Raw genomic sequence first — 144,179 nt, 5'->3', positions numbered from 1 at the left:
ATTTGGGCTGCAATTTCTGAGGCTGGTAACTCTAATGAACTTATCCTCTGCAGCAGAGGTAACTCTGGGTATTCCATTCCTGTGTTGGCCCTCATGAGAGCCAGTTTCATCATAGTGCTTGATGGTTTTTGCAACTGCACTTGAAGAAACTTTCAAAGTTCTTGAAATTTTCCAGATTGACTGACCTTCATGTCTTAAAGTAATGATGGACTGTCGTTTCTCCTTGCTTATTTGAGCTGTTCTTGCCATAATATGGACTTGGTCTTTTACCAAATAGGGCTATCTTCTGTATACCCCCCTACCTTGTCACAACACAACTGATTGGCTCAAACACATTAAAAAGGAAAGAAATTCCACAAATTAACTTAAGAAGGCACACCTGTTAATTGATATGCATTCCAGGTGAATATAAAATATATTTTGATTTGTTTATCACTTTTTTGGTTACTACATGATTCCATATGTGTTATTTCATAGTTTTGATGTCTTCACTATTATTCTACAATGTTAAAATAAAGAAAAACCCTTGAATGAGTAGGTGAGTCCAAACCTTTGACTGGTAGTGTATATTTCTTTGTACTTTACCATGGAGAGAGTTAACAAATGCTCCTAAGTACAATTTAACCAGGCGCTCTAGACTAGAGTCCATTGGGTCTGTGCAGCAGGCTGAATGTTTGACGTCCCTATCAATATAGATATCAAGGTATCGGGCTACCTGAACCTGGCTGCTGACTTCACACACAATTTCACTGACGGGCTGGCCATCGGGGCATCATTCCTGGTGGGCCCAGCAGTAGGCACAGTCACCACTCTCACCATCCTGCTGCACGAGGTGCCCCACGAGATTGGCGATTTTGCCATTCTGGTCCAGTCTGGCTGCACCAAGAAGAAGGTAATGCACAAGCTTCAGCTTTTCATAATGATTCATGTTACACATACTGATGTCACACAGGAAACTGAAATGTTCTTGACTGTACTGAAACATGCTTGGTACAAGTTGTCTGTCATGACTACAACACAAAGCCTATTGACATTGTGGCAGCAGTAGGATTAGTGTGTCTTTTCTGCTCAAACAGCCTGTCTGAGAAAGTCTCTGTAGGTATAGAGATGTCCATTGACAACTTCCTCTTTCCCATCAGGCCATGTGTCTACAGCTGCTGACAGCCTTGGGGGCTCTTGCCGGCACAGCCTGCTCCCTATTGGCTGAAGGGGTGGGCGCGGCCGCCACAGCCTGGATCCTGCCATTCACCGCGGGTGGCTTTGTGTACATCGCCACGGTGACGGTCCTGCCTGAGCTGCTGGTTGGGCGCTCCAGTCTGGGCCAATCAGTGATGGAGATTCTGGCGATGCTGGTTGGAATTTACATGATGGTGCTAATCGCCGAGTACGAGTGAGACAGCGAGTCATCAATAAGAAAGGGAGGGATTGGGAGAGGGAGGGATTTAGAGAGGGAGAGGGGAGGAGCAGAGACTGAACGAGAGAGATGGATTTATACGATTGGAGGGAAAGATACCGATGGAGTTTAAAGGAGAGAGCGAGAGAGAGAGAGAAGAGAAGTGACAGACAGAGCTTTCACAGGACTGGACTATATGTTCCAAAGGGGACTTGAATGGGGAGTAGCATTTCAACACCTAACCAACTGGAGGATGTCTAAATCAGATAGGTCATCAAACTGAGACTTAGGCAAGCAAGGCAGATGACTTGGGAGTTGTAGTTCATCGTCCATTATAATTGCAGAGTTTATTCCCTTTTTGGTCACAAAAAGGCAAACCAAAACAATGTACATTTAAGTTGCCGTGAACTATTGAATCTGTCCATTAGTTAAAACTAAAATCAAGAATTGCAATCACACCAATATTTGTAATGCTTACTTTTGCCTTTAATTGTACTTGCAGAGATCACAGATTGAACACAAAAGAACTAGACAGTTAACTGGTTAGGACATTTTCCTGGATTTAAATGAAGGGTATATTTGGATCAGAGTATATTAGTCTACAACTAGAACATTCCAATAAAATGAAAAGGGCATAATATTGTAACCTATAGTCCATAAACCAGGTCCCCAAATAGCAGCCATCTTGGATACTTGACATTTATGAGGCCAAGACTATTCTGAAATGTCATCATCTTCCGGAATGGGACTTATTGGGAAACATGAATAAGCTGCTTTAGATGTCTACAGTACACAGCAGTTACTGACCTAGCCACTTGTTTTAAACTGTTTTCATAACTGTTGGAGGCTTTCAATTTGTATGTAAATCATGAGTTGTACCAGTATGTGACAATACATATTAATTGAAATATTAATCAAAGGTAAGTGGTGTAAGCTGTGCTTAGAGGACCATTGGAGTATGATTTGCTTTAAAGTAGTGAATTAATTGCTTTAAATGTGCCCCCCCGCCCCCCCCACCCACATGAATTACCTTCATAATGTGGAAATACAGTAAATGAATGTATTTAGGGCGGGCTAGCCATGTGGAAACTAAACCGATTATCCAGAGTGACAGGAATCGGGGAAATAGACACGGTCCATCAAAACAAAAATGTATTCCACCCTAATTCATTGTAATGTGTCAGTCATGTTTGACCTACCTTTGAACAAGTGAATGATGAACCCTCTTCCACTTTTATTTAGTCTTTATAAGCCGCTGCGGCAGGTTTTGTTGAATTGTAACATTTATTTTTATTCACGCGTACTATTCTTTTTTTATTCACACACATTCCTTTGCTTACAGTACTCAAACCGGCACCGAATGTGTCTGCTCTCCCTCCTCTCTTGAATAATACAGTAGGCCTTATGTGCCATTAAGACAATCAACGCTGTAACTGTTATGTGGTTAGAAAGAGCTCCCTCACCCTACACCATTCTGTATGTACACGACTGCATCTCTGGCCTGATTCCAAACCGACCCCATGCTGCTATCTCCATTACCTTGCTGACTTTTTTGTTGTGTATTTGAAACTGTTTGTATTGTCTATATTGTATAGTAAGCTGCTTTACCTAGGCATCTGATAAGTAGGTTGTTTCCTTCCAATGTATTCCTTACATCGACAGTCTTATCAGATACTTCTAGTTGTCAACATTGGCCTATAGTTGGGTGCACTGGCTTGATTTGGAATCAGACCTTTTAATCAGAGGGACCAAGTAAAGGACTGATGTTAAAGTGGTGGGTGGGAGATTTAGTAAGAGAGGGGGTGAAGAGTGTGGTGGAATTTTAGTTACTTTGTGTTTTCTTGACGTTTCATTAAACAATTCAGATTCTCTCACAATGTTTCAAATGATATTTTACTGGGTCCCTGTTTCTCATTAGATAATGCAAGAGAACATGAAAAATACAAGCAATACAATACTTGATTAGCCTGTAATCCAACCTAGGCTAGATATTGGGGGGAAAACGAACAACTGATCACAAACAATATAAGACACAGGCTAAGTGTGGCCATATTCTTATAATATACACAGTGTACAAAACATTAGGAACACCTTCCTAATATTGAGTTGCACCCCCTTTTGTCCTCAGAACCGCCTCAATTATTTGGGGCATAGACTCTACAAGGTGTCGGAAAGCATTCCACTGGGATGCTGGCCCATGTTGACTCCAATGCTTCCCACAGTTGTGTCAAGTTGGCGGGATGTCCTTTGGGTGGTGGACCATTCTTGATACACATGGGGAAACTGTTGAGTGTGAAAAACCCATCAGCGTCGCAGTTCTTGACCACTCAAGCCAGTGCGCCTGGCACCTACTACTATACCCTGTTCAAAGGAACTTCAAACTTTTGTCTTGCCCATTTACCCTCTGAATGGCATACATACACAATCCATGTCTCAATTGTCTCACGGCTTAAAAATCCTTCAATAACCTGTCTCCTCCCTTCATCTACACGGATTGAAGTGGATTTAACAAGTTACATCAATAAGGGAGCATAGCTTTCACCTGGAATCAACTGGTCAGTCAATGTCATGGAAAGTGCAGGTGTTCCTAATATTTTGTACACTCCGTGTATGTCACTGCTTTGCTATAAATTGCATAGTAAAACGTATTACACTTTTCCATTACCACAAAAATACTTTTAAAGAATTAAAGCAAGCCCCACATCTGTCCTTGTAAAGTTACCCTCTAGTTTGATCTTGTTCTTGATACAATGTCTTGTTTTTAGGTGTTTTGACTGATGTCACATCTATGCTAATATGGTTCAAATTCGCTTGCTAGCTAATCAACAACTATAACGATGTGTTTGAGAGACAAATGCTCATTGTGCAAATGTATGTTTTCAATAAACATTGGAGACTAAATAAAGTTACATGTTGTCAACAATCAGGTGCACCTTGTCTGTTTTGCCCAATTTGCACACACGTCGGTTTTGTTGCTAACCAGTCTATTGGAGAAGCAGTTTCTGCCCAAAACCATATACACTGAACAAAAATATTAATCAACATGTAAAGTGTTGGTCCCATGTTTCATGAGCTGAAATAAAAGATCCCAGAAATGTTCCATACTCACAAAAAGCTTATTTCTCTAAAATGTTGTGCATAAATTTGTTTACATCCCTGTTAGTGAGCATTTCTCCTTTGCCAAGAATATCCATCCACCTGACAGGTGAGGCATATCAAGAAGCTGTTTAAACAGCATGATCATTACACAGGTGCATCTTGTGCTGGGGACAATATGCTGATGAAACTGGGTTCGCACAACTGAAGAATTTCTGCACAAACTGTCAGAAACCATCTCAGGGAAGCTCATCTGCATGCTCGTCTTCCTCACCAGGGTCTTGACCTGACTGCAGTTTGACGTCGTAACCGACTTCAGTGGGCAAATGCTCACCTTCGATGGCCACTGGCACGCAGGAGAAATGTGCTCTTCCCGGTTTCAACTGTACCGGGCAGATGACAGACGGCGTGTATGGCTTCGTGTGGGCGAGCGGTTTGCTGATGTCAATGTTGTGAACAGAGTGCCCCATAGTGGCGGTGGGGTTATGGTACGGGCAGGCATAAGCTACTGACAACGAACACAATTGCATTTTTTGATAGCAATTTGAATGCACAGAGATACCGTGACGAGATCCTGAGGCCCATTGTAGTGCCATTCATCTGCCGCCATCACCTCATGTTTCAGCATGATAATGCACAGCCCCATGTCGCAAAGATCTGTACACAATTCCTGGAAGCTGAAAATGTCCCAGTTCTTCCATGACCTGCATACTAACCAGACATGTCACCCATTGAGCATGTTTGGGATGCTCTGGATCAACGTGTACGACAGCGTGATCCAGTTCCCTCAACTTCGCACAGCCTTTGAAGAGGAGTGGGACAACGTTCCACAGGCCACAATCAACAGCCTGATAACTCTATGCGAAGTGTACGCTGCATGAGGCAAATGGTGGTCACACCAGATACTGACTGGTTTGATGATCCACAGGCCTACCTTTTTTTTTTAAGGCATCTTGTGACCAACATATGCATATCTGTATTCCCAGTCGTGAAATCCATAGATTAGGGACTAATTCATTTATTTCAAATGACTGATTTCCATATATGAACTGTAACATATTTAAAATTGTTGCATGTTGTTTTTATATTTTTGTTCAGTGTATTTAGAGTTAGGCCAACATTTAGAATTTTGAATACGGTTCTTATTCTAGACATTCAGTTACATAACATTGTTTAAATAATCCCCATGTAATGTTTATGGGGAACATGGCTGCATGTTGTAGTGTGCATCATAATGCTCATTATAGACATTCAGTTTTATAGTAATTTTTTTATATTCCACATGTAATGTTAATTAGGAGCTAACATGGCTGCCATAGAATGTTCAAGTGTCATGTAAATGCATCATAATGCAGAAACCTCTTCAAACTGTACTGTCTTTGGTACAGTAGCTACTCCGTCAACCACAGGCAGAAGTGCTGTACAGGGAAAGGGAGGGCTGACGGCGAGGCAAAGTGGGGAGAGAAGAGAGGAAGAACTCGGGGCCTGCCCACATCTTTTCATGCGAAGAAACCGCACTGTTAAAAACGTTAGTAGTTAGGTATAATTATTGTTGATGCATAGCATAGTTTGTTTTAGCATTATTGTTATATCTTACTGTTGGGGTAATATATAGCTAGTATGTTAAATTGTTTCCAAACTGACCAACTATCACTTGTGAGTTTTCTCTGGTCGGTTGTTGCACTACGCCAGGTAGCTTGGTTGCAAACGGTGGCTAGCTGCACGAATGATACAAAACCTCCTTCTTCTAGCTGTGGCTGCACTGTCTATAGGCCACAATTTTGTTGACTCAGCGTTTGTCACAATCTAGGTAGCTAGTCATTTTAGATATTTCACGTTAGCTAGCTACGTGGTTTGTTATTAGCTTGCTTTGCCATTCGGGCTAGGCTAGCTAGCCAGCAAACGACATGCTTCTTCTTGGCCAAAATGCACACAAAAAACAAATGGGTGTTTATATGTTAGGAAAACATTGGCTGTCAAACGCACGGGCCTGATGCCAAATGTTGACGTTTGCGTCTGTCATTTCATGATATTTTTTGTTGAATTTTTTTCACCCCAGTCCGCGGTCTTGAGTTAGATAGCGGAGTGTGATTGAAGCACGTCTATCGGTGTCCCAGCACGTCTTTTCCACCACGGAGGCAGTAATGGGTGACAGCAGAGGTAAGAAAATGACACCACTGGTGTTTTCGAATGAAGTTCGCTAGCTATCAAGACACTTAAGCATTTTGTCTTTATGTTCCAGCTGCAGTGGTCAACTATAGTTGGTGCATTAGAGATGCTTGTTGACAATATTTGCATTGGCTCAAGGCATAACAAGTTACTAAGCTACCTAACTGAATAGCCTAGTTGGCTATAGCTACCAGGATGCTCTCAAACTACACAAAAAACTATATCACCCCAGTTTTAGTCAGATTAATCAGTCTGTAATACACACTTATTGGTATATAACGTTACAGCTTGAAACGAATGACTGCAAAATCGTGTAAATGTTCCTTACAAGCCAGAATGTTGAATAAAATTATATTTTAAATTACTCTACCAATTAGTTTTCTGTGGTGTTGGTCCTTCAGGTCGAAATTTGACACAAAATATCCACAAGAAAGTATTGTTTACTCAACCTTTTAGAGCGCCCGGTACTGAAGTTGAAATTTCTATCACCTGGCACATGCGCAAAACCATGTAAACACCAGTACATCACTGGAACCTTGCTCCCAGCTATCCAGGACATCTACTCAAAACGGTGCCTGAGGAAGGCCTGCAGCATCATCACATCCCAGCCACGAGCTGTTCACTCCCGACTGTCGGGAAGATGGTATCGGAGCATGAGGTCTGATATCAAAAGGCTCAGAGACAGTTAACATTTACAAGCAATCATCAGACTGCTGAACACTTGAACTGGACTGACCACATTTACATTTTAGTAATTTAGCAGACGCTCTTATCCAGAGCGACTTACAGTTAGTGAGTGACTACCTGCGCTGACGCTCCGCACCTTGGCACACATGCTCGCGCGCGCGCGCACACACACACATCACATCACAACTGCTGCTACCAGACTCTTATTATGATTGTTAAATACTGTATTAACTTATGCTAAAATGTTTATTCTACTCTACTGAGCCATTTACTCTGTTCTTATTCTTATATTTTCTTATTTTTTATTGTTGAGAAGGAACCTGCAAGTAAGCATTTAGTTCGATGGTGTATACCATGTGTATCCCGTACATACGACTAACAAAACTTGAAACTTGACTTCAGTTAGTATGCCTGAATTGCATGTACTTCCGTCTTGTGCACGTGCCTTCGGTCATGAGCAAACGTGATGCACGCAACATTCTGGCTTGTAAGGAACATGTACATGATTTTGCAGTCATTAGTTTCAGGCTGTATATACCGATGAATTGCTTATTACAACCGGATTAATCAGACTACCCTGTTTATTCAACCTCCATTGGCTTCCTGTTCAATACAGGATCAAATATAAGATTCTTGCTGCTCACCTTTTTAAGGCCCTCAACGATGATGCACCTAAATACATATGCCAACTTCTAGAGAACTATTCCCCAGCACCCCACACTATGATCATCAAACTCAAACAGCCTGGTCACACCAGTTACAAACCTGTGCAGCATGTGGCCCTACACAATTTCTGTGTTTAAAACACAACTAAAGACCTACCTATTCAAGCTAGCTTTTAATGTTTGATCGCTTAATCTGCTTAAAGTCTGTCTTTTGTATTAATAGGTAATGGTTTGATGTATTGTGATTTTTATTTCTACTTCTACTATTCATTGTTGCTGTTTTCTTTTCTACCTCACAGTGCCTTCAGAAAGTATCCCCCCCCCCACCCCCCTTTTGACTTTTTCCAAATTTTGTGTTACAGCCTGAATTTAAAATGGATTACATTTAGATTTGTTGTCACGGATCTACACACAATACCCTATAATGTCAGTGGAATTTTGTTTTTAGAAGTTTCCAAATTAAAAATAAATACATCTGAAATGTCTTGAGTCAAGTATTCAACCCTTTTGTTTTGGCAAGCCTAAATAAGTTCAGGAGTAAAAATGTGCTTAACAAGTCACATACAGTGCATTCGGAAAGTATTCAGACCCCTTGACTTTTTCCACATTGTTACGTTACATCCTTATTCTAAAATTGATTGAATAGTTTTTTTCCCTCATCAATCGACACACAATACCCCATAATGACAAAGCAAAAACAGGTTTTTATACATTTATGCACATTTATTACAAATTTAAAACTGAAATATCACATTTACATAAGTATTCAGACCCTTTACTCAGTACTTTGTTGAAGCAACTTTGGCAGCGATCACAGCCTCAAGTCTTTTTGGGGATGACGCTACAAGCTTGGCACACCTGTATTTGGGAAGTTTCTCTCATTCTTCTCTGCAGATCCTCTCAACCTCTTTCAGGTTGGATGGGGAGCGTCGCTGCACAGCTATTTTCAGGTCTCTCCAGAGATGTTCGACCGGGTTCAAGTCCAGGCTCTGGCTTGGCCACTCAAGGACATTCAGAGACTTGTCCCAAAGCCAGTCCTGTGTTGTCTTGGCTGTGTGCTTAGGGTTGTTGTCCTGTTGGAAGGTGAACCTTAGCCCCAGTCTGAGGTTTTTAACCTGCTCCAGAGCGCTTTCATCAAGGATCTCTCTGTACTTTGCTCCGTTAATCTTTCCCTCGATCCTGACTAATCTCCCAGTTCCTGCCGCTGAAAAACATCCCCACAGCATGATGCTGCCACCACCATGCTGCACCGTAGGGATGGTGCCAGGTTTCCTCCAGACGTGACGCTTGACATTCAGGCCAAAGAGTTCAATCGTGGTTTCATCATATCAGAGAATCTTGTTTCTCATGGTCTGAGAGTCCTTTAGGTGCCTTTTGGCAAACTCCAAGCGGGCTTTGTGCCTTTTACTGAGGAGTGGCTTCCGTCTGGCCACTCTACCATAAAGTCCTGATTGGTGGAGCGCTGCAGAGATGGTTGTCCTTCTGGAAGGTTCTCCCATCTCCACAGAGTAACTCTGGAGCTCTGTCAGAGTGACCACCGGGTTCTTGGTCACCTCCCTGACCAAGGCCCTTCTTCCCCGATTGCTCAGTTTGGCTGGGCGGCCAGCTCTAGGAAGAGTCTTGGTGGTTCCAAACTTCTTCCATTTAAGAATGATGGAGGTCACTGTGTTCTTGGGGACCTTCAATGCTGCAGATATTTTTTGGTACCCTTCCCCAGATCTTTGCCTCGACACAATCCTGTCTCAGAGCTCTACGGACAATTCCTTCGACCTCATGGCTTGGTTTTTGCTCTGACACGCACTGTCGACTGTGGGACATTATATAGACTGGTGTGTGCCTTTCCAAATCATGTCCAATCAATTGAATTTATCACAGGTGGACTCCATTCAAGTTGTAGAAACATCTCAAGGATGATCAATGGAAACAGGACGCACCTGAGCTCAATTTTGAGTCTCATAGCAAAGGGTCTGAATACTTATGTAAATAAGGTATTTCTGTTTTTTAATACATTTGCGAAATGTTCTAAAAACCTGTTTTCGCTTTGTCATTATGGGATATTGTGTGTAGATTCATGAGGATTTGTATTTATTTAATCCATTTTAGAACAAGGCTGTAATGTAACAAAATGTGGAAAAAGTCACAGGGTCTGAATACTTTCCGAATGCACTGTAAATTGCATGGACTCACTCTGTGTGAAATAATAGTGTTTAACATGATTTTTAAATGACTACCCCATTGCTGTACCCCACATAATTATCTGTAAGGTCCCTCAGTCGAGCAGTGAATTTCAAGCACAGATTCAACCACATTGTAGCTAGGGGAACTTTGCTTTATCTTGGCCAGGTCGCAGTTGTAAATGAGAACCTGTTCTCAACTGGCTTACCTGGTTAAATAAAGGTGAAAAAAAAAAAAAAAAAAAAAACCGGGGAGGTTATCCAATGGTTCGCAAAGAATGGCAGCTATTGGTAGATGGGTAAAAAAAAAAAGACATTGAATATCCCTTTTGATCATGGTGCAGTTATTAATTACACTTTGGATGGTGTATCATTACACCCAGTCACTACAAAGATACAGGCTCCCTTCCTAACTCAGTTGCCAGAGAGGAAGGAAACCGCTCAGGGATTTCACCATGAGGCCAACAATGATTTTAAATCAGTTACAGAGTTTAATGGCTATGATAGGAGAATTGTGGGTTGATCAACAACATTGTAGTTACGCCACAATACTAACATAAATTACAGTGAAATGAAGGGAGCCTTTACAGAATGTTCCAAAACATGCCTCCTGTTTGCAACAAGGCACTAAAAATTGACCAAGAAATTAACTTTTTGTCCTGAATACAAAGTGTTATGTTTGGGGCAAACCCAACACAACCCATCACTGAGTACCACTCTTCATATTTTCAAGCATGGTGGTCGCTGCAACATGTTATGGGTATGCTCGTCATCGGCAAGGACTAGGGAGTTTTTTGGGATAAAAAGAAACGTAATAGAGCTAAGCACAGGCAAGTCTTACAGCAAACACGTCTTACAGCAATTATCTGCTACACACTAGCTCAGCACCGGGTTCAAAATCTCTAGTTTCATGTCAAGTCAAACAGTAGTTAACGAGCCATATACTGCCATCTTCCACCTCTGCACTGTTTTGAGAGAAAAGTTGCGCTGTTCACTGCAGAGCTGCATCGATGCGCTGTCCCAGAGTAGCCAGCCGCGAAAGCAACTTTCCCGCCCTGGTTCTGAGCCGTCTGCATGGTCCTGAAGCCAGCTCTCTGATACCGCTACACTGAATTCGCCTTTTCAATCGGGATTAGAACAATTTTAGTGACCTATTTTAAATAGTTGATGTTGAGCAAGTGTATTGCAACTGCCATACTCTGCCATACCCAATTGACACCCCTGGGCCTAACCCTTGTAAAGTTAAGCACACAAAAAACAAAACAAACTTCATTGTAGCTAGGGGAACTATCATTCATTATTTTCTTAAACTTGAGTTGTATGTAGGGTATCATCACTCTCTGCCATATAATCCCTGTCATTTCTCACCAGATTCCCGCAGCCCAGACAGCTCCTCTGTGTCCTCCCCTCCCTCGGGCCAGCGCTCACCCCCCCTGACCCCCACAGCTGCCGCCATGACGTCTCTGCCGCCCATCACCTCGGCCGTCAACAGCCCCATCAGCAGCATGGGCTCGCCCTTCTCCGTCATCAGCTCCTCCCTGGGGTCGCCATGTCTGCCCGGGACACCCTCGGTGGGCTACGGCCCCATCAGCAGCCCCCAGGTGAGCCCTGAGTTCGACAGGTAGCTAACACTATTCTATTATACCACTCTTCTCCTGCCTCATCTTTCACCTCTCAGGGCCATTCAGAGATGGGCAGTTGGCGCCATGGTCAATAAATGCTGCTTTACAGTAGTGGCCTGTGTGAACCAAGTGTGACTTTATAGGCTGCAGTCAACATGCGTGTATCTGCCAGTATCATCAGCCTCTTTGGTGATTGGTTGAGAAGAGTATCACTTGTTGAGCTCACTTTTATTGTAAATAAACAATTGGCTGCTATTTTACAGCCCCTAAAATGTGCAATATACTGTGATATGTTATTGGTCAATAGTGAAAAATCAATAGTTAACTATCGGGATATCATTTTTGACGATATATCATATAGTTTTGGCAATATTATTTTTCGCTAGTTGGCTGTACCTGCACCAAAACTCAAGTATTTTTCCTTCATAGCTTGTTCTCCATCCACTTTTATTTCCATGACTGATCAAAACTCGTATTATCATGGCTCTCTCTTGTCCCTCTGCAGCAGACATATGGTGAGCAATATGTTTGGAACATCGAATCGCAATAAAATCACAGTATCGAATCTCAATACATATAGAATCACAATAGATATCGTGTCGACAGCTAAGCATCGTGATAATGTCGTATCTTGAGTTCCCTGGCAATTCCCAACCCTATAGGTAAAGTGAAATTGTGTATAACTACCAAAGGCAAACGTGAAACTATACATATCTAGATATTGTAAATCCTTGATTCTTAAAATTCCATCTAACAATTATATTTTTGTCTGCAAAATCAACCATGAAACAGCATTATTTGGGTACTTTTTAAACATGTTGCCCTGTTCTTAATTGTATGGTAGAAGTAGGCTGTTTGTCTCTCGGTCGTACACTTTGAATGCGTTCTGACTTTAAAAACCTCACAAAATATTAAATTAATTCAGTAATGATTAAATGATGACATTTTAGATCAAGGGTGCCAGTGGATGAATCATTGGTTGCCCTCAAAACCACACATCAAAAGATCAAACTCTCTCTGTCCTCCTCCTGCATATGACTAGAAAATAGGGAACATATTCTGCAATATTTCCATGAAAGATATACATAAAATCCATACATTCACATGCACAAAGTACAGTTTTTAAATATACGTTTAATTTATCTGCATCTGCAAAAATTGTCGATTAAAAAAATAATATATATATATATATTTGTCCAAGGGGCTCGTAGTGACAGCATAGTAGTGAATATCCAAACAAATACCCAGACTGTCCATCTCTGAGTGTACCCACCCCTCTTTCTGCCCTCTACTTTATCCCTTTCTTTCTACTTCACAGATCAATATGTATACCAGGAGTGCAGAGGTAAGACCCCCCCATCACCACCTCTGCTTTTCTCTTTATTTTGATTTGTATTCCCTCCATCTCCTCTCACATCAGATGGTCCTTTTCAGTGTTATTTCTCCTCCTCTCCCTCCCTTGCTTTTTCTCTTTCTCCTCCCCCCATTTCACTTTTTGCCTCTGATTCTCCTCAAACGTCCTCATGAATTAATCCGGCTATGAGGATGCCCTGAGACTTAACTGCTTAAACTGGTGATGGTGAGAAGTGCTCTGTAATCTCTATTGCTTTGAGGGCGAGGGAGGCGGGGTCCAGATGCTCCTTTCTCCGCCAATGATGCCTGGATGTGCGAACGGGAAATTTAATGTGGCTTTAATACTGATCAAACAGCCCACTCAAAAAGATAACTGCCGTTATGTATGTGATTGTTGGATGCATGAAAGTGATGATGTTTTTTGTTTTTTTTCTTGAAATATGACAGCTCTGCATCTGACTCCAAATAATCAAACTAAGGAGTGATGTGCTGTCATTACGTGACATTATCAGTGACGCATAAATGACTTCTCCTCTCCTACCCCTTTTAATGAAATATTTCCCCTCTCACTCCTCCCCTATCCCATCCCCCTTTTCTCTCGGCCTCCAGATCAACTCCACAGTGTCCATGTCGGGCCTCCATGCGGTCAGCAGCTCGGACGACGTGAAGCCTCCGTTCGGGCTGGGGGGCCACAGCCCAGGGGGCCCCATGCTCTCCCAAAAGCGCCTGTGTGCCATCTGTGGTGACCGCTCCTCCGGTAACTTTAGGCCCAATCCCAAATCGGCCCCTAGACCCTATGCACTTGTAGAGATCGGAGATTAATTGAATGGGGTATGCAATATGGCGACAACCCCACCCAGCCTGTAAGAAGAGAAGTTGAAATATTTACTCTTCGATCTGTAGGACAGGCTAGGGGTTGATTTAGGGTCTGTGTCAGGGGGGATCTGAGCGAGAAGCACTAGTGGTGCAATATGCTTTGTTTATTTTACAGGCGTTGAATGGAATTTAGTTAGGTGGTGTCGATTTTTCCCATGAATTTGGGATTGACACATTTCTGCTGTGCATATGGATCTACACAACATATGGCATGGACTTATACCCTTATGGTATGGAAACGTCAGATAACCCTCGATTTGGGGTGAACTACTCCTTTCCTTTCCATAGTGTAGAAAATTTAAAAAAAGCTGCATAACATTTTTTCAACACAGCAGGGAACTGTTTTTCCATCTCTCCCTTGTCTGTACCAGTTCAGTTTCTACTATAAGGGAGCGAAACACTTCATGTATTTTCATTACCATCACACCTGAAGAACTATGCGCTCTAGGCTTAGTGCCTGAATTATTGAAAGTGGTTTGTTGCTGATGTAACCTTTCCTCCTTTTGCTATCCCCCTATTCCCTCTCTATTTCTGTCTGTCTTTTTGCATTCCTCTTTCTTGTCATTCTCTCTCTCTCTCTCTCTCTCTCTCTCTCTCTCTCTCTCTCTCTCTCTCTCTCTCTCTCTCTCTCTCTCTCTCTCTCTCTCTCTCTCTCTCTCTCTCTCTCTCTCTCTCTCTCTCTCTCTCTCTCTCTCTCTCTCTAGGTAAGCACTACGGGGTACACAGCTGCGAGGGCTGCAAGGGTTTCTTCAAGCGCACGGTGCGCAAGGACCTGAGCTACACCTGCCGGGACAACAAGGACTGCCTGGTGGACAAGCGCCAGCGCAACCGCTGCCAATACTGCCGCTACCAGAAGTGCCTGGCCTGTGGCATGAAGAGGGAAGGTAAAGGAGAGCCCAGCAGTCTGCTATCCTCAACTAGCATTCAATATGTCTTATTAAAGGGCAACACTATCACCAGGTAAGGTATGGCTTGAAATGGAAGGAGAGAGGGACGCAATGAGGGATATGAAGAGTGAGACTGCACAAAGACAGAAAGAGTGAGGGAGAGCTAGGATCCTTATTGAAATTGGGTCTGACTTGCTACAGAAAGAACACTAAGAAAGTAGAGGGATGGGGCACCTTGTGTACCTTAACCAGATGATCCCCACTCACCAACCATCCTGTTGCCCTGCTGAAATAACACTGTTTGACATTGTTGACAAAAAGATTGTATAGCCTACTTGCTATAAAACTATTTCCAATTGCTGTTTTAAATCCACTGAAATAATCTATGTATAATAAAGATGTCTAAGAGCTATTTTCTTTGAATATTGTAATATGAATTTCGAAGGGGAGAGTATTGATTGTACTCAAAGGGGATGGAAAGAGCGAGAAACAGAGTTGGAGAGAGGGGGATGGAGAGCCTTGTAAACACTAACCCCTGTCCCCCTCTCTCCCCTCTTGTTTCCTCTCTCCCTTCTTCTGTAGTGGTCCAAGATGAACGACAGAGATGTAAGGAGGGACGGAGGGAGGGATGGGTGTGAGAGAGAGATTGAGAGAATAGCATTTCATTTGGTGGGGGGAATAGTGCAGAGTACCTGTTATGTCGTTTTATGTCAGTGCTCAGAAATGGACCATACCACACAAAAGACGTCGCTCTCTTGCCTACAAGACTTTGAAACAATCATCCTATTCTAATGTTTGTAAATGTTTCAAGTGTTTTATTTGGTCAAGAGGTAAAACAACAATATTTTATGTTGTTTTGTTATGATGGTCCATTTCTGTGTGAGGTATGTTGCAGAATGTATTGGTATGAAACAGGGGTCTGAAACTCAAATTACCAGGTACAACGTAAGTCTTACGGCCCTGATATACTATAGCCATCGGGCGTACGGCATTGCCATCAGCCATTGAGGAAATGCTTCCTTTGAAATCCATGAAATCTGCTTCACTGCCCGTGTTGCGCTCGCATTGCGTCACGTCCAATGGCAAGCTCTAGAATCGCAGAGGTTCAATTCTTGACGCCTGCGTTCATTCTATCTTGTGAATTGGAATAATGAGAAATACAGTTGATTTTGATTGCGTATGGCCTCGACTACACCACTGGTTAATTTACTAAGATTTATGAAGTCAAGAAGCTACTACTACTAGCTAGCTACGTTGACTAGCTAGGTTCATAATGTAAACAAAAGCAACTTGTGTAATTAGAGGATCATTTAGTAAAAACACTACCAACAATTTAATGAGTACTTCCGAAAAGACTGGACCAAAGCTATTGTACTTACGCATAATCAATGAATATGGCACGATACATTAAGGGAAAATAGAATAAAGAAGCTCCTCCCCCTCTGCTCCCCTCTGCTCTCAAAACAACGCTCTGTGTAGCAGGTAGGACTGCATTCTCTGATAGTGGTGCACGGATGACTGGTATTGTTGTGCCAGTTTATGTGGTCTGGGGTGACTCCAAAGAGATATAACCTGTAATGTGCCATAGGGATAAACCTTATTGTGGGTTGATTCTAATAGGAAAATTATCTTGAGGGCTGATGGGAATCAGATATCAGTCTTGGGGCCGCAAGAAAGCAGCTTGCGAGCCTGGTGTGGCCCCCAGGCCTTGAGTTTGAGACCCCTGGTGTGAAAGGTAAAGATAGCATTGTTGTTTGAACTAACCGGGAAATGTACATATCTGTGTATCTCGCTCTGTCTCCTTTTCTCTACCTGTCTCATTCTTTACTTTACTCACTTCACATTCCTCTCTTTCTTGACTTTTTTCTTGCTGTCTTTATTCTTTCCTATTTCTCCTCCCTTTTTTTGTTTCCCCACCTTTCTCTCTCACCGTTCTTTTTCTTCTTCACTTTGCTTCCCGTTTGCTCTCGCTCTCATCTCATTGCCTTTTCCTGCTCTTTCTTTATCTTTTCACCCTCCATCCTTCTCCCCCTGCTGCTCCCTTGCTTTCCCCTCTCATCCTCCCCTCCTTCCCTCTCTCCTTCCCTCTGCCCTTCCTGTGCCCCTGCAGCCGTGCAGGAAGAGCGCCAGAGGAACAAGGAGCGGGAGAGCGAGGTGGAGTCGACCAGCGCTGTCAACGAGGAGATGCCCGTGGAAAAGATCCTGGAGGCCGAGATGGCCGTGGAGCAGAAGACTGAGCTGCATGCCGACGGGAGCTCCGGGGGCAGCTCGGTAAATTTGTCTGTGTGACCCACCATCTGGCCCTGCGATGCACACATACCAACTTCTCATACTCCGTTCCTCACACTGTCTATTATTATTTCTAGACATTTGATTGTGCGACTGCGCCAACAATTTATTGTGATTACAATATATTCTGAGACCACAAACCTACTTAGTTTAAATGTGACTCAGAGGTCTCCAGTCTCTATTTTGTGCCCTATGTTGAAGCCAGTCTCTCTCCCTCTGTTTCTCTCTCCAGCCTAACGACCCAGTCACCAATATCTGCCAGGCTGCAGACAAGCAGCTGTTTACCCTAGTGGAGTGGGCAAAGAGGATCCCCCACTTCTCTGAGCTGGCCCTGGACGACCAGGTCATCCTGCTACGTGCCGGTATGCTCAAAAAGCCTTCGCCTTTCATGTTCATCGGCACCAAATGGAAGAAAGCAAACTGAAACAGTGAGGGACTAACTGGACATATCCAATAAAACATTATTATTTTTTGTTGTCATGCCCCATAATGAACACGGCCCTGCTCAGCTTTGACCTCATTAAATCCCAGCCGTACACAGGACTACATTGATAGGCTGATAACCCTGTCTCTCTCCAGGTTGGAACGAGCTGCTGATCGCTTCCTTCTCTCACCGCTCTATCAGCGTGAAGGACGGCATCCTATTGGCCACCGGCCTGCACGTGCACAGGAACAGTGCCCACAGCGCTGGCGTGGGAGCCATCTTCGACAGGTAACACACACAGGCACATGCACATGTGCGATGGACCTCGGTGAAGCACGTAGAAGCAACCTTTTACATGTTCATTTTCAAAGAGAAGCTTATAAACTGCAGGGAGAATAATTGAAAAAAAAAGGTGCATTCTGCATTGGTTTTATGCTCAGTTTTCAATTAACAGTCAACACTTAGTGTTGTGGGGTGGCAGTTTATTTTATTTTATCATACACGCCATCATATACAGTGGGGAAAAAAAGTATTTAGGCAGCCACCAATTGTGCAAGTTCTCCCACTTCAAAAGATGAGAGAGGCCTGTAATTTTCATCATAGGTACACGTCAACTATGACAGACAAAATGAGAAGAAAAAAAATCTGAAAATCACATTGTAGGATTTTTAAAGAATTTATTTGCAAATTATGGTGGAAAATAAGTATTTGGTCAATAACAAAAGATTCTCAATAATTTGTTATATACCCTTTGTTGGCAATGACACAGGTCAAACGTTTTCTGTAAGTCTTCACAAGGTTTTCACACACTGTTGCTGGTATTTTGGCCCATTCCTCCATGCAGATCTCCTCTAGAGCAGTGATGTTTTGGGGCTGTCGCTGGGCAACACGGACTTTCAACTCCCTCCAAAGATTTTCTATGGGTTTGAGATCTGGAGACTGGCTAGACCACTCCAGGACCTTGAAATGCTTCTTACGAAGCCACTCCTTCGTTGCCCGGGCGGTGTGTTTGGGATCATTGTCATGCTGAAAGACCCAGCCTCGTTTCATCTTCAATGCCCTTGCTGATGGAAGGAGGTTTTCACTCAAAATCTCACGATACATGGCCCCATTCATTCCTTTACACGGATCAGTCGTCCTGGTCCCATTGCAGAAAAACAGCCCCAATGCATGATGTTTCACCCCCATGCTTCACAGTAGGTATGGTGTTCTTTGGATGCAACTCAGCATTCTTTGTCCTCCAAACACGACGAGTTGAGTTTTTACCAAAAAGTTATATTTTGGTTTCATCTGACCATATGACATTCTCCCAATCCTCTTCTGGATTATCCAAATGCACTCTAGCAAACTTCAGACGGGCCTGGACATGTACTGGCTTAAGCAGGGGGACACGTCTGGCACTGCAGGATTTGAGTCCCTGGCGGCGTAGTGTGTTACTGATGGTAGGCTTTGTTACTTTGGTCCCAGCTCTCTGCAGGTCATTCACTAGGTCCCCCTGTGTGGTTCTGGGATTTTTGCTCACCGTTCTTGTGATCATTTTGACCCCACGGGTGAGATCTGGCGTGGAGCCCCAGATCGAGGGAGATTATCAGTGGTCTTGTATGTCTTCCATTTCCTAATAATTGCTCCCACAGTTGATTTCTTCAAACCAAGCTGCTTACCTATTGCAGATTCAGTCTTCCCAGCCTGGTGCAGGTCTACAATTTTGTTTCTGGTTTCCTTTGACAGCTCTTTGGTCTTGGCCATAGTGGAGTTTGGAGTGTGACTGTTTGAGGTTGTGGACAGGTGTCTTTTATACTGATAACAAGTTCAAACAGGTGCCATTAATACAGGTAATGAGTGGAGGACAGAGGAGCCTCTTAAAGAAGAAGTTACAGGTCTGTGAGAGCCAGAAATCTTGCTTGTTTGTAGGTGACCAAATACTTATTTTCCACCATAATTTGCAAATAAATTCATTAAAAATCCTACAATGTGATTTTCTGGAGAAAAAAAATCTCAATTTGTCTGTCATAGTTGACGTGTACCTATGATGAAAATTACAGGCCTCTCTCATCTTTTTAAGTGGGAGAACTTGCACAATTGGTGGCTGACTAAAAACTTTTTTTCCCCACTGTATACACTTTACCATACATGTGTTTTGTAGAACATATTTTTCAGTCATAGTCATCCATTGAAGCATTAAAATGGTGGCCAATTATCCCTGTTACAGTTATTATTCATTAAATGGCCATTTCTCTTCAGAGTCCAGATGAGTTTGTTGAAATGAGCTGAATAATTTTCCTGACGAAAGGGAGAATGGAGAACTTGCGGTAGAGTTTGTGCATATATTATGATTACATTTTGTGAAGTTTTTGTTCATTTTGGACTATGGTGAGGATTCTTTCGGCTGGTCGAGCACACAGCATTTTTTCTGGATGCAAGCCGAAGTTCAGAGACGAAGTCTACGCCCCTTCGTTGGTAATTGGTCAACAGTAGGGATTCTTCAATAAAGTATTTGTTGTCATTCAACAAGAGATGACTTGTTTTCATGCAAATCTTTTCATTGAAAAATACTGCACCAAACATCTTAGTTAGATGAAATATTGTGCGAATAAGATCTCTTCGGCAAAAACGTCAAAATGAATGACCGATTTCTTGAGTTATCTTCAATTAATTCTGACTATTTTGAGGAAGTGTATACTGGCTACGGCGTAACAAAATGGACAAACAGTATTTTTTTCCTCATTTTTCAAGCGAAGGTCTTTTTAAGGGAGTATGCAAGCACACTCGTTCGGTTCGGCTAGCCGAGTTGGGTTAGGTGCCAGCCGACCTGAAGCATGCTGACGCCTTTAGTCTGCCTCTAGAATGACACAGCATGCCAGAACGCTGGGGACTAATGCTTCATGTACTGTAGACGTTACTGTTGATTTCACTAGGATAAACCCCCCCCACCCCAAATACAGCCACACACACTGCACACTCATCTATTCCATTTTACATTGGCAGATGTCAGTATTTTATTCAGTAGCATAAAATAGCCTTTAATCAAGCGGCATGGCACCTGTCTTGAGTAAAATCCTGCGCTCATCACAGCTGTCAAGGAACAGGCTTGCCCAACCCAACTCAATAGGGTCGCCACATCACATGGTGTGAATTCATTGTTTATTACACAATAATTACATTGTTATTAATAGTTTGTAAGCTGCTAGACTCCCAATTCCCACACGAACTTAAGCATCTCTTGGATTAACTGGTTGCAGGCTTTTGTTTCAGATTCATCGCAATCTAGACATCCAAGCGTAAATGTGGTCCACTGAATGTTTTTATTTTTTAGAAATTTTCAATTCTCATTTTTTATCCTCACGTCTCTTTATTTTGTTTCATAAAACAAATATTATTTTATTTCATTCATTTATGATTTATGCCAAATCGATTTGATTAACATGATTAAACTGCCCTGATCATATTACTGCATTGTTCCTTTTATTGATTACTATTTATTACGCTCCTCTATTGGCTTATGCTTCTGTGCTCTACTCATTGGCTCATGCTAATACCCATAACCCTTTTGTGCTGATTTGGATAAACCAGTTACATTTAGAATTGTTTTAATGATCCATACTTACCCAGGAAGTTCTATATCGAGGGTACAATGAAGTATGCCTAAGACGCTACAGTAGTCAAGATAAGTAATACTGTATAGAACTGTTTGCCCTATTTCAATCTGACCCAATATGACATTTTTCTCCTCTAGATCTTGTCTGTGCTCAAACGTCTCAGATCTATTTATTGCTGTTTACATTAGCATATTTTTGTCATTTCTCAAGCTTTACTTCCCATAGTGCTATCTAAAACATTTTCATCAGGCCAAGTCTCCATCAACAAGAGCCTGTAGCTTGTTACTCCCAGAAGTGGAACTGGGCACCAAAATGCACTGCAGAGTCTAACCTACCTGTTCTTCTGGGCCCAAACCAACGCAGGGGGGACAATGTAATAACAATGTAACTGTGTAATAACATTGTAATAACACATTGTAATTGAATACACAGGGAGAGTGCGCACAATGCAGAGGTTGGGGCCATATTTGACAGGTAATGACATCACTACACGTCTACCTTCCCCTATCGACAACGAACACAAACAAAACAAATTAAACAACGCCACAAAAAAAAACTTTTCTTGGCCCAGTTGTTGAGTGAGAGAATCTGGCAAAGAAAGTGCTGTAATTTGCCCAGGTAAAAGAGCGGGTCGTTCGTGTTTCAGTGAGTGTTGTGTTCTGTTTCTCCTCTTTTCTGTCGTAGCGCAGGCTCGACTGGTCGCTGGCGCAGCGTTGACAGAACACCGGCTGCATACTTTCCTTCCTTCATTTTCTTTCTGTCCTTATTGAATTATTGCATTACGCAACATTTGTGCAATGTGCAGTAGTTTATAAATAAGAAAAGTGTGGTTTGGGCTATTGCTTGGATGGAATTTTATAGATTATGTGTGGTTATAGTGTAACGTGTAAATGCATAGTGTAAAGAGGATGTTAGACTTGTATCCCAGCCCCCTGCCCTTCTGTTAATTTCTCTATTTGACTGCTGCATCGTTGAGTGGAACTGCGGTGAGCCCTAGAGCAGATGCTAACCCATCTCCTCCTGTTCTCTTGTCCCTCTGTCACACCTCCCTCTCCTCGACCCTGGTTGTAGAGTTCTCACCGAGCTGGTCAGTAAGATGAGAGACATGCAGATGGATAAGACGGAGCTCGGCTGCCTCCGAGCCATCATCCTTTTCAACCCAGGTAATCATTTCAGCTCAAATAATGATTTGAGACAAGATAACGATTTTAAGCCATTTCAGCCCAGATATAGCATGATGTCAGGAAGAATCACCCGTTAATTATTCTCAGTGCTATAATGCCTGTGTTTGTTCCTGCGTTCAGATGCCAAGGGCCTGTCCAGCCCCAGTGAAGTGGAATTGCTGAGGGAGAAGGTGTACGCATCGCTGGAGGCCTATTGTAAGCAGAGATACCCGGACCAGCAGGGCAGGTACAAAATAAACACACGCACTATAGCACCTATCCACACAATACACCCACATCACCGCCATGATTGACCTCCCTCGTTCTCCCCATCGCCCCAGGTTCGCTAAGCTACTCCTCCGGCTGCCAGCGCTGCGCTCCATTGGCCTGAAGTGCCTGGAGCACCTGTTCTTCTTCAAGCTGATTGGCGACACCCCTATCGACACGTTCCTCATGGAGATGCTAGAGGCGCCCCACCAGCTAACCTAGGAACCAGGATCTGCCCTGGTCCTTTTTGCACCAGGGGTTCTAGTTCCGGCACCCTTGTTCTGGGGCTTCACCGTGTCTGCTGGTTTTGACGTCCCTCTCACACCAACCCCACCACCCCTTCTTCACCCATCAACCCCCCCCCCCCTCCAAGCTTAAAAACACACTTTTACCAACACACACAGAAACAACTTTTTCACAGTAGGGGTTAAGACACATGGAAATATCTCCTTTTTAACCGCATATACAAGTATTATCATGAGTTAGCCTTCAGTTGGTAGTCTCAAGCTTTGAGTGTAAACGCTTCTGCGAATCCGGTAGACCTCTCAGCTTATTGTGGGGTTCGTAGGTTATTCAGATACATTACTGTGCGCATAGATATGACGAGAGGCTTACTCAGTCTTAGGTTTTACTCTTGGATTTACCCCAAACCCGTCATGATCAGGTGCGTAATATTTCAATCAACGGTCACCCAACTTTCCCAGCTTCTATTGGTCGGGACACAGCCAATGGAGGCAGACACGCCTCTATCAGTTCACCAATCCGAATGTGATTTGAATACTATGCTTTATTAATGCTTAAATGCGCTGAATTCATTCTGAAGTACTGTACTCATAAAATGAGACCTTTTTAAGGCATTGAAATCCAAGGAGGGGGCACTTTGTTTGGCCCTTCTTAAAGCGCACACCAGGCTTTCAAAGAAAAAAACTGACTTGTAAGATGTTTTCTTTTGTTGAATTTTGTTGTTTGGTCTCTTTAAGTCCAAACAAGGGCCATTGGGCACAGGAGGTGCAACCTTGTTCAAGAGCACTGCGTTCATTGGTGCTGTTGTAGATGTTTCTTTTGTTTGATACCCTCTACTTGCTAATGGTCATTTTTGCACTCTGTGAAACATTACTGTGTAAGTAAACATTTGTTGCAGAACCCCATCTGCCCATCTTTAAGAAACTGGGGTAACCACAACGAACCTCTCCCCATCTCTCATCATATGTCTTCTTAAGAGCCAAGGTGTTAATGGCTGTGCTTCGTTCTGTGAAATGGCCGTCCGTTCAAGAAACCAGGATATCGTTGGATATCTTGTTCTATTGGTCTACTATACCCCTACAACTTCTCTTCTGAATCCTCAGCTTGTGTCAGTCAGTGCTTGCAGCCTCTTTCCGTTAACTTTTTACAATATGTAAATAAGATGACACATCTACTCCTTCACTAGAGTACGACTGGGCAATCCCAATATGTGCATACAGTAGGGAAAACACAGGGGTTAGCGAGCATGTTAGCACACACAACAAAAAGTATGCCCCGATAGCACGAGCTACAATATGAACAGATTTTGTACACATTCAATATGTACTGTAAAAAAAAATTTTTTACCAATAGACTGGATTTTAAGCTTGAAAAACCCACCTCATTGTCACTAACTATTAGGTCGATAGTAGTTGTGCTAGTAGTTCCGTCACTCTTGATGTTATGGTATTCTTTCGGGCAACTGTCGGCAGGGTGATAGACCCCGCCCCCTTAGGCTGGCCAGCCTCTGACAATACGGCCTGTTTATTGTGGAGCTGATTGGCTGGCTTTTGCTGATGACCGTGCCAGCCATCTACTGCGACTGTAATTGGTATTACACAAAGCTATGCACCAGGGGCCGATCCAGCTCCCCATAACAGAACTAGACGTCAACACATTAGATACAAACTTTGAACATAAATATTAAAAGAGCATCGTTACACACAACGTGAGCAATATTGGCGGATGCATAAAGATTGAGACCATATTGTGGGCATAGAAGGATTTAGATATGTGGGTCGTTTAGGAAGTATATTTGGAGATTGGTGTTATTTACCATTCAGAACAGAAATTAGGATGAAGAATAGAGGTTGCTATATCACTTACTGGACAGAAGTTCAGCTGTCCTAAACAACTCATGTGGTCTTACAATTATAGATCTGCTGGTTTACACCAGAGGAGACTGGTGGTAGGCACTATAGGAGGATGTGCTCATTGTAATGGCTGGAATGGAATTTACGGAGCAATTAGGGTTAAGTGCCTTGCTCAAGGGCACATCAACATATTTTTCACCTAGTCTGCTCAGGGATTCGAACCAGCAACCTTACGGTTAGTGGCCCAACTGTCTTAACCGCTAGGCTACCTGCCGCCCATTCAATGGAATGCAGTCAAACACGTTGTTTCCATGTGTTTTTAGTGTTTGGTACCATTCCATTTATTCCATTCCAGCCATTACAATGAGCCCGTCCTCCTATAGCTCCTCCCACCAGCCTCCTCTGGTTTACACCAATACAAACACAGTACACAAACAAAAAATTAAGAGTGTGCAAGTACACACCTCCACCTTTTTCTCTCTTGAAACTGAGGTCTACTTAAAATAGGATTCCCACTCGGCTGTACTCTTTTCAGCCGATCCCCTAGATTCACTTGCAGTCAGCCCTTTCTGGCAAGAGAGGAACACCTCTCCCATGTAATGTGGATATGTAGGATGATACCTGTCTAACAGGGTGGCCTACTCCAAACCTGTGAACAGGCAGTGGGAGCACTGTAGACTATTTACATACCTGTCGGTTTATGTATGTCTATGCATGTGAACATGCACATGTTCTGTACCTCAGTGTCCAGATTGTGAATGTACAGAATGCTTGTCGCATCACGATTTCAGAATCAGTGGCTGCAGAATAAAATTAGCGAGTAGAACTCGAGGTCAGTCTAACGAAATAGTTCCCACAGGGTAGACTATCTTATATGTGTGCATCCCCAATGTGAACCATAATCTTGTCACGACGCTGGCAAAAGCCCCTCGTGCAATTCCCTCATGTTTTTTTTGAAGCTTCCTCAGTTGAATATGAACGCCTTTCAGTCTCCCATTTCTTAACACTAGAAAAGCCTGGCGTCGAGTCATTTTGACTCCCAACATTCAACAGTCTAGTAAATTAATTTCATATATGCTATCGGATAAATAATATTTTGGTTGTGTTTATGGAGGTATAGGGTAACATTAGAATGGCAAAAAAATAATTATTTCAAAGAACAAAATTCCATTTTCATTAGTTTATGTTACTGTAGGCTATCGGTTGCCTCATGCTCAAGTGTGGTTATTATTGGAAAAGTGATATTTTGAAATAGAGCCATTTTTGGATACTATATAGAAATCAAAACGTCTTACCTGCATGTGACTGTAGGAGGATTTGAAAAAGTCAGTTGTCGCTCCGAAAAAGACATGACCTCTTTAAAACTGCTTATAACACAAATTATGTTTGTGATATCGAAATTCTAACATGCGTGTGTTACATATACTTATTTAGGACGGAGGGGGGCATGACTTTAAAAATGGTAGAGATATTTCAATTTTAAATTCATATTGAGTCAAAATGACTCACTTGCCTCTTCTAATGCTAAAACAGTGCATTTAAAGTGAATCCCTTGCTATGCTGTGTCTTATCCTATACAATTAAGTTTAACTATAAGCAGAGATGATTTAGTACAGTATACGTATAACAGCCCTATAAAAACTATACAGGTTCTATAAGCTAAGCATTTTCAGGTTGTTCAGGCAGACAGTTTATGAGAAGAAGATTTTTTTAAACTGCCTGTACAGTATGTTTATGTGCCTGTGTTGATATGTCACTATGTTGAGATAGACCTTGGAGATAGACTGCCGGCTTGCGGCCCAAAGACGCGTGTCCCTCGTGACCGCGTGCACTCAAGGCAGACGCGGGGACCTTTTCTTACATTAAGTATCTCCAACTTACTTTTGAAATCACTTGCTTTAAAAAAAAAATGCTTCTTTATTCAACTTTTGGGGGCTGTGAATCTGACATGTATTGGTATCTAGCGGGTGCAATACTTATTTAATAGGCACCCTGGTGCAAAGGTCAACTCTGTGATGATCAAACACCCCATGCGGTTGGTTGGTTTGTGCCACCATGTGATGTAACACTGCCAAACAGGTGTGAAGGCCAGCGTTGGTGCTGTGCCACGCTGAGGTCCAATGGCTGACTGTTGAGAGTATTCAGAGTGTTGTGCCTTGTCACTAAAGAAGGCCCCTTTATAAGCAAGGGGGGAGGCACTAGTCAGGGGGCGAACTTGAAGGCCAGTGGCCCCTATGGTGCTTTTGCTGTGCATTGGTGCTTTTTCTAAGAGTCGCCCTTGCTTTGATTGCCAAGAGGGCAGAGATACAAGCTAGGAACGTGTACAGATAATTTTGCTATTTGGATCACGGTTCCGTGTCCAGTGCAAACAGGAGTGTGTTTATGTAGAAAAATATGCGTTGGACACTGACAGCAAACCTTGGCTTCAGCTGAGAAAAAAAAGTGGAGCCAATGCATTGATCTCAAAGTTGCGTGCTGAAGTCACGCCTCTGGATAGTGTCCCATTACATGGATGAACTTGAGGGGAGGGCCAACTCAACATGGTAGACGCCACTCTCAGAGGAGGAGAATGCATTCAAAGTGGGAGAAGTGCTTTGGGTGGGGCATAGGGTGGTAGACTTTCACTTGATCAGATGTTGATATGTTGATCAAGAGAAGCTGTTTTCTTTAGATCTAGAGATTACCTGTCATTGACTACCGCCAAAATACACTGCTTCTTTGGTGTGTTTGACTCCTTTGACCGCACTATTAATCTTTCTGTATTCAGGAGTATTAAATAAATGCAGAAACTGTTATAACACGTGGGATCTTAAGTTTACTTTTTCTCATGTCTATTTTTTGTCGCGTTTTTATCTCTTGACTTCAGCATACATGTGGAAATGATTGACTATTTTGTGTGTTTTGGGGAAAGAAAGCAAATTGTTTTTTTTGTGTCATTAATTCGGAATCTGTTCTGTTTGTTGTATCATGTCCGAGTAAAAGGTTTTAATACTGTACCATTCCTGTCTTGGTGGATTTTGTCTGTCCATGCTTTTCAGTGCATGTTTCAAAAGAAGCGTTCAAAGAACAATGTGGAACATTTGACATGTTGGAAGCTTGACAACCATGCACTATTGGACTCAACATTTTGATTTAGATCAATTATACATTCTGATGTTCTGAGTTGATATGAATCAGTGTAAGTATTTTCCACAGGCTTCATAGAGAAAATAACTGGTTGTCTAATAAATTGAATCTCTTGATTGGCCTTTGTGTTCCCCCGTGTCAAGAAATGTAATCGTATGGTCCTCAGTCCAGCAGGACCCCCGGGCCTCGAGTGCCCAGTGGCGCTGTAGTTTAGCGATGAATCCACCAGAGGGAGCGCCGACCTATGTCCGCCCGTTCATTCAACTACACGGTGTCCTTTCTACCCCGGCCTGCTGTTACAAACTGCCCAGCCGCGGAGAGTGTGTCCGCCCGTCTCTCATCGCTGTTTGGTAATGACCGCTTCTGTCTACAGGTTTATTTTTTGTTCTCTCCCCCCGCCCCTGTCTCCTCCCTCAATTTTGACTCATTGGTTTGATTTTCTTCTTGGTCAACATTGTGTGCATGCCTTTCCCCTCAACATTATTAAAGGCTTCTAGAAGGATATGCACAATAACCCGAGGATTTGGGCCCACGGACATTACATTTTAGAGTCGATAAAATGCCGAAATTAAATCACAGGCCACGTCAATAGCCTAAATAGCAGACTTAAACTAGTCCTCGGCCTGTACAGCCTGCCAACTTTCTACAACTCATATTCAGTAATCGTCCCCAGTTATTGAGGCTATAGCCTCTCTTCTGATTTATCTACCATATTATAATTGAATTCCCCCTTTTTTAAAATATAGTTTCAAGCATATCTAGTTCAAAGTCACGTTTTGCAGGCTTGGTCAGTGTAACAACCAGTAGCCTAATGGAAAATGGCGGTAGGTTAGTCTAAACGTCTTAGGCAATGGAGTCAAGTGTGGACACCAGGAAGAGTAGCTGCGGCTTTCGCAATAGCTAATGAGTATCCTAATAAAATACCAAAAAAATTACTTTGTCATAAAGCAGCTGTGACTGAAATTTAAAAATGCCTTTTGCTCTATACTAGCGTCATTTTCGCGTTATTTCTGCACTACACCGAGTCAAACGTTACGTTACACAATCAATACAGATTTGCAGCTTTATTGTGAGTCATTGGAATTTGATTGAAGTGGAATCTGTCCTCAATCAGCAGGACTCAGTACCGACAACAAATATGCACAGTAACGCCGAGGAAGTTGCGTCTGTTGTTCCAATTGTGTCCAGCAGAGGGACCTCTTATACAGAGACATGTTGAGTTTAAAGCAGTGGTTCAATTGTAATGTAGGCCTATGTGTGAACCTCCATGTATCTTTGATTCATGTTTGGTCACATTTTACATGCATTGGCTGAAATGATTGCATGATGGGAATGTATACAAGTCTGTTAAGTCCAGTTAATAATTCTTCAGAAACTGCAGTTGCTGGGTTCTCCCTCCACCTTGCTCTCAGCTGCACACTGTGGGGGCCTCTTTTGCAACGGCTTCTTCACCTCTCTCAGGGTCTTTTTAACACTTTTCCTTTCCAACTCCCAGTCCCTCCCCAATCCTGTTCCTCTCCCCCGTCTCCTCCTTGTCCATTCCCCTATGTGTTAGGGGTGGCATAATGGTGCCTTTATGCAGGGAGGAATTCCACGTTCTTTTTAAACTCATGCCTCAAAAATGTTTGATTTCTCCAAATTAATATTATTGCTGAGTATTAAATCAAATATTTGTTTAAAGTCATATGCCAGCATTTTGGTGGGCAATGTGTGGTTAAATAACTCCTACACCTAGCTGCATCCAGACAGAACTTTATTGAACTTACGTACTGATCACTTAGACTCAGCAAATATTCACATATGGAAAGGCTTGAGATTTCTGTGCTGTCTGATTTGCTTTACTCACAGTGCAATTAAGAAACACTATACTCACATTTAAGATATTAAAACATTTATTTGCATGTTATACACACTGTCACTGAAGAACTTGGTTCGAAGGTCACGCTTTAATATCTATTTAATCAGCGTGTCTGTGTCTTTTAAATCTATTTTCTTCTGTTTTCACCCCATGTTCCTTCCATCTAGTCTAAATAATCTGATTTCAAGACACTAGCTCCGTTCCTCTCCTCTCAGTATTAACCCCTCCTTAATTCTATCGCTCACATAACCTACATGTTTTTTCTTATTTCGGTCCCATCCTGTTTCTTTCTATGACTAAGGTCAAAAGTGAAAGATGCAGGTAGACTTGGATAAGATATAGTGCCTTCAGAAATTATTCATACCCCTTGATTTATTCCACACTTTGTTGTGTTACAGCCTGAATTCAGAATGGATTACATATTGTTTTTCCTCATCCATCTACAGACAATACCCCATAATGAGAAAGTCAAAACATGTTTTTAGAAATGTTAGCAATTATTTTGAAATCGAAATACATCAATATCTCATTTGCATAAGTATTCACACCCCTCGATCAATACATGTTAGAATCACTTTGGCAGTGATTACAGCTGTGAGTCTTTCTGGGTAAATCTCTAAGAGCTTTGCACACCTGGATTGTACAATATTTGCACATTATTCGTTTTAAATTCTTCAAGCTCTGTCAAGTTGGTTGTTGATCATTGCTAGACAGCCATTTTAAAGTCTTGCCATAGATTAAGCCGATTTTTAAGTCAAAACTGTAACTTGGCCACTCAGGAACATTCAATGTCTTCTTGGTAAGCAACTCCAGTGTATATTTGGCTGTGTGTTTTAGGTTATTGTCCTGCTGAAAGGTGCATTTGTGTCCCAGTGTCTGTTGGAAAGCAGACTGAACCAGGTTTTCCTGCTTGGATTTTGCTTGTGCTTAGGTATGTTCCATTTATTTGTATCCTAAAAAACTCCCTAGTCCTTGCCAATGACAAGTATACCCATAACATGATGCAGCCACCACCATGATTGAAAATATGAAGAGTGGTACTCAGTGATGGGTTATGTTGGATTTGCCCCAAACATAACACTTTGTATTCAGGACATAAAGTTAATTTCTTTGTCAAGTTTTTTGCAGTTTCACTTTAGAGCCTTATTGCAAACAGGATGCATGTTTTGAAATATTTGTATTCTGTACAGGCTTCCTTCTTTTCACTCTGTCATTTAGGTTAGTATTGTGGAGTAACAACTTAGGATGGATCAACAACATTGTTTTCTCCTATCACAGCCATCAAACTCTGTAACTGTTGTAGCTCGTTCTTGCAGTCAAATGACCTAGTGGCCTCATGGGTGGAATGTTATTAATAATTAATAAATATAATTTTTTTAAACTGCAGAAAATCCTGTGTTTCTATGTCAACATTTTTGTTATATTTCAGTCTTCTGTGATGTATATAAAGTGTAATATTGGGATACAAACTCAAAATTGAATACATTTCAACTCTATATCTGACATGGTACAGGTGTCTTCTTTTTTAAAAAGCCCATAACCATGTGTGTGAGGTGTATACTTTTGTTTCAAAGTAGATTTGTTTTAAGACTACCAAGAATCACTCTGTGTGACCCTGATTTAGCCCACTGCAGTTAAAGGTTAAAGTCACGGTTTCCTTCCTCTCCGGCAACTGAGTTAGGAAGGACACCTGTATCTTTGTAGTGACTGGGTGTATTGATACACCATCCAAAGTGTAATGAATATCTTCACCATGCTCAAAGGGTTATTAAATGTCAGCTTCTTTTTTTTACCCATCTTCCAATAGGTGTCCTTCTTTGCGAGGCATTGAAAAACCTCCCTGGTTTTTGTGGTTGAATCTGTGTTTGAAAGTCACTGCTCGACTGAGGGACCTTACAGATAATTGTATGTGTGGGGTACAGAGATGAGGTAGTCATTCAAAAATCATGTTAAACACGATTATTACAGACAGAGTTAGTTCCTGCAACTTATGTGACTTATTAAGCTAATGTTTACTCCTGAACTTATTTAGGCTTGCCTTAACAAAGGGGTTGAATTCTTATTGACTCATTTTTAATTAACTTGTGCAAATTTCTAAAAACATAATTCAATTTTGACATTATGGGGCCTTGTGTGTAGGCCAGTGAGACAAAATCTCAATTTAATCCATTTTAAATTCAGGCTGTAACACAACAAAATGTGGAAAAAGGGGTGTGAATACTTTCTGAACTCACTGTATGCATTATGCTTTATAAGGTGATTATGAGGCCAAGTATGGATTGTGTTTTAGGATGTTTGATGGCATGTCTCTGTCACACTGTCACAGTTCCCAGAGTTGGTAGGTCAGTCTGTTACAGAACACCCTGTCACTTCTCCATGTTTGTGAGATTTGTGTCATTACACATAATATTTACTTAATGCCAAAATCCCAAAACAAAATGGCCTTCAAACAAAATGAGTGTTTTCTAGATTCAAAACAAGCTCTATGATCTGAAATCATTTATCGTACAAAGTCCCTTTAAAAAATATATATTTTGTGACAAATTATGACTATTATTATTGAGTATTTTGATGTTAATACTCCATTATTGCTATGGAGTATGATGCAGTACGCATTTGCACCCCTGCCCAGTCATGTGAAATCCATAGATTTATTTCAATTTCCTTATATGAACTGTAACTCAGTAAAATCTTTGAAATTGTTGCATGTTGCGTTTATATTTTTGTTCAGTGGGGGAAAAAAGTATTTAGTCAGCCACCAATTGTGCAAGTTCTCCCACTTAAAAAGATGAGAGAGGCCTGTCATTTTCATCATAGGTACACGTCAACTATGACAGACAAAATGAGAAAAAAAATCCAGAAAATCACATTGTAGGATTTTTTATGAATTTATTTGCAAATTATGGTGGAAAATAAGTATTTGGTCAATAACAAAAGTTTCTCAATACTTTGTTATATACCCTTTGTTGGCAATGACACAGGTCAAACGTTTTCTGTAAGTCTTCACAAGGTTTTCACACACTGTTGCTGGTATTTTGGCCCATTCCTCCATGCAGATCTCCTCTAGAGCAGTGATGTTTTGGGGCTGTCGCTGGGCAACACAGACTTTCAACTCCCTCCAAAGATTTTCTATGGGGTTGAGATCTGGAGACTGGCTAGGCCACTCATGGACCTTGGAATGCTTCTTACGAAGCCACTCCTTCGTTGCCCGGGCGGTGTGTTTGGGATCATTGTCATGCTGAAAGACCCAGCCACGTTTCATCTTCAATGCCCTTGCTGATGGAAGGAGGTTTTCACTCAAAATCTCACGATACATGGCCCCATTCATTCTTTCCTTTACACGGATCAGTCGTCCTGGTCTCTTTGCAGAAAAATAGCCCAAAAGCATGATGTTTCCACCCCCATGCTTCACAGTAGGTATGGTGTTCTTTGGATGCAACTCAGCATTCTTTGTCCTCCAAACACGACGAGTTGAGTTTTTATCAAAAAGTTCTATTTTGGTTTCATCTGACCATATTACATTCTCCCAATCCTCTTCTGGATCATCCAAATGCACTCTAGCAAACTTCAGACGGGCCTGGACATGTACTGGCTTAAGCAGGGGGACACGTCTGGCACTGCAGGATTTGAGTCCCTGGCGGCGTAGTGTGTTACTGATGGTAGGCTTTGTTACTTTGGTCCCAGCTCTCTGCAGGTCATTCACTAGGTCCCCCCGTGTGGTTCTGGGATTTTTGCTCACCGTTCTTGTGATCATTTTGACCCCACGGGGTGAGATCCTGTGTGGAGCCCAAGATCGAGGGAGATTATCAGTGGTCTTGTATGTCTTCCATTTCCTAATAATTGCTCCCACAGTTGATTTCTTCAAACCAAGCTGCTTACCTATTGCAGATTCAGTCTTCCCAGCCTGGTGCAGGTCTACAATTTTGTTTCTGGTGTCCTTTGACAGCTCTTTGGTCTTGGCCATAGTGGAGTTTGGAGTGTGACTGTTTGAGGTTGTGGACAGGTGTCTTTTATACTGATAACAAGTTCAAACAGGTGCCATTAATACAGGTAACGAGTGGAGGACAGAGGAGCCTCTTAAAGAAGAAGTTACAGGTCTGTGAGAGCCAGAAATCTTGCTTGTTTGTAGGTGACCAAATACTTATTTTCCACCATAATTTGCAAATAAATTCATTAAAAATCCTACAATGTGATTTTCAGAATTTTTTTCCTCAATTTGTCTGTCATAGTTGACGTGTACCTATGATGAAAATTACAGGCCTCTCTCATCTTTTTAAGTGGGAGAACTTGCACAATTGGTGGCTGACTAAATACTTTTTTTCCCCACTGTACTTGGAAAGAGTAGGAACACTTTCAGCACAGTGATAGGGACTGACCGATGTTTCCCTTGTCCATTACCATTTAATTAATGTTATGCTAAAGCGTGGGGAACGGCAGGTAGCCAGCGACTGAGAGGTCGCTGGTTTGAATCCCTTAGCCGACTAGGTGAAACATCTGCTGATGTGCCCTTGAGCAAGGCACTTAAGCCTAATTGCTCCTGTAAATTGCTCTGGAAAAGAGCGTCGCTAAATTACTAAAATGTAAATGTAAAAACTGCATGACAGCATGTAGGCCATATCTACTCAGATGTACATTTAGTGGACATTGAGGGCCTCTAAAAATAGCTAAAAGAGGGCAAAAATGAGAATGGAACACAGCCCATAGGGTATAATTCTAGATCTGAGAGAATTCCGTTCTGCTCCAAAAAGAAAAGTACACACATCACAAAGCCAGCAGTAGAGGCCCAATACAGTTTCAGACATGCTGTACCATCCAATGTGATGAAGTTGCCTAAATGAGCACATGGTGTGAGGATATACAGTGGGGGAAAAAAGTATTTAGTCAGCCACCAATTGTGCAAGTTCTCCCACTTAAAAAGATGAGAGAGGCCTGTAATTTTCATCTTAGGTACACGTCAACTATGACAGACAAAATGAGATTTTTTTTCTCCAGAAATCACATTGTAGGGTTTTAATGAATTTATTTGCAAATTATGGTAGAACATAAGTATTTGGTCAATAACAAAAGTTTCTCAATACTTTGTTACATACCCTTTGTTGGCAATGACACAGGTCAAACGTTTTCTGTAAGTCTTCACAAGGTTTTCACACACTGTCGCTGGGCAACACGGACTTTCAACTCCCTCCAAAGATTTTCTATGAGGTTGAGATCTGGAGACTGGCTAGGCCACTCCAGGACCTTGAAATGCTTTTTACGAAGCCACTCCTTCGTTGCCTGTGCGGTGTGTTTGGGATCATTGTCATGCTGAAAGACCCAGCCACGTTTCATCTTCAATGCCCTTGCTGATGGAAGGAGGTTTTCACTCAAAATCTCACGATACATGGCCCCATTCATTCTTTCCTTTACACGGATCAGTCGTCCTGGTCCCTTTGCAGAAAAAACAGCCCCAAAGCATGATGTTTCCACCCCCATGCTTCACAGTAGGTATGGTGTTCTTTGGATGCAACTCAGCATTCTTTGTCCTCCAAACACGACGAGTTGAGTTTTTACCAAAAAGTTCTATTTTGGTTTCATCTGACCATATGACATTCTCCCAATCCTCTTCTGGATCATCCAAATGCACTCTAGCAAACTTCAGACGGGCCTGGACATGTACTGGCTTAAGCAGGGGGACACATCTTGCACTGCAGGATTTGAGTCCCTGGCGGCGTAGTGTGTTACTGATGGTAGGCTTTGTTACTTTGGTCCCAGCTCTCTGCAGGTCATTCACTAGGTCCCCCCGTGTGGTTCTGGGATTTTTGCTGACCGTTCTTGTGATCATTTTGACCCCCACGGGGTGAGATCTTGCGTGGAGCCCCAGATCGAGGGAGATTATCAGTGGTCTTGTATGTCTTCCATTTCCTAATAATTGCTCCCACAGTTGATTTCTTCAAACCAAGCTGCTTACCTATTGCAGATTCAGTCTTCCCAGCCTGGTGCAGGTCTACAATTTTGTTTCTGGTGTCCTTTGACAGCTCTTTGGTCTTGGCCATAGTGGAGTTTGGAGTGTGACTGTTTCGAGGTTGTGGACAGGTGTCTTTTATACTGATAACAAGTTCAAACAGGTGCCATTAATACAGGTAACGAGTGGAGGACAGAGAAGCCTCTTAAAGAAGAAGTTACAGGTCTGTGAGAGCCAGAAATCTTGCTTGTTTGTAGGTGACCAAATACTTATTTTCCACCATAATTTGCAAATAAATTCATAAAAAATCCTACAATGTGATTTTCTGGATTTGTTTTCCTCAACTTGTCTGTCATAGTTGACATGTACCTATGATGAAAATTACAGGCCTCTCTCATCTTTTTAAGTGGGAGAACTTGCACAATTGGTCGCTGACTAAATACTTTTTTTTCCCACTGTATATATTTTTTAAACTGTAAATGTAATACCAGAAAACATCAGAGACCGACATAGATTTTGTCTTGATGAACATCTCATTATGTAAAATAACAATGAGATTCTGGTGTAGACTAAAATGTACACTGAATAAAAATATAAATGCAACATATAAAGATTTGGTCCCATGTTTCATATTTTCCATGTTTCATGAGCTAAAATAGTTTTGAGGGAGAGTGCAATTGTCAATGGGTGCTGTAGGTGGGTGTGGTGCAGGAATCAGATGCAGGACGCAGAAAGATAAGTCCAATAGACTTTAGTGAACAGCACACTCAAATTCACGAGTCAAACGCCCGGAGGCGAGAAAGTCCGCACACAGGCGAAAACCAAAAGGCGCACCAAACAGTGCGTAAATAACCTCCTAAACACAGAGGAGGAAAATCCGAAATGCACAAGGCAAACAGTAGCGCACAAAACACGACAGCGAAACAATAACACACAAACACAGACACACACAACGAGAACTAAATAGAACACTAACGAGGACTAACTAGACACAGGTGTACAACATCAAGACCAAACCAAACGAACATGAAACATAGATCGGTGGCAGCTAGTACTCCGGAGACGACGACCGCCGAAGCCTGCCCGAACCAGGAGGAGGAGCAGCCTCGGCCGAAACCGTGACAGCAATTGGCATGCTGACTGCAGGAATGTCCACCAGAGCTGTTGCCAGAGAATTAAATGTTAATTTCTCTACCATAACGTCGTTTTAGAGAATTTGGCAGTAAGTCCAACCGGCCTCACAACCGCAGACCACGTGTATGGCGTCGTGTGGGCAAGCGGTTTGCTGATGTCAACGTTGTGAACAGAGTACCCCATGGTGGCGGTGGGGTTATGGTACGGGCAGGCGTAAGCTATGGACAACGAACACAATTGCATTTTATCGATGGCAATTTGAATGAACAAAAATACCCGATACCCCTTTTTTAAGGTGTCTGTGACCAACAGATGCATATCTGTACTCCCAGTCATGTTAAATCCATAGATTAGGGCCTAATGAATTTATTTCAATTGACTGATTTCCTCATATCCGTAAAATATCAGTAAGTCAGTAAAATCAATAAAATTGTTGCACGTTGCGTTTATATATTTTTTCAGTATAGGTAAAAAAATTGAGGGAAAAAACATAATTTTGGCATGTAGGCCTATCGTGTATTGCACTGTCACCACAAAGAACTAGGGTATCAGTAGTGGGATCCTTACCAGGAGTGCATGTGGGAGGGGTGAAATGTGTCACAGAGGGGGAATGGGGAAAGGAAGGGAAGAGCACAAACAGGAAGGAGGGATTATTATTCTGTATCACCATAGTTATTTATTCTTCTAACTGACTCTCTGTGTGTTAGCATAGGCCGGATGTGACCAAACAAAAATCAAACAGAGACCAAGCAAGGAACCGCTTTGATGGCTTTCCAAAGGCAAACATTAGGAGGAATTTCTGACCTCAAAAGTTCCTTTAATTTTGGGATTGTTTTTATTGTGCTCTTTCCCTGACCTGATTAACTATCCCCAATCTCTATTTCTTGTTACTGTGGGTTTCACCACTTTGGATCACTGAGGAGATATTTTATAGGCCAATAATTTGCCTGCTATTGGGTAACTTTCATGACAAAGCGCTCATAAGATACGTATAGTTTACATTCTATTAGTAAATGAGTCATGATTATGAATGTCTTATTAATTAAAATAGCTTTATTGTGTTACCCATTTATTTTAGGACACTTACATTCATTTTTTATACTTTGGTCTTTCTAGGTTGTAAGATCGGATCACTGTGTGCAGGACCGTAGATAGCTTTACTTTGATCCAAGCTTGAACCGTGAGTCAGGACTTGTCAGGACCAGACCAGGACCAAAGGTAAGATGGGTTTTGTTAGTGGTCCAGTCAGAAAGAGTACTGTTTGTGTCAGGATTAGTCAAATTCTTTTGATTTTGTAGCGAAAAAATGTGCATGACATCAAGTCATTGATATTCCCTGAAATTTAGTCCAAGATCAAGCTCAGGTTCTTTGCATTGGAGAGTTATTTGAATGGATAGGCCTTTGTGGTGTAGATGTAGCATTGTTAGCAGGTTAGCTGAACACCAGAGCAAGCATTGATCGGGGACAACACCCTGTCTGAGACTTGAAGTAGTGTCGCCCTTGCTCAACCAGAACCATGGCTTTGGTAGAATGATTGGTTAGACCACTGCTTCGTGAGTATGAAGTATTGTTGTGCAGAAGGTCCCGAGTTCGTGCCAGGGATGGGATCTAATCTGTTACTGTGGAGCAGTGACTAGGATCACATAGCCGGGCTCTGCCTGGTTGCTGATTGGTTATTATTTTGTTAGAAACATTGATGAAGTGATTGTGAGGTAGCATTCCTGTCCTTGGCCACCTATTAAGAGCTAGATAAGTCCCGGTCCAAAAACAACCCATAGCCTCTAGGCAACCTCTTAAGGATCGGACACTTTTTTTAAAATTTTTGCCTAAAATGACATACCCAAATCTAACTGCCTGTAGCTCAGGACCTGAAGCAAGGTTATGCATATTCTTGATACCATTTGAAAGGAAACACTTTGAAGTTTGTGGAAATGGGATATTAATGTAGGAGAATATAACACATTAGATCTGGTAAAAGATAATACAAACAACAAAACATGCATTTCTATTTTTTTGTTTGTTCCATCATCTTTCAAATGCAAGAGAAAGGCCATAATATAATATAGCAGTTTAGGCGCAATTTAGATTTTGGCAACTAGATGGCAGCAGTGTGTGTGCAAAGTTTCAGATTGATCCAGTGAAGCATTGCAATACTGGACTATTTTGTGCAATATTGCCCAAATGTGCCGAATTGGTCTATTGATACATTTTAAAGTACATAACTATAGAGAACATACAAAAATTATATGGTAATACAAATTGTAAGTTTACACACTCCCAGGAATGTCATACATGATGGATCATTAGCTTATACAATAACTTTCACACATCTAGATGGCCGGGCGGGGTGGGTGTGGAGCCAGAGACTGCAAGGGTTCAAACTGTAGAACCCAGTTCCTACATTTTAATATAAAAATGGATTTGATCAAACAAAACTATGCTACATTTTATCTCTGGGACCCTCAGGATGACAAATCAGAGCAAGATTACTGAATGTACAGTGGGGAAAAAAAGTATTTAGTCAGCCACCAATTGTGCAAGTTCTCCCACTTAAAAAGATGAGAGAGGCCTGTAATTTTCATCATAGGTACACGTCAACTATGACAGACAAATTGAGAATTTTTTTTCCAGAAAATCACATTGTAGGATTCTTAATGAATTTATTTGCAAATTATGGTGGAAAATAAGTATTTGGTCACCTACAAACAAGCAAGATTTCTGGCTCTCACAGACCTGTAACTTCTTCTTTAAGAGGCTCCTCTGTCCTCCACTCGTTACCTGTATTAATGGCACTTGTTTGAACTTGTTATCAGTATAAAAGACACCTGTCCACAACCTCAAACAGTCACACTCCAAACTCCACTATGGCCAAGACCAAAGAGCTGTCAAAGGACACCAGAAACAAAATTGTAGACCTGCACCAGGCTGGGAAGACTGAATCTGCAATAGGTAAGCAGCTTGGTTTGAAGAAATCAACTGTGGGAGCAATTATTAGGAAATGGAAGACATACAAGGCCACTGATAATCTCCCTCGATCTGGGGCTCCACGCAAGATCTCACCCCGTGGGGTCAAAATGATCACAAGAACGGTGAGCAAAAATTCCAGAACCACACGGGGGTTGTGGCTTCGTAAGAAGCATTTCAAGGTCCTGGAGTGGCCTAGCCAGTCTCCAGATCTCAACCCCATAGAAAATCTTTGGAGGGAGTTGAAAGTCTGTGTTGCCCAGCGACAGCCCCAAAACATCACTGCTCTAGAGGAGATCTGCATGGAGGAATGGGCCAAAATACCAGCAACAGTGTGTGAAAACCTTGTGAAGACTTACAGAAAACGTTTGACCTGTGTCATTGCCAACAAAGGGTATATAACAAAGTATTGAGAAACTTTTGTTATTGACCAAATACTTATTTTCCACCATAATTTGCAAATAAATTCATAAAAAATCCTACAATGTGATATTCTGGATTTTTTTTCTCATTTTGTCTGTCATAGTTGACGTGTACCTATGATGAAAATTACAGGCCTCTCTCATCTTTTTAAGTGGGAGAACTTGCACAATTGGTGGCTGACTAAATACTTTCCCCCCCCCACTGTAAGTACATTATTTACCTTCAGAGGTGAATGTATCAAACCAGTTGCTGTGATATGTTTTTTGTTGTTGTGCACTCTCCTCAAACAATAGCATGGTATTTTTTCACTTTAATAGCTACTGTAAATTGGACAGTTCAGTTAGATTATCAAGAATTTAAGCTTTCTGCCCATATAAGACATGTCTATGTCCTGGAAAGTTTGCTGTTACTTACAACAGTCATTAATGTAGATCATGTTAATGTAGATCAGTGTTTCTCAAACTCGGTGCACATTTTGGTTTTTGCCCTAGTACTACACAGCTGATTCATATAATCAACTAATCATCAAGCTTTAATTATTTGAATCAGCTGTGTAGTACTAGGGCAAAAAACTAAAAGTGCACCCTTTGGGGTCCCGAGGACCGAGTTTGGGAAACACTGATGTAGATAGAATTGTATAGGTAATCTAAAAGAAATATGGTAGTTGCTCCACCTTGCCCTCGTAATATTGCTTACACCTAACCCATCCTAACCAAGGGCTGGGGGTTGTTTCTAGAGCATGATCACTGGGCCCGTCTCTGCGGCTTCCTATTATAATTAATTAATTAATTATATTTGATGGTTTAATTTGTCCAATGCTGCCAACACGCCTTGCAGGATCAGAACTGAATGGGGAGGTGGAATCTCATGTAGATTGGAGTGGAGTGTTGAAACCAATCGACTTTGGCTGCTTGTGGTGCTGAGTACATTTCCTTTTTTTGTGGGAATTGCACCCAGTCTCCTCATGAAAACATGTTTATTTAATTGTGTTGTTATTTACTATTTCATCCGTTGCTCACAGTGGCTTTGTTGTCCCTGTTTTGCCAATATTTATCATTCTTGTTTGACTATATAGCCTCAAATCATGTGTGAAGGGGGAATTGAAGACTTTTTAACATTTGTGCTTCTTTCCCCCCACTCCGGCACTTTGGGAAACACTATTAAGTTGTAGACTGTTGGTGGAATGACCCTTAAAGTTAATTTATCAGGCTGTTTAATATGTGGCATATTGTGCCTACAATATATGTTGTTCACCTGAATAATCATTAACACTTCAATTGTACAGGTCTTGGGTAAGGCTGTATGGGATGAAGCCTCCACAGTTCTCGTCACTCTCCTCCTCCTCTACACTACCCTTCCTCCAAGATTCTACTGTACCACTGGGCCCGTCTCTCCTGCGTCCTGTCTCACAAAAGGCCCCTCTGTTTCCCCTGCCACCCCACCCCCTTCCTCAACACCCCAGTGGTACATTCCCTCTCCTCCCATTCCATATTGACCAGTCCCATTGTGAAGTACCTCATTCAACTCAGTGAGAACAGAACCATAGAGGTCCAATCTTGGGTATGGTGGACATTTAGAGTGTCTCAGGCAGACTTAACACAGACCTAGTTCCTGTTCCTGTTAACTGTGGCCCTCAGTTGTTTCCTGGATTATTGTCCCAACATACTCAAATAAAATAAAATGTTATTCGTCACATGCTTGGTAAACAACAGGTATAGACTAACAGTGAAATGCTTACTTACGGGTCCTTCCCAACAATGCAGAGAGAGAGAGCTTAATAATAGAAAGGTAATAAAAGTAATAATAAATACACAATGAGTAACGATAACGTGGCCTCAACGTTATATACTGGCCATATACACTGGGTACCAGTACTGAGTCGATGTGCAGGGGTATAAGGTAATTGAGGTAGATATGTACATATACAGTGCCTTCAGATAGGATTCATACCCCTTGACTTATTCCACATTTTGTTATTACAGCCTGAATTCAAAATGGATTGAATAGATTTGTTTTCTCACATACAGTATCTACACACAATACCCAATAATGACAAAGTAAAAAAAAAAGTCTTTTTTGCTAATATATTGAAAATGAAATACAGAAATATCTCAGTTACATAAGTATTCACACCCCTGAGTCAATACATTATAGAAGCACCTTTAGCGGTGATTACAGCTTTGAGTCGTATTGGGTATGTCTGTATCAGCTTTGCACGTCTGGATTTGGGGATTTTCTCCCATTCTTCCTTGCAGATTTACTCAAGCTCTGTTAAGTTAGATGGGGAGTGGCGGTGAACAGCAATCTTCAAGTCTTTCCACAGATTTTCAATGGGATTAAACTCTGGGCTTTGGCTGGGCCACTCAAGGAATTTCACATTCTTGTTCTGAAGCCATTCCAGCGTTGCTTTGGCTGTATGCTTGGGGTCATTGTCCTGTTGGAACGTAAATCTTCACCCCAGTCTAAGGTCGTTTGCACTCTCTTAGCAGGTACTCATCAAGGATTTGGCTCCATTCATTGTTCCCTCTATCCTCACCAGTCTCCCAGTTCCTGCTGCTGAAAAGCATCCCGTAGCATGAAGCTGCCACCAGCATGCTTCACGGTAGGGATGGTGTTAGACGGGTGATGAGCTGTGCCAGATTTTCTCCAGACATATAGTAGCGCTTTGCAATCAGGCAAAATAGTTCTTTTTTTACTCATCAGACCACAGAATATTTTACCTTATGCTCTGTCTTTCATGTGCCTTTTTCTCAGGAGTAGCCACTCTCCCGTAAAGCACAGATTAGTGAAGTGCTGTAGAGACTGTTGTCCTTCTGGCAGGTTCTCCCATCTCAGCCAAGGAACTCTGTAGTTCGTCAGAGTGGTCATTGGGTTCTTGGTCACTTCCCTGACCAAGGTCCTTCTTGGTCGGTTGCTCAGTTTGGTCAGAGGGCCAGCTCTAGCCAGAGTCTGGGTAGTTCCATATTTCCATTACCCAATAATGGAGACCATTATGCTTTTGAGAAACTTTCAACACTCTAGAAATTGTTTTATACCCTTCCCCAAATATATGCCTCCTCATAATTCTATCTCGGAGATCCACAGACAGTTCCTTGGACTTCATGGTATAGTTTCTGCTCTGACATGCACAGTCAACTGTGGGACCTTATAAAGACAGGTGTGTTTCTTTTTAAATCATGTCCAAACAATTGCATTAGCCACAGGTGGACTCATCAAGTTGTAATGACATTTCATGGATGATCAAAGGAAATTGGATGCCCCTAAGCTCAATTTGGAATGTCATAGCAAAGGGGTGTGAATACTTATGTAAATTAGATATTTCTGTGTTTCATTTTCAATACATTTGCAAAAATTTCTAAAAACATGTTTTCACTTTGTCATTATGTGCTATTGTGTGTAGATGGGTGAGGAAAATAATCAATTTAGAATTCAGGCTGTAACACAAGAAAATATGGAATAAGTCAAGGGGTATGAATACTTTCTGAAGGCACTCTAACTAGGAATAGATTGACTACGCAACAGGATAGATAATAAACAGTAGCAGCAGCATATGTGATTAGTCAAAGAATTTAGTGCAAAAAGGGTCAATACAGATATTCCAGGTAGCTATTTGGTTACTGGAGATAGGGCCAAATTCGTAGTCATTTATGTTAATGCCTGGGTGCAGCGTTTCATAGCTATGTTGTTACTTTGCTTTTGTCATTTGTGTCGTTTGTGACTTACATTTTGTAGCACAGGAGACCCTTTCATGTTCACAACATAAATTGAGCATTTTAGAATTAAATGAACCTGTGCTAATTAAAAACAATCCTGTTGTGCAGGTTTCCATTGTGAAGGATGAAAGATGAGAGGCAGCAAGTATGTAAACTATGCCATTTGTTGCTGGTGGTGAGGGTATGAAACAGCAGCCAGGCCGGAACTTCAGCGGTCAGCTGGTTTCTGTGGATAGAGGGAAGGTTAGGTGGGTCATTTTGACGTTAGCATGATGCTGTGCTCTACCTGCCCTTGATGACCGTGAGATTGGACTCTGTGTTCCTTAAGGCACAAATTAATTAATCAATGTCTGAATCATTATTTGTACATTGTATGATGTAATAGATACGTTTTATTTGCCAATTTAAATGTCTGAGCACATATACTTATGCTATGACTAAAACAAATCAATCAATCAATCAATCACATTTGATTTATAAAGCCCTTTTTACATCAGCAGATGTCACAAAGTGCTATACAGAAACCCAGCCTAAAACCCCAAACAGCAAGCAATGCAGATGTAGAAGCACGGTGGCTAGGAAGATCTCCCTAGAAAGGCAGAAACCTAGAGAGGAACCAGGCTCTGAGGGGTGGCCAGTCCCCATCTGGCTGTGCCAGGCCTTCCTAATTGACCTGGCCCAGGTATCCTGGATGGATATAGATCTCATTCCGTCAGTAGAGGATGCCTGGTTGTTCCTTAAAAGTAATTTCCTCTCAATCTTAAATAAACATGCCCCATTCAAAAAATACAGAACTAAGAACCGATATAGCCCCTGGTTCTCCTCAGACTTGACTGCCCTTGACCAGCACAAAAACATCCTGTGGCGTACAGCATTAGCATCAAATAGCCCCCGCGATATGCAACTTTTCAGGGAAGTTAGGAACCAATATACACAAGCAGTCAGGAAAGCAAAGGCTAACTTTTTCAAACAGAAATTTGCATCCTGTAGCACTAACTCCAAAAAGTTTTGGGACACTGTAAAGTCCATGGAGAATAAGAGCACTTCCTCCCAGCTGCCCACTGCACTGAGGCTAGGAAACACTATCACCACCGATAAATCTACAATAATCGAGAATTTCAACAAGCATTTTGCTACAGCTGGCCATGCTTTCCATCTGGCTACCACTACCCCGGCCACCAACTCTGCACCCTCCGCTGCAACTTGCCCATGCCCCCCCCGCTTCTCCTTCACACAAATTCAGACAGCTGATGTTTTGAAAGCGCTGCAAAATCTGGACCCCTACAAATCAGCTGGGCTAGACAATCTGGACCCTTTCTTTCTAAAACTAGCCGCCGAAATTGTCACAACTCCTATTACTAGTCTGTTCAACCTCTCTTTCATAACGTCTGAGATCCCCAGAGATTGGAAAGCTGCCGCGGTCATCCCCCTCTTCAAAGGGGGTGACACTCTAGATCCAAACTGCTACAGACCTATATCCATCCTGCCCTGCCTTTCGAAAGTATTTGAAAGCCAAGTTAACAAACAGATCACCGACCATTTCGAATACCACCGTACCTTCTCCGCTATGCAATCCGGTTTCCGAGCTGGTCATGGGTGCACTTCAGCCACGCTCAAGGTCCTAAACGATATTATAACCGCGATTGATAATAGACAGTACTGTGCAGCCGTCTTCATCGACCTGGCCAAGGCTTTCGACTCTGTCAACCACCGCATTCTTATTGGCAGAATAAATAGCCTTGGTTTCTCAAATGACTGCCTCGCCTGGTTCACCAACTACTTCTCAGATAGAGTTCAGTGTGTCAAATCGGAGGGCCTGTTGTCTGGACCTATGGCAGTCTCTATGGGGGTGCCACAGGGTTCAATTCTTGGGCCGACACTTTTCTCCGTGTATATCAATGATGTCGCTCTTGCTGCTGGTGACTCTCAGATCCACCTCTACGCAGACGACACCATTTTGTATACATCTGGCCCTTCATTGGACACTGTGTTAACAAACCTCCAAACGAGCTTCAATGCCATACAACACTCCTTCAGTAGCCTCCAACTGCTCTTAAACACTAGTAAAACTAAATGCATGCTTTTCAATCGAACGCTGCTGGCACCCGCCCACCCGACTAGAATCACCACTCTCGACGGGTCTGACCTAGAGTATGTGGACAACTACAAATACCTAGGTGTCTGGTTAGACTGTAAACTCAACTTCCAGACTCACATAAAGAATCTCCAATCCAAAGTTAAATCTAGAATCGGCTTCCTATTTCGCAACAAAGCCTCCTTCACTCATGCTGCCAAACATGCCCTCGTAAAACTGACTATCCTACCGATCCTTGACTTCGGCGATGTCATTTACAAAATAGCCTCCAACACTCTACTCAGCAAATTGGATGTAGTCTATCACAGTGCCATCCGTTTTGTCTCCAAAGCCCCATACACTACCCACCACTGTGACCTGTACGCTCTTGTTGGCTGGTCCTCACTACATGTTCGTCGTCAAACCCACTGGCTCCAGGCCATCTATAAATCACTGCTAGGCAAATCCCCGCCTTATCTTAGCTCATTGGTCACCATAGCAGCACCCACCCGTAGTCTGCGCTCCAGCAGGTATATCTCACTGGTCATTCCCAAAGCCAACACCTCCTTTGGCCGCCATTCCTTCCAGTTCTCTGCTGCCAATGACTGGAACGAATTGCAAAAATCTCTGAAGCTGGAGACTCTTATCTCCCTCAATAACTTTAAGCATCAGTTGTCAGAGCACCTTACCGATCACTGCACCTGTACACAGCCCATCTGAAATTAGCCCACCCAACTACCTCATCCCTATATTGTTATTTATTTTGCTATTTTGCACCCCAGTATCTCTATTTGCACATAATCTCTTGCACATCTAGCATTCCAGTGTTAATACTATTGTAATTATTTTGCACTATAGCCTATTTATTGCCTTACCTCCATAACTTGCTACATTTGCACACACTGTATATATATTTTCTGTTGTATTTTTGACTTTATGTTTTTTACCCCATATGTAACTCTGTGTTGTTTTTATTGCACTGCTTTGCTTTATCTTGGCCAGGTCGCAGTTCTAAATGAGAACCTGTTCTCAACTGGCTTACCTGGTTAAATAAAGGTGAAATAAAAATAAATAAATAAATTATAACAGTACATGGCCATTAAGGACAGATTTTTCTCCAAGATGTTAAAACGTTCATAGATGACCAGCAGGGTCAAATAATAATCACAGTGGTTGTAAAGGTTGCAACAGGTCAGTACATCAGGAGTAAATGTCACTTGGCTTTTCATAGCCGGGCATTTAGAGGTTGAAATAGCAGGTGCGGTAGAGAGAGAGAGTTGAAAACAGCAGGTCTGGGACAAGGTAGCACGTCCAGTGAACAGGTCAGGGTTCCATTGCCGCAGGCAGAAGAGTGGAAACTGGAGCAGCAGCACGACCAGGTGGACTGGGGACAGCAAGGAGTCAGGTAGTCCTGAGGCATGGTCCTAGGGCTCAGGTCAAACAATGACTATTTAACTTATGTAGCCAGCTTACTAGCCCAGTAAAGCCCTAATGAAATCAGTTGCCTAAATAATGTGACAAGTTGACCTTAATTAGTGGGAGAAGAGCCCTTTTCAAGCTTTGATAAATCAAAAAGATCAATGTTTACCATAACACAACTAAGAGGCATCCTATGTTGGAAACGCTTCTATAGCTAGACAAAAATGTGGATATAGCTGTAGGGCTGGTTGTTTGCAATCTTGTGAAGCTTCCAAAGAAAAATCTGGTCAGATTTTATAATATATTCATCATAGATTTATAATAAATTAACAAATAGATCTTAGTGGCTGTCATGTGTGATCTTTGTTACATACACAAAGACATAGATATATACTCAGCTAGACTATCATAATAAACAATGGGGTAACTTCGGGACAAAAAAGGTCATATCTATTCTATACTGAATACAAATATAAACGCAACAAGATAATCCATCCACCTGACAGGTGTGGCATATGATTACACTGGTGTACCTTGTGCTAGGGCCACTCTAAAATGTGCAGTTTTGTCACACGACACAATGCCACAGATGTCTCAAGTTTTGAGGGAGCGTGCAATTGGCATGCTGACTGCAGGAATGTCCACCAGAGCTGTTGCCAGAGAATTGAATGTTACTTTCTCTACCATAAGCCACCTCCAACGTTGTTTTAGAGAATTTGGCAGTACGTCCAACGGCCTCACAACCGCAGACTACGTTTATGGCGTTGTGTGGGCGAACGGTTTTCTGATGTCAACGTTGTGAGCAGAGTGCCCCATGGTGGCGGTGGGGTTATGGTATGGGCAGGCATAAGCTACGGACAACGAACACAATTGCATTTTATTGATGTCAATTTGAATGCACAGAGATACCATGATGAGATCCTGTACGACCGCGTATTCCAGATCCTGCCAATATCCAGCAAGAGGAGTAGGACAACATTCCACAGGCCACAATCAACAGCCTGATCAACTCTATGCGAAGGAGATGTGTCACGCTGTATGAGGCAAATGGTGGTCACACCAGATACTGACTGGTTTTCTGATCCATGCCCGTACCTTTTTTAAAGATATCTGTGACCAACAGATGCATATCTGTATTCCCAGTCATGTGAAATCCATAGATTAGGGCCTAATGAATTTATTTCAATTGACTGATTTCCTTAAATGAACTGTAACTCAGTAAAATCTTTTAGATTGTTGCGTGTTGTGTTTATATTTTTGTTTGTTGTTGTATTTTGAATAGGCTCAGATGAGCATATGATCAAGTCCATAATATGCTTATTTGTATACACCTGACAGTGGGACAGTGGTTTTGACACTTCTTAAAAACCCAAACTATGCAAGCAGTACAGGAGAGCTGGGCTCCAATTCATCCCAAAGGTGTTCGATGGGGTTGAGGTAAGGGCTCTGTGCAGGCCAGTCAAGTTCTTCCACACCGATGTCGACAAACCATTTCTGTATGGACCTCGTCATGCTGAAACAGGAAAGGGCCTTCCCCAAACTGTTGCCACAAAATTGGAAACACAGAATCGTCTAGAATGTCATTGTATGTTGTAACGTTAAGATTTCCCTTCACTGGAACAAAGGGGCCTAGCCCGAATAAAAACAGCCCCGGACCATTATTCCTCCTCCACCAAACTTTACAGTTGGCACTATGCATTGGGGCAGGTAGCGTTCTCCTGGCATCCGCCAAACCCAGATTCGTCCGTCAGACTGCCAGATGGTGAAGCATTACTCTAGAGAACGCGTTTCCACTGCTCCAGCGTCCAATGGCGGCGAGCTTTACACCACTCCAGCCGACACTTGGCATTGAGCATGGTGATCTTAGACTTGTGTGCGGCTGCTCGGCCATGGAAACACATTTCATGAAGCTCCCGACGAACAGTTATTGTGCTGACGTTGCTTCCAGAGGCAGTTTGGAACTCAGAAGTGAGAGTTGCAACCGAGGACAGACAATTGTTATGCGCTACACGCTTCAGCACTCGGCGGTCCCGTTCTGTGAGCTTGTGTGGCCTACCACTTCGCAGCTGAGCCGTTCTTGCTCCTAGACATTTCAACTTCACAATAAGTAACAGCACTTATAGTTGACCGGGGCAGCTCTAGCAGGGCAGAAATCTGACGAACTGACTTGTTGGAAAGGTGGCATCCTATGACGGTGCCACGTTGAAAGTCACTGAGCTCTTCAGTAAGGCCATTCTACTGCCAATGTTTGTCTATGGAGATTGAATGGCTGTGTGCTCGATTTTATACACCTGTCAGCAACAGGTGTGGCTGAAATAGCCGAATCCACTCATTTGAAGTGGTGTCCACATACCTTTGTATATATAGTGTAAATGCTCAAGGAATGCTGCAAGATACACCAATCACCATAAAGCCATAATGGAGAAGGATGCTACCTAATTTTGTGAGGGTGTAGTTTATGGCATATTTCATCTGGAATCTTCTACTGCTTGTGTTTCGGTCTGGACATAGAATAAGATACAACTTCAAAAAAGTGAACTGTCCCTTTTAACAGTGAGGTGATTGAAGGAATGAATTTGTTCAATTATGCTAACATGAAACCATTGTAGGTTTACTGATTCAGAAATACACTGTTTAGTCATGTTGTTAGACAGAGTCATGTCTCACACTCTCTCTCTCTCTCTCTCTTTTCTCTCTCTCTCTCTCTCTCTCTCTCTCTCTCTCTCTCTCTCTCTCTCTCTCTCTCTCTCTCTCTCTCTCTCTCTCTCTCTCAATCCACCTCTCTTTCTCTCTACTTCTCTCTGTCAGCGTCCCCAAGGTTCCATCCTATTCCGTAGTCAGTAGGTCAGCTGAAGTGAATCCCCTGGTCGACTGCCCCTCCCCTCCCCTCCCCACCTCATTTTTTTTCTAGAATCTCCCTGTGTAAATACTGTTTGATCCCTCTCTCTCTCGCTTCATCAATGGCCCTCATTCATTCCCCCTCTCCCTCTGCATGCCTCTGTACCCCTTTCCTTTTCCCTCCTTCACTATTCATTCCTATGATTTTTCCTGCCTGTACCTTTCCATGGCTTGAAGAATTTCAACATACATGTATTAACCCATTGTAAAGACATGCCTATAGCGGCAATCACACTCAGTAAAAAAAATGTTTTTTTATTGTCACATACACCAGATGGGTGCAGTCAAATGTGTTGTTTTACAGGGTCAGCCATAGTAGTACGGCACCCCTGGAGAAAATTAAGGTTAAGTGCCTTGCTCAAGGCCCCAATGACAAATGTTTTACCTTGTCGCCTCGGGTATTGGAACCTAGCCGCTAGACTACCTGCCTCCCAATATGGCCTACTAAAATGCAATGCTAAGCAGCATCCATAGGCATCGACAGGTCCAGCTCACCACTCCATGCACACACAGTCATCATACACAGGGTGGCATGCAAATTCAGACCTCACAGACACTCACCCCACACATAGATAAACACCCACCTATGCATACCCTCTCTCTGTGTAGGCCCCTCCATCTACCCCTCTATTCCCTGTCTGTGTCCCCTCCCTCTTCCCCTGAATTGCCTATTTCTAGGCATGTGGTTAGTTGGGCGTGTTCACGGTTATCAGTGACCCGTTCTCTCGTTCAATTCCTTCTTCTTTACCTGCATCACCGCTATCAGTGTGCCCAGGCCATGCATGGGTCAAACACACACACATTCACTCCATGCTAACGTCCTACATTAATAACCCAACCCCTCCCACCCCCCTCTCTGATCTATTTCTGTGTAATGTGGCGAGTAGGGTGTGTGTGCTTGGTTTGCAGCCCTGCCCAGTAAAATACAGACTTTTCAAGGAAGTCAACAATATAATGTGGTCGCTTTATTGTAATTACAAGGTTCCAGTTTTGGAAATAGCCAGGCTACCCACAAGCACTTGCTGTGTCTGTCTCTATGGCACTCGTTGCTATTCTTTTGCACACCCCTCAACTCCCCCGGCCAGCTTTCGTTTTGGTTTATTATTATTTGGCACACCAACACAGAAGCCCGTCAGTAGATCAAGTGACATCATCATAGCCAATCAAATGTAGTTCGTTCTCACTAGCTGAGTGTTGAAAATCTGGCACGTGGGAGGCCAGCCCTGACCACGATGAACCACAGAGCCTTGCGGTCTTTGTCCTAACCCTAAAATTACTGCAGACAAATTAGAAGGCTTTATTAATTTAAAGAGGCTGACATTCAAGGTAAATTCAGTAATTGGTAGTTCAGACTTGACCCGAAAACCTGCTGCCCGATTTAGTAAGAGCACCTGCTTGTTTTATCAGCAGATTTGACACTGTAATTATGTTTTTACAGTCAATTCTCATGGTAAAATCTCTCCTTCACATTGTGCCAAAAACTTATTCTGGGTGTGTGAAGTCAGTCATTTCGCCCATTTTGGTACATTCATAAGCTGTGGTATATTCCTAGAGTGATAGATATTCACCTGGTTGTGCTTATGACTACCGTTGCTATGGGTGTGTGAATGCCCAGTCTATTCTCTCCAATGTTAGGCAACTTATTTTTGTTGTTCATAATCAAAAGATTTTCGAAGATATTCTTGCTTGGCCAATGACGGCACAGCACAAAATTTCCCCTTCACTCTTTCATCCAATCATCATTCTTATCTGTCCTTTTCTGCCCACAGCTCTCCTTTCCCTGCCACTGTATATCTGGGAACCACAGGTTCAACAAAAGCTGTGATTATAGCAATTGTAAAGGACCAATGCAGCCGTTTTTATATCAATATCAAATCATTTCTGTGTAACAATTAAATAACTTACTCTAATAGATTTCCATTAAAATTGGCAATAATAGCTTTTTAACAATACATTATTTCCCAAGCAAGAATTTTGCTAGGAATTGGGGAGGGGAAAACTGAAAACTAGCTGTTATTGGCAGAGTGGTTTGGAACTCTCTTTGTTATTAGTCTATTAACCAATTTACCACATGGTGATGTCACCATGGAAAGCCAAAACTCCCGCCAATGCAAACCTGCTGATTAGAAGCTCCTGTTTTCACACTTTTACAGTGTTATTTTCATCAGATATTGTACAATATGATATAAAACACAGGAAAAACTGAATTCTGACTGCACTGGGCCTTTAATATGTAAACAACCTAAGGTTACAGTGCACCAGCACGACACAAACACATACCAAGGCTGTCTCTAGGGTGTCTCTTTTTACAGCCTGCGGTATCCACACTCTGACTTTACAGGGCAAGAACATTTGGCCCACAGAGCGTCCAATGTGTTCTACAGTCCAAAATAAAACCATAGAATTGTCATTCTGAAATATTTTCGATTGCGTTTACCCCATTGTGTTCAGCTCAGTCGGCCAACAACAGAGATACTAAAGGCTTTTTTTCAATCCACGTACACTATACAGTGGGGAGAACAAGTATTTGATACACTGCCGATTTTGCAGGTTTTCCTACTTACAAAGCATGTAGAGGTCTGTAATTTTTATCATAGGTACACTTCAACTATGAGAGACGGAATCTAAAACAAAAATCCAGAAAATCACATTGTATGATTTTTAAGTAAATAATTTGCATTTTATTGCATGACATAAGTATTTGATACATCAGAAAAGCAGAACTTAATATTTGGTACAGAAACCTTTGTTTGCAATTACAGAGATCATACGTTTCCTGTAGGTCTTGACCAGGTTTGCACACACTGCAGCAGGGATTTTGGCCCACTCCTCCATACAGACCTTCTCCAGATCCTTCAGGTTTTGGGGCTGTCGCTGGGCAATACGGACTTTCAGCTCCCTCCAAAGATTTTCTATTGGGTTCAGGTCTGGACCTTGAGATGCTTCTTACGGAGCCACTCCTTAGTTGCCCTGGCTGTGTGTTTCGGGTCGTTGTCATGCTGGAAGACCCAGCCACGACCCATCTTCAATGCTCTTACTGAGGGAAGGAGGTTGTTGGCCAAGATCTCGCGATACATGGCCCCATCCATCCTCCCCTCAATACGGTGCAGTCGTCCTGTCCCCTTTGCAGAAAAGCATCCCCAAAGAATGATGTTTCCACCTCCATGCTTCATGGTTGGGATGGTGTTCTTGGGGTTGTACTCATCCTTCTTCTTCCTCCAAACACGGCGAGTGGAGTTTAGACCAAAAAGCTATATTTTTGTCTCATCAGACCACATGACCTTCTCCCATTCCTCCTCTGGATCATCCAGATGGTCATTGGCAAACTTCAGACGGGCCTGGACATGCGCTGGTTTGAGCAGGGGGACCTTGCGTGCGCTGCAGGATTTTAATCCATGACGGCGTAGTGTGTTACTAATGGTTTTCTTTGAGACTGTGGTCCCAGCTCTCTTCAGGTCATTGACCAGGTCATGCCGTGTAGTTCTGGGCTGATCCCTCACCTTCCTCATGATCATTGATGCCCCACGAGGTGAGATCTTGCATGGAGCCCCAGACCGAGGGTGATTGACCGTCATCTTGAACTTCTTCCATTTTCTTTCAACGTGGCACCGTCATAGGATGCCACCTTTCCAACAAGTCAGTTCGTCAGATTTCTGCCCTGCTAGAGCTGCCCCGGTCAACTATAAGTGCTGTTACTTATTGTGAAGTTGAAATGTCTAGGAGCAACAACGGCTCAGCTGCGAAGTGGTAGGCCACACAAGCTCACAGAACGGGACCGCCGAGTGCTGAAGCGTGTAACGCATAAAAATTGTCTGTCCTCGGGTTGCAACTCTCACTTCTGAGTTCCAAACTGCCTCTGGAAGCAACGTCAGCACAAGACCTGTTCGTCGGGAGCTTAATGAAATGGGTTTCCATGGCCGAGCAGCCGCATACAAGCCTAAGATCACCATACTCAATGCCAAGCGTCGGCTGGAGTGATGTAAAGCTCGCCGCCATTGGACTCTGGAGCAGTGGAAACGCGTTCTCTGGAGTGATGAATCACGCTTCACCATCTGGCAGTCCAACGGACGAATCTGGGTTTGGCGGATGCCAGGAGAACCCTACCTGCCCCAATGCATAGTGCCAACTGTAAAGTTTGGTGGAGGTGGAATAATGGTCTGGGGCTGTTTTTCATGGTTCGGGCTAGGCCCCTTTGGAATGAATTGGAACACCGACTGCGAGCCAGGCCTAATCGCCCAACATCAGTGCTCCACCTCACTAATGCTCTTGTGGCTGAATGGAAGCAAGTCTCCACAGCAATGTTCCAACATCTAGTGGAAAGCCTTCCCAGAAGAGTGGAGGCTGTTATAGCAACAAAGGGGGGACCAACTCCATATTAATGCCCATGATTTTGGAATGAGATGTTCGACGAGCAGGTGTCCACATACTTTTGGTCATGTAGTGTATGAGTTCTGGTTGAGTTCTGGTTTTCCCTTTTGGTTTTCCAATAGTAGTCTTGCTGGTAGCTATAAATATTGTCTGAGCACTGTTGCCATATAGTCCCTGATTCATAATTGGTGGATGCAATAGTTAATTGTTGGTGACTCTTGAGTAGTGTATAACAACGGCTGGTTAATTATTCCTTTCATTATATTTTTTATTCTTATCTCTGTAGTTTCTTATGAAGGGAAGCATGAAGTGGCCTTTCATGCAAAAGCCTGGACAGTGGCAATGTGCGGGACCCTAAAAAAGGACCTTAGTCCTTTCTACTTCTAAATGATCCCTTAGTCCTCTGAATTGCAGACTAGCATCTATATTTGCAGTCGAGACAAAAAGCAGTTGAGACTGAGGGGAGGGATGGTCAAAATACCACAATATAAAAACTGTTTTGCCTTCAGATAATCAAAGTCAAAAATAAGGGAGAAATGAGAGGGAGTGAGAGGGAGTGAGAAAGAGCAAGAGGCAAAGCACATCAAAGGATGATTATACTGAATTATTGCCTTTTGGCTCTCCAGTCTGCTTTCGAAGAAAGTGTCTAAACACTGTACAGCAATTTACAAAGCATTGAGCCACACAGGTACGTCTACTCCTATGATAACTTTGAAATAGAGGATGTAATGGACTTAATTTTGAATACTTAATAATTCCCATCAATGACTCGCACAAAATGCTTCCCATTGTAGCTGTCAATTCATCTGACGATCAACTCTGAAAACGAGTATGGATATTGATAGAAAATGTTGTTGTTGGCAGCCCTATATTCTGATTCAGTCTTCAGTGCCCACTTCCCTGCCTAAGAAAAAATAAAGGTTAAATAAAAATACAAAATACGGGAACACTAACATCAGTGGCAATCAGAAAATGACACTAAAATGTATATAATAATATTCGGTAACACTTTACTTAAAGCATCCAGCTACCTTTATAACTTCTTATAATCATGTATGAGCCTTTATAATGTCTTATTTTTATGCATACCATTTTCAACTGTCTCAAACCGCTGTTATTTAGTCCGGATCATTATGAGATTATAATGAGACATTATACCTACCTGTAGGCTTCAAGTGGTAAATTCAGCGGATCGATTGATATTACATTTATGTTTTTAATAAAAAGGAACTGACCCCAACTCTTGAACCCTAACCCTGTCATATTTAGCCTACTCATGTAAACCCCCAGTGTCATAAAACAGCTATTGGAATGAAAATGGACAAGTTCAAGTTATGATCATGAGAAATGTGCCTGCTCTAAAATAAACGTTCTCACTGTCGCACCTGGGTAGCTTCTGACGCCACGTGGGACTGACCAATCAGACCTTACAGGAGCACGGGAACGCTCGAGGACATTTTAATATGGGCGTGGATTACATTCGTTTGCGAGTTCGGACGGCGAACTGATTGGCTGCGGCAACTCCTATACAGATGTATACGGTCCGGCTCTTTTATTGGTATATACCGGGACAGAAAAAAATCTGTTTGACAGACAGACAGACGCTCATATTTTTAAAAGCGAGCATATGCCTGGAGAGAGCGCAACACAGTGTCACGGATACTAAGACAAGGATGGAAATTAGGAAATAGAGAGAAGGTGCTACACCGATTTGCCCCTAATAAGAAGACAGTGACACAGGTTTACATTCAGGATTATGCATGCATCCCTTGTGCAATAATATTACCCAACATGCAATAGAAACATAGCCTAGTAAGGGGTGAATATTTATTAAAAACGTTTCATTTATCGCATGCTCTCTTCCTCTCGCAATCTCTACCTTTTCTCATTTGCACACGTAACCTACGTGTGCGGCGCGCGTAATTACGCACAATCTCTCCCTCCCTCCTTCCCTGCTGCCACTCAGTCATTCACTCACTCTCTCTCTCCGCACGCACACACGCGCTCCCTCACTTTTCGTGGGAGAAAGTCGGAAGGGGGAGAGAGAAAGAGAGAGAAAGGAGAGTGAGTGAATTCAGGTCTCTCTCTGCTCTCTCCGCTGTGGGTACTCATATCCACTCCGCTGACTCAATGGGGCTTTAGCACTTGGAATATAAAATCAAATATTTATTGCCCGTACCCCTTTAACTATTTAAATTTTGTACATAGCATAGGTAGATATAGGTAACTTATTAAATAATCGTTAAGTAGAGGTAAAAGACGTCTGCAGAGGCGTGCCTTTTTATTCATTTTTTTTGCCTCACATAAGGTCCAGTCGAAATTCTCTTCCACTGACTTTCTGTGAGAGAGGATATCTAATTTGAACATATCCTACCTTATAGTCCAGCGTCAAACAAAGACAAAACTATGGATATTCGAGATTGCCCTTTTCGGAAGAAGCGGAGACCATGGCGCTTGGACCTTTCCTCTTTTGCCTTGGTAACTCTGGTGCTCGCGCTGTGCCAGCTACCCGTGGCTCGAGCAGGTAAGATGGCTTTTCTTTTGAAGAATTACGCTGAGCGTTCCAGTGAGACGTTGCAGCTAAATATTTGTCTGAAATGCGATGTATATTGTACCAAATCTCAGAATTGTCAAGCACTGACTGCCTGCACCGTGCGTATTTGCTTTCGAAAAGTAATGTTGCTTGACAGTATTTCCAATGATTGTAGCCTAGGTTTACAGGTGACCTACATTACCCCAAAACAGTACATTCTGAACAGGGTTTATAATTCATTTAATGTTCTACTGAAATAATATTTTGACGCTTTCATGGGTTTGTATCTCTTCCTCATGAGGCGGTGGTGAAAGGCGCTGCCCTGACAGGTGTCAGTCAGTTCACCATTGCAGTTAGCCCAACGGCTCAACCATTCCAGATATTTAGACACTTGTTGTGGATGTTGTGAATGTAATGTTTTTTTTAAACATTTTACAATAGTTTTAAACGAAAATGGCTTTGTTAGAGGAATTAAGTGACGTTCTGGAGCTCGTGCGCCATTGCGCATGAATGCGCTTTCATTCCAGACGGGGCCATAGGATAGGACGGTGCGTTTAGCAGCCAGTTATACTGAGATACTTTACCGAGAGAGTTCACGTCTGATTTATCGTTCTCTTTACCTGTATATGTCTTGCTATTGGATGTAGGCCTGTGCGTACGTGGATATACCATTTTATGGTGACTTGATTAGATGTTTACCAGTTCACCCCGTGCACCCGCCCCTCCCCATCACCATCACCATCACCTCTCATCAGCCTCTTGTTTTGTGAGGAGGGTTTTGCACTGGGAATGGATGTCGGTCATGTGACAATAGAGACAGGCTTTTTTTGTGTTCCATCCTATCTTTAGGCTACTTGTGATAGCCTTAAACTTACATTGTTTAACATTGGTCGCCTCTATTGTTTTTTGCAGTTTCTAAAAATAGTTACCATTGTTTTTATGAAGTTACTGTATCATGATTGAATCATATTATGTATTTATATGATCCTTTTTAACAATAAACAGTTTAAAGCGAACAGCAGTTTGTGCTTAAAAATAGCCTAATTGACAATAGCCTATCAATAATTGAAATGAGGGCTACTAACAATTAGGCTTTTATAAGCAATTGCCATTCTGATTATAATACTTTTAATGTATATATGGATAACAATTTATTTTAAGCTTCAACAGCATAAGTGCATAATTGTTTTTCGAAGAATTTGTTGTCAAAGAATGTCTTCAAGGCAGAATGGTAATTCCGTGACTGACCACTAGATCATAACATGCGCATTTGGATCTTTCACGTTATTTTTAACACAGAGGTACCATTCATTCCCTCAACTCTACTAGTTATGCTCTTAGTTAAATATTATTTCTAAAGAATTAAACTTTTATCAATTATTTATTTATTCAGTTAAACATTGGTAACTAATGACACACTTGGCCAATTAGAATAGACCTACAATTGAACCATTAAAGGTGACACCTTATTATGCTAATACCATAGGCAGTCATATAATTGTATTATAACATAACAATAATATCCTACAGTTTTATATAGCAATTGCATATTGAGCTTTATCCCAAATGTATGAGGCCCACGTAAAAAGAGCACTGCTTGTGGTGCCTCCATGGGAAATCTCTTGCAAGATATTGGCAATGTAATAGATTAACATGGGCTACATTTTCAAAAGACATTGCTTTTTTCTTCAGGTGCAACATTGGATGAATGCGACTTTATTCTGCAGTTTTGGTTAATTACGCTTTAATGCCCTAGGCGTTTTAAGTGGGAATAGATGCTAGTGTGTACTGATGGAGGTTTCTAACAACATTTGTGCACTCTTCTGTGTTCTTTGGCTCGAGTTCCTATTTCAGATTGCAGAGCCGATTGCATTTTCCCGTCGTCCGACTCCTGTGTGTATTTTGGAGGAGGAAGTCTGAACATTTTTGCTTTTTATGAATAGGTTATTATATGGGAGTGTGCGCTTCTGCGAGAGCGAGTCGAATAGAGGGAGAGCGGTATGTAGAGTGAATGCATAAGTGTCTCCGAGTGTATGTTCGCTTTGTACAGTTGTGTTTGAGTATATGCGTCTGTGAACCCTATGGATTTTTTTCAATTTTAGGTGTGGAAGTGGCCCTTTCAAATGAATGTGCTCGTCTGTGTCTCTGACACCTTGGACTGTTTTTCTGACGTTATGAACGATATGGAGTGCGCTTGCAAAAATGCATCAGATCATTTTAAAGTTCAGCAGTGCTTTCTCTTTATTATAATTCATACTTAACGAACAGTATATGAATCCATCGAATATTATCTTATTTCCATAGTTGAGCGCCCTGTGTGCGTTATTGCGCGGGTTTGGCCTTGCCCACATCAGTACGACAAGGCAGTATCTAAACGTTCATTCAAACCCCTGCTACTGCCCATGCTACAGCGTGATAGCTCATTTGTTTATGACGTTCACGGATGGCATGTGGATATGGGCTACACACTAAAGACTAAACAGGTCGCCACCCAGGCAATGAAAGCCCGAATTAGAGATGGACTGTGCTGTGGCTCCCTCAGAAAGTCTGCCCCTACGGTTTGTGCTCATCCACTGGGAAGAAGAGACGGAGAGTGTGCATATACAGTATAACATGACACACACACACAGAGGGTAAAAGGAATGAAAGCATGGTTTTGTAAATGAACAAAATACATTGCCAATATTTTCTTAACATGGATATTCCTTAACCTCATTTCAAGGCAAACATTCTCAAAGAACGGTCTCACTTATTCTAACCAAAACACCCTCCCTCACTTACACCCTCTTTCCCCTCACTTACACCCTCTTTCCCCTCACTTACACCCTCTTTCCCCTGCGCTCTCTCACTTGTTCTCCCACTAGCAGTCACAAAGGTAGTGAATAGAGCCACTGTGTGGCTGAGCAGTAGGGTCCTGGCTATTTGTCCTCAGCCTATGCCACACTCTCTCTCTCTCTCTCTCTCTCTCTCTCTCTCTCTCTCTCCCGCTCTCGCTCTCGCTCTCTGTCTCTCTTCCCCTCTCCCTATTTCTCTCCTTGGCATGCATGTTGCTTTTGTCCAGTTGCATATTGTCTCTAAAGTTGAGCAGTACCATAGCTGCTTTAGCTGCCTCCAATAGGTAGCAGCAGGGGTGGAGAGCTCATTAGACCAGCACACTAAATACCAGACACTGTTCAGTCACAAGGGCCTAGTGTTAGTGTACCATGAGAGGAATCCCTCTCCTCCATTCACTTATCATGAGAGTTGATGAGTGGTTTATGGTGGGTCAAGAACCCATAAGACAAAGGAAAACCAAAGGGGCATCCAAGCATCCACGATGGGTCATGAACCGACACCCCCAGTTGCCCACATCCCACTCCACACACCCAGAGATAGTGTTAGGGCTTGGCCCAGACTGCGGTCGTACTGTAGATGTGAAACATGCACAACCTACCCAGTTCACGTCGGCGCCAACCATAAATGTCATAGTCACGTTTCAGACTAACTAGCCCATCAGGCTAGACCCCATCAGACTAGAGGCTCTTTCAGCGCTCTGCTTTTGAGGGGGTGGTTTGGGTTTTGCAAGAGAGATAGTTAGACATCTTTGAGGGTTTTCTGAAAATGTACTTGACAAAGTGTGCCAAAGCATAATCATACACTGTCAGTCTAGGTCTCCTATTCCTGGTAGACCAGTCACTGTCATTTTCCTAGTAAGTGTGTTTAGGCTTGTCCGGAAACATAGATGGGTACTTTTGCATGTAGATATGTATCAATTATTTCAGACAGGCAATATTTTATACATTTGAAGGCATCAGCTGTCCATGAGTGGACATGCATGAGATGTAAGACTATAAGTAGCATATAAATAGCATTCTGTTATTGGAACTGAACTGAAGTTGTACTCAGGAACTGAACTGAAGTTGTAATTTATGGACTTAGTCATCTAGAATTCTCTTGCTATTTAGTGTCGTTTTTTTTAGCACAGTAAGTGTTTTAGAGACCTAGGATTTCCACAATGTATGGTTGCAGAGCCCCTGGCACAAGAGAGTCTGACAGCTTTGCTTTTGTGGACAATTCACTGGAATCCAGACAGTTGCTGTCTTTCAATGGCTGCTTGTATGGTCTATACCACCCCTGACCCCCTTCATATAACATAGTGGGCCATTTAGAGACGATAAATCATGGCCTGCCATCATCTCCCACCTCACATGATGTTCGAATTCAAGGTAGTGTTCACCTATAAAGATTTCAAAATGTTAGGTAATTTTCTGAAGGGTTTTTCCGCACTCTGATGGGCCGTTGCCAAGTGCCTCCATAAACAATGATGATGATACCTTATTGTTCTGTAATCTGCATAGTTCCACAACAATATTTAACAAGCCTGACTTTGTCACCATTCCTAGGCTCAGTGGTAAATGGGCTGTAAGCTCTTCGGTATACTTTGCTTTGGCCTAAGTCTGGTTTGATTTCACTGTTTCCCAGTCAGACTCATGGTTGTGCAGATTGATGTAAAGCTGTATGGCAGCTATGTTACATTAAAAAGTGCAAACATTGCATGTTGTATATCTCTGTAGCTCAGCTGGTAGAGCACGACGCTTGTAACGCCAAGGTAGTGGGTTCGATCCCCGGGACCACCCATACACAATTAAATGTATGCACGCATGACTGTAAGTCGCTTTGGATAAAAGCGTCTGCTAAATGGCATATTATTATTATATAAGGTATTGAATTTAGACTTTTAGGCCTACATGTAAAACAGAGTTGTGGAGCACCTGGTTACGATGTGGGACTATTTAAGCCATGTGTTTAACATGGAAGGGCGCTAACTTGTTATTCCCTGAGTTGGATTCTTGCTTGTGCTTCTGTTGGATACTAGGCCTAACTGCCAAGAAGACGTGCAGTATCTTAGCCTTCCAACTTTGCCTCAGTTAAGATTCTTTATTTGCCAGTGGCTGTCTGGGCTGTAAGTTTTAGTAGGGCACCAAGGCCTCTCATATTGAGGCCTAGTGGTCCTGTAGAGGCCTTGAGGTCCACGTATCCTCCCTTAGGGCTAACCCTATCCTAGGCCCAACTGAGTCACTGACTGAACTGAACCACATGCATCACGGTCCACATTGGCACTCTCCAGTAGAACTGCTGATCGGGGATAGGCCTACTTTTGTAGCATAGGGCAATGGTTAGGTTTAAATCTCCCTAGCCTGGTTAAACCAGATTGAACGCTATGCTCTAAGTAAAACATTAGTGAACGTAGCAGTCTGCTTTAACCAGGCTATATCTAACCCACCTCCTCATTGACTTTATAATGTCAAGAATGAGCTGTGATTCTCCACTGTCCACCATACTTCCCTGCTTGTCTTATCCTACCATTCACTTATCATTGCTTGAGGGTACGATCCCTTGTATAGGAGAATGAGTGCTTTCCTATGGGTTTGTTATAGCATTGACCTGTGCACATTTACCTATTGTGATCTTCTACTCTGCAACCGTTACGAGGTTAGGCCTAAACTGTAGTCAGGGGCTACAATAGATTGTCTGATAATGTGATCTCCTGTCTTGTGATGTCTCTGTCAATCTAAATATGTTTGGAGATATTCATAACCATATTAGGGCCAGACATTGAGGGGTGTTAGCTAGGCTTTTTGAAAACATTGATTTTACCTAGCACTGTATGTACAGTGTATTCTTTCATTATATGATATGGCAAAGTGTCATCAGTGGTTTTGTGGAACGTTTGACGGTTAGAAGTCGTTAGAAGTTTCTCAACTTGAGGTTGAGTTCATCAATCTTCAACAGTCTCTTATACTTACCCCAGGCAACCCGTCCGAACATTTTACCTGAAGTTGTGCATTCTTTCATATTAAATCCTAATTATATATAAATATATGTATATCATATGCCTCAATAACTCCTTTTTTATAGTGTGGGTGGTTATAATGGATTTTCTGTCTGTGTACAAGGAGGATTATAAATACATTATAACTATAGAGAATTATGATTAAATTATAGGCCTAACCTCCAGTCTGAGCTGAACACATGCCTTACTATTGCAGAGAGAGAGAGAGAGAGAGAGAGAGAGAGAGAGAGAGAGAGAGAGAGAGAGAGAGAGAGAGAGAGAGAGAGAGAGAGAGAGAGAGAGAGAAAAAGAGAGAGAGAGAGAAGAGAGAGAGAGAGAGAGAGAGAGAGAGAGAGAGAGAGAGAGAGAGAGTGAGAGCGATGAGGACAAACTTGGTTTTGGTCTAGATTCTTGCCTTTTTTAAAGTGTTGTGTGTTCTCCAATCATCTTCCATTTCCTCTATGTTTTAGCTCTTTTCACTTCCTATTTTAGTCTCCTTCTCATTCCATCCTGTCTGCAACACTTTTCTGTTGTCTCTCTCTCTGTTTTTCTCTCTGTCTCTCTCTAACAATGTCAGCTTTGTGTGACAGTAAAGGTGAGAGGTGAGGGGGTCAAGGTGTCAGGTGGTGTGTCTGTCTGGTATTTGGCGCCGCTGTACAAGGATGCCCCAGAAGTAAGAGTGAAAGGAGCGAGGGTTGAGACGGGAAATGCGAGGTTACCCACGGGGTGAAGTGAAGAACGCTCCTCAGTCCTGATTCTCATTCTCCTTGTTTAAAGTTATTCCAAAAGCTCTGCAGTGTTAAAAGGCACCAGTGCACCAGCCTAGAGGGTCGTCTGGAGTGTGACTGGTCTGGTCTGGTCTGGTCTGGTCTGGTCTGGTCTGGTCTGGTCTGGTCTGGTCTGGTCTGGTCTGGTCTGGTCTGGTCTGGTCTGGTCTGGTCTGCAGTGGTCTCACATCACTCTGTTTAGCATGTGTGTCAAGTCACCCAGGCTCCTCCAACAGTGTCTGTCCACAGTCTCTGTGTTTGGACAGTTTTTGTTTGGACAACAGGGTTGTTTGTTTCACTCCATTGGTTTTGGGTCAGTTAGCTGTTTTATGGTCAGATATGTATTGGCCTGGATGTATGGACTCAGTGTTTAAACTGTGATCAGTTATGAATGGCATTGATTGGGTTTATTGGTGTGTGTGTCTGGTGTGTGTGTGTGTGCTGTATGTACAGTATGCATTCTGTCATGAATACAACAGTAGGCTATACCCATCAGAGTTTTATGCCATCCTATCAAAGCATATATTGCTTTTCGGACCCAATATATAGTTTGTATATTAATGTTAATTATACCTTTGGAAAGAATTGAGGGTGAAATAAGCCATGGAAGTGCAGATAGAAATGTAACGAATAGAGCTAACAGGTGTCCTTATTCTACCCGACAGACAATCACGTCTGTTCTACTCTGTTTCTATCTGAGCGTTCTGTAACGTTTCACCCTCCTGAACAGGCTCCTGTTCTGACAGCTGTCAGGAGTTCTGTGTCTGACCTAGCCCCATCTAGTGGTCAATTAAGTTAATTACATTAAAGCAGCCGTGCCACTCCTGTTTGTTTACATTACATTACACTGCATTTTCCACTAGTCTTACATTTAGGATTGTTTTGATTGGGCTTAATGCTATATGTGAATACTTTTTCTTGAAAATAAGGCTTACATATAAAAGACACCATGAACAATTTCTAACATCCTGGTTGATAATGGATGAAGCATACTACTGTATGTAGGCTATTTGCATGAAATAAAATTTCCAGAGTGGCGCAGTGGTCTAAGGCACTGCATCACAGTGTTAGCTGTGCCACGAGAGATCCTGGTTCGAGTCCAGGCTCTGTCGCAGCCAGCCGCGACCTGGAGACCCATGGGCGGCGCACAATTGGTCCAGCGTCGTCCAAGGTAGGGGAGGGTTTGGCCGGCAGGGATGTGGGTTCGTTTCCCACGGGGGGCCAGTATGAAAAAAATAATAATTTATAATAAACAAAAAAACATGTATGCATTCACTAACTGTAAGTCGCTCTGGATAAGAGCGTCTGCTAAATGACTAAAATGTAAAATGTAAAATGTAAAATAGATAGCCTATTTCAATTTCTATGTGATTGGTTAATATGATTTCATCATTACTGTAGCTCACTACTGGGTTGCTGTGAATAAAGCAACGTGAAGGATAATACAATGATTATCATTTACAGTACAGGGTGTTAACTCCTTTCACACACGCGGTACTCCCCTTTAAATACACACACCCAGTACTCCCCTTTAAAGACACACATGCAGTACTCCCCTTTAAAGACACACACCCAGTACTCCCCTTTAAAGACACACGCCAGTACTCCCCTTTAAAGACACACACCCAGTACTCCCCTTTAAAGACACTGTGTACAGGGTGGTCTCTACTCTGTGACCAAATGTGTGACTTAAAGGAGAGGGTGAGAGGAGAAAGAAAGCAGGCAAAGAGAGAGCGGTGTCTTGTCTGCATGCCTGCCTTGTCTACCCCCATCTGGCTCCATATTTGCCACTCCTTGTATGTTTTTTTTGTGGGTGTGTATTTGTCGTTATATTTTAGTTCATCCTCCTCTCCCAAGACCTCCTAGCAGGAAGGGCCCATTGAGCAGAGCAGCTGTGAGCGGGCCGAAACAGAGGTGCTCATTGTGTGTGTGATCCTGCGGTGGAATCTGATACAGTATCCAGCATCACAGGGCTGTGCTGTCTGCAGTTTCTCTTTCTCTCCTCCGCACTCTCTCTTTCTTTCTTTAGCTCTCGTCCCTCTTGTCCTCTCTCTCTCTCTCTCTCTCTCTCTCTCTCTCTCTCTCTCTCTCTCTCTCTCTCTCTCTCTCTCTCTCTCTCTCTCTCTCTCTCTCTCTCTCTCTCTCTCTCTCTCTCTCTCTCTCTCTCTCTCTCTCTCTCTGTTTGTAAAGAATTCCCTCTCTCATAGACCCTTGACCCCTCCTCTTCCCTCTCTCTGTCTCTCAGAGTTTGTGTGCCGGTAATAGACTGTGGTCCCGATTCTCTGAGTCAATATTAACGCACCATTTGAGAGTTCCCCATAAATATTGTCATCTGAGGCCTTCAAACTGGTTGTTCACCCTGGGTGTCACCTAAACACAATGAGCCTGGATTGCCTAATATCATATGTTCTAATTCATTGGTATTTACACTACAATACAGAGTACAGACTGGCCTATGGGAATAATAGTATCATATCATTACATATGACTGTGATTTTTCAGTTAATCAAAAGATACATTCCTATTCTGGGCTAGGATTGCTTTTGTCTTTCTTTTCAAAAGTGCTGTTTATTAAAGTGGCTGGGAATGACTATAATAAATGTGGTTTACTGTTTTTCATTGTAATGGCAACATTAAAGCACAGTTGTTATTTGAATTCATATTAAAGGTCTGTGGCAATTCAGTCATTCCCATTATTCCTGCCTTTAAAATGCTTGACTGGCATCATAAATGAAACTTTGCCACCCCACTAACAGTATAGAAACATTCACCTAGCATCTCAAACACAGACAGGGCAGCCAAGACCAACTCTGAAAAATAATACAACCTTGAGAAAAGTCCCTCCACTGAAACATAGTAAAGAAAGATGGGAGTACCTAGCTTCCTTAGGCTGTACACTGCTCTCTTGTTGGAGTGTCCAGGAACTTTGTCTCGTTCCTGAACCAACCAAGGCTCCCATTCTGGCTAAATTGGTAACTGGGTGCAGCGAAACGATTCATCCTGCTAGGTAATAGAGCATGTTTGAAGTAATAATTGTTTTGTTGAGTACGTGAATTCAAGCATGCCTTCTTGCATCGCAAGAAGTTGTTTGACTTATCTCAGAAAGTCTGTTTCCTGGTTTGATTGAATAAGGCTATAGCATTCCACATCTTATCCAACACAAGTCTTACTTGGGCAGAACAGACCAGTTTCCTGGACCCAGATCTTAGCTAAAATGCACGCTCAATGGAGAATCTCCATTTGAAAGTGTTTTTTTAGCCCAGAAATAGGTTTAATGTGGGCCTGGGAAACCTGCCCTGGGGAGTCAGCCCATTGGTTCAGCCAAGCAAAGTATGACTGACAGACAGTCATTATACCCTGATGAAGACAGCTTGTCTGTCGAAACGTGGTTATTAAATTATTGCATCTGAGCTCCTAGAGTGTGAGACTCTCCTTTTTTATTTCAAGTGTTCTACTCCGCTAGCCAGCACCTCGCCTAAACAGGTGTTCTACTCCGCTAGCCAGCACCTCGCCTAAACAGGTGTTCTACTCCGCTAGCCAGCACCTCGCCTAAACAGGTGTTCTACTCCGCTAGCCAGCACCTCTCCTAAACAGGTGTTCTACTCCACTAGCCAGCACCTCGCCTAAACAGGTGTTCTACTCCGCTAGCCAGCACCTCTCCTAAACAGGTGTTCTACTCCACTAGCCAGCACCTCTCCTAAACAGGTGTTCTACTCCACTAGCCAGCACCTCTCCTAAACAGGTGTTCTACTCCACTAGCCAGCACCTCTCCTAAACAGGTGTTCTACTCCACTAGCCAGCACCTCTCCTAAACAGGTGTTCTAATCCGCTAGCCAGCACCTCTCCTAAACAGGTGTTCTACTCCACTAGCCAGCACCTCTCCTAAACAGGTGTTCTACTCCACTAGCCAGCACCTCTCCTAAACAGGTGTTCTACTCCGCTAGCCAGCACCTCTCCTAAACAGGTGTTCTACTCTGCTAGCCAGCATCTCTCCTAAACAGGTGTTCTACTCTGCTAGCCAGCACCTTGCCTAAACAGGTGTGCGTTTCATTTGCCTCCAGATTGACAGACAGTCGTACCTGGTATGTAGGCAGGATGTGAGATTGGCTCTGATGTCTGTGGTCGGTGTATTCTGTTTGCACATACTTCCATGACTCAGCACTACCACATTTATGGTACTTGTTATATTTGCTTGACAGACACTGGTAGAATAGAGGAGACTGTTCCTGGGGTTAGATGGAGTGTAGAAGATGGTGGACTTGGCATGTGGACTTTCTATTACCGTAAAGGTTTTTGCATTGCTTTTTCTTACAGCAATAGGTATGTCTATGATACTTTGACATTCCATTAAAATGTAACAAAGGCTCACGACCATAACTCCATGCAGTTTTTCAATTTATGAATCCTCTCCGTCTCTCCTCAGATCCAGTGGATGTGTTGCGGATGCTGCAGCTGCCCTCTCTCCCCGAGGGTGTGCGGAAGGTTCCAGGCTTCTGCACCTCCCGCCGTGCCGGCTCCGCTGACCATGCCTACCGCATCACCAAGAAGGCCCAGATCTCTGCCCCCACCAATCAACTCTTCTCAGGTACCTCTATATCCATGTCTAACTAGGGTCGTGTTCATTAGGCACCAAACGGATGAAAACAGACTGAAACAGTGATGGACTGCCTGGACTTTACCAATAAGAAACGTTCATTTTTGTTTTCCGTTGCAAAACATTTCAAACGTCTTCCGATGCGTGCCCTAATGAACACGACCCAGGCCTCAAATGGACTAAAGCTACAACATACCTCATCCCTCAGGTTGACTTGGAAAGATGAGGTCGGCATTACCTGTAAATGGGATGGATTGCTGAAACAATGGACACAGACTTGGGCATACAATTCATGCCACGTGCCTTCTGTGAATTTATTTGTGTAATGTGTAATGATTGCTTTTTGTATTTTTCTTTTAGTGGTTCTTATCATTGTTGTTCGGTTTTAGGGTTTATTTTCATCTTACAATTACCTTAAGGAGGTTAGTTGGACCATAACTTTGCAGCTTTAGTGCTAGATTGCTTTTGCGTTAGGCATATAATTATTTCGTGCAAGAGCATGTGAAATGTAAATGCCTTTGGAAGAGCCTAAACACATTAACAGCCAACTAACTACCGTCTGAGACGCTGACGCGCCCTAGGATATCCTGAAAAGTCAAAAGCTCATTTTCTTAGTTTGGTTTCTAGATTTTTCTACACCCACCTTTTATGTCTTTTCACACTTCAATCCTTCAAACCCTCACTTTTAAATTCCAATAAAAGTTGCAACTGTCTACTCTTAGACAGCCCTAACTCATCAATCATCTACCCCTCTACTGTGTCTAATATCCTTCTTCCCCCAATGCCTCCCTCTCTCCCCTCTTCTTTCTTTCCTCCATGCCTCTTTCTCCTCTTTTATTCTCTTCATGCCTCCTCCTCCCCTCATCTCCTCCAGGTCGTTTCCCGGAGAACTTCTCCATTATGGCTCTGGTCAAGGCCCATGCGGGCCTCCAGGCCTTCCTGCTGTCCATCTACAGTGAGCAGGGTGTCCAGCAGCTGGGTGTGGAGCTGGGACGCTCCCCCGTCTTCCTGTACGAGGACCAGACCGGCAAGCCCGCCCCCGAGGACTACCCCCTCTTCAGCGGCATCAACCTGGCCGACGGCAAGTCAGTAACAACACGTCCCGCGGCTCTGTGTTTGTGTGTGTGGGGTGTGTGTTTGTGTGTGTTTGGGTGTGTGTTTGGGTGTGTGTGTGTGTGTGTGTGTCTGTGTCAGTATTTCCATGTGTACTGGGGTTTTCAGTGTTTGCATGCATGGTTGTTTTAGTTTTATGCATACACATTACATCATATGAATATCTTCTTCATTAGTCTGATTTTGTAGGGTTGTTATGAGATTTGACACATTTTGCCTCAGTGTCCCAGAACAGTGGTTTTCAAACTTCTCCTCAAGGACCCCCAGATGTTTCAGAATTGTGTTGTAGCCCTGAGCTATGTCACTGATTCAACTTATCAGTGGCTTGATAATTTGTTGACAAGTTTAACTTTGGTATGCTAGCTCTGAAATACATGGAATGGCTGTGGGTCCCCGAGGAGAGGTTTGAAAACCCCTGTCCCAGAACAGTCTGGTTTCATTCATGTGAAGTCCCATAAGTCTTTCACACACACACACACACACACACACACACACACACACACACACACACACACACACACACACACACACACACACACACACACACACACACTCACACACACACATACAATTTACACTGTGTACATTGGGGTTTCCTTTAAGCAACCCCCTCCAGCACATTACACATTTGTGCTTTATCTCCTCCCTGCCTGTAGGTGGCACCGCATCGCTATCTCCGTATCGAAGAAGAACGTCACCCTGCTCCTGGACTGTAAGAAGCGCATGACCAAGGCCCTGCCCCGCAGCAACAGCCCCGTGGTGGACACCAAGGGCATCACCGTGTTCGGAGCACGCCTGCTGGACGAGGAGGTCTTCCAGGTCAGAGGTCACTAGTCACTAGTACCATAGAGTTATACACTGAGTGTACAAAACATTAGGAACAATCTTCCTAATATTGATCTGCACCCCCTTTTGCCATCAGAACAGCCACAATTCGTCTGGGCATGGACTCTACAAGGTGTCGAAAGCGTTCCACAGGGATGCTGGCCAATATTGACTCCAATGCTTCCCACAGTTGTGTCAAGTTGGCTGGATGTCCTTTGGGTGGTGGACCATTCTTGATACACACGGGAAACTGTTGAGCGTGAAAAACCCAGCAGCGTTGCAGTTCTTGACACAAACCTATTCGCCTGGTGATAATATATAATTCACAAGTGATAGGCTAATATTGTCACCCATCAGATTATTCTTGATTTAATCTTGTCTTTACATATACTAAATAATATATGTGAGAAATTTGTTTTGATTTAGAATGGAACATTATCATGCACCTGTCTCGAAACAGGGGCAGGGGGAAAAAATACATGTCTTCTCTGCACTTAAATAGCGAATGGAGGACGCTTTTCATGTGGTTCATTTTCATGCCTGCCAGGTAGGCTATACTCCTGTTGTAAAGAGAAGCAATGTGCTTAATATTAGGAAAGTTGAGAAATAAATATAGTAGGCCTAGCCTATAGAAAGCTGTTGGGATCCTCCTCTTTTTAATAGAGGCCATCACTCTGTTTTCTCACACAATTGCATAGCCTATAGAAATGTTGAGCAACATGAGCTCATGGGCTCTCATTAAGTGTTTGATTAGATTTTCGATTACATTTGCATTGATCTCAGAGTGATTAGAGGGACAATAGAGTGCTGAGTGCCAGGCAGTTAGCAAGTTTGGTAGGCTACTAATGACCATCAGCAGCATCAGAGCTTGGAGAAGCCTAATTACTGTGACTAAACGGTCACGTGGAATTTGACTGCCTTCATGACTCATGACCGCCGGTGTGGTGGTAATACGGTCACCGTAACAGCCCTACGCCTGGCACCTACTACCATACCCCGTTCAAAGGCACTTCAATATTTTGTCTTGCCCATTCACTTCTGAATGGCTTAAAAATCCTTCTTTAACCTGTCTCCTCCCCTTCATCTACACTGATTTTAAGTGGATTTAACAGGAGACATCAATAAGGGATCATAGCTTTCACCTGGATTCACCTGGTCAGTCTATGTCATGGAAAGAGCAGGTGTTCATAATGTAGAGATATACATGTCCCAATATTATTAGATTGCTTCCTTTTCTCGTCTCCTCTACTTCCTGAGAACTGATAGGGAGAAAAACGGAATATGGGTCTAACTTCTTTCTTTGACCTATCAAGTTCTTACAGGTTTGTGGTCTTGAAGGAAAGGGGGCTAGGATTGTGAAGGCTACTGATTGTGGTAGCACTTTTATTAAGATATTCAATCTGCTTCAGTAAATAGGCTACCATGTTATGTTATTACCAAGCTCAACCACTCCCATTGACAGGATAACTAATGTTCTTCAATAATCTTCATCTTCTTCTTCTTGTTTGTCCAACAAAAACCTGATGAACCCTTATCCCTTCAAAATCAGCGGATCTGCTTTCAGCTCTGGAACTGATTCAAATTCAATGACTTCTCATTTCAATGAGGTTTTCTGTTTGTTTTCTAATTCCCACAGGGTGATATCCAACAGCTGCTGATCGCATCCAACCCTCAGGCTGCTTATGACTTCTGTGAACACTACAGCCCCGACTGTGACTCCCCTCTACCCAAGACCCAGTCCCAGGACCCCAACACATACGTGAGTAACACAGCAAAACACCACATACACTGAACAGTAACCTGGAAGTGATTTAGGATTCACCATTACACCACTAAGTCACCACAGTATTATAAAGTACCACTCACTATAAATGCAGCTCACGCCACTACAGTCTATCTATGCAGTCCAGCTACTTCAAACATCACGACAACAGCATAAAACAACTTGGACCCACACAAGCTAGTGCAACACAACACATTATAGCATAGTGCAGTGCAATACTGCCATCCTAAACCCAATATTCACTGATATGGTGGCATGTCCACGCAAACCCCACTGCTCACTAAACGCAGTGAGGCCTCGTCATCCTCAGACATCTACAGCTCCAGGAAGTCATCAAAGTGCTGCTCTGTCCTCTCGCATTATGAGTTTGTATCTATCCACTTTCCACAACACCTACGTGTGTTCTGAGGGAATTAAATAAAAGGAGAGCCCTTTGTTTACCACTACAAACAATACACAATACAAACAACGCGGTAATGCTTCAGTAATACAGGCAAACTGATGAGAAAGTGGTCAGAAGTCAAGTCATGTCAATTGTTTCCTCTTGGGAAAAATTGAGTTTTTAATTTGTTTGGGTTTGTTGAAATCCTAATGCAAGACTTATTTCAATAAAGACACACAAGCATTGAATCACAGTTGATTTGCACTCAACTTGAATAAAATGCTTTTTTAGAACAAAAGGGAAAGAGGATGATACAATCAGACTGCTTCTCTACTCTTCATCATTCCATTTCATGACTATGGAGAAGTATCACTTTGGATGCACCAATCACAGAAAACATGTATTAGAAATGCTGCTGAAATGATTGCTGTTGAATGAATATAAATCGGTGTGGTTTTATTCATTGCGTTGGTTTTCTCATTCATCAAGATCCTCCATGTGTCTCCATTACTATGGCTCCAGACATTCATCGACACATGGAGTCGTAATGAATCGAAAAACATTGCTTTTATTTACTTCTCCAATGCACTCGTCCCCACCATATTTCCCCCCTCACTCTCTCCTTTCATGCCTTCCTCTCCCCCCTCACTCTTCGCCCCTCCTGTCCTCCATTCCTCTGCCTATATCACCTTCTTGCCTACCTCCATCTCTCTCAGTACTTTGATGAGGACCAAGATGACCATGAATACCTCTATTATTATGGGGAAACAACAGACACCCCCTCCTCTCTGTCCATCTCCCCCTCCCCACAACTAGGGGGCCCCACTCAACAGGTAAAGAGGGAGGAAGAGAATCAAAATAGACAGAAAGGAAGGAGAGACAGAGGCACAGAGAAAGAGGTATGAAGGCAAATATATGTTTCAGGCTCAGTACATGAAAATAGAATGACAATTTTTGCACATCATTTTGTAGATGTTATGCAATGAGAGGGAAATCCCTTTCATAACCCCTGTATGTTTCCTTTTTTTAAATATCATATTATGAGGTCGCCATGCCTCTCTCCCTGTCACTCTATTTCTCCTCTGTAATACTGCCCTTCTCATGATGTCATTCACACGACCACTCATCCTCTTACATCACCTCGTTTCACCTCACCTATCACATTGTATTAACATTGTGTTATTCATGTTGCAGGAATGTCATTTACATGTTGTCATTGTTGTATATATGAGTATGTGTGGGTATGTTTACAACGTGCGGGCACTGGGGGTTCAGGTACAGCACACACTGCCCCTCTCTCCCTTATTCTCTGGCCACACTGGGCCAGACCAACTGTCAAGAGAAGGAAGGAAAATGAATTAATAAAAAAAAATGGACTTGATATATTTTGCTATAATTTTTTGCAATTGCTCATATGATTATTACCCTCAATTTGGAATTAACAACCTAATGCAGTACATGTTTTGTGCCAAAGTAAGCATTAAGATAGCGTCATATCACTGAGTCTCAGTTTAAGCAAATTCTTATGACAAAACAATAGAGCATTTGTCTAAAATGACTAGTTGAGGATGGGGAAGGATTATTCAACTCAGACAGCAGTGGGTGAGAAAGGGCTGCCATGCATCAGGTGTGTCCGTATTAACATATCATTGGCATGTCTGATTCATTATGGGATTAACCACTGCATTTCTGCTTTTCGTATGTATAAATGTAACTGCATGCTTCCACATATTTGACTGTATTATCGGTCTACCTGTCTTTTGATCAATATAAGGTATCAATGAGTCTGTCCCCCTGTACGCTCATGGTTATGCATTTCACCTGGATCTGGCATAAATATGCCCCTGTCTGCCCATTTGTCTGTCAATCTCTCTGTGTCTCAGTTTCACTGCCTGTCTAAATGCCTGTGTTTGTTAATGTAACTTTTCTATGTTATATTATCCCTCTGTTGTCAGTATCTCATTATGTGTACTATGCATGTTTTCCATAGCATGTCCAATGAGCTATTCTCTACATACACTACCGGTCAAAAGTTTTAGAACACCTACTCATTCAAGGTTTTTCTTTATTTTTGCTATTTTCTACATTGTAGAATAATAGTGAAGACATCAAAACTATGAAATAACACATATGGAATCATGTAGTAACCAAAAAAGTGTTAAACAAATCAAAATACATTTGAGATTTGAGATTCTTCAAATAGCCACCCTTTGCCTTGATGACAGCTTTGCACAATCTTGGCATTCTCTCAACCAGCTTCACCTGGAATGCTTTTCCAACAGTCTTGAAGGAGTTCCCACATATGCTGAGCACTTGTTGGCTGCTTTTCCTTCACTCTGCGGTCCGACTCATCCCAAACCATCTCAATTTGGTTGAGGTTGGGGGATTGTGGAGGCCAGGTCATCTGATGCAGCACTCCATCACTCTCCTTCTTTGTAAAATAACCCTTACACAGCCTGGAGGTGTGTTGGGTCATTGTCCTGTTGAAAAACAAATGATAGTCCCACTAAGCCCAAACCAGATGGGATGGCGTATCGCTGCAGAATGTTGTGGTAGCCATGCTGGTTAAGTGTGCCTTGAATTCTAAATAAATCACAGACAGTGTCACCAGCAAAGCACCCCCACACCATAATACCTCCTCCTCCATGCTTTACGGTGGGAAATACACATGCGGAGATCATCCGTTCACCCACACCGCGTCTCACAAAGAAACGGTGGTTGGAAACAAAAATCTCCAATTTGGACTCCAGACCAAAGGACAACTTTCCACCAGTCTAATGGCCATTGCTCATGTTTCTTGGCCCAAGCAAGTCTCTTAAAAACAGATTCAGTGTGTGCAATGTAGCAAGTTATGGAGGTAAGGCAATAAATAGGCTATAGTGCAGAATAATTACAATAGTATTAACACTGGAATGCTAGATGTGCAAGAGATTATGTGCAAATAGAGATACTGGGGTGCAAATGAGCAAAATAAATAACAATATAGGGATGAGGTAGTTGGGTGGGCTAATTTCAGATGGGCTGTGTACAGGTGCAGTGATCGGTAAGGTGCTCTGACAACTGATGCTTAAAGTTATTGAGGGAGATAAGAGTCTCCAGCTTCAGAGATTTTTGCAATTCGTTCCAGTCATTGGGCAGCAGAGAACTGGAAGGAATGGCGGCCAAAGGAGGTGTTGGCTTTGGGAATGACCAGTGAGATATACCTGCTGGAGCGCAGACTACGGGTGGGTGCTGCTATGGTGACCAATGAGCTAAGATAAGGCGGGGATTTGCCTAGCAGTGATTTATAGATGGCCTGGAGCCAGTGGGTTTGACGACGAACATGTAGTGAGGACCAGCCAACAAGAGCGTACAGGTCACAGTGGTGGGTAGTGTATGGGGCTTTGGAGACAAAACGGATGGCACTGTGATAGACTACATCCAATTTGCTGAGTAGAGTGTTGGAGGCTATTTTGTAAATGACATCGCCGAAGTCAAGGATCGGTAGGATAGTCAGTTTTACGAGGGCATGTTTGGCAGCATGAGTGAAGGAGGCTTTGTTGCGAAATAGGAAGCCGATTCTAGATTTAACTTTGGATTGGAGATTCTTTATGTGAGTCTGGAAGTTGAGTTTACAGTCTAACCAGACAACTAGGTATTTGTAGTTGTCCACATACTCTAGGGTCAGACCCGTCAGAGTGGTGATTCTGGTCGGGTGGGCGGGTGCCAGCAGCGTTCGATTGAAAAGCATGCATTTAGTTTTACTAGTGTTTAAGAGCAGTTGGAGGCTACTGAAGGATTGTTGTATGGCATTGAAGCTCGTTTGGAGGTTTGTTAACACAGTGTCCAATGAAGGGCCAGATGTATACAAAATGGTGTCGTCTGCGTAGAGGTGGATCTGAGAGTCACCAGCAGCAAGAAGCGACATCATTGATATACACGGAGAAAAGTGTCGGCCCAAGAATTGAACCCTGTGGCACCCCCATAGAGACTGCCATAGGTCCAGACAACAGGCCCTCCGATTTGACACACTGAACTCTATCTGAGAAGTAGTTGGTGAACCAGGCGAGGCAGTCATTTGAGAAACCAAGGCTATTTAGTCTGCCAATAAGAATGCGGTGGTTGACAGAGTCGAAAGCCTTGGCCAGGTCGATGAAGACGGCTGCACAGTACAGTCTATTATCAATCGCGGTTATAATATCGTTTAGGACCTTGAGCGTGGCTGAAGTGCACCCGTGACCAGCTCGAAACCGGATTGCATAGCGGAGAAGGTACGGTGGTATTCGAAATGGTCAATTATCTGTTTGTTAACTTGGCTTTCGAATACTTTCGAAAGGCAGGGCAGGATGGATATAGGTCTGTAGCAATTTGGATCTAGAGTGTCACCCCTTTGAAGAGGGGGATGACCAGCGGCAGCTTTCAATCTCTGGGGATCTCAGACGTTATGAAAGAGAGGTTGAACAGACTAGTAATAGGGGTAGCGACAATTTGCGGCTAGTTTTAGAAAGAAAGGGTCCAGATTGTCTAGCCCAGCTGATTTGTAGGGGTCCAGATTTTGCAGCGCTTTCAAAACATCAGCTGTCTGAATTTGTGTGAAGGAGAAGCGGGGGGGCATGGGCAAGTTGCAGCAGAGGGTGCAGAGTTGGTGGCCGGGTTAGTGGTAGCCAGATGGAAAGCATGGCCAGCTGTAGCAAAATGCTTGTTGAAATTCTCGATTATTGTAGATTTATCGGTGGTGATAGTGTTTCCTAGCCTCAGTGCAGTGGGCAGCTGGGAGGAAGTGCTCTTATTCTCCATGGACTTCACAGTGTCCCAAAACTTTTTGGAGTTAGTGCTACAGGATGCACATTTCTGTTTGAAAAAGTTAGCCTTTGCTTTCCTGACTGCTTGTGTATATTGGTTCCTAACTTCCCTGAAAAGTTGCATATCGCGGGGGCTATTTGATGCTAATGCTGTACGCCACAGGATGTTTTTGTGCTGGTCAAGGGCAGTCAAGTCTGAGGAGATCCAGGGGCTATATCGGTTCTTAGTTCTGTATTTTTTGAATGGGGCATGTTTATTTAAGATTGAGAGGAAATTACTTTTAAGGAACAACCAGGCATCCTCTACTGACGGAATGAGATCTATATCCATCCAGGATACCTGGGCCAGGTCAATTAGGAAGGCCTCCTCGCTAAAGTGTTTTAGGGAGCGTTTGACAGTGATGAGGGTGGTCGTTTGACCGCGGACCCGTTACAGACGCAGGCAATAAGGCAGTGATCGCTGAGATCCTGGTTGAAGACAGCTGAGGTGTATTTAGAGGGTATGTTAGTCAGGATGATATCTATGAGGGTACCCATGTTTACGGATTTAGGGTTGTACCTGGTAGGTTCGTTGATAATTTGCGTGAGGTTGAGGGCATCTAGCTTGGATTGTAGGATGGCTGGGGTATTAAGCATATCCCAATTTAGCTCACCAGCAGTACAAACTCTGAGGATAAATGGGGGGCAATCAATTCACATATGGTGTCCAGGGAACAGCTGGGGGCTGAGGGGGTCTGTAGCAAGCGGCAACAGTGAGAGACTTATTTCTGGAAAGGTGGATTTTTAGAAGTAGAAGCTCAAACTGTTTGGGCACAGACCTGGATAGTATGATAGACTCTGCAGGCTATCTCTACAGTAGATTGCAACTCCACCCCCTTTGGCAGTTCTATCTAGACGGAAAATGTTATAGTTGGGGATGGAAATTTCAGAATTTTTGGTGGCCTTCCTGAGCCAGGATTCAGACACTGCTAGAACATCAGGGTTGGCAGAGTGTGCTAACGCAGTGAATAACTCAAACTTAGGAAGTAGACTTCTGATATTTATGTGCAAGAAACCAAGACTTTTGCGATTACAGAAGTCATCAAATGATAGCGCCTGGGGAGTAGGAGTGATACTGAGGACTGCAGGGCCTGGGTTAGCCTCTACATCACCAGAGGAACAGAGGAGGACTAGAATAAGGATACGGCTAAAGGCTTCTTATTGGTGTCCTTTAGTAGTGGTTTCTTTGCAGCAATTCGACCTTGAAGGCCTGATTCACACAGTCTCCTCTGAACAGTTGATGTTGAGATGTGTCTGTTACTTGAACTCTGTGAATAATTTATTTGGGCTGCAATTTCTGAGGCTGGTAACTCTAATGAACTTATCCTCTGCAGCAGAGGTAACTCTGGGTCTTCCATTCCTGTGGTGGTCCTCATGAGAGCCAGTTTCATCATAGCGCTTGATGTTTTTTGCGACTGCACTTAAAGAAACTTTCAAAGTTCTTGAAATTGTCCATATTTACTGACCTTCATGTCTTAAAGTAATGATGGACTGTCGTTTCTCTTTGCTTATTTGAGCTGTTCTTGCCATAATATGGACTTGGTCTTTTACCAAATATGGCTATCTTCTGTATACCCCCCCTACCTTGTCACAACACAACTGATTGGCTCAAACACATTAAAAAGGAAAGAAATTCCACAAATTAACTTTTAAGAAGGCACACCTGTTAATTAAAATGCAGTCCAGGTGACTAACTCATGAAGCTGGTTGAGAGAATGCCAAGAGTGTGCAAAGCTGTCATCAAAGGAAAGGGTGGCTATTTGAAGAATCTCAAATATAAAATATATTTTGATTTGTTTAACACTTTGCTGGCACCCCAATGGTGGAACAAGCTCCCTCACGACGCCAGGACAGTGGAGTCCCTCACCACCTTCCGGAGACATTTGAAACCCCACCTCTTTAAGGAATACCTGGGATAGGATAATGTAATCCTTCTACCCCCCCCTTACCCCCCCCAATTTTTTTTTTAAATAAAAAATAAAAAATAAAATAAAACATTGTAAAGTGGTTTACCCACTGGCTATAAGGTGAATGCACCAATTTGTAAGTCGCTCTGGATAAGAGCGTCTGCTAAATGACGTAAATGTAAATGTAAATGTGACTACATGATTCCATATGTGTTATTTAATAGTTTTGATGTCTTCACTATTATTCTACAATGTAGAAAATAGTAAAAATTAAGAAAAACCCTTGAATGAGTAGGTGTTCTAAAACTTTTGACCGGTAGTGTATATGCACACACACTCTACATATTTTTTATTTGCCTGAATTTGAATATATCTGCTCCCATCTGTGTATTTTCTTCACTAGTTAAGATATCAGATCACGACCCAGTAAAACTAACTTTTGTGCAATGCTGCTTCTTCTCTGTGGCTATGAGCTCACAGCTCTCTCACAGTTGGACGGCTCAGTGCATCAGAGGCTTCTCAGTGTGTCCTTGGCTACAGCTTTACCTGACCGTTACATCCCCAGTGCCTCCGCAAGCCACAGGCTCCAGTTTTCATTAGCACAGAGATGCTGCTTTTTTAATATGGAGAATGGCATTACTGGAGAGATCAGCATCCATTGCACTGTACAAGCTGAGTATTAGGCTACACACTGTATTAAATTGACTGCCAAAAGGTGATTCTACACTGACCCCTGTTGTAATTTGAGTCTTGTCATTGGCAAATAACTACATTCCTACCTTGTTCCGATTAGTCAAGGTTTAAATTGGCTGTAAAATGCTCAGTTCCCATCTTTCATGTGCTACATTGACACAAAGTATTTTTAATAGGTGCCCACTTTCTGCTGTATCCAGTAATGCCAGAACAGTCTCAGTAAATTACCCAAGCCTAAGCCATCTTTAAATCACTGTGTCTCAAAACATCCACCCTTGTCTTTCTCTCTCCATCTATCCATCCCTTGTTCCATCATCCCCTCCCACCCCCCAATGTATCTCTCTACCTCTCCTCTCTCAACACCCACCCACCCTCACAAACTACAACACAACACAACCAATACGCATGAACAACAGAAGGATGCCATTGGCAATGCTGACAAACGCAAACCTGTAGTAGTTAAGGCAGATAAACCTGTAGTAGTTAAGGCAAATAAACCTGTAGTAGTTAAGGCGGCAAAACCTGTAGACGTTAAGGCGGCCAAACCTGTAGTAGTTAAGGCGGCAAAACCTATAGTAGTTAAGGCGGCAAAACATGCCCCATCCAAACCTGCGAAAGCAGAGATTGCCAAGCTTGAGGCCACAGCTGCCGCACCTGTCACAGCCAAACCAGCTAAAACCAAACCTACTGCTGCTAAGCCCACCAAAGCCAAGCCTTCCCCGGCCAAACAAGCCAAAGCCAAACCAACTGCAATTGAAGTCCTCCTGGCCAAGATCAAACCCACTGCAGTCACACCAGTGGCCAAGCCCACACCTGCCACAAAAAATGGCAGTGAAAAAAATGTCAATGGCAAACCTGTAGTAGAGAAGAAACTAAATGGTAATTTCAAGGTCAATGGCAATGCCAAACCTGTAGTTGAGAAGAAAGTAAATGGTAATTCCAAGGTCAATGGCAATGCCAAACCCTGTAGTTGAGAAGAAAGTAAATGGTGAGGTCAAAGTTAAAGGCAATGGCAACAGTAAAACTGCTGAGGATAAGAAAGTTAATGGTAATGGCAAAAGCGGCAGTGACAAAAAAGCTAATGGTAATGGTGTAGAAGCAGCAAAACCTGAAACCACTAAAGCCCGGCCAGAAAAAAAAGTCACTAAAGTTCAAATAGAAAAAACTGTGGTCAGTAAAGTGAAATCAGCAAAACCAGAAAACAAAGTAGTGGTAGTAAAAACAGTGGTCAAACCAGCAAAAGCAGAAACTACCAAAGTCGAGGTAGCAAAAACCGAAGTCAAAGTTAAAGTAGTAAAAACCGAGGTCACTAAAATTAAGGAAGCGAAAACCGAGATCACTAAAGCCAAACCAACAGAGTCAGTTGTCAACAAAGTTCCTCCCTTCCTCAAACCTGTACCGAAGAAAGAGCTGCCAAGCCCTGAACCTGCACCCCCTAAGCCAGAGAAAACCAAGGTGGGGCTTGATGTAAATAACATCAAATCGATGACCAAAAAAATGCCTCCCTTTGGCAAGACTGCACTCAGTGGCACCATCGTCCCTGTGCCGGAAAAACCAAAGAAGAAACCGGGCAACGGTTATCAACAGGTACAAACAAAGAGCCCGTGGTGGCAGTCCAGAGCTGTATCTTCCACCTATCCCTTCTAGGAACCAGGTTGTTATCCATCCAGATTTTACTGCCAATGTCCGTTCAACAAGCAGACTTGTAGTGTCTGCTTAAAATGGATGATAGTTTTAGTTCCGAGTTTTGACTTTAGACACAAATTTGGTGCGCAGAGATTTTTCATATATTTTATACATATATTTATATACATACCTTCACAATGGGTATATTACTTACATAGATTACAGTAATATTAAAAAGCTGTGACTCTTATTTGTTTCATATTCATATCTATATAATAACTAACTGATTTATACTTGCTGTCTAAATTATACATATAATTTACAAATCTTTGATTTACCATCTATAAAGCTAAAACTGCACAGTTTGACATAATTTATGAATTTGCATTAATTGTGACTGCAATGCTTTTTCGAATGAACCACCAACAACTATAGAATTTAGTGTAAAACCTAGGTGGTGGACAACCTGGTCCTCAGAAAGGAAGTTGGCGCATACCAACCTGGACCCTCTCTTCCGTTTATATATCTATATGATGGTGAGAACCTATATGATATAGCGGTATAACAGACTGTCATATTGAAGCATGGCTATCTGTACAGTCTCTCCGTTTCCTTACAAACTCCCCTTCAAAGCTCCTGAAACTCAGAACCTGTTCTCAACGTTCACACAAAGCCTGTTGTCTTTTATTATTAATAATGAGTGGTGCACTAATCAAGTGAATGAGCTGTGTGCATGTGTTTCTTACACAGAAAAAGAAGACATAAAACATATGTACCCACACAATCTGTAGACAATACAACAACATTTTTCACATTTCTCTGTGTCTTTACTTCTCTCAAACGTGTGTTCTCTCAAAGACGTGTCCTTGTCTTGATCATATTTGAATTAAATATGAATGAAGCAGTCTCACAGAAACGAAGCATGCTGAACATGCTTAAGTATCAGTTCAACTTCATTCAGTGCACATTGTAGACCTCTGGCTCAATTACTATTAACATGCAAGTCGAATTGAGATGGGAGAGTATCTTAATGTAATGAAACTCTAAGATGGTTTCTCAGCAACAAAAATGTAATGTCAAAACCATATGTATTACAATGATCAGATAAGTGTGCACTGATTGAAAATAAGTAAGTATTTAGTTATTGTGAATACCTCTGCTCTGATGCTATTTGGAACTAGTTGAACTTGTTCTGTGAGGCTGCTTTTTGTGATTACAACTTTTTGGTTAAAGTCTGTCCCACTTCACAGAGGTTACCAAACAAAATATGCATCCACTATTAATAACATTGATAATCTATCTCACCAGGAGTGGTCAAGTTGAGGCCTTCTCTAACCTTCTGACATCAGCAGAAGAGCAGACTTGACCTAATGAACCTATCATGGCATTGTGGCTTTTTTTACAGTCAAAATTGTTCAGGAATTCAATAAATAAATTTTAGCATGGACAGTTCATCTCGATGATTCCTAAATCTTCCGGATGGCAACATTTATAGTCATCAAGATTTTTTAACTGCTCAAATTTATTTCTAACTCAAAGTGACATTTCTAAACTTTGAAAACATGTTTTGCCAGAGAACTCTTTGGCAAAACTCTTTTGATGTTTGCCTTTTTACCTGACAAACATCCCCTGAAATGTGTCTGATCCTTTCTTTTAACACATCAGTCATAATCCTGACCATCTTTAAACTAACCACCCTTTCTCATTCTAACCTGCCCACCTCATCTTGACCTGACCAATCAGGATGTAGAAACTGCAAATTCTGAGGCTGGCCACACCCCTACAGGGTCGGATTATTATTATGAGGAGGCGGTCCTACAGCCAGAGAGTGAGGTGATTGGACAAGAAGCGACCACTGGCCAGGTAAACTGCACAAAACAGTGGGAGAAGACGCCATCGATATCGCACTAGTTCAAAAGACTCCCCAGCAAAAGTCAATACACACATTCATTATTAGATACTATTATATGCTTCAGAGTAATTCCTATGTGGAGGTGAGCCCAGCCATCCAGTAGTTTAGCAAAGTAGTCTAACAAGTTGTCACGTACCATAACACTCCTAACCATTTTACAATTTTTTTGCCACCAGTGCCATGAGACATGCCACACCTTTTCAAAGAGGAATGCACCACATTCATTTGGGTGTGTCAAACATTTTCATGTGGCTCTCATTTTCCCTAACCCAAGATAATTTTTTGTTCTCATATCAAGATTCTATTTGATAACACATTTAGTCTTGAAATAAGAACAAAAATCTTGAGAAAATGGGAGTCGCATAAGAATATTTGATATACACAACAAAGGAATGGATATCATGCATTCTTGTTTGACAGCATATCTAACTGCATTTTTAGAGTGAATTATAGTGGCTATCCTCAGCCCTATCAGCCAGAATGTGTGACTCTTTCCTCACAGTTCTGTTTTATGTTCTCTTTATTTTATAGGAATAGTTTTTTTATTATTATCTTGGTAAATGGTAAATGAGATTTTTTTTCTGTTGAGAAATAAATAGGTTCCTTAATTTCAATAGCCATAATTCTATTCAGTCATTGTTATCTATATCATCAATGTCGGACCTTTTATCAAATGGTTTACATAACCAGCAGTGGTAAGTTGAATAGAAAAAAGAACGTAGTAATAGCTTTGCAAAATAGCAGCAGCTTTTGTTTTCACAAAGTGGGGTGCTTCACCTCATTCTTGTGTGTTTGTGTCAGTGAGTCTTATAAACTAAAATATTATACTGTATGACATATTAGTGTATTGCTAGCCCACAATTATTTTACATCCTTTTCACTAAACTCAATCATTAGACACAAACACACAAGCTGGTGATGAACCATATAAGCTTTGGTGGAAACATGCCATTATTATAAGCCTAAGAATAAACACAAATATGCCTACATGTGTAAGTGATGATGGCCTCAGAAAGACCAGAAGGCTCTTAATGAAATTCATGGAGATATTAATGGAGCGTGAATAAGCCTTCCATGCTTTGGTGAGGGAATTACCTGAAGAACTGGCTGTTCCTTTGATGTCCACCAGGTGTCACTATGCTCTATGTCCCCCTGTCAGTGTCTGTGTTTTTCCAAAGGTAAGACTTACCACAATCTTTGCCGTCTCCTTTTCTCCCGGTATCTCTTTGCTTCTTTATCTATCATTCACTGTCATCCTTTTCCTTATATTGACATTACTGTCAATTTACTTTTCGTCAATATCTTTGATTTCTTTTCTATGATCCTTTTCTTCTTCTTCTCTTTCTCTTCCTCTCCATTCTCTCTTTCGCTATCTCTCTCTTTGCTCTTTTTCTCTCTTTTGGCACCTCCATTCCGTCATCGCTCTGCCCCAGGTGGAGGAGACATTGGTGGCAGAGGAGGTAGATTTGGCCAAAGCAGGTGGTGAGGTCGAGGCCTTTACTGAGGAGTATGTGACTGGAGACCTTGGCATGAAGGAATACGACTATTCCTACAAGGACTACAACGAGCCCCTGCCTGAAGGAGAGACCGACGGCAACATGGGCCCCGCCCTGTCCGCTGTGACAGACGAGGGAGGCGTAAGTCACTCCGCTTCCACTAAATCTTTATTTCAATCCTAACAGGAACTGAAATAGGATTTGTGTATACTGGGTGTATACTCTACTTAGTATGCATACACAAAGAGGTACTAAAGGCGCAGCAAATGATCTGGCTCGGATCTCATTTGTTTTTAATGCCTGTCTATGTGTATGGCTTCATTTGGACTTGCTATTAAGCTAGAGGTTATAGGTCGCTCTGAGGGAAGGATGCCCTGAAGACTTTTCAGTGAGGAGAGTTGTTAAAAGTTTTCGCCCAACGAGGGGCTGGACTTATTCATATAATTTGTTTATACACTTAGACACTGTGGTCTCTTTAGACTACTCTTAAGATTACAATACCTCGGACATAAAACAGGTGAACTTTATTGCTTCTACAACCTTGTAAATAGCAATATTTTGGCGACCATTTTATGATTCAAACCCACTCTGTTCGCTTGCCTTTAGTAGTAAAGACCACAGTATATATTCTGTCTGCACTGAATGTATCTCTCATTAATACTATGTTGTGTATGTGGTATTATCAACCCAGCACACATCATTTGCAGGTATGTCTTCTGTAACTTGTTTATGATCCATTCATTTATTCAGTTTGATAAGGAGCTACAAAATGTCCTATGAAACGATGCCATTGAGAAATGGTTAACCCATTAAATAGTCCCCTTGCCTTTACAAACAAACACTACAACACCTAATTTCTCCACGGCCGTGCCGTAGAACAATTTTGAGCTACCTTTGGGTCACGTGTGAATCAACTGTTTTCATGAAGTTGCTTTTATGACTATTTCTACCTCACTCTGTTGGCTACACGTCACGCCGACAGGTTTGACAAAAGCTCTTGGTTGAGTGTGTGTCGTGTCTGTAAGCATATGCATTGACTGCGCTGTATTGTGGGTTACATGTGTGTTTTCCTCAGGCCTCAGTGAGTGCCGTAAAAGGAGAGAAGGGAGAGCCTGCTGTCCTTGAGCCTGTGAGTTGCCATTTATGATGTCATTTAGTTATTATAACTGCTCCTGTGCGCTGTGACCTCCTCATCTACAGGGGGCACCACAACATTCAGTAGTCAACATTAGCTTCACAAGAAGCAGTTTAGTATTCCATTGGAATTTCTATGGGAAGAAGTAGCAACGTCTAGCATTGAAATACTACCACTATCTCTCACAGTCTCCATTTATTTTGCATTCTTCACAGGGTATGTTGATTGATGGACCTCCAGGACCAGAGGGACCAGCAGTAAGTACATTTCATCCACCTCTTTCTACTGAAATGTGTCTCATAGAATAGAATACCTTTATTTACCGTACTCATCCCAACCTCCTCTTCTTCTTTCTTAGGGTCTCCCCGGACCTAATGGTCCATCTGGCCCTCCTGGCTCTGTTGGTGATCCTGGCGAGAGGGTGAGTCTTAATCTTATATTTATATCTATGGTTCTGATAAAGTTATATTTTCTATACGGTTGTCTATGGTTGAGATGTAGTTGTCTTGTTGTGGAGGCTGACTGTGCTGTGCTGGAATCTCCTCCTGCAGGGCCTCCCTGGAAAGGCTGGTATTGCTGGTGCCGATGGTGTGCCCGGCCCCCCTGGAACGTCTGTCATGCTGCCCGTGAGTGCCCTCCTGTCAATCGTCTCTAAAACCCACCCACATTACCTCTTGACCTTTGTTTCTGTCCCTCTCCTTCTCTCAGTTTTCTCTCAACAACCCTCTATCCTCCCTCCCATGTTCTCCCTCAGTTTGCTTACTTCTCCTATTAGGACTCCACTACTTTCAATGGATTGAAGATGCCACAATGAATTTGGTGACCATTTTTTCCCTCTCTGTAGTTCCGTTTCGGAAGCAGTGGAGGAGACAAGGGTCCCATCGTCTCAGCACAGGAAGCCCAGGCTCAGGCCATTCTGTCTCAGGCCAGGGTGAGTGATGAGAGTTTAACACTGTCCATCACACTGGTTTATCACACAGCTTTAGCGCGCTCGACAAAACATGACAAAACAAATGATTTAACAAACACAGCATAAGGACAACATGCAGGTTGAATGCAGTCTCTTTTGGTCAGTGTTCTTAAGCAGTGCTCATGTGTTCTTCAGCGTGTGTTCAAAATGATCTAAGTAATGGCTAAGTGCTGACATGGCCTCTTGTTGTTTCTACTTTCTCTTAGCTGGCTCTGAAGGGACCACCTGGACCAATGGGCTACACTGGACGCTCAGGACCCCTGGTGTGTACCGTCACCTTTCCTCCATCACATTTCCTTAATTCACAATCTGACGATGTATCATAATATTGACCATGTATAGGTGGTCCCCAGATCGTCATGGGGATAAAGTAAACAGAGTGGCTAGGCTATTTGATTGATGTCTGTGTGTTACTCTGTCATAATTATTGTTTCTGTTCTATCTCAGGGTACCCCTGGAAGTCCTGGGCTGAAGGGTGAGGGTGGGGATCCTGGACCTCAGGTAAAGAGATATTCATCCCAGAACCACGTCTGTGGACTTCTTTCCCTGTATCTGGCTCTGACCACAGATTGACTTTATATAGGTTATTTTACACCACTCCAGTGCTGGTCAGTTCCAAAGAGACGGTTGTTTTTTCCTCAACTGAAATGTAATAGTAGAGACTATTTCTCTATATGTGTTTATAATTGATACTCAATTCAGACAGGCATTCATTAAATAAAATAAAATGTTATTTGCCACATGCACCGAATACAACAGGTGTAGACCTTACAATGAAATGCTTACTTACAAGCCCTTTACCAACAATGCAGTTTTAAGAAAAAAAGTGTTAAGTAAAAAATTGATAAGTAAAAAATAACAAGTAATTAAAGAGCAGCAGTAAAATATAATAACAGTAGCGAGGCTATATACAGGGGGTACCGGTACAGAGTCAATGTGCGGGGGCACCGGTTAGTCAAGGTAATTGAGGTAATATGTACATGTAGAGTTAAAGTGACTATGCATTGATAATAAACAGAGAGTAGCAGCAGCGTAAAAGAGGGGGTGGGGTGGGGTTGCGGGACAATGCAAATAGTCTGGGTAGCCATGATTAGCTGTTCAGGAGTCTTATGGCTTGGAGGTAGAAGCTGTTAAGTAGCCTTTTGGACCTAGACTTGGCGCTCTGGTACCGCTTGCCGTGCGGTAGCAGAGAGAACAGTCTATGACTACGGTGGCTGGAGTCTTTGACAATTTTTAGGGCCTTCCTCTGACACCGCTTGGTATAGAGGTCCTGGATGGCAGGAAGCTTGGCCCCAGTGATGTACTGGGCTGTACGCACTTCCCTCTGTAGTGCCTTGCGGTCGGAGGCCGAGCAGTTGCCATACCAGGCAGTGATGCAACCAGTCAGGATGCTCTCGATGGTGCAGCTGTATAACTTTCTGAGGATCTGAGGACCCCATGCCAAATCTTTTCAGTCTCCTGAGGGGGAATAGGCTTTGTCGTGCCCTCTTCACGACTGTCTTGGTGTATTTGGAGCATGATAGTTTGTTGTTGATGTGGACACCAAGGAACTTGAAGCTCTCAACCTGTTCCACTACAGCCCCCTTGATGAGAAGGGGGGCGTGCTCAGTCCTCTTTTTTTTCCTGTTGTCCACAATCATCTCCATTGTCTTGATCACGTTAAGGGAGAGGTTGTTATCCTGGCACCACACGGCCAGGTCTCTGACCTCCTCCCTATAGGCTGTCTCATCGTTGTCGGTGATCAGGCCTACCACTGTTGTGTCGTCGGCAAACTTAATGATGGTGTTGGAGTTGTGCTTGGCCATGCAGTCATGGGTGAACAGGGAGTACAGGAGGGGACTGAGCACGCACCCCTGAGGGGCCCCCGTGTTGAGGAGTAGCATGGCAGATGTGTTGTTACCTACCCTTACCACCTGGGGTTGGCCCGTCAGGAAGTCCAGGATCCAGTTGCAGAGGGAGGTGTTTAGTCCCAGGGTCCTTAGCTTAGTGATGAGCTTTGAGGGCACTATGGTATTGAACGCTGAGCTGTCGTCAATGGATAGCATTCTCACGTAGGTGTTCCTCTTGTCCAGGTGGGAAAGGGCAGTGTGGAGTGCAATAGAGATTGCATCATCTGTGGGTCTGTTGGGGCGGTATGCAAATTGGAGGGGGTCTAGGGTTTCTGGGATAATGGTGTTGATGTGAGCCATCACCAGCCTTTTAAAGCACTTCATGGCTACAGACGTGAGTGCTACGAGTCGGTAGTCATTTAGGCAGGTTATCTTAGTGTTCTTCAGACATGTATTTTGTTCTTCAGGGCCCCAGAGGACCACAGGGTTTGAGCGGACCTCCCTGGCAAATCAGGAAGAAGGGTAAGTGAACGCCATCTGATCCCCATAACTGTCTTTATGGATGCGTCCAAAATGGCACCCTATTCCCTATGGGCACTGGTCAAAAGTAGTGCACTATATATGGAATAAGGTGCCATTTCGGACGCACTCTATGTCTACGTTCCAATGTTGATACTAGCATACTACTTGTTGGCATACCTAATACATTACTTCACACTAAGTGGTGTGCTATGTCTAGAGCCATGCAGATTAGAATACATGTGAATGCTGTGACAATAGCTGTGAACCCTGTGGTTCCCTCTATCTCTCCTCAGGGTCGTGCTGGAGCTGATGGCGCCAGAGGCATGCCAGGAGAGGGTGGGCCTAAGGTAAGCTCTCAGCTGCTTGTTTTGTTTGTAAACATCATATTTTCTTCCCAATTCTGTTCTATGATCATACACTTCTCTGAATCTGTCTGTATGGTCAAGACTTTGCATGTGTGTTGCTTTTTAATCGTTGTTCAGGTCACATTCACATTTTTCCATTCTCAGTATGGATTTTATGTGATGCTCAGACTTCCAACTGCATCTCGAACATGCCGCAGTATTGTGTTGGTGATATTGCGTTCTAATTTGTTTTCTCCACCACTTTACACGATGTGTCTGTCTCTCGCAGGGTGACCGTGGTTTCGATGGCCTGCCTGGATTGCCTGGGGACAAAGGACACAGAGTGAGTTCAAGGTCAAAGGTCAACACAGCACACCACCATAGAAATATAGTAGAGGACTCATCGAAGAGAGGTTGATTATCATATGAAATGAAATCGTGTTACATCAAGGGACTGGGAAAACCAAACCACTCGGTCTGGATCTATTGTGACTCATGATTATGAACCAGGAAGGAGGACCCTGTCCTATCAAATGAAAGGAAACAGAGTGGAATAGAAGTGTGGTTAAGCATGCTGTTGTTTTAATTGTTTTCCCTCCCTCTCTGTTCCACCATTCTAGGGTGATACCGGAGGACTGGGACCCCCAGGAGGTCCTGGAGAGGACGGAGAGAGGGTAAGTAGTTTGGCGAAACATCAGACATTGACCTATCAGTCCCATGTCCCCATAGAGATCTATACAACTATGAGTCTATCAGCCAGAACTACAGTGGTTACTTAACTATAACTACACACACTGAGTTTACCTTCATTTCTCACCATAGTCTTTTAACGTGATCCCATTCATCCCTCAAACTCCTTCCTCCTTTCTCACATTCTGTCTCTGTCATTCACCTTTGTCTGTCTGTGTCTGTTGTTCCCAGGGAGACGATGGAGACATTGGACCCAGGGGACTTCCAGGTGAACCAGTGAGTGTATTTCTGACGCTACTGTTGACATTGGTTCCTCCTTACTACCATCACCATTCCATTTCTGGGGGATGTAGTATGTATATTATGTTGTTTATAGCGGCTAGCTGTTTTAGCTTGCTCGTCATTGACCAGTTCCTGGCTCCTTCTCTCTGTGTTAGTTTGTTGATTTGCTCTTGTTTTTAGGGACCTCGTGGTTTGCTCGGGCCTAAAGGTCCTAACGGAATCCCCGGACCTCCTGTAAGTACACACATTTGTGCACCACACTGGAATGTCAGTTTTACTCAAAAAACACTTGGCTGTGAATCTACACTGCAAAAAGTGAAATCGAAGCAAGCCTAAATATCTTATATTGAGTGATAATTAACTTACAATTAGTGTTCTTTTCCTTTTCCTACCAAGCTAAATTATCTAACGTCATTGGCAGATCATTTTGCTTATTTGAACCTAAAAAAAGCTTAGTACAAGTAATTTATCTTATTTCAAGATCATTAAAAATATATATTTTACCTTAATCGTCATATGAAGGTACAATATTGTGAAAAATATATTGAAATAAGATCAATTACTTGTATTAAGCCTTTTGTACGTTAAAATAAGTGAAAATTATTCCAATGACAGAGTCCCCTAAAACAGTACCATGACCAAGCAAACACTGCACTGGGATAGTTTCACTATATCCCAGAATGAGTCCTTTACCCTCATACTACACCTGAAAGTACTAAGCACCCCTAAAGTAGGCAACTATATGACCAAGAACCACACTGGAACAGTGTCAGTAGACCACATAACCCTCATGCCACCCCCTAAAAAGGCACTACAGTATAGGATAATGTTCTTATCACTAGTACACATCTAGATAGTCATTTTGTAGCAGGCCACTTAAGGTCATGTGTTGTGTTGTTTACCCTGCATATATCTTTTTTTTTTTTAGGGTGTGCGTGGAAACGACGGGCCCCATGGTCCTAAAGGAAACTTGGTCAGTGGCAGTGAATGTTTTTCTGTCCTTTTGTCCTCTGTGGAGTTGAACATATTGATGTATTCCCATTGAGAGCAAACGATTGTTAAAGTCTCAAACCATCTATTCTCTCTTCCTCCTCTGTCCCATTGTCTCTCTCAGGGTCCCCAAGGAGAGCCAGGCCCCCCAGGACAGCAGGGTACCTCAGGAACACAGGTGAGAGACGCCACAGAGCAGGGGCCACGTTATTGGGGACAGATTTTAGCCAATTGAAACACTTGAAAATAACTGTATATACTATTATCTTTTTCCCCTTACAATGATGTGGGATGATTCAATGAAAAATAAGCAAGCTGTCCAATAACAATAAGCAAGCTGTCCAATAACACACCTGTAGTCTGTGGTACTGCCCAAGTGATGTATCTCTGACCAGATCTGACCGTATGTGTTTGTTTCAGGGAATGCCAGGGCCACAGGGAGCCCATGGGCCCCCAGGAGAGAAGGTAAGATAACAAAGTGATCCATGACTGTCGTGTGTGTAATTACTATGTTATGAACCTCCATAAAGATATTCACTGTCCGACAGGCTTGACTTTGTCTCCATAACATGTCACAACTAGTGAAGCGTCATATTCAGAATATGAATTTAGCCAGGAATGATTAAGGACACAAAATATCTCATTTTGAAGGTGTGTCGTATGCTTTGTTTCTTAGGCGATGATAATGTTGTTATCAGTATTGTCGTCAGTAGGCCAGTAAACTCATGACTCTCCTCTCCTCTCCCAGGGCCCCACAGGAAAACCCGGTCTGCCAGGAATGCCCGGAGCCGACGGCCCTCCTGTAAGTCACAATCTCACTGGCTTATATTGGACTCATCAGTACTGTATGTTATAATAGAACAATGAAAACATTACTGGTTATCTGCAGTTGTTTTAACATGCGATGACCTAAATGCATTGGACAGAATGTCACTGGTCAAAAAGGTCAAGTTCTTTATTGTATTTCCATGGAACACAGTGGTAAGAATAAGTGGTCAGCACATGTTGAATTGAAGTTGCCCTCAAACCTCTCTTGACCCCTGCTACTCTCCTCCCCTCACAGGGTCACCCAGGAAAGGAGGGACCTGTTGGCACCAAAGGAAACCAGGTGAGTTCCTCTCATCGTTTCTCTCCTGCACAGTATTCATAGAATATAGTCAACCTCCCCACCAAAATCCCCAATGTGTCGTATGCAAGATGGCTACCTAATTGTTGTGTCTTGCATGTTGTGTCTTGAGTGAGGTAGTGCATTATTAACCCTATCTCCTATCTTCATACAGGGTCCCAACGGTCCTCAGGGAACTATTGGCTATCCTGGCCCTCGTGGCATTAAGGTGAGATCATTACTTGTTATTAATCTGTGATGATAATGCCTGATTAATGACTGACCTCCTAATACTGTTGTAATTGCAGGGAACTCAAGGTATCCGTGGACTGAAGGGTCACAAAGGAGAAAAGGTAGGTGACCTCATCCAGTGTATCAATGATTGACGAATAGTATATGTGACAGTAAAACATCTTATTTTATTTTGGTATTTGTTATTTTATTAGGATCCCCATTAGCTGTTGTGAAAGCAGCAGCTACTCTTCCTGGGGTCCACACAAAATAGGAAACATGACATAATACAGAACATTAATAGACAAGAACAGCTCAAGGACAGAACTACATATATTAAGATTCAAAGAAGTAGCCTTCACTTTGAGAACTGATGCTGGCATCTTAAAAGTGATGTACAATGCTGGTCTTGTGTCATGAGGACAGCAATAACGTGGGCTAACACCTCTTAAACATTTATGGTAGTGTTTGGGTTAGATTGATGGACATACCTTTAGAAATGTTGTAAAGTTATGTCTCTCAGCCCACAGACATTTATTTTGTGAATGACAAAGTATTTGTAATCCAGTTTTAGAGATCAGCCACTGGTGTCAGTACTTTTAGTTTAGGACCACTAGGGGGCGTACAGTGGAACACTTTTAGACAGGAAAGCCACACAGGTGTCAAGTTCTTTGCCTCTCTCTCTGACCTAAACATGAGAAGATATTGATTCTGCTTTTTGTACTTTTCATATTATTCCACAAACATTTTCATCATTCTTTATGTTGTAAGAGTTCACAGGAAAACTTTATTTGAATTTGTGCATTTTAGTTACACCATACCAAGCACTTGATTGACCATAATTATAAAGCCTTTAGCTTTCAATATTCACCACATTTGTCTTTTTTAGGGAGAAGATGGCTTCCCTGGAATCAAAGGAGACTTTGGTGTCAAGGGGGAGAGAGTAAGATTAATGTAGTTTATAAATGATTCCTCTAAATAATTGTATTCAAGTATTATGTCTTGTTTTACAATGTCATGTTACGTGTTTTAAGTTATTTACAAATGTTTTACGTTGTGCTTATTTGCATACAATTGAATGTACATTTTAGGCTTATGGATTGATTTGCATTTGATTGATGCTTATGTGTTTTATGTATCAGTGTTGATTGTTTCCCTGTGTGTTCCTGCTTACAGGGAGAGGGTGGAGTGCCCGGCCCCAGGGGAGAGGACGGTCCTGAGGGGCCAAAGGGCCGTGTTGGGCCCCCCGGCGAGCTCGGACCCATCGGTCTGGTCGGAGAGAAGGTGAGAGGAGGGTTCCTATTGCAGGGACAGAAGTTTGTTTATCTTGATTAAAAAACACTGTTTGAAAGTATCTCATAACACATCTACCTGGTTAGCTAGTGTACACTCATAACAGTTTGACAAACTTTTACATGATGATGGTTCTATCAATGTTGTTGGATTTTTGTCATTTTGATAGGTTTGTCATAGGGTCATTGATGACAATATCTGATTGCAGGGTAAACTTGGTGTCCCTGGACTTCCTGGCTATCCTGGAAGACTTGGACCTAAGGTAACGACAACCCCTGTTTCCTTCTTATTGTTTGCAGGTAACAATTAAATGTTAGCATATTAAAGGGACTGACAATATGGAAGCTGGATTGACGAATGATTGATGTGTTTTCAGGGCTCCCTCGGTTTCCCAGGATTCCCTGGAACCAACGGCGAGAAAGGAACAAGGGTAAGGTTGCTAACGATGGGAATTCAAACTCTGTTTTGCTGTACTTTGTAAATTGGATATGTTTTGTAGAAGTACTCACAGGCACGCCTTTCTCTCCTGATGGTCCTGGAGGCCCCTGTACTATGCATGATGTAATCCATGTCTAAAGTAATCTGCACTGAAGTTGATGATGATGTTGCCGGTGTGTCTGTCTTACGGAGTCTGTGTTTCTTCAGGGTCTAATTGGAAAGTCAGGACCTAGAGGACAAAGAGGACCAACGGTACAGTTCAACTCTACTCCACTCAATTCCACTTATTTATAACACTGTTGATTATCAAAGTCTCTCTTTATAGCTCATCCACCACTGATTACAACATGGGTCATATTGGATAAGGAGCAAACAACAGTTTGGTTAGTTTACTGAGATGAACCAACATGAAGTGGATGAGAACCACTCAACCAAATACCCTTATTATTTATAATTGATTTTCCAACTCTCTCCAATAGGGCCCCAGAGGTCAGAGAGGGCCAAGAGGATCTACTGGCAAATCAGGAGCCAAAGTAAGACAGTATCTATAATACAATATCAACAATACAAACAATACATAAATCGCAGAAAATTATGACAATAGAGATTTATGGAGGTTAATGCTCAACAGCACTGTCAGTTCACCTACAGGCCACCAGGGAAGTCACATGTCATAATAAGGCTGTAATATTGGTTAGCTGCATGTGATGGTAGTAATTCTGGGCTTCTATTTATTGCTTTTTGCAAGGGTACATCAGGAAGTGACGGCCCATCTGGTCCACCAGGAGAGAGGGTAAATTGTTTGAGTTATCATTTATTTGTTTACTGGTAGACACTTTGTCATGCCACTATAGTGTACATGTTGTTGTGAGACTTATACCTGTCCTTCTCCCATTGTATCTTTCAGGGACTGCCCGGACCTCAAGGAGCAAACGGTTTCCCTGGGCCAAAGGGACCTCCCGTAAGACTACAATATACACTCTATAGAGCAATATTAATTTAAGATGTATTTTTATTAGTATAGTTTGAAACTGTAAGTGCCTTCTTGCCCTTAACTCTTTCTATTTCCTACCCAGGGACCACCAGGAAAGGATGGACTGCCCGGACACCCTGGACAGAGAGGAGAAGTTGTAAGTCTGTTTTCTTGTCTGGAACATGCGGCCATGTTGCGTACAAGCTATCAGAAATATATGAATCTTATAAACAGCGCCTTGTCTTCCTTTTACTCAATTGTGTTGTTTTTTGTTGCAGTTGATCTACCGTTACATCCTCACACGATAAACACATGATTACCTGAGCTGCATTAGGGGTTACACAAGGCTCTATTCAATGCCCAATTCATTTTGTTTTCTCTTCCACAGGGATTCCAAGGAAAGACTGGGCCACCCGGGCCTCCAGGTGTTGTTGGACCTCAGGTAAGATTAATGCAACTTTTTAAAATTGACATTGTCCAGTGTCCAATGTATGGACTGTATCCAATGTATGGATTCACCTCCACCATTCACTTTCCATCTTCATTACTCATTCCCCTCCTCTTCCTCCTCTTCCTCCTCTTCATTGTCCCAGGGTCCCTCAGGAGAGACTGGTCCCCTGGGCGAGCGCGGTCACCCCGGGCCTCCAGGACCACCAGGCGAGCAGGGACTCTCCGGACCCTCTGGCAAGGAGGGAACTAAGGGAGACCCTGGTCCCCCAGGCGGCCCCGGCAAAGACGGACCCCCAGGACTGAGAGGCTTCCCTGGAGAGAGAGGAATGCCTGGCACCCCGGTGAGCAGGCTTACCTAACCCTATTCCCTATATCACAGGGTGAGATGTCATACTGTATATAGATTTCACATTTAGTGTTTTAACATGTTCCTGTCTGCTTTTTAGGGAGGCGGCGGACTGAAAGGAAGTGAAGGCCCAGCAGGACCTCCCGGAACAGCTGTCAGTCTGAGAATAATTACATCTGAAATGAATCATTGTGAAAATGTGTAAAATAATGTAATGTACAGTATTTGTTGACGTCCACGTCACCTTGGCTTTAATCATGTCTGTAATCATACCTGTGCAGGGATCCCCAGGTGAGAGAGGACAGGCAGGTAGCGGAGGCCCCATCGGACCCCCAGGAAGACCCGGCCCCCAGGGGCCTCCAGGACCATCAGGAGAGAAAGGCGTGCCTGTGAGTACTTTTACTAAACATATCCAATATACAAAACTGTCATTTCAGATTTCGTCATTGTTCTACTCTATTCTCTATGCCTCATATGTTCTCTCTCCCACCACTTTCCCTCTCAGGGTGAGAAAGGTCCGATCGGCCCGGCTGGTCGTGACGGTGTCCAGGGCCCAGTGGGTCTGCCAGGTGCTGCTGGATCCATCGGAGTTCCAGGAGAGGATGGAGACAAGGCCAGTAACCACCATGATATCTCTATCACATATTCTAATTACTGTATTACCACTTGAAACTATACCATAATGCTAATTTCAAACCTCTTGTAACAAAAGCTTTTGTGGTGAATTTTGGATTACAGGGTGAGGTTGGAGAGCACGGCCAGAAGGGAGCGAAGGGCGGCAAAGGAGAGCATGTGAGGGACATTACCGCCATTATTTTGCTGTCTAGGTCAAATCCACAAATCACATTCTGTGTCTGAACAACATACTGTAAGCATGATTGTCTCTGCTAAAGTACAGTGACGCCATTTGCTCACAATGAAACATTGTGTGTTGTCAGGGTCCTCCCGGTCCACCAGGGCCAATGGGTCCAGTCGGTCAACCCGGCGCTGCTGTAAGTAGAAACTCTTAACTCCATCAACATACAGTATATTATCAATATTGCATCGAACACATAGGAATTCATAGCATGGTGCCCCTCGGAGGTGTTGCCAACACTAATTCCCTCTCTGTCTCCATTGTTCAGGGAGCTGATGGAGAACTAGGAGCCAGAGGTCAGCAGGGGCCATTCGGGGCCAAGGGAGATGAAGGTTCGAGAGGATTCCCAGGGGCCCCAGGTCCCATTGGACTGCAGGTATGATGACGGATTTCTGTTATGACTATATGCTTTTAGCCTCAATACAATAGTCTTGTGATTGTGACTCAATAGGTCAATGGCATCTCTAACTGTGAATTTATCCTGTAGGGATTGCCAGGCCCATCAGGAGAGAAGGGAGAGACTGGAGATGTCGGACCAATGGTGAGTGTCGACGACAAATTGGAGCAACCCAACAGATAATTGGATCTCATCATTATGAAGCCAATCGTAATAGTTCAGGAAGAGGTATTGGTAGCATGAAACACACTAGGATATTACTAACCTCATCCTATCTGTCTGTTTAGGGTCCACCTGGCCCCCCAGGACCCCGTGGCCCTGCTGGTCCCAGCGGCGCTGATGTGAGTACCAATCTTCTCTCAAAGCGTTCCAGAAGTTTCTCCTCGCTATAGAATAATCATATCGAATTGTTTCATTGTAATGGAGTTTTTATGCTACTGGTGATATTATAAAGCCATCCCTCATGAATACCTACTGTAGTTTCCCTGTTGATTTGAAATCATATATGTTAATATGGGTATGACTCTTGTTGTTTATAATTATTGATGTTATGATGTTTATTTGTTTTTTTATTCAGGGTCCTCAAGGTCCTCCTGGTGGTCTGGGTAACCCTGGAAACCTGGGAGATAAGGTTTACATAACTTCACATTAACTTGATTTTCATTTTCCGTTGTAATTGTTATAACGTGTTTGTGTGTACATGTATGTTCTGAGAACTGAACACATTGTGTCGGCAGGGAGAGCCTGGCGAAGCTGGACCACCTGGAATCGGAGGAGAGCCAGGAAAGAAGGTGAGAGATTGATCCTTACTCTGTCTCTTTGGTTCTACTTATGGGCCTGCAGGTATTGTCCCATACGCACGTATTTGTTTCTATACATGGATGTATTGTACTGTGAGTGACAGTGTTGTTGTCCAATGGTAGGGCCCACGTGGAGAGCACGGTGACAAGGGAGAGGCGGGACAACCTGGTACTTCTGGCCCTGCTGGTGGAAGAGGAGGCCCTGGAGACGACGGACCCAAGGGAAACCCTGTACGTCAAAAATAGTCAACAGATAAATCTAGTAATACAACATGTTCTCACCACACTACATCTAGTAATACAACATGTTCTCACCACACTACATCTAGTAATACAACATGTTCTCACCACACTACATCTAGTAATACAACATGTTCTCACCACACTACATCTAGTAATACAACATGTTCTCACCACACTACATCTAGTAATACAACATGTTCTCACCACACTACATCTAGTAATACAGCATGTTCTCACCACACTACATCTAGTAATACAGCATGTTCTCACCACACTACATCTAGTAATACAGCATGTTCTCACCACACTACATCTAGTAATACAACATGTTCTCACCACACTACATCTAGTAATACAACATGTTCTCACCACACTGCATCTAGTAATACAACATGTTCTCACCACACTACATCTAGTAATACAACATGTTCTCACCACACTACATCTAGTAATACAACATGTTCTCACCACACTACATCTAGTAATACAACATGTTCTCACCACACTACATCTAGTAATACAACATGTTCTCACCACACTACATCTAGTAATACAACATGTTCTCACCACACTACATCTAGTAATACAACATGTTCTCACCACACTACATCTAGTAATACAACATGTTCTCACCACACTACATCTAGTAATACAACATGTTCTCACCACACTACATCTAGTAATACAGCATGTTCTCACCACACTACATCTAGTAATACAGCATGTTCTCACCACACTACATCTAGTAATACAACATGTTCTCACCACACTACATCTAGTAATACAACATGTTCTCACCACACTACATCTAGTAATATAGCATGTTCTCACCACACTACATCTAGTAATACAGCATGTTCTCACCACACTACATCTAGTAATACAACATGTTCTCACCACACTACATCTAGTAATACAACATGTTCTCACCACACTACATCTAGTAATACAGCATGTTCTCACCACACTACATCTAGTAATACAACATGTTCTCACCACACTACATCTAGTAATACAACATGTTCTCACCACACTAAATCTGGATGTTTTTGTGTCTAACTTTATGCCATTGTGTCTCTCTCCTAGGGCCCTGTTGGTTTCCCTGGCGACCCCGGTCCCCCTGGTGAACTCGGTCCCAGAGTGAGTATCTAAACGCTCTTCACCCACGTTTCATTTGATCTGTTTTGTTGTGGTAAAACAGATATTCCAATTCATGTGTTCATAGCGTTTCATACCTAGTGAGTGCAAGATTTGTGTCTGCTGGTGTTTCTATGAATGAGTGTCATTTTCTATTATCAAAGCCCAAACAGTATCTACTTTTGACACCATCTTAGCAATTACTATACCTCCGACAATACCTCTGTTTCTCTTCTTCAGGGTCAGGACGGAGCAAAGGGAGAGAGAGGAGAGGACGGTGAACAAGGACAAGCTGTAGGTGGCTGTAGTACCCCAACATCAATTTCATTTCATTCCTTAACTGTTGCTATAGTTACTACATGGGCTCTTCCAGGAGTCTCCATGTAGCCTTCATCAAGTGCTTTTAATTGGATGTTATTGGGCCATATATTGTCCATTTACGATCGCCCCTATGTAAAATGGCTCCCTGCAGCATTCAAGAGTAGTGTTTGTAATGTGAAGCATATCCTCTTAAGATGTTCCCAAAAGAATTCAGACTTAAGCAATGTAATGTGGTCAATAATTCAGACTTAAGCAATGTAATGGGGTCAAGAATTCAGACTTAAGCAATGTAATGTGGTCAAGAATTCAGACTTAAGCAATGTAATGGGGTCAAGAATTCAGACTTAAGCAATGTAATGTGGTCAAGAATTCAGACTTAAGCAATGTAATGTGGTCAGAGGAATAAGGGGTCATTGTGGCCATAGGTATGCAAATCCCAGCTCTGAACCATCTCAATTAAAGCCCTAGAAAAGTGTATTTTCCATGTTGAAGCACCTGTTGAATCATAAGATGGCACTGCAAGATTAAAGTTAGATGTCCTTCCTAGCAGATCGCCCTTGTCTAGAATATAGATTAATATGTAACTTTTAAAAAAACAGCTACCAGTATGTATATTTTGGTTCAGTTCTTACAGGTCACTGAAGTGTTATAATCATGATCATCCTCTCTGCTGTAGGGATCTCCTGGACCCACTGGTGAGAATGGACCTCCTGGTGGACCTGGAAAGAGGGTAAGATCATTCACCTCATCAGGCCAAACCACAACTATCATCCACAGTCATATCTGTTTGTTTCAATGTATTATGTTTGATAGATGCACATATCTACTCAACGAAGACTACCGGTGGCCTATAACCAGTCATAAAACGTTAGAACGTTGATAATATTACACATTGCTTCTTTCCTAGGGTCTTGCTGGAACGAGAGGACCAGAGGGCCGACAGGGAGAGAAGGGAACTAAGGTAAGAGTTCAAAGGTTATCGTTCAGTGTGTTGGCACTGGCAGTTTACCCTGTGGATCGTTATCTATCCTAGTGATAGTGAGTCGCAGGCCATGCCAGACACACCTGACACCAAATGTACATATCTCTCTCTGCTGTCAATTGTTTTCCAAATATATTAATTTGCTCCACTCACAACACACATCGGGGATTTGGAATATTGGAGTTTATCAATGTCTGATGTTTTTTTCCAGGGAGATCCAGGTGCCAACGGACCTCCAGGAAAGACAGGCCCCGTCGGACCTCAGGGTCAACCAGGAAAACCAGGAACTGAGGGTCTGAGAGGACTCCCTGGATCAGTGGTGAGGGAGATGAGCCCACATTTCCATGGACAGACGGCTGTTCAGTCTGTGGTTCAGTCTACTGTTCTAGAGTCTGTCTGTCTGTCTGTCTGTCAGTCTGCTCTATAGGGCCTATTTAAGCTGTTCACTACTACTATGAGCTTAACAACAGTGTAACTGAGCTGTTTGGTGTGTGTGTCACTAACTTATTTCTGATGATCTCTTCCAGGGCGAGCAAGGTTCTCCAGGCCTTTCCGGACAGAAGGGACCTCCCGGACCACTGGTGAGATAAGACACTGATATGTACATGAATAGATTGTATCTTCCACACTGTGCTGATCTATAGGCATACAGTCTATATTGATGCTCAAAGTGAATATACCCACCTTTTTAATCTGTAAAGCTATAGTACCAACTTACTCTCTCTCGCTCTTCAAGGGACCACCAGGCTTGCCAGGACTGCGCGGCGAGGGCGGTGACAAGGGAGAGAAGGGCCACTCGGGTCTGATCGGTCTGATTGGGCCCCCTGGAGAACAGGGAGAGAAGGGAGACAGGGGACTGCCAGGGCCACAGGGGACACACGGGTCCAAGGGAGAGACTGTGAGTGACACCTGTCTCTCCTTAGCTGACATTATAGAGCTTTGAAAGAAAGGTCGCTGGTTCGAATCCTGAGCCGACTAGGTCCAAAATCTGTCTATGTGCCCTTGAGCAAGACACTTAATTGCTCCTGTAAGTCACTCTGGATAGAAGTGTCTGCTAATTGACTAAAATGTAAAAATACCATATATATTTCCTCTAAGGATACACACACACTGGAAATAATTTTATTCTGTCTGTATGACGCATCCCTATTGAACATGTATTCTGTCACCCTTCAACAAACAGTTTAGTTCAATGCTGATGCATTTGTTATGTGTTAACTGTGTTTTAGGGTGTCTCTGGAGGCAATGGGCCTATCGGTCCTGCTGGTCCCGCTGGTATGCCTGTGAGTAACTCCACCCTTTACCAGTTCTACATCACCTCTCTTGGTTCTTTCATCAGTACACGTGTAACATCCTCTATCAACATTGTGGTATTCTCAAAACAGAACCTGTAACAGAAAGATTTTAGCATTCATGTATTCATTCCTTTTGTGTCTTGCATAACTCTGTTGTCTCTAATAATTAGATTCTTATTTTTTCTATGGTAGTATAACAATGTTAATACTTACCTTCTGTTGAATACTAATCATTACTTTCCTGGGTGTCTTCCACAGGGTCCCCAAGGTGTCAAGGGAGCTAAGGGTGCTACAGTGAGTAAAGCTCCTTCATCAAACACTCTTTGTAGTGTAATATCTGCTTCAATATTATAATGCGTATTGAGTCCCATGTGCAGTGTATTGTTCAATCTCTAATGCCTCCTGTCTCTGTGTTCCAGGGAGGAGCTGGTCCCAAGGGAGAGAAGGGTGTCTCAGGACCCCCCGGACCTCCAGTGAGTACCCATCCTTTGCGTAATCAGTTTACTCCATGAAACTAATTAAATACTCGTATTTTACCCCCATTTTTCAGTTTAGTCCTGTCTAGATCTATGTTTAGTTGCTTACATCATTCTAGAGCATAGCATATATCTACAAGTATGTATATTCACAGTTTTCAGTTACAAAATAAACAAGTTAAATGAAACCTAAACCTATGAATCTCATTCATCTTTCTCTGTGACCCTCCTCCAATCAGGGTCCTCCAGGCGACGTCATCCAGCCACTGCCCATCCAAATCTCCAAGAAGTCCAAGCGCTCCATTGACGCCAGCCGGATGCTGTCCGAGACAGACGCAGAGTCTGCCGCAGCCGACGCCCCCGGCACAGAGTTCCTGACAGGGAGTGAGGGCATGGAGGAGATCTTCGGCTCACTGAACTCGCTGCGACAGGAGATCGAGACCATGCGCTTCCCTCTGGGCACCCAGGACAGCCCCGCACGCACCTGCCAGGACCTCAAACTCAGCCAGCCAGAGCTCAAAGACGGTACGGGGCTTTCAGGCGTAAAACTATTCACAAAAATGTGGCAATTCTGACTTTACACAGGGATTTTTTAAAAGACAGACGAACTCCTACAAAGACATTTATGAGGTTCACTTTTAACTAAAGTCTAAGGGCTGGGGCAGGGTTTCTACTAAGCTAACATATGGAATTGTTTTTTTTAGAGTATTTTCATCCGTATCGGGTGAACCGTATAGATATTAAAGCACTTTTTGTACATAGTCCCCCTCATTTTAGGGGATCAAAAGTATTTGGACAAATTCACTTATGTGTATTAAAGTGGTCAACATTTTTGTATTTGGGCACCTATTCCTAGCACGCAATGACTACATCAAGCTTGTGACTCTACAAACTTGTTGGATGCATTTGCTGTTAGTTTTGGTTGTGTTTCAGATTATTTTGTGCCCAATAGAAATTAATGGTAAATAATGTATTGTGCCATTTTGGAGTCACTTTTATATATATGTTTCTGAACGCTTCTACATTAATGTGGATGCTACCATGATTATGGATAGTCCTGAATTAATTGTGAATAATGATGAGTGAGAAAGTTAGAGGCATAAATATCATACCCCAAAAGAAATGCTAACCTACCCCTGTTATTGTAATGGTGAGAGGTTAGCATGTCTTGGGGGTATCATATTTATGCCTCTTTAACTTTCTCACTCATCATCATTTCTAAACGGTTCACAGTCTGCACTTTAACCTCATAGTCATTGTATAATTTCAAATCCAAAGTGCTGGAATACAGAGCCAAAACAACAACAAAAATGTGTCACTGTCCCAATACTTTTGAAGCTCACTATATTAGTTTGTAGCCCAAACCGTTCGGAGGCTACAGACGTTTTCGTGAGAAGACCGATTTTCGTGATGTCTCCTGGTCTGACAAACGCCGCTGTAGCTCAGCCACCTTCCACCGCAGACGCGGAAGGCCGGCATCGGCGGATGTGGTGGATTGAGACGCAGCCCATGCAAAAAATCACATCTCTAGCTTAAACAGGCATATTTTTATGGGGATATTTTTATTATGCACGGGTGCGTCAATCAGCCATTAATACAAAGAAAGATAAATGCTGACTTCACATTAAGTCATTTGAGTCACATTTTAAGTCACATTGTCATTTGAGTCACCTTTTAAGTCACATTAAGTCATTTGAGTCACATTTTAAGTCACATTAACTCATTTGAGTCACATTTTAAGTCACACTAAGTCATTTGAATTTCTTGGTGTTTCATCGTGCCTCATCTCTCTGCTCCCCCCTGTAGGAGAGTACTGGATCGACCCCAACCAGGGTTGCTCTCGCGACTCTCTCAAGGTGTTCTGCAACTTCACTGCCGGTGGGGAGACCTGCCTGTACCCCAGTAAGAGCGTGGACACGGTGAGAAGAGAGACTGAGCTTATCAGTCAATAATGTACACACAAACTCTACCCTGAAGTAGCTGTATGTTTAAACATCTATAGATTTAATTGTCGCTCTATTTCTTTCCTAGGTAAAGCTCAACTCTTGGACCACGGAGAAACCAGGCTCCTGGTACAGTGAGTTTGCAACTGGCAGCAAGGTTAGTATGGGTTCATTACACCACCGTGCAGAATCCCAGAGGGACATTCATTATGGTCCATAAGTGTGCGATGTTTGACCTGGATATTAACAAATGGGTAAAGATAAAGGTCAATCAGAAAAATGACCAAAGCATTATCATAACACTGTCACTAAGCAAAGTGTTTATTTAATGTCAGGTTGACATATCGCACTCTCTGCTTATTATAGAGTTCACCTCTACCAGCTTCATCCGTTTTTATCTCATGGGACATCCTCTCTCCCCCCCAGCTCTCGTACGTGGACTCTAATGGCGAGCCGATCGGCGTGGTCCAGTTGGGCTTCCTGCGGCTGCTGAGCGTCCAGGCCCGCCAGAACCTCACCTACCACTGCCACCACTCCGTGGCCTGGGCCGACCGCACGGCCAATAACGGCCACAAGAGGGCGCTGCACTTCCAGGGCGCTAACGATGAGGACCTCAGCTACGAGACCAGCCCATACATCAAGGCCCTGCTCGACGGCTGCTCTGTGAGTCTCATTGAACTGGTTTATTTAAACAGTGTGGTTCACTCAGTAACAATTGCCAGTGTTTTCCAGGGAGTCATGGAACCAAAAGTCATCTCTCTAGCTTACTCACCTCTCTGTGTGCGAACAGTCAAGTTATGGATGTGTATCTCAAGTACCTCAAAATTAAACAAAGAAACCTGAGATTTTATAGGGGGTCTGGGGGTACCTCCCCCTTAACTTATTTTAAAGGAAAATGTGTCAGAATTCCCTACATTTTGCTCTATTTTGAAACTGATGTAGGCTAATTGAATAATTTTACTCTCAGCAGTCAATAAGAACAAATGCCCATACAAAAAGTATTACTATGGAACTGTATTTTTCCATTACACACAATCAAAGTACAATATTGAATCCTAGGCAGATACCCTTGCCTCAGATGTAGTGATCTCACCTGTCTCTCTGTTTCTGTCTGTCTGCAGTATCGTAAGGGCTTCGACAGGACAGTGGTGGAGGTGAACACGCCCCAGGTGGAACAGCTACCTCTGCGGGACCTCAAGATCACAGACTTTGGGGAGAGCAACCAGAAATTTGGCTTTGAAGTGGGACCTGTCTGTTTCCTGGGCTAAAACACCGTACAGAGAAATGAGAAACACAGACACATATAGAATATACACTTACACACACTCTGTCACACACACTCATGCACTTAACACAAACATTGACACATTTATATAGACATACCAATATACAGTACATGCCCAGTAATTTGTACATTTATTTCATGATATCAAGCACACATTCTCACACACACACACAAATACTGTTATGAAACAGACATGCACTCACTCAAGTACATGCCCAGGGGAAAACATCTCCCAATTAGAAATGGACGACAAGAGAAAAGTAGAATACAAACATTCTCGCGAAGAGGAGACCAAAGATCGATTGCAAGAATGAGAGATGGCGTTCAGACCAATAACCGAATAAAACAGTGTTCTTTTCCAACGAACAGCTGGGTCAAAGACCCGTCTCCTCCTTCCGTACACTCCAGAGCCCCCTGTCGCGGACCCCCCTCTCACTCCTCTCTCCTTCCCGCTGTCTCTCTATCGAGTTGTCTCACCCACTCTACCTCTCTGCTTCACCCTCACCACACACTTTTACCTCTCCTGCATTCAAGCCCCGCCCCATCCTACGCCTAATTTTCTGCCTCAACCAATGAAAGAATGGGAGTTCCACGAAGAGCATTTCGGACCGAATAACAGCCAAGCCTGTAGCCAACCAGGCCTGACGGATCAGAGACGACCTGGAAAGTCTACTGTACGTCCATGTTGTCTAGCTAAGTGAATAGTCTATTCACCATCTCCACAGTGACATTCTGTACCAAACAAACCATGATATCACACAACTATACCAGCCTAACATTACAGTTATCCGAAAGCAGGTCAAATATAATATAGGCGGATGAATAGAAACTTTGCTGTGCTTTGTGGAGATCGAATGGAGTGGAAGTAAAGCTGTGAGATCTCTAGTTTAATGCGGCTTTAACCTAAGGTGTGAATATGAACAGCTCTTTACTCAGTACTGTAACAATAAATTCCTAACAGCAATGTACTGTCTCTGAACTGTATGGCTGTTTATTATTGGGCCAATAATGTTGCATGCAATGGGACGGAAGGGTGTCTATGCCTTCTCCAAGTATCAATGAATCAAAAGCCATTAACCTTGTAAATTGTACTGAACTTGATGTATGATACATGTATTTTTTATAATTGTTACAACTGTCATACACAGGTCAGAACTGTAGTTCCTAGACCAGCGAATAGGCCACAATGCCATCAAACCAGTCCAGTACTCAGCCTGGAATTTGATTCTTGTTTTATGTAGAACACAGGTTACATTCCAGGATTTGTGACATTCCATCTCTTTTCAAGCACGGAATGTATCAGGGTTAAATATGTATATGAGCTTAATAGATGACGACCAAAAGTTCTCTCTTACAACAGTGAATAAATGAATGCTTTCAAAAACTGTGGCAAGGTGCTAATTATACCAAAGCGTTAATATATTCAGCATGAATAATTCAAGTTTGTCTCCATCACAGCCACATGATGCTGTCACCAGTTCTCCTACTGGAAATGTGCATTAGAATCCATTTGTACAGACAGTGATATTCTATTGTATTTATTGAAACCAAACAGGGTGCTTTAAACAAAGACAAAACAAATATGCCAGTCGAATGTGGTATTTCATTTTGTATTTATTTCCTGTAGTTCTCACTTGACGGTCTTAAAACAATTAAATACATATTAAACTAACACTAACCCGAGTTATCTGTGCACACCCCCTTGGTCTATGCATGTCAACAGTTCTGGTGGGGAAAAAACAACATTTGTGGCCATATCTCATTGTAACCCTTTAGCATTCATCGACTGTACTGTGCTGTTACGATTGCTTCTGTTGTAATTATTAAATGGTGACTCTCCAATGTGGTCACCCACTGCTGGGCTGAGCCGTGCTGCAGGTGTATTGCGAGGGCGACAAACAGACACCGGGATTCTACGGTTGTGAGAACACAGCGAGCAGGGGACAGCTAGTGGGAGGGAGGGGAAATTCTAGCAACCACATGGGTAAAAATTACTAAGATTTTGTTTATAAGTAATGTAATGTGGCTATGGGGTTGTATATCATTATGGGTATTTTTGGTTTGTTTTGTTTTGTTTTTCTTTTGATATTGCAGAGAGGGGGGGATTGGCAAACTAAAACCCAAGGTGGAAAAATAATGTCCTTGTGATTCTCAAGAGAAAATTACATCAATTTTTGTTTGTTTGTTGTTAAAGACAAACAAATGTTTCAACAAAATATGGTGCTGAAAAGACAAAAAGTATTATTTTATAATGTGTGTAAGTAATTTTAAATGTTTTGTTTCTGTAATATATAATCTTTTTAAAAAGAGCTTCTTGACTCCCTTGTTTTTTTCCTAGTTCCTCTCCGGTTTCATCCTCTCAAATGGCAGGAGTTGCATGTTACCCGGAGCTACACAATAGCTAGTAATTATTTTATTCCTCTTCATTCTGCATACAGCAGCTCAGAAAGCTGAACAAAACCACATCATTCACACATCTCCAGTGAACTTACCACAGAATCAGTCACATCCCAACCTTATTTCCACTATATATCACCTCACCACCCCAATAGATCACTTCTAGTGTTTACACCCGTTTGATTCTGATCTATGGCTGCCTCGCTCTCCCAACCTTTTCCCCCTCTACAGTCCACTGCTCTGTCTTGTTTTCCTTCTGCTAAGTTTTCTGTTGGTTTTTGTTTCGCTTTAGTTTCACTGTCTTGGTTTGTTCTTGGCTTGTTGTTTTCTGTTCAACGTCTCCAATTAAACCACATGCCAACGCATTTTCTCTGTGTGCATACTGTATTCGTGTGTCTTTGTATGTGTGAACAAACATCTAAATCCAACCGTGTTAGTAATGACTAGTATAAGTTTCACTATCGAAATGATAGTAACTGTACATAAATGTAGAGGGTTTAGAGGCGTAACTTGGTTACATTGGGAAACCCGTCAACCCCATCACATGAACTCTCTCCACAACAAAAGTTACATAGGTTTTAATTTATTGCACAACCCCATTTACACTGTCCATATTACAAAACAAGATTGATCTTGCCTTTTTGGTCTTCATGAGGATGATGGAAAGTTGTCTCAGCCAATTAAAAGGCCTCCTGAATGTGAGTAGGATAAATAATTATTTTTGTTAACAGGACAGCATGGGTAATGTAAAAGGCATTTCCTGTTACACATTAATCAATCATTTGAATGTATTTCAGGTGGGTCCATTACCTGTTACTTCAATACTGGTTCCAGTGATGTAGCGAGAGTCCTCTGAAGCCAGAAAGGCACATACATCAGCTACCTCTATACACAGAGAGAGAGAGAAGGGTTAGTTCTTCTAACTTGACTATAAAGCGTACGGAGTTCTGCATTTGTGATGTGCTCTACAGCGTAGAGGGTTGTGTATACTGTATTCTCACCTGCAGGCTCTCCCATCCTCCCCAGTGAGAGCATGGAGGTAAGCTGCAGACACGCACAAAACAAAGCACAGCAAGTTAAATACACACTTCTATACAAAAACAACATTTCAGGGGATAACTTTCTATATCTGATATAAAAGGAGAACTCAGTTGTAGCTGACTGATTACTTTCTCTGGCACTTTATTAGTCATGGGTGTGGTTATGAACCCTGGTAACACACAGTTACACCTGATCCCAAATCTGGAGAAGAGAGCAGTTGTAGGTAATATTCATACTTCAAACCACCCTGGGCCCGTTTTCCCAAACGCATCTTAAGGCTAAGTTCATTAGGACCTTCATAGGAGCATCGTTAAATCTCCGAGCTGTTTCCCAAAACCATCGTTCCTGAAGTTGCACTTGAAAATGTTTGTTATTTACCGACTGCCTCAGACCACTCATAGAACAGCTAAGTGGTCATTGGATACTTTTTTTGCCCCCTTCTGAGTCACTTTTAACACAGAAGATCTCTGCTAAACATATAATCAAGCTGTTTATCTGTCTCTCTGTAACCGCCATTAACTTCAGAAGGAAGTTGACTATAAATACAAAGTTGCCAATGTCTTTGCAATTGTTACAAACAAGCGAAGGATAAAAAGATGCTTCAAATGAAAACCGAGATGACTGCATTAAAAACATACAGTAGACTTAAAGGATAAATGGGCCTATATATTTCAATTAATTTAGTTCTATTTTGCTAATTGTAGGCTACACTGTCTGTAATTTCATGATGGTTACATGTGCGCAATGATGTGACAAATCTTTGATTACGTTATTATAGGGTAAGCATTACAATAAGCGGCCTCAATATTTGCAGCCATATAGGTGATAATATATCTCTAGGAGCTGATCCATCGTCAGTATTGTGGACTAATTCTAATGTTAAGGTAAGATTTGAATGGAGAAAGCTGATCCGAGAGCAGCGCTGACTTTCTTCGATCCTATCAATATCGACACCTGCTCCAACGACGCACTTAGCAAACGTTTTTTTGCCTGGTGTTTTGGGAAACGCATGTTACATCTTCAGCCGTAGGAACGATGGATTGTTAAAACACTCGTTATCGGGAAACCGAGCCCTGCTCACTACAGAATGTTTATAGCCTATTTATCTTCTCTCTATTGGTGAATGGGTCAAATTTGGGGTGTTGAAATCAAATGCAGGGTCGTGTTCAGTAGGCACAACACAGAAGAAAACAGACCAAAAAGGGTAGGTACCATCTCAACTTTAATAATACGAAATGTTCATTTTTGTTTCTGTTGCAAAAAAAATTGCTACGGTTTGCCCAAATGAACACAACCAAGGTGTGCCTCACCTGCTCAGCTCCTTGGCTGCAGTTCTGGTCAGGCTCTCCACACCTGCTTTGGAAGCAGAGTAGTTCACCTGTCCAATATTGCCCACCTGGTAACAGCCAGAAACACAAAGAGAACATTAAAGAATGGCATGGAATGAATGTAAGTCTGTTGAAAGCTAATGACCTATGCCTGGAGGACCTTGCCCACAATGCTACCCACAGTAATGATGGAGCCTTTAGGAGCTCCACTGGCAACTAGAGCCTTTCCAACAGGAGAAATGCACCCTGAGAGAGAAAAAAAAGGGGGAAAGATGGAGGGATTTGTAGAATATGAGGGTAGGAAAGACTATTTATTTTAACAACATTTTAACTCTCTGATTTCGGTTTATCAACATAAACGTCACTGAACCTAAAAACCCTTGCTGCTTTTGTTCCACTAAACAAAAATATAAACGCAACATGTAAAATGTTGGTCCCATGTTTCATGAGCTGAATAAAAGATCACAGACATGTTTCATATGCACAAAAAGCTAATTTCTCTCAAATGTTGTGCACAAATTTGTTTACATCCCTGTTAGTGAGCATTTCTCCTTTGCCAAGATAATCCATCCACCTGACATGTGTGGCATACCAAGTAACTGATTAAACAGCATGATCATTACACAGGTGCACCTTGTGCTGGGGACAATAAAAGGCCACTCTAAAATGTGGAGTTTTGTCACACAACACAATGCCACAGATGTCTACATTTTTGACGGAGCGTGCAATTTACATGCTGACTGCAGGAATGTCCACCAGAGCTGTTTCTAGATAATTTAATGTTACTTTCTCTACCATAAGCCGCCTCCAACGTTGTTTTAGAGAATTTGGCAGTACATCCAACCGGCCTCACAACCGCAGACCATGTGTAACCACACCAGCCCAGGACCTCCATATTCGGCTTCTTCACCTGTGGGATCATCTAGGAGGGGGAGGGGGTGTGCTGAGGAGTATTTCTGTCTGTAATAAAGCCCTTTTGTGGGGAAAAACTCATTCTGATTGGCTGGGCCTGGCTCCCCAGTGGGTGTGCCTATGCCCTCCCAGGCCCTTCCATGGCTGCGCCCCTGCCCAGTCATGTGAAATCCATAGATTGGTGCCTAATGAATTTATTTCAATTGACTGATTTCCTTCTATGAACTGTAACACAGTAAAATCGTAGAAATTGTTGCATGTTGCGTTTATATTTTTGTTCAGTATAAATAGATTGTGGTCAGGACAATAAGAACAAAGGGTAATACCTTTAGGTTGACTTGGATAACCTTGTCAAAGTCCTCGTCATCCATTTTCAGGAGGAACTCATCATGTACTCCCGAGTGGCGCAGTGGTCTGTCGTAGCCGTCCGCGCCCGGGAGACCCACGGGGCGGCGCACAATTGGCCCGTTGTCCAGGGTAAGGGAGGGAATGGCCGGCAGGGATGTAGCTCAGTTGGTAGAGCATGGCGTTTGCAACGCCAGGGTTGTGGGTTCGATTCCCACGGGGGGCCAGTATGAAAAATACAAAAAAAATGTATGCACTCACTAACTGTAAGTCGCTCTGGATAAGAGCATCTGCTAAATGACTAAAATGTAAATGTGATACCTGCAGCGTTCACACATACTGAGGGAGGCTGGATGTCCCGACACTGCAGGAGGATATCACAGCACATTGTTTATGAGTGAATCACTCACACAGCAGCCCCCATATGGTTCAGGCTGCCGAGGGTCTTATTGGCTGACTCCTTGCTGATGTGACACGGGGGGCCAGTATGAAAAAATAATGTATGCACTCACTAACTGTAAGTCGCTCTGGATAAGAGCGTCTGCTAAATGACTCAAATGTAAAAATTTAATGTGGCACCCTCGGAGGCAAATCGCTGGTATACGGCTCGGCCAATCCCGCTGCCCCCTCCTGTAGACAATGAGTAGTGCAGAAATGTAGGAGGCAATCTGCTGCAGCTCACTGCAGGCAAAGAGGGCTCTATACCACTAACTTGGAAGTTCTGTAAATTAGGTCTATAATAAAGGACTGACGCTTGGTCGCCTACAAGCAGGGAGGGCATTCTTTCTAGCTTGCTTTGTCACCTGAGTGAAGATTCTTGTAGGGCAAAATTGTTGTTTTCACCTTTGAAATTTACCCAATGAGAGTGACACAGCTGTCTCATCTGGTAAAGGTAAAGACAAATGCATTTTTGTCGAATAAAAATGGCCTACTCTAAAGAAAATGAATGTGTATGTTAAAGTTAACTTAAATGGAATATTGTCATTAAGGTTTCATAACCAAATGAGTTTGCTATGTTGCTCTTGACATACCACAGGACAGAAAAACACATTTTCAAAGCAAACATGATCAAAAATGTCTGTAGATGATACACTGTAACAGTGATGTAGTTTAGTTGAAACAATGTTAGAATGTTGCAAGGTTACAAAGAACGTTAGCTACAATCTTGCATTGCAACAGAAATATATATAATTGATGCCCAACAACTAGCCCAAGGGTTAGCTACAACAACTACAAGCTAGTGCACCTAGATACGCACATCTACCCTAATTTCCTACAGAGAACTGCAGTTATATTTACCTATCTTACATATGTATTAAGTTGCATATAAAGGCCATCGAGACCTGAAAGACGACACTAACCCGTGACAACTGTCAACCTTAATGAGTCGCGTGGTGGCCGCCATGATGATTGTTGTTGAAAATTGAGTCGTTCTCTCTTGATCCAGGAGATGGAGCCACAGGACAGGTTTTGTTCAAGCTCGTATCTCTGTGACACTTGTGACCCTTCTTGTGACCCTTCTTGTGACTCTTCTTGTGACTTCTTCTTCTGTTGGTTTTATGGCGGACTACAACCCAAAAAGGTGTATTTTGACGCCGCCAACTGTACGGGTTGAAAAAACAAGGTAAAAATAAAATCCATACGTGATAGGGAAAACTAACTTAATCCACCCAAGTAAAAATAGTACATTGACAAATCCAAACCAAATCTCCATATCTCCCTTTCTGGCTCTCCATGAAACTCCTCCACCGATAAATATTTCAGTCCCAGGAACCGCTCTGCCGAATCCACAATTCTGCAAACACTTGAAACATATCCAAAAGCTTTACAGTGATCACACTGCATTGGTCTAGGGATAAATACTTTGACTGCACTTGAGTAGGGAGAAACTCCATATCAAAAAATAAAATAACAGATACTCTTCACTTTTTCATCATTCACCACACGATTAATCCGAAGTGAATCAATCCCTCCTGGAATATTTTTTCTCTTCAACATCGACTTCCAACGAGACGCCAGATATGACCCCCTTGTGGGGTGCCCTGTACGGAAGAGACACACACGACACGTCAAACTTCTCAAATCGGGTGAGATGCAACACACGTTCCTTCTGATCAGCAGAAGTACAAAAAATCTAAACAAGCCCACCTCTCGTGATCCTCACAGCCTTCACTTTACCCAGCACTCTCTCCACCCATTTGGATATCTCAAATGTATCCCTTACGAAAAAAGATAGCAGTCAGAGTACAGTATATATGCAGTACAATGCAGTATAACTGCAGTTACAGTGCATTATAAATGCAGTATTCAGCAAATACTGCGTCCAAAATAAGTTTTTTTTACTGCAGTAATTTTGCAGTGTAACTGCAGTAATTTTGCAGTGTAACTGCAGTTAGAGTGCAGTATAACTGCAGTTATTCTGCAATTACTGCGTCCAAAATACCAGTCGACTGCAGTTACTGCAAAGTTTCAAAACAGCAATCTTTTTTTTGTAAGGGATTCTTCAAGATTGGTAATCAGATCAACTGCTCCTCATTAACAAACCGTACTCCTACAAGATACGCTGGGACATTCTCACCACTGTACACTACTTTGCTCCGTTTTCCATTATTTTGGACAATATTCAAATTCTCCTTGATTGTACCGCCATTAGATTCACAAACCACATCAGCTTCCGCCATCTTTTCCTCTCATCTCTGTGACTCGCCAGCTTGTAGTATGAGGCTTCATATTATAGTCCTAAAAAGGGGAAATGAGTTTCCTCTGGTTCGTTCAGCCATTCTTATGGGGGAAATGAATGGGGTTAGGAGAACACAGGCTTAGGAGATCTTATACGTTTTGTTCTATGCAATAATATCAGTAACAGTTAACATGACCTTTTATGTGCTTGTTTTGATTACATAAATGCTTCAAAAACACCAAAAGTGACGTTAGCTGATGAAGATGATCTCATAGAATAAAACATAAGATCCCCTAAGCTTGTCTTTACCACAGACCTTATTTTCGGAGTTTATCCCCCAAAACCCTCCAAAAATCCCTATTCATATCCCCATAGGCTTTGGCCAACGAGCCATGGCAGAGTTAGTGCCTGCAAAGATACGTCATTACTATTGCTCTTTATACTTTAATTGCAGCAGGTAATACAGAAATAATCCTATATTTTAACCTAGGCACAAACATTCAGACAAAGCAATATATCAGTGGCCATATATCAGTGGCCCGCAGTTTACGGGGGTACTGCAGATGGTCTGCAAATATTTTTAGATTTTAAAGGGTTCTAAGCAACGCGAAGCTGTGAACACCTATTGTTATTGCCTGAATCGTTCTTGTTTATTTTTTCTTGACATGGTCAAATAACTAATTTAAATAGTCAAATAAAGCATAGATTGGTAACTTTTTTTCTAATTTGGCACAAAAAGAAACTTGGTCAAAAAGAATGGCACCAATTGGCCTATAGGGGTCTCTGTTATAAGCAGTCTCACTTAAACCCTCATATCTGTCGCTCCATTTGACCTAGAGACTTGAAACTTTGTATATAGGTGTCTTTCTTTATGCTGAACAAATTTGCCCCAAGGTAGAGTCCAAATAACACCATGTATTTACGATAATACGCTCAAATTTCTCTTAACCAATATCTTCCAACTCCTGTAACATGATATACCCCTTTAAAAGACAGAGCAAGCTACACCTCAACCTCAGCAAAACGCTCTATCATGACCACCTACACACTCTAATGTACTAAGTAGTTGAGCATGACAGAGCACTCTGCTGAGGTTGAGGTGTTGTTTTCTCTGTCTTTTAGATGGGTACATCATGGTACAGGAGTTGGATGATTGTGAATACATTGAGGACCTCTCTGTGTGCTCTGTTCAACCTTGGCAAATATGTGGGAAAATGGGATATAAAATGCAGAGTGGTTCAATTAATAACATGTTAATTACCATTCACTTGTCACTCATAGAAGTGGAATAGTTGACTGCTGGAGTTGTCAGACAATGCTGTGTGTGTTCCAAGTACATTGGAAATCAAAAAATGAGAAAAAACAGGTTTCTCTGAAAGTCCTCTAAAGAACACAGTTTTCTCCACAGTTCTACACTTCCCTTTCCTCCCTACGTTCCAGAGGCTTCTCAGATCTTACATCAGGCCAGACCGGCTGGCAAATCCTGCTTTGTGCTGCTTTATGCAAGTTACTGCCAACATCTACTATAGCCCATTTACTCACATCGGAGTCTCGAACATGTTCCCTTATTGAAACTGCCAGACATACACATGACCAAAAGTATGTGGACACCTGCTCGTCGAACATCTCATTCCAAAATCATGGGCATTAATATGGAGTTGGTCCCCTCTTTTCTGCTATAACAGCCTCCACTCCTCTGGGAAGGCTTTCTACTAGATGTTGGAACATTGCTGCGGGGACATGCTTCCATTCAGCCACAAGAGCATTAGTGAGGTCGGGCACTGATGTTTGGCGATTAGGCCTGGCTCGCAGTCGACGTTCCAATTCATCCCAAAGGTGTTAGATGGGGTTGAGGTCAGGGCTCTGTGCAGGCCAGTCAAGTTCTTCCACACCGATCTCGACAAACCATTTCTGTATGGACCTCGCTTGGTGCACGGGGGCATTGTAATGCTGAAACAGGACCTTCCCCAAACTGTTGCCACAAAGTTTGGAGTACAGAATCGTCTAGAATGTCATTGTATGCTGTAGGGTTAAGATTTCCCTTCACTGGAACTAAGGGGCCTAGCCCGAACCATGAAAAACAGCCCCAGACCATTATTCCTCCTCCACCAAACTTTACAGTTGCCACTATGCATCCGCCAAACCCAGATTTGTCCGTCAGACTGCGATGGTAAAACGTGATTCATCACTCCATTGAACACGTTTCCACTGCTCCCGAGTCCAATGGCGGCAAGCTTTACACCACTCCAGCCAATGCTTGGCATTGCGCATGGTGATCTTTGGCTTGTGTACAGCTGCTCAACCATGGAAACACATTTCATGAAGCTCCCTACGAACAGTTTGGAACTTTGTAGTGAGTGTTGCAATCGAGGACAGATTATTTTTACATGCTACGCGCTTCAGCACTCGGTGGTCCTGTTCTGTGAGCTTGTGCGGCATACCACTTCGCGGCTGAGCAGTTGTTGCTCCTAGACGTTTCCACTTCATAATAACAGCACTTACAGTTGACCGTGGCAGCTCTAGCAGGGCAGAAATTTTACAAACTGACTTGTTGGAAAGGTGGCATCCTAAGACAGGCATCCTAAGACAGTGCCACGTTGAAAGTCACTGAGCTCTTCAGCAAGGCAATTCTACTGGCAATGTTTGTCTATGGAGATTGCATGGCGGTGTGCTCAATTTTATACACCTGGCAGCAACGGGTGTGGCTGAAATAGCCGAATCCACTCATTTGAAGGGGTGTCCACAGAGTACATTCACTTATGTCTTCTGATCGCAGACATATGAGAATAGGCTGGCACACATTTGTTTTTTCACCGAATGCTGCCATCTAGTGATCCCAAAGTCCTCATGGCAAGAACTTTCAACACTGTTGAAAACAATTATCACTAATAAGAGTGACTGCTTATCATCCCCCCTTTGAATCATTACATGGACCCACTTTATTGATCAAAACAGACAGAGTATTAAAGATCTCTCTCTTTATTTGTAGTCAGACAGTTCAAAGTTTTCTATCTTAGAAAATAAACAGAACAAGAAAAAACCACTCACAATTGTAGGGGTCAAAGAACATGACTGTAAGAGAACAAAATCAAAACAAAAACATCAGTGGTAGAAACATGCTCCAAAGTTGTGTGACTGTAAAATGTACACTTTTTTCAGTTGTGCCTTTTCTCCTTAACATTTTTGTTTGATTAGTTTGTCATTATTACCAATATCCAACTTTCTCAATTGCCTTCAAGTAAATGCAATTAGGATTTGGTCTCAGTGTCCACTCAAATCTCCAGAAAATAAATAACTTATCACACACATACAAATTCTAAATTCTCAAACGATTATAAAAAAAAAATGAGCTTGATTCTTACCTAAAATCACAAAATCAGTTTAGTTCCTCCGAATCATGAAGTACATATACCACTTCTGCTAAACGCACTATGAGCAAGGAAATGGTCACTACAATCTTCTTCCGAAACCAGATTGAGCTAAATTGAAGAAAAAAAAACATTCAGCTGCCAAAAGGTTAAAAGGACTAGTTAAATAAATAGTGTGGTTTTGTGCCACAAATCATTGGTATGGCAAACAGATCTGGGGGACACAAGGAAGGCATGTCAGCGCCTCACTGAACCTTACTAAGATACCATCTATCAATGTGAAATAAAAAAAAAGGTGAAGTCTCATAATCTAGTCATTGTACACTACCCATGCAAGTTCAAATGTCTTGGGAGAACGACGTGACCATTTCAGTAGTCTGTAGACTTCATTTGACAAATCCTGGACATATCCAATTGACAGAACAAAACAAGGGAAGAATATGTTTGCGTGTGGGTAATGGTGAGTGGAGAGCTGTCCTCACAATTTATTTGCAGATTGATCACAAGATAGAAACACGTAAAAAACAGAGTGAAACGTAGGAAAAAGTTAGTTTGCTTAAACCATTTATATACCATGGACACCCCTCTCAAGCTGTAGAAGTACATGCGTATGTTGCACAGTCTTGATGCTCTTCAGTTTCTTCATGTGTGCATTTCATACATGTATACTGAACCAAGGTGCTTTACAATGCAGAATTCTTTCAAATGCCTGCATCAACAAGATGAGAAACTAAGCAGGGCTGTGTTTACTGTGCGAGGCCGTGCCCCACACACACACACTCTCTCTCACACACACACACACTCTCTCTCACACACACACTTTACCTTCTAACTCCTTGTCATAAAAACAAACACCTTTACTTTCTCCCCACATTTGGGGATTCCTTAAAATTCTTCTTTATAAAAGAAAAATATATATTTATATATTTGTACACAGTATATACACACAGCGTGGAGAGAATTACGTAGTACGAGATGATCCCAGAGTTCTGGACCATCTATCCTCCTTGCTTTCTACAGCCTGTAGAGATCCTGCCATCTTTCTAGAGCCTGTAGAGATCCTGCCATCTTTCTAGAGCCAGTAGAGATCCTTCCAGCTTTCCTGCGATCTTTCTAGAGCCTGTAGAGATCCTGCCATCTTTCTAGAGCCTGTAGAGATCCTGCCATCTTTCTAGAGCCAGTAGAGATCCTTCCATCTTTCCAGAGCCAGTAGAGATCCTGCCATCTGCTCTTTTTCCTATGAGACAACGCATCATCTCTGTCAACCCTCTAGGTTTCTAGAGCAATGAAACAACCCAGTCTCTCTCCATCCACTCTTTCTGTTGGGTCTGGATATCTTTCTTAATTCCGGGTCAGTTCTGACTATAGTCTGACCCGCCTGCAGCTCTGTTGCCAGTCCTGCCCTGTCTGGGGTTCGCGGGCTCAACGCCCATCCCACTGGAGCGTTCAGTCCGAGTCACTGGTGTCAGAGGAGGACGAGGAAGAAGAGGAGGAAGAGTCTGAGCTTGAGCTGCTGGCGCTGAGGCGAGACGCTACAGCGTGGGGCTCCACTGCACTGGGCTTCTCTGCTGAGAGATAGACCGATACACACAAGGTCAAATACTTGGAATATAATGTTGAGAAGACAACCCACATATTTTGCAAAGACCTGAGCTGATCTCTTTCATAACGTTTTCATGACATACTATGTAGGTGGACAGGGCCATATGTTAGAGAAAATGTCTTGAGCCAGCCATCTTTAACTACATTTTGGCTTGTAGTTTTTGTGAATGATCTGAAAGTATTCTGAACAAAAATATAAAAAGCAACAATTTCAAAGATTTTACCAAGTTACAGTTCATATAAGGAAATCAGTCAATTGAAATAAATAAATTAGGCCCCGATCTATGGATTTCACTTTTTTTTTTAAGTAGGGGCGTGGATCAGAAAACCAGTCAGAATCTGGTGTGACCATCATTTGCCTCATGCAGTGAGACATCTCCTTCGCATAGAGTTGATCAGGCTGTTGATTGTGGCCTGTGGAATGTTGTCCCACTCCTCTTCAATGGCTGTGCGAAGTTGCTGGATATTGGTGGAAACTGGAACATGCTGTCATACACGTTGATCCAGAGCATCCCAAACATGTCTGGTGAGTATGCAGGCCATGGAAGAACTGGGACATTTTCAGCTTCCAGGAATTGTGTACAGATCCTTGCGACATGGGGCCGTGCATTATCATGCTGAAACATGAGGTGATGGCGGCGAATGAATGGCATTACAATGGGCCTCAGGATCTCGTCACGGTATCTCTATGCATTCAAATTGCCATCGATAAAATGCAATTGTGTTCGTTGTCTGTAGCTTATGCCTGCCCATATCATAACCCCACCACCACGAGGCACTCTGTTCACAACGTTGACATCAGCAAACCGCTCGCCCACACGACGCCATAAACGTGGTCTGCGGTTGTGAGGCCGGTTGGACGTACTGCTAAATTCTCTAAAACGACATTGGAGGCGGCTTTATGGTAGAGAAATGAACATTACATTCTCTGACAACAGCTCTGGTGGACATTTCTGCATTCAGCATGCCAATTGCACGGTCCCTAAAAACTTGAGACATCTGTGGCGTTGTGACAAAACTGCACATTTTAGAGTGGCCTTTTATTGTCCCCAGCACCTGTGTAATGATCATGCTGTTTAATCAGCTTCTTGATATGCCACACATGTCAGGTGGATGGATTATCTTGGCAAAGGAGAAATGCTCACTAACAGGGATATAAACAAATCTGTGTAAATTTTTTTAGAGAAATAGGCTTTTTGTGCTTATTGAAAATTTCAGGTATCTTTTATTTCAGCTCACGAAACATGGGACCAACACTTTACATGTTGCGTTTATACACTGCTCAAAAAAATAAAGGGAACACTAAAATAACACATCCTAGATCTGAATGAATTAAATAATCTTACTAAATACTTTTTTTTTTTACATAGTTGAATGTGCTGACAACAAAATCACACAAAAATTATCAATGGAAATCAAATTTGTCAACCCACGGAGGTCTGGATTTGGAGTCACCCTCAAAATTAAAGTGGAAAACCACACTACAGGCTGATCCAACTTTGATGTAATGTCCTTAAAACAAGTCAAAATTAGGCTCAGTAGTGTGTGTGGCCTCCACGTGCCTGTATGACCTCCCTACAACGCCTGGGCATGCTCCTGATGAGGTGGTGGATGGTCTCCTGAGGGATCTCCTCCCAGACCTGGACTAAAGCATCCGCCAACTCCTGGACAGTCTGTGGTGCAACGTGGCGTTGGTGGATGGAGCGAGACATGATGTCCCAGATGTGCTCAATTGGATTCAGGTCTGGGGAACAGGGCGGGCCAGTCCATAGCATCAATGCCTTCCTCTTGCAGGAACTGCTGACACACTCCAGCCACATGAGGTCTAGCATTGTCTTGCATTAGGAGGAACCCAGGGCCAACCGCACCAGCATATGGTCTCACAAGGGGTCTGAGGATCTCATCTCGGTACCTAATGGCAGTCAGGCTACCTCTGGCGAGCACATAGGGTGCGGCCCCCAAAGTCCCAATTCGCTCTGTCCCAGTGTGAACCTGCTTTCATCTGTGAAGAGCACAGGGCACCAGTGGCGATTTGCCAATCTTGGTGTTCTCTGGCAAATGCCAAACGTCCTGCACGGTGTTGGGCTGTAAGCACAACCCCCACCTGTGGACGTCGAGCCCTCATACCACCCTCATGGAGTCTGTTTCTGACCGTTTGAGCAGACACATGCACAGTTGCCCTCCTACGGCCTCCTCCACGTCTCCTGATGTACTGGCCTGTCTCCTGGTCGGGAACCGGCCTGCACTTGGGCTGGTGTGGCATTGTGTTTTATCCCAGCATTCTCTCGCCAGGAAGAGTCTGAGGTTGTTGTCACCATGCAGAACCAGTCCTTTATTGGGGGTGTCTGCTAATTCATTCACCTGTTGTCTATTCCATTTGCACAACAGCATGTGACATTTATTGTCAATCAGTGTTCTTCCTAAGCACACAGGTGATTGACTTGGAGTTACATTGTGTTGTTTAAGTGTTCCCTTTATTTTTTTGAGCAGTGTATTTTTGTTCAGGGTAGTTGTCATTTCTGCTGTGTCTATTCTGTGGGCACTGATGCAAATTTATTCGGACTCACCTTTGGTTTTCTGGGGCTTCTTGCCAGAGTTCAGCTGCCCACTGACGTCCAGCAACCTCTGCTCCAGTTCCAACTGCTTCTCCAGAGCCAGCTCCTCCCGGGACTTCCCTGCTCCACCTTTCTTCCCTACTAACAGAAAGGAGACCAGGGGATGATGCAATGTCTGCATTCACCAACTGATCCAACAAACCGAGACTAAGTCACTATAATGCTACCCAGTGAAACCATTGGGAACAGGGGAAATTTGTATGACATTTGACCGAAATGGGGACAGAAAAGCCCCATGGTTGCACCCATCCAGGACACTTAACAGGGACCAGAGAACATTTGGAAAAGGTCTGGAACTACACAGGAAAGCTCCCTTACCATAGGGTTTGCGAGGCTTCTTGCGGAGGCAGGTCATGACGTAGCGTTCCAGCTCGCGCAGCGTGGACGGCTTGAGTGTCTCAAAGTCTATCTCAATCTCCTCTGGGTTGGTGTCGCGCAGCGAAGGCTCGCGCGCCTGGATGATGTGAACCACACGGCCCAGCTTCTCCCCGGGCAGCTTGTTGATGTCCAGGCTGAGCTGGCGCTTCTCGTCGTAGCTCATGGGCGACACCTCGTCCTCCTCCTCGGAGTCGTAGTGGGGGAGCATGGCGGCAGCGCTCATCTGGTGCATGCTGAGCGTCACTGCCTGCGACTTCTTGGAAGACCTGAGGGTGAAAGTGTGATTTAATGATTAAATTCTGAAGGAATACTTTTTGGGAATGGTTATAGTATGGAAACAATAAAATCATATCATGACAGAGAGATGGTGAAATTGATAGACACCGCTTGCCAGTAGAGAGCACTCACTTGCTCTTGTTGCTCTTCTTGCCAGTGCTCCTCTTGCCCTGTGTGGAACCCCCTTTGCTACTCTTGGGTGTCTTCGGCATCTTGGTGACCTTGGGCGTTTTGGGCGGCCGGATGGGTATATCCTCTTCGACTGGTACCCGGCTTCCCCGATGCTTCTCAGTCTTCTTCTTCTTCTTCTTCTTCTTGTCCTTCTTATCTTTCTTCCTCTTAGGCTTGACGATGGGGCCCTGGGAGAGTGCTGCCAGCTGCTCATGAACTGCTTTCAGCTGATGGGACCGTGGAGAGAACATGGTCAGTGACCGTTGTGGCAACCACATCCAGCTCAGGTTGACAGAAATACTTTAGTAAAAAACATTTTCATGACGTAGAGCATTCATCTTAAGCCAGCTAGATGAGACAACCACATATCTCAGTTGTAGTAAATACAGTTTTATTATATTAAACAGGTTATTATATTAAAAATAACCTGCCCTTGCTGATAACTACTTTATTGAAGAAAACTGTATTTACTACAACTGAGATATTTGGTTGTCTCATCTAGCTGGCTTAAGATGAATGCACTAACTGTAGTCGCTCTGGGTAAGAGTGTCTGATAAATGACTAAAATGTAATGTAGTGATGTAATAGAATGTATGCAGTGTGAATATTGATGTGTCCCTGGTGCTAAGTGTGTGTTGTGTTACGGTGGGCGCAGGGCTGGGTCAGTCTACCTGTGTACACACCTGTTCCTGCAGCTCGGCCAGGCGGTGTGCTCGCTCCTCCTCGCTGTCCGAGCTGGGGCTGCTATCGCTCTCACTCTCGCTGCTGGGGTCGCTCTCAGACGAGGAAGAGGAGGAAGATGAAGATGAGGAGTGCCCGCCCATGGAAGCAGGAGGGGCCGCAGGCTCGTCAGGCATCTTGGCAAAGCAGAACTCAAAGACGTCCTGGACAGAGAGGAAGATATCAGATCAGTGCACTCATGTCTATTCAGCTGTACGATACTACTGTTCAAGGGCATAAAAACTCAGCCAAGAAAATACATATCTCGATGCGTAAAATGTGTTGACTCGCACCTGTAGTTTGCGTGCCATGGCTACCACGTCATGGTCTGGGGGGTTGTACTTGTAGCAGTTTGAGTACATTATCCTCACGTCACCAGCAAACTGCTGGGCGTCCCTGTACTCTCGACTGTCCATTTTCCTCTGCAGAGGGAGAGTTGAGGAGGTTAACGTCACATAATTACTGACAGTCTACCTTTATGGTGCTTGATGAAGCTGTGATCTACAGCCCTACATAGGGTCCATTGTCTAAGGATTACAAACAGGCTGTGTGGTGAGCACAGGAGGCTACTGAGGGGAGGACGGCTCATAGTAATGGCCAGAACAAAACTAATGGAATCAAACACCCGGAACCCACGTTTGATGTATTTGATACCATTCCACTGATTCCGCTCCAGTCATTACCACAAGCCCGTCCTCCCCAATTAATGTGCCACCAACCTCCTGTGGTGGTGAGGCATGTACCTTGATGGTGCTGAGGTCCATGGGCTGCTTGATGATGTCATGGTAGTCGTGTAGGCCCAGCATGGAGGCGTCCACTGGTTTGTAAAAGGGCCAGGCGTAAGCCGCGTGTTTCTTGGACAGCAGCTCTTTGAGAATCCCATTGCAGTACCGGAGCTGCTGGCCCAGTTTGCCGCGTCGCACCGGTTGGAGCTGCACAGAATCCGGCAGGTCCTTCTTCGGGGGCTTGATAGGGCGCCCGCTGACTCCCCGCCTCCCTGCAGGTGCTTTGGCGCCCGCCATGCCTCTGCCACGGCCCACACTAATACCCATCCCCATGCCGAGCCCCAGGCCTTGGCCTACCACCAGCGAGGTGAGTGTCAATGGGGAGTCGGGCCCGCCGACCATGCCCATGCCAATCCCGCCAACGCCCACGGTGATGGGCATGGCCATGGTGGTGGGAGTGGTGGTGTCCGCTTTCCGCTTCACTCCCTTTTTCTGTTGAAGACAGAGACACAGGGGCTCTTGTCATTGGCTGAAAGCCTGCCATTTCGGATAATGGGCCAAGAAATAAAATAGTAAACAACGATGTCACCAATTGCCGCCTAACATTGTTGCAGTAGGTACTTTAAAGTAGCACAAACAGTTGCAAGGCCATCAGGTAAATTGTATGTTTCAACAGCGTAGTTTAGGGGTAAGTGAACACTGCACAGACAGAATTCATGTATGGCCTGCTGGCCTTACCTTGGCTGTTGGCTGTGTGGGAGGTAAGCCTAGCATAGCAGGAGTACTGTGGAGGGTGGGAGGTAGGCTCTTGGCCAGAAGTGTCTGTGGGGGGGTGGAGAGCAGCGACTCTGGGGTGTCCGGCGTGGGGGGAGAGTACGCGGACTGGGACACTGCCGGGACCTGGTGAGCAGTCGTCACTCCTCCTGGTACTGAGGCAACTGAAGAAAAAAAAGTTGTTTACGCATGGGAGATTATACATATTAATGTGGTCCTGTGTGGCTCAGTTGGTAAAGCATGGCGCTTGCAACACCAAGGATTGTGGGTTTGATTCCCACTGGAGCCACCCATAAGAAAAATGTATGCATCACTAAGTCGCTTTGGATAAAAACATCTGCTAAATGCCATATTATATGACATATAGATATCTAGATATACACATAGATATGATTCATATTCACATTATCTGACAGAACACATTTCCCCAAAATAATCACTCTCAAAAACCATTCACAAACATAATCACACAAACCCCCTCATGCTCACCTGTGGCCCTGCGTCCTTTGCCTGGCTTGCCCGGTTTGCCCCGTGGGGGAGGAGGGGGCAGTTCTATTTCCTCCTGGGGCATCTGGGCAACCTTCTGAAGGAAAGCCTTCTCCAGGGACTGGGCCATCAGAACAATATCATCTGTTGGCTGGGAGACAATCACCATGGAAAAGCTTTACCCGGCTGGAGATTACATGTAGGGCATAGAACTTCTCAAAATAGGATGTGAGATCATCCTAAATGTCTATCAGAAAGATTATATCTTTAGACAGTTTATAAGATTGTGTTTATTATTGACATCTCTGACAGTTTCCAGAGATGTCAAATATAAATAGATAATCCAATGTTGAGCTTTTAAACTCAAATGGCGTTTTGACTCCCTCTAGTGTCCAGCCAGTAGCCGCAGTTGGTCAAAGGCTCATTTATGACAGTGAAAATGTTAACTGTGGTTACAGTATTTGTCTCACACACCTTGTTGTAGATGTAGCAGTTGGTGAACATGGTGTTGAAGTCCTGCATGCACTCGCTGGCGCTGCGGTAGTAGTTGCTCTCCAGCCGCCTCTTGATGGTCCCCATGTCCATGGGCTGTTTGATGATCTTGTGATAGTCCTGAGGCAGAGGGGAGCAAGTTTACTTAATGCTGCTGTACTAATAATAAATAAACTGAGCTCTCTAGGCCTATTCAGCACTGTATTGTCTGTAAGCTTGAATGAAAAGCTTTTATAAAACGTTCAAATTTCCCAACCTAACATAAAAATATTCTAAAAACCTTAGTTTTACGGTTGGTTCTGACAACTGTGACATCCTAATATGCAAATAGGACTAAATATCACTATTTTAATATCTATCTATAAATATCCGCTGTCCGCCTTTGTTTGGCTAAAGTACAATGTGACTGGGCTCTCTGGAACAGCGGCTTGCAGCGACACTCACAGGCAGGCTGAGCTTGGAGGCATCCACAGGCTCATGGAAGGGCCATGCGAAGTGGTGCCTCCACAGGTACTTCATCATGGCTTTCTGGAGGAACTGCAGCTGGTTGGTGGCACGGCCCTGCCGGTTCGTGTCGGGCACTAGGGGCCGTGGCGACCCAGAGGGGGGAGCTTGCCCGTGGGGGAGCAACGGCGGGCCCTCGAATCCCTCGAACAGCAGTGACGGTTTCCGGATGCGCTTGCCGGGGCCCGGCGGGCCCTGCTCCAGCGCCATGCCGCCCTGCAGGCCTACGTCGACCCCGCCCAGGGAGCTGTTGACGGAAAGGGAGGAGGGAATAAGCATAGAGCAGTGGGGCATAGAGAAGAATGGAGAGGTGGAGAAAGGAGAAGGTATGGGATATGTGACACAGCAGCCCTCGTAGAGCAAGCCTTCAACTTAGCTAGCCCACTCTAAACATCTTAAATGAGGACAGGCTAGCATAAAAATATAGTGAGTAATGCCCCCTCTCACCATGTTTCCGTTTCAATTGAGCTTTGAATCACAACTGCCTCATCGGCAATGACAGAAACTAGAGGATTAGCCAGACTACCGGTACTGTCACGGGCTGTAGAAAATATGATATATACAACAAGCTTACAATGGAATCTGGGTGTGGTTTCAGGAGTTATTGGACAGCTTGCCCCAAGCAGGCATTTGTGAGGTTCACCAAGTAGCCAAAAAGCTTATGCAATACACCATAACAAGGATGTAGGGGTAGATTTAGTTTTGAGCAGCAGTTTGCATTGTTGCACCATAGACCCTTTGAATGATGAATCCTTTGTGTTGTCTATGTTTTAGTGCCCCTGGCTGATAATATGTTGGTTAGAAGTGGTCTCAATGGAAACAGTGTTATCTGTTGAAACTGTGATAAGAGCCTGGCTGGACACAAACAGCAACAGTGATACTCATACTGAACATAGTGACATAACATGCTACATACAAGCAGCCTGTTAATTGAAATGGTTGATTTAATGGAATGCAGTGACCATTATACTGGTGATATTTTCCCGTAGTCCTGGCATTATACACCCAGAGGCTTCAAGGGGAGCAATGTTACAGAAAAGGGGAAAGTCAACACCTGCATGCTTTTAACTGTGCATTTCTCTTATGTCTCCCTGGCAACGAAGCTAACAAGTCTATTCCATTGGATGGTAGGTTATAACCATGGTAACTAGGCCCTACCCCCCCACCAACAATACACACAAAGTATAAGTCCTAGTCTGCAGTCAATTGTAGTTTGTGCATATAGCATTGTTATACAGATACAATGTGTATATGTTTTAATGGAAATCATAAATCATTAACTTTGTGTACATAGTTGACTAAGTATTGAAAGGTGCACTGTTTGTTAGCAATTAGAAGCCACTTATGGACAAATACTCTTGATGATCTCTTCATAATTGTTTCCAAGAATGAACAACGTTCTCTATAGGGACAAGCTAAGAAACATGATGGAAAGGTTGTCAGTGATGCAACTGGGTGACGTCTTGTCGTGCTAACATCAGACTATAGGGAACAGGGCCTGGTCTTCCAAAGACAGGAAAGTGGGGGTCGAATGTTTACTGTCAATCCCCACTATTTAAATTCTAAAGATGAACTGACCAATTTTTATATTTTTGGTTCGTTTGGCTGATTAGATTCCCTAAAATCATACTTTTTCTGTTCAAGTGAATATCAAGAGCCCATTACCAACCATTCCATACTGTAAGCTAAGTCCACATAACCCCTTCATTCAGGACTAGATCAGTTGAGTTGTATCTTCCTCATACGTGAACACCAGAGACTACTTTACCAGAATGTAATAATCACCTGTAGCTTACCTTGACAGGAACACAAACAAATAACTGCTGCAGACAGTGCCCTTTACGTTACCAATGTGGAAGTCATACTGTCGTGACTTGTTTTGTTACCAATTCTACAAAATGAAGACTGTTTCAGAGTTTCTTGAAGACAGGAAAACGTGGGTTTTGTACCCTATGCTGACCAATCCAAATCACAGATAACCCCTCCCTTCCACGCATAGCTTAATATCAGCTGTTATTCAATGATACAAGTTGGAAAACGCATTTGACATTTAATGTACTTTATTATAAAAGTAAAAAACTTTCAAATACATAACACGTCACTGACACTTGTCAGCAACAAAAACATCAATATAAGTTATAATTGCACATGAGCTACATTTCCTTTAAAAAATAAAATGTGGGTGAAAGGGAAGACTTTACTAACCACTGAAAACTTTGCACAAGACTAGGTCACTAAATGTGTCTTATTTATGTGAGCAGTTATATCGCTGTCAGATTAAAAACGATGTTCAGGCCTGTTGTAACAGGTTTGTCAACATCTACCTAATTTACATTTTACTTGAATGTTTACAAAGAAGTAGAGGTCTTAATATTTTGCAGGTTTGGTGAGTGGCCCCGTGTAGCTCAGTTGGTAGAGCATGGCGCTTGCAACGCCAAGGTTGTGGGTTCGTTTCCCACGGTGAGCCAGTATGACAATGTATGCACTCACTGTAAATCGCTCTGGATACGAGCGTCTGCTAAATGACTAAAATGTAGACGGAGGCCACTGCAAGGAACTGACGAGAATCAATTCCCATCCAAAATTTAAGATACTTGACTTGCACGCGCTGATTTTAAAAAAATACCATTGCATGCCCCGGCGTTAGACTGAAATGATAGGATGACTAAATGATCAACACTATCCATAACCGTAATGCTGACATGAAATGTAACGTTTACCACACTGTTTGACAAACATATCATTCCCCATCCAAATACGAGAACGAGACTCTCCAAATAGCTAGTTACACATTAGCTTGTTAACGTTAGCAAGTACTGTGATTAACAATACACTGCAGCTGGTTGACTTTTACTCGAAGAGCTTTCAATGGCTAACGTAAGGAAAACAATCATGATTATGCTACATTTGCCAACTTCGAGTTAACGGAAAATAACTACCTAACAAAGTAGACTTCCCTTCAAAAAAAAAAACTATGACCGTCTGCTAGTTAGTAGTCGTAAGTTAGCCAACTTAACTGACACAGAAAGCTTATCCCATGGCATGGTAGCCAGCTAGCGAGCATTTATAGAACTGTACCCACCAAACAATCACATTGTGAAAGAACTTAGCTAACATGCTAACATTCACCCAGCCACTAACAGTTAGCTAACCAACAGGAAGAGAAAATAAACACATAGCGAAAGATGGTTATGCTCGTGTAAATCCATTTTAGCGATATCACCAACTAACGTTAGTTCGTTTGTTATCATGCCAGAGATAGGCTAGGCAATACTTCTACGGCAAAGACTAGCTAGCCGAGACACTGGGAAGATGGCGTCGGTGTAGTACGATTTAAAAGACTGTCGTCCCAAATAATTGTCATTTTTTGCAGATTGACGAGTGGTCATATCATGACAATTGCCCAATATATTGTTTTTTGTTGCAAAAATATACAAACGCTCTATGCCGACTGAGCAGTCTTGGTTGTACATGTCGGTAATCAGAAAGCATCTGTTTATAAGTGAATAATAATCCTAATGCAACAATATCTTCTCAGATCGCAAACTTAAAGTCAATTGTTCCGATCGGTACCTGTCATGGGGCGGGTTTATGGCCGTCTCCATCACGATGGATCCGGATTCTGTTTAAATACCAATATTTAAGTTCCTGCTTTGCCCGTCCTTTCCTCCAGCCCCCGCTGATTCCAACTGATCACTGCTTCAGCGAAATGGCATCTCACGTCTATGCCCGACAATTTATAGACCAACCATGCATTCTATTGGATAGGGAATTTAAGACTACGCCCCGCGATTTTCTATTCGCAGTTGAATACGTCAGCCAGAGTAAACACACCCCCAAACACCATTTGTTCTCCTATAAGCTTTCCCTCCAACCTATTCGCATATTGTTATTGTCAATCAAACTAAATTCGCTATATTTCTGCCCAGACCTCCCAGCACTCAACATGTTTACTTTCTGATTGGTTGTTTTACGTACTATTCCACGAAATGCTACATCCAACAACCCGCCCTTTCGCTTATCAAATTACATTACGTCAGCGTGGGCAAAGCAACGATAATGATTGGTCGCTGAAACTCTAGCGCGAACTTTCTGAGTAAAAATAAAGCAAGCCATTGGTTAGCGAGTTCGGTCACACGTATCTATCAGATGCCAAACGTAGGCCGAGCGCTTAAAACCACATTTATCTCCGAGTAGCCGCATTTTGGTCCTTCCCAAGTGTTGATGGAGCGCCATCTTGAAGTGCGCACGAGCTTGACTGCATACAATGAGTCACAAAATGTACACGAAATACCACTCCCTGCGTTGGATCAAAAGGGCGATGATCATAACGCCTAGTTTCAAACCACTATTGTACCAAGTAAGATCCACGTGCTGTCTGACCTAGGTACATATTTTACCAGGATGACTACAAAAGAGGCTACCATTGTCCTAGGCCTACTAATATTAAGGAACTCAACCAAGGCCTGAAATACTAATAGTTCAACAGTTGATGGATAAAATAGCTTAACGCACACTGAAGCTGAGGTAAGGCAAACTTCAACCCTAAGCTGAAGTGGCAAAGGAAATTACCCTCTATTGAATGACACAGCATTTCTCAACTCGTGCTGAAATGGTTATCAAATCAGATAAGAATTTTGGATTACACAACCACTTAAGAATTACTATAAAGCAGGCACTTCAAGCAAAGGTCGCATCTGTTTAATGAATTTTAGAGCAAAGTTGCTCAACTTCAATAACACCCAAGTAGGCCGCATTCACGATTTGAACACGTAACTATAAACCTTACAATCTTCAACATGAGCTGCCCAGAGAAAACCCAAACTAGTTAGTTATATCTCCATTTAGACAACTAAATCCCCAAACATGTCCTTTCATACCAAGATACTCATTCGACCAAGTCCACGTGCAACAAACTAGACTGAATTATCAGCACAATGCCAACCTTCGACAAAAAGAAAAACTCGTAAGAGTAGTTTTAAAAGCTGTACAAAATGGTTCCCTAATGATAATACCCATCCCCCACACCAAGGTTACACGTTCTCTTCAATGTCACTCGACTAAATCCTCGCGATTTTCAATATATATGGACAAAAAGTATACATTTGAAAGCCTCTAAATACAATGAAACTTGAATTACACCGTAAAATAATATCTGTATCTTAATCTTGAATAAATACTAACAAAAATATTTTGCTAATTGATTCCCAGGGTTACATAAAAATAAACTATTAAAAATCTCAATTTGTAAATCCACTATGCAGAGTAAAACTTTCCTTCAAAATTATCCTTGTCCTCCACCACGATACTTTTTTTCCCCAACACATTTCCCTCAAACATGTCCGACTTCTTCATCATTCTTTGAGGTGGGGGAAGGGAAGTCATGTGATGAATAAACTCATGGCGCAATGTTTGCCAAAAACTTGTAGCGCACACTCACTGCTCCAGGAAAAAACAGAAATTGATGTATCCAGAAATTGTCGTCTTGCGGTTACAAATCATATCCTTTCTCCGCATGTTACTATATAAAAGTTAATTCGACCATATTGTTGATAACTTGGCGAAATCCAGACAAAGGGCATAGTTTCGGGTATCAAATCGCTGCTCCAATTGGACAAACCCAAACCACGTGGTGCGTCTTGGATTGATCGAAATATCGATTGACACGTTTCCTCTACAAACCTGCAGACAATATACATTTCCAGCATCGACACGACCCTTATATTTGTTATAACTGCGGGTCTTCTCTTGACAAAGTTCATATTTTGGTTGCCAGCATAGTGGCTTCCACTGCGACGCCAAAAGCAAGCTGCTGCGCATGCGTAAAATATGGGCGAGCCAGTGGAGAGCCGGATATTGCCTCTACACAGAGTAGACTCTGTTCTAAGGTCAGTTTTCCATTTCGAGAAGGCAGAGAGGTTTCATTAGGACCTAGGGATGGTATCTGATCCTAGATCTACCTTCAGCTTTTATGAAGATTATTATCAGAAGATTAGTATTTGTAATGTATTGAAAATGTAAAATAAAATGTTTGAAAGAAGATTAGAGTTCAAGTAACAGTAGGCTAAACGTTATATAATTGTGGAAAAAGGATTGTGATTGTGGGTAGTTGTTTAAGACACAAGTGCAATGATCATATAGTATATTGGGAATTTATTTAAAATCCAAACTACAAAGAAATGTTCATTGTTATCTTGCCGCAACCTCAAATGTATATAGCATATCAGGTCAGTAGGCCTATGCGCCTCACACTGACCCATTTAGGGGATATTCTGACCAATTTGAGGTGGCCATCGCTGTGTAGTTAATGATCTAATCAGGCTTCCAACAGAGAACAAGATGTCATTTGTGCTTTCTCAGGACTTGACAAATGGATAGGCCTTGCTGCTGAAGTTGCATGCTCACACCCTACCCTCAGTTCACAGCGCTCACTCAAGAGGAAGACATCTCTGAGTCACCAAAGCATTCGGTGCATGAGCTGTGTCACATGATGATTTGGCCAGCAGGGGAAGTGGTTGCTAGGGAAGCTGTCTCCACCGTGAAGCCTCATTTCATTAACCGGTGAGCCGTCCTTGGCAACATCCCCCCTTGACAACTGAAGATGCAAGCAGAGTAGTGTGGAAATACAAGGGAAGGTACAGTATGTGAGAGTTCATGGCTATGGAAACTTGTTTTCCTCCTTTGCATTTGTTGAGTGAGACCCTCTCTCCTTCCTTTCACATTCTATGTATACCATGAACAATTAGTGTTATGGCATAAATGTTATGAATTTATTTGGGACACCTAATAAAAATTGGGATAGGCCTTCTACCTTTATTTATTTTGGCCCTCAGGCACCTTGCATTAACTGACTGTTTGTGGCTGTGTATAATACAATAGCTGGAATGGAAATGTTTGGCCTACTGTCGTTGTACCAATGTTTTTCCTACTCCACACCTACTGTAATTTGCATTGCTCTATGGTCATCAGGGAAGCTCATCAGGCAGAAGCGCCTCTAGCCTTTTGGGGCCTGTAGAATAGTGGACCCAGAGTGGCCAAGGGAGGTGATAGGTGGGAATGAGGAGGACCCATGATTGTACAAAAACAATACTTGATTTTATTACAGATGCAGAATTTCAGGATACATGGCTTGTCTCAAACAGTTGTCCATAGCAGCAACATTCAGGATACGGAAAACTCACAAAAATGACGGATGACAGTGAGTCTAAAGATCAGCCCCTCAATAGGGTTCCTACTGCAGCTAATACTAGGCCTAAATGTTAAACAGCATAACTAGGGATTACCCCTTTTCCAGCTCTAAACAGAGCCTAACTCTCTCCTTACTGGGACTAAAGAGAGTCTACAGGACAGCTGATATCAATTGCCTGTACATCAGAGGAGGCTGGTGGAAGGAACTATAGGAGGATGGGCTCATTGTAATGGCTGGATTGGAACTTATGGAATGGAGTCAACTGTATGGTTTCCATATGTTTGATACCGTTCCATTTATTCCATTCCAGCCATTACAATGAGCCCGTCTTCCTATAGCTCCTCCCACCAGCCTTCTCTGCTGTACATACAGGACGCAACAAACACACTGCTATGGAGCACATTGTAAAATGATGTTCAACCCTGAGCTGAGAGAAAAGGACAGCATTCATCCCTTTGCTCCCCAACCCTGCCCACACTTATTAACCAATGAGAATGAGCATTTAATTAGAATAACTTTACTTTATTAATTAGACCAGGTAACACTATGGAAAACATGATTTAAGTTCATTGCATTCATTAGTTTAAATTGCCATATTTAGTCATGTACACTTTAGTTTTTAAAACATGATTAGAACTACTCAGGAAGACTGACGGCATGGGTGAATTACACGCTAATTATGTAACTTACCACACCTAGCTTCAACCTGCGCAACCAACTCGGTAGCAAACAATTAAGATCAGGAACACCTAAACTTGTAGATTGTGCACTTTGTCCAAACCACACATGTATATACCTTTAAGCATTTTTAGATAATATTAACTTCATGAAATACATTTGAAATACCTTTTTAAAATGGTGATGAAGCCAGTCTAAGGCAATTCGTCCAGGGTAGGGGAGGGAATGGCCGGCAGGGGATGTAGCTCAGTTGGTAGAGCATGGCGTTTGCAACGCCAGGGTTGTGGGTTCGGTAAAATAATGTATGCACTAACTGTAAGTCGCTCTGGATAAGAGCGTCTGCTAAATGACTAAAATGTAATGTAAATGTAAGATTTGTTTGGGGGGCCCAGCAATCTCACAGGCAAAACATTTTAGATAGCTGGCTAGACTACCTTACCTAGCAATCAAATTTTTTTTAGCTGACATAGGCTAATTGAGTGACTGCCAATGACTGACATAATAAGTGCTGATGCACTACCAAATTTCGAAATTGCATCTTGTGTATTCTAATTTCATCTTGTGTATTCTAACTTTTAACAGTAAGTTGAGACCCCAACTGAATTCCTAAATATTTTTTTTACTTGGCGGGCCAAACCAAACACCCACAGGCCCCAGTTTGGTCGACCCTGCTCAATGTGATGTTGTTTTGACAACCCTGTATTTAAAACAGGGCTCTGTCCTAATGCCAGCACAAACAGTGTGCCTCTCAAATTGAAAAGCCTAGAGTGCATTTTAAGGGCCAATTTCCCAGACACAGATTAAACCTACTCCATAAAAAGCATGCTCAATGGAGAATCTCTATTGAAAGTGATTTTAAATTCAGGAATATACTTAACCTGGATCCCCGAAACCAGCCATGTGTCTGAAACATGGGCTCAAACTCTAATTCTAATTTAGAACTAATTGGTACTCAAATTATATAGTGCGATTAAGTATATGTAGTGCTGCATGGTTTGTACAAATGTGTCCAGGATTCTTAAACAGCTGTGTAATTATGCATTCATACTCTCAAAAGGAAGGCAGCATCCAAGAACAATGATTAGCATCTGAATAGAAGTGGGTTCTTCCCTCAGAAGGTTACTCTAAGTTGTAGAACAGTAAGGTTTTGGAGTGTTCTTGGAACAGACACAGTTCACTAAAGCTTTTTCAAAGAGTAACTATTTAACAGTGTTGGAGTAGTGAACTACATCTAGTTCAACTAGTAATTTAACTACATTTTGCAGTAGCTTGGTGGTAGTTGAACTAAAAGCAAATCTTGGTAGTGTTTTCAGTAGTTAATAACTATTTTTTTGCCATGTAGCTAACTACTGGAACTACACACTACTTTTTTTTGCAAAGAAAATATGGGTGAAGTAAGCCATAATTTCCTTTCTTTTTCAGCATCAAACCTGCCTAATTCTCACTTGAAACAGTTTCTGTGTTAAATAGGCTAAATTACACATTCTGTTAACATTGACACCAGAGTGATCTACTCTTGCAATTTGTAATCTATGACATTTCAGATTTAGAAATGATAATTTATCACAAAGTATTTTTTCAATGTCAAGTAAACTATATTTTTCTTAAGGGTAGCTTTAGTGTATCTTAACTTCCTCCAGTGTGAAGTAATTGGTAGCTTGGTAAACTATATTTTCAGAGTAGCTTCCCCAACACTGCTATTGTATTGGGTCTAAATAGCTCAGTTGGGAGAGGATTTTACTGAAGATCTAAATCACCCTGGTTACACATGCAGCCACAGATAAGATCTGCATTAGTGATCACCAAATTGAAATTAGATTAAGATTAAGTTGCTTTATGATTTATCCTGTGTGGGTCAGTTGGTAAATCATAGTGCTTGCAATGCCAGGGTTTTGGGTTTGATTCCCACGGGGGACCAGGACGAAAAAGTATGACAATGTATGCACTCACTACGGTAAATCGGTAGCTTAGTGGTTAAGAGCGTTGTGCCAGTAACCGAAAGGTCGCTGGTTCTAATCCCCAAGCCGACTAGGTGAAAAATCTGTCGATGTGCCCTTGAGCAAGGCACTTAACCCTAATTGCTCCTGTAAGTCGCTCTGGATAAGAGCGTCTGCTAAATGACCAATTTAATATTTATAATAGATATCTGTTTTGCAGCATACTGTATGTCTCAGACACACAGGTATACCAAATAAGTGTAAGATACCAGGTAATGTAGAAAAGCACCAATATGTTATTTTACTGGTTTCACTTGTACATCTTTTTTTCAAGGGTAGCTCAAGTTTTCCTTCAGGGTTAGTTCAAGTTTGCTCAGATGTCAGATCACTTGTGTGTTTGAATCAGTGCACTATTCTGGTCAATTATTTATTTCTTGGGTGGGGCTTAACTATATATTCTCAGGGTTGTTCTCACTCTTTTATCCTTCAACTGCCAGCTGAAACCACGGGCAGAATGATAGTGCTTTCAGCTTGATGGTTGACAAACAGGCTGGGAGGTGTGAATGGCTGGTATGCCATCCCATTGTGTCACCTTCCCTGTTTTTCCACTCCACAGAATGAAACGAAAAACAACAAGGGACCAGCCTGGAAATGCACTGGTAAACAACCCTTCACAATTCTCATATCCTTCAATCATTGGGATTCAAGCTTTTCTACATGAATAGTAGAAAGAAAATTGTGTTTTCATCATGGATGTGTAGATTGAGTCAAAGTAGAAGTCTGAAGACTTCAAAAAAAACTATACCTATCAAACCTTTCACAAAAGGTAAGTAAGTTCTTTGCCCTATTTTGTTGACTGTTGTGAATCAACCGAAAATCCGGTTCCACTCTGAGGTACCAGATCAGAAGGGAAGATATACTGAGATAGTGTTGATTCTGAACATCTTTCATTGTTGATTTGACCAGTACTTACCAGACAGTACAACCTGGATTCAGGGCTAGACGTAACATAGTAAATGTAAATCCGGGAAAGTATAAATTGTACATTTCGTATGATATGTATTAATTTGCGGATGTCCATCATCCATTTCTATGATAATTCAAGGTTAGGGTTAGGAGTTAGGTTAAAAGGTTAGGGGGAGGGTTAGCTAACATGCTAAGTAGTTGCAAAGTTGCTAATTAGCTAAAATGCTAAAGTTGTCCGTGATGAGATTAAGAAACGCAACCTTTCGGTAGCTAGACGTTCAGGTTATGCGCCTACTCATCCTCCCCGACCAACCACTCTACTTTCTTTTTGCCTTAACCTTCTGTCTTATGTAACCATACCAAACTTAACATACTGTATCATACTAAATGGAGTGTTTCGGATTTCCGTTTACTATGTTGCGTCAAGTCTATGAGACCAGGCTGGACAGTCATGTATGCATGTGGGTGAGTCAAAATACAAAGAAGAGATGTCCCAAATGGACACAGCTTCAAGTAGGCCTGTTATAAGTCCCGTGTAGCTCAGTTGGTAGAGCATGGCGCTTGCAACTCCAGGGTTGTACGTTCGATTCCCACGGGGGGCCAGTATGAAAATGTATGCACTCACTAACTGTAAGTCGCTCTGGATAAGAGAGTCTGTTCAATGACTACAATAAGCCCCATGCTAGTACAGCACAAATAATGTACTACAGTATTACTACTGACCCTGCAAATATCACTAATTAGCTATGGTAATACAAGAGATGGAAGAGAAAGCGAGACATTTCACTGGCTCATTTTTCTGTTTCATAAACAGTCAATGAACTAAGCAGACCAGACCCAGCTGCTATGTGACAATTTTTTCAATGGTAAACGGCCTGAGTAAGACATCTTCATTTATCCACCATCTTTGCTAATACTTCTACTATATTAATTATATACACAATGGTATTTACCATGTTACCTTTGGTACCCTGTCCTGCAGTCACATTTTTTTCACAGTTTCTGTTTTAAATGAACGGGTCAATTTCAAGTCACTGTGTACTGCAGGGCCATCTAGAAACAATTACAATGACATGCTCCATTAACACAGTGCTACAGTGCCATCTAGTGGTCATTATTAGCATGCTGCATTCTGTATACCAAAAGGAGACATGTCCCACCGGGCACAGACATCAGCTCAACGTCTAGTTTTAATTTACATTTGGTTGAGTTGTCAACTAACGTGAAATCAACAAAACATTTCACAATGCCATTGGATTTAGGTTAAAAGTTGGGTGAAAAAAGACTAAGTGCCCTTATGTTGATTACTTTTTTCAAACCCAATTTGTTTTCCACGTTGATTAAATCAAATCAAATCACATTTTATTTGTCACTTGCGCCGAATACAACCTTACCTTGAAATGCTTACTTACAAGCCCTTAACCAACAATGCAGTGAAAAATAAATAAAATAAATAAATAAATAAAAGAGCAATATTAAAATAACGATAAAGAGGCTATATACAGGGGGTACCGGTACCGAGTCAATGTGCCGGGGTACAGGTTAGTCGAGGTAATTGAGGTAATATGTGCATGTAGGTAGGGGTAAAGTGACTATGCATAGATAATAGATAATAAACAGTGAGTAGCAGCAGTGTAAAAAAAGTCTTATGGCTTGGGGGTAGAAGCTGTTCAGAAGCCTTTTGGACCTAGACTTGGCACTCCGGTACCGCTTGCCGTGCGATAGCAGAGAGAACAGTCTATGACTAGGGTGGCTGGAGTCTTTGGCAATTTTTAGGGCCTTCCTCTGACACCGCCTGGTATAGAGGTCCTGGATGGCAGGAAGCTTGGCCCCAGTGATGTGCTTGGCCCCAGTGATGTACTGGGCCGTACGCACTACCCTCTGTAGCGACTTGCGGTCGGAGGCAGAGCAGTTGCCATACCAGGCGGTGATGCAACCAGTCAGGATGCTCTCAATGGTGCAGCTGTATAACTTTTTGAGGATCTGAGAACCCATGCCAAATCTTTTCAGTCTCCTGAGGGGGAATAGGCATTATCGTGCCCCCTTCACGACTGTCTTGGTGTGTTTGGACCATGATAGTTTGTTGGTGATGTGGACACCAAGGAACGTGAAGCTCTCAACCTGCTCCACTACAGCCCTGTCGATGAGAATGGGGCCGTGCTCGACCCTCCTTTTCCTGTAGTCCACAATCATCTCCTTTGTCTTGATCATGTTGAGGGAGAAGTTGTTGTCCTGGCAACACACTTCCAGGTCTCTGGAAGTCATTTAGGCAGGTTACCTTGGTGTTCTTGGGCACAGGGACTATGGTGGTCTGCTTGAAACATGTAGGTATTACTGACTCGGCCAGGGACAGGTTGAAAATGTTAGCGAAGACACTTGCCAGTTGGTCAGCGCATGCTCTGAGTACACGTCCTGGTAATCTGTCTGGCCCTGCGGCCTTGTGAATGTTGACCTGTTTAAAGCTCATGGCTGGGCTTCCCTCTGTTCCCCATTGTCCTTGTCGATTATTGTCCCATGTCTGTTGGTTTGTGGGGCCGTTTAATGTCCTGAGGAGGGTTAATGAGGTAATGTACCATTTGCAACTCCTCTGGACACAATACACGGTACTCACGAGACCAACGGACAGGTGGATGGATTATCTTGGCAAAGGATAAATGCTCACTAACAGGGATGTATGTGCACAACATTTGAGAGAAATAACATGGGACCAACACTTTCCATGTTGAGTTTTTATTTTTGTTCAGTATATATCGTGGCAAACACAACATTACAGTTGGAACTTAATTTGGCCAAAGAAAATGGCTCAACAGAACGAAGCAAAACACTTGTGAACTGGTTTAAACCTTCACAACAGTTTTGAACCTGCTATATTGCAGCAATTACCAAGAAAGGCTAGTGCCTAACATACCACAAAAATTACAACAATAGGCTAATGATATTTATTTTACAAAAGGCCTTAATACAGAGCACACACTAATATAGGAGTACAGAAGGAGGCTAATTCTTGATTTTTCTCAGTCAGTAATACCATAGCAGTGTCATGGCGTTGGCTACCTTGTTGAGTCTCTTGGTTTGGAAGCCTCTCTGCCAGGGTCCTATTGTCATGGAGCTGGAGACCTACCATTACTATGGACACAGCATGGGGTTAGGTGTGACGTGATCTCTGACCTCTAACCCCTAACCCTGTGACCATCACCTGACCCCTGGTCTCTCTCCACCCCCTCACTCCTCCCCACAACTCCTCTCTCTCTTTCTCCTCCCTTAATCTGTTCTGTTTTAGCCTTACCCACCTCTTTGTGTTGCCCCTCTCCCTCACTCCCTATGTTAGCCTGTCTAGACACCCCTCAGTGTAGTGCAGTTTTGCTTTGGGTTGCATCCCAATACTCTAGCACCGCTTCCTTTCCAGGGCTCTGTGTCTCTCTCTCTCATCGGCCAAGGGCTGGAGCTGAACCCTGCTAATCAGGTCAAACTCCTTTCCTCTTCCTGTGTGTGATTTAACTTCCTGTAGCTACACTCTTAGAAAAAAAGGTGTATCTAGAACCTAAAAGGGTTCTTCAGCTGTCACCATAGGATAACCCTTTGAAGAACCCTATTTGGTTCCGGGTAGAATCCTTTACACAGAGGGTTCTACATGGAACCCAAAAGAGTTCTACCTGGAACCAAAAAGGGTTATACCTGGGATCAAAAAAGGTTATCCTATGGGGACAGCTGAAGAACCATTTTGGAAACCTTTTTTCTAAGAGTGTAGCGTACCCCTGAGGAGGTCCAGGAAGTGCGCAGTAAGAGTGACCCCATCACTATGCTGAAGGAACGCATGCTGTCCAACAACATGGCTTCTTTGGAGGAGATCAAGGTACACACACCTTCACCGACACATGCACACACACACACACACACACACACACACACACACAGGTGTTCCAAGTACCCCAGTTCATTATTTATTTTATTTTATTTTTTCCTAAACTAAAGTCTGCCAGCTAGACACACACACACACACACATACCTGGACAACACTACAGTCCATTAGCTACACATCCCCTCCGACACTCTGCGACACCAACCCCTGGGTGAAAGTCTACTCCTTCTCTTCCTTCTCTCATTCCCTTCTCTCATTAGTTCTCTAAACGCAGAATAGGAGATTCAATCGTGACCCAGTAGGTCAGAGTTCAGTCTGTAGCAGCATTCCAAACCAGTTCATCACCTCTGACCCTGTGATGTCACTGGTATTTATTCACAATATGTACTGTATAGCGTATAATATGTTGTTTTATAATTATGTCAGAGTTGGTATGTATTCTCCTGATACTGAGGGATCTGTCTGTGAATGGGAGGTGAATTGCATTGGGCAGGCTTTTGTTCTAGCCCAGCACTAACACACCTGATCCACATATCAACCTCTCATCAATACTTTTATAAGCTCTATCAGGTGCTTTAATGCTGTTATGTAACGTACTAAGCTTCAGTGGTGGAAAAAGTACCCAATTGTCATACTTGGGTAAATGTAAAAATACTGTACCTTAATAGAAAATGACTCAAGTAAAAGGGAAAGTCACTCAGTAAAATACTACTTGAGTAAAAGTCTAAAAGTATTTGGTTTTAAATATACTTAAGTATCAAAAGTAAATGTAATTGCTCAAATATACATAAGTATCAAAAGTAAAAGTATAAATCATTTCAAATTCCTTATATTAAGCCAAAAGGGGGTGGGGTTGCAACTCAAAATTAGGAAGGTGTTCCTAATGTTTTGTACACCCAGTGTATATTTATATACAGTATAGATCATGTTTTAAGATTGTGAGGTTTCTAGCTTAGGATAGCTGAAGGCACCAGAGTTATAGCCTCTCACTTTTCCAGAAATTCACATACACACAGTCTAAGTTTAGTTTAGGCTGTTGTTATGTTTTCAACTTTGAATGGTCATTCAATAAACATTACTAATGTTAACTGTGTAATTTACTATTTTTACAGTCTGTTTGTTGTAGGCTATGCAATGCAATTTTGAGGTGTTGGACAAGAGTAAACATCAAGTTTATTGGTGCTGTTTCATGTCGCTGCAAAATGCTAAATGCTCATTCTGATAAATACAGTTCATTCGGAAAGAAAAAGTGAAAGGTTCTGAATACTTTCCGAATGCACTGTAGTTGTCACGTCTCCTCCCGTTGCTCCCCTACGGCGCTCTGATTCGCCGGTCTACTGAGCCACCGGTCTGAGCGCACCACCTCGGCAACACTGGAATGGAAACCCAACGCACCTTAATCACCTCCAGCGCACCTACACCTCATCATCTCATCACCACCCCTATTTAGCCCTGGACTGTTCCTTATGATGTTGTGTGTGATTGTTTAGCTTCGTGTCGTGTACTCTATCTTTGTTATTTCTCTTTGTCATTGTTTAAGTAAACCTTGACCTTTTATTTGGTGTTCACCTTCCCATTCTCCCTTTCTTTGGTGCTTCCTTCCATTCCTGGTTCTTTACCCCCCTCTTAGAATACCATAATAAAGTAATCCTCCTCTGTAAGTTTGTTGCTAAATGACTAAAATGTAAATGTAAATGTAATTCCTGCGTCTGCGTCCTGCCTCTTCGTATACTCAGTACTCGTCACAGTAGTTTTGCATCATGTGCCATCCATAGACATTCACGCAAAGTAAAAACAAATAATGCAATTCCTATCATATATAAAGCATTCCTTTAAAACAAGTGCTTTTTCGACATCGCAAATCCAGAAGTCTTCTTGAAATAAACAGCGTTGGACAGTGTAGGAACTGACCAATGGCAGGTATCAATAGACTAACCAATGGCAGGCACCAATGGGCGTTTCCTGATATCAAGGAACACTGACATCAAAAAACATCCCAAATTGCGGTCTGCAATTACACCATACTGGATGTGTGTGACCTAAAATAATATCCACATCTGTGCTGCCTCTCTTTCCTCTTACGTCCCGTGGCTTCCTGTAGGTTCCCCACAGACCACAAAGCCCTTGACCTCTTCATATTTTTAAGTGTAGGTGTATTATAACCATTTCAAAAAGTAAAATGTGTTTCCTGTGACATAAAATAGGGTTTCTATGATTGTTTCGGAATTAGTGTCACAAAAAAGTAGCCGAATGTTGCCAATAATGTGATTGTTTGCCTAAATCTAATTTCATCCACTAGATAGCAGCAAAGACCATCTATTTGTTCCTCTTAGCTCTTGGCAGTAGTTTGGGATGTTCTATGATTGGATTGCTATTACATCATCAGTTACTATGGGAAAAAGGAAGGATCAGGTTCTGATGAGTCTGGAAGTAAGGAAACCGTCAACTAAGGAATCTTCTGAAGC

General features: G+C 42.7%; 4 protein-coding genes and 1 long non-coding RNA gene across 15 annotated transcripts in view; 3 read left to right on the top strand and 2 right to left on the bottom strand.

Annotated features, from left to right (window-relative positions):
• LOC121586467 (zinc transporter Slc39a7-like) overlaps nucleotides 1-3,264 on the top strand; it is a 12,448-nt gene extending 9,184 nt beyond the window's left edge. Inside the window, exons 7-8 of the mRNA XM_041903177.2 lie at nucleotides 696-892; nucleotides 1,140-3,264. Coding sequence (XP_041759111.2) covers nucleotides 696-892; nucleotides 1,140-1,394 — 452 coding nt within the window. The 3' untranslated portion in view covers nucleotides 1,395-3,264. The remainder of the gene's footprint in view (nucleotides 1-695; nucleotides 893-1,139) is intronic.
• Nucleotides 3,265-5,880: 2,616 nt separating this feature from the next.
• LOC121586466 (retinoic acid receptor RXR-beta-A) lies at nucleotides 5,881-27,753 on the top strand. 4 transcript variants are annotated; one of them, XM_041903172.2, is made up of 14 exons: nucleotides 5,881-6,017; nucleotides 6,549-6,649; nucleotides 11,556-11,785; nucleotides 13,125-13,151; nucleotides 13,769-13,916; nucleotides 14,740-14,919; nucleotides 15,505-15,528; nucleotides 17,033-17,193; nucleotides 17,444-17,573; nucleotides 17,791-17,923; nucleotides 21,664-21,705; nucleotides 22,303-22,394; nucleotides 22,536-22,641; nucleotides 22,736-27,753. In XM_041903172.2, the coding sequence occupies exons 2-14, from the start codon at nucleotides 6,634-6,636 to the stop codon at nucleotides 22,881-22,883; spliced, it is 1,437 nt and encodes a 478-aa protein (XP_041759106.2). In that variant the 5' UTR covers nucleotides 5,881-6,017; nucleotides 6,549-6,633; the 3' UTR covers nucleotides 22,884-27,753. The 4 variants fall into 4 exon arrangements, with proteins under 4 accessions (XP_041759106.2, XP_041759107.2, XP_041759109.2 ...); XM_041903173.2 differs by lacking the exon at nucleotides 13,125-13,151; XM_041903175.2 differs by lacking the exon at nucleotides 21,664-21,705.
• Nucleotides 27,754-56,535: 28,782 nt separating this feature from the next.
• Nucleotides 56,536-109,033, top strand: LOC121586463 (collagen alpha-2(XI) chain-like). Its single transcript, XM_041903161.2, is given in 65 exon segments — nucleotides 56,536-57,199; nucleotides 68,211-68,372; nucleotides 69,256-69,466; nucleotides 70,151-70,313; nucleotides 71,956-72,078; nucleotides 83,274-83,393; nucleotides 84,876-85,079; nucleotides 86,014-86,067; nucleotides 86,289-86,330; nucleotides 86,432-86,494; nucleotides 86,625-86,699; nucleotides 86,918-87,004; nucleotides 87,250-87,306; nucleotides 87,491-87,544; nucleotides 89,340-89,372; nucleotides 89,374-89,394; nucleotides 89,688-89,741; nucleotides 90,028-90,081; nucleotides 90,359-90,412; nucleotides 90,660-90,704; nucleotides 90,891-90,944; nucleotides 91,639-91,683; nucleotides 91,825-91,878; nucleotides 92,121-92,165; nucleotides 92,449-92,502; nucleotides 92,764-92,808; nucleotides 92,981-93,034; nucleotides 93,114-93,158; nucleotides 93,926-93,979; nucleotides 94,213-94,320; nucleotides 94,538-94,591; nucleotides 94,706-94,759; nucleotides 94,975-95,019; nucleotides 95,247-95,300; nucleotides 95,516-95,560; nucleotides 95,675-95,728; nucleotides 95,844-95,897; nucleotides 96,129-96,182; nucleotides 96,334-96,531; nucleotides 96,637-96,690; nucleotides 96,818-96,925; nucleotides 97,042-97,149; nucleotides 97,275-97,328; nucleotides 97,475-97,528; nucleotides 97,661-97,768; nucleotides 97,880-97,933; nucleotides 98,077-98,130; nucleotides 98,367-98,420; nucleotides 98,527-98,580; nucleotides 98,713-98,820; nucleotides 99,919-99,972; nucleotides 100,210-100,263; nucleotides 100,967-101,020; nucleotides 101,198-101,251; nucleotides 101,484-101,591; nucleotides 101,800-101,853; nucleotides 102,009-102,170; nucleotides 102,502-102,555; nucleotides 102,826-102,861; nucleotides 102,987-103,040; nucleotides 103,283-103,568; nucleotides 104,850-104,962; nucleotides 105,075-105,143; nucleotides 105,413-105,649; nucleotides 106,108-109,033. Coding segments are annotated over 65 exon segments (5,310 nt in total). The 5' UTR covers nucleotides 56,536-57,081; the 3' UTR covers nucleotides 106,255-109,033.
• Nucleotides 109,034-109,235: 202 nt separating this feature from the next.
• Nucleotides 109,236-112,461, bottom strand: LOC121586465. 2 transcript variants are annotated; one of them, XR_006003943.2, is made up of 6 exons: nucleotides 112,276-112,461; nucleotides 111,219-111,283; nucleotides 111,020-111,105; nucleotides 109,670-109,712; nucleotides 109,479-109,553; nucleotides 109,236-109,360 (listed from the first exon to the last, which is right to left on the bottom strand). It is a non-coding gene; the product is annotated as an uncharacterized LOC121586465 (long non-coding RNA). The 2 variants fall into 2 exon arrangements; XR_006003944.2 differs by lacking the exon at nucleotides 111,219-111,283.
• Nucleotides 112,462-117,937: 5,476 nt separating this feature from the next.
• Nucleotides 117,938-132,917, bottom strand: LOC121586464 (bromodomain-containing protein 2). Of its 7 annotated transcripts, none has more exons than XM_041903167.2 (12): nucleotides 130,659-132,917; nucleotides 127,026-127,332; nucleotides 126,564-126,701; nucleotides 126,093-126,240; nucleotides 125,568-125,767; nucleotides 124,848-125,321; nucleotides 124,398-124,526; nucleotides 124,056-124,268; nucleotides 123,346-123,611; nucleotides 122,878-123,203; nucleotides 122,512-122,640; nucleotides 117,938-119,907 (listed from the first exon to the last, which is right to left on the bottom strand). In XM_041903167.2, the coding sequence occupies exons 1-12, from the start codon at nucleotides 130,688-130,690 to the stop codon at nucleotides 119,789-119,791; spliced, it is 2,481 nt and encodes an 826-aa protein (XP_041759101.1). In that variant the 5' UTR covers nucleotides 130,691-132,917; the 3' UTR covers nucleotides 117,938-119,788. The 7 variants fall into 7 exon arrangements, with proteins under 7 accessions (XP_041759101.1, XP_041759098.1, XP_041759100.1 ...); XM_041903164.2 differs by having other exon boundaries at nucleotides 117,938-119,910; nucleotides 130,659-132,916; XM_041903166.2 differs by having other exon boundaries at nucleotides 117,938-119,910; nucleotides 122,512-122,637; nucleotides 130,659-132,916.
• Nucleotides 132,918-144,179: the final 11,262 nt, after the last annotated feature.

Source organism: Coregonus clupeaformis, chromosome 17 (assembly GCF_020615455.1).
Source record: "Coregonus clupeaformis isolate EN_2021a chromosome 17, ASM2061545v1, whole genome shotgun sequence".
NCBI lineage: Eukaryota > Metazoa > Chordata > Actinopteri > Salmoniformes > Salmonidae > Coregonus > Coregonus clupeaformis.
This window is presented reverse-complemented; position numbering and strand designations above follow the sequence as displayed.

Coding starts and splice junctions, on each gene's coding strand:
- LOC121586466 (XM_041903172.2), top strand. Junction 13,917..14,739: donor CTGTGGTGACCGCTCCTCCG/GTAACTTTAGGC, acceptor CTCTCTCTCTAG/GTAAGCACTACGGGGTACAC. Junction 17,574..17,790: donor GGTCATCCTGCTACGTGCCG/GTATGCTCAAAA, acceptor GTCTCTCTCCAG/GTTGGAACGAGCTGCTGATC.
- LOC121586464 (XM_041903164.2), bottom strand. CDS start 130,690: ATGGAGACGGCCATAAACCCGCCCCATGACAG. Junction 127,333..130,658: donor ATAAACCCGCCCCATGACAG/GTACCGATCGGA, acceptor TTCCGTCAACAG/CTCCCTGGGCGGGGTCGACG. Junction 124,527..124,847: donor TGGACCTCAGCACCATCAAG/GTACATGCCTCA, acceptor CTCCCTCTGCAG/AGGAAAATGGACAGTCGAGA.